Here is a 140615-nt window from a genome sequence, read left to right as displayed (position 1 = left end):
TATTGCCACAGACATGCTTTGAGTCCCAATATGACAAGTTTTAAAATCTTAACAATAAAGCTTTGGATGTCATCTCAGACCGTGCGGGATGATGTATGGCAGGGTCAGATGAGCTGCAGTGATGTCCCTGCTGACAGGCAGTCACCTGTGCAGAAGTGCTGATGTCTCCTGTCAATAGTCTGAACTACACATGGCTGGCCGATGTATTCAGATCACCATAAGCCAATATTCTCCCTGCATGCTACACTGTAGATCAAAAGGCTAGTGGGGTCTCAGAGGAACACTTCATCATCTTGACAGTCATCTAAACACCATTTATACACTTCAGCATGACATCCTGTATTAACACTCCCACCATGTTCTGTGTGGCAGTCATGCAAACATCACAGTGATTATATGTTTTCCACATATAAAGGATATAAAACTGATTGATACAATTAATTCATATCAGGTCTTTGCTGCATGTCACAGTGATGTTGCTTTATGTTACACGGAGACACATGAAATGTTCATCGACTACCGTCACAGTGACAGCAGCTGATTTGGGGGTGACCAGGCTGACCAGAGCTATCATTTGGGTATAGTTAAGGCCCTAAAGACCTAGGATTTAGGTCTGGATGAAGCTGGTCCTGATCATCTCCAGATGTTCTACGAGCTCCTGGAGAAGGTCCCAGCTTAGCACAAAGTCCCCACCAGTGTCACAATACTGTTTTGGACTTGTGAGCATTAAAGATGCCATAAGGAGGGAGCAAGGTTTGACAGGATGAAGAGCAAGATGGTACTTGAAATTCTAAAGTGTAATTTAATCTCTTGACTTTTTTTAAACCCCCCTTAGCTGTGTTTTAACTGAGAACGTAAGGACACATGGCAACACTTTCACCACTGATCATTTTAGCATGCTGCTAAGCTTCCTCTGCTATTTTCCTCATAAACACACATGCACTACATACACATACAGGTTAGCACTTTGCTCCCTCATCTGCCACTCCTCTTTTACACCTATCCTCCTCTGCTGTCTCTCTATACCACATTTGTCCCTCTTCCCACATCCCTCCTCCTCTCCTTTTATTCAACCTTCTCCCTCACTCTTTTTTCCCCCTTTCCCATCTATCTTCACTTCTCCGTTATTCTTCCTTCAGTGTAGAGGATGTCTTTATGTGGAAATACCTGTGGCAGACCTGTGTTTCCAGAGCATGTTTTATGTGTGTTTCTGTGTGTTTTAATTAGCCTGACTGGTTCTGTAAAGCTTTAATGCTCTAGTTTTTGGTAGTGCTGTAACAAGGCAGTGACACTAACATGGTCTGTGAAAGATCAGTCATCATGAGGGCTGCAATTTATGATTATTTTCATTATCATTTAATTTGCTGATTATTTTTTTCAGCTAATTGACCAAATTTTTTTTTTTTCATAAAATCCCACTTATAATTTGAGCCTATGGTGATGTATTCAAATTGCTTGTTTTGTTCGATTAACAGCATAAAAACCAAAGATGTTCAGTTTACTATCATATATGACAAAGAAAAGCAAGTAATCCTTAGATTTGAGAATCTGTAACCATCAAATGTTGTTGTTATTGCTTTAGTTAATACTCTGTCGATTGACTAATCTAACTATTAATAACATATTCGTTTCAGTTCTAATCTAATCTCCAAAAGCAAAACAGAAGAAGAAAGACTATAAAATTCTGTTGTGATGACACATTTTTCTGTAGCTTGTTTCGGAGCAACCACACGCACCAAGATTATTCTTTCAAAAGCAAATTTACTCAGAGAACCAGTTCCTTCAACAGTACAGTACAATCAGCTTAAAAGTCATTATAAAAAAAATGTCTCAGCATTTGTAAGTGTTGATTTTTTCAGTGGCATTTATATGGATTGGACAAGCGGATATGGCAGGGCAGTTGGTCCAGTTAAACTAGTTCTGATAGGTGCGATCTACTAAAAATATTTTTTACAGTAATATTGCCTATTTTCTATTTTGGATAGAAGTAAACTTAGCTGAAACTGGAGGTGGGGAAGAGTTGGAAGGATTAACGCAACAATAGAAACAGCAGCAACGTGATCCTGGGTGAAATCACTGAAAGATGATTCTCCTGTTGTCACTGAATCTCAGAAATCCGGGAAAATAAGTTTGCTGTCATCCGCAGTGACCCACTGAGAAGCTGCAGGAAGTCAAAGAGTGCAGTGGCGTGTGTGTGTGTGTGTGTGTGTGTGTGTGTGTGTGTGTGTGTGTGTCAGTGACAGCAAGAACTCAACCATGTGGAACGAGCAAGTCTTCCTCACCTGACTGTCAGTGAACAGAGGGTCAACTTCCTGTCACATCTGGAAGCTAACACTGCACACACACACACACGCACACACGCACACACTTTCCCATCTGATTCGGTACGAGGCTGCTGTGTATTACAGGAGCTGAAAAGCAACCCTGACATTTTATCTTGTTGAAGGTCACCGCTTCATCTGCAGCTCTCAGGCTCAGGTCAACAGGACGATTCATATGGATATAAATATTTCACTGGCTCTTTAATTTAATCTTAGTCTAGAGGAAGACCAAAGAGGAGATTTTTGGATGTAGTGAGAGATGGCATGAAGTTAATTGGTGTGAGTGAAGAGGATGCAGAGGACAGGGTTAGATGGAGGCACATGATTCGCTGTGGCGACCCCTGAAAAAGAACAGCTGAAAGGAAAAGAAGAAAAGAAGAATTATCCTACATTGTCTCATTGCTTTATCGACCCTTTCAGGCACTTATGACCTCTGCATGCTTGTACTTCAGCCATAATCAATATAAAAAACGTATTCAAATGTCTCCAAATCAGAAAATTGTTAATCATTTTGTAGACAAGTCAGAATCTCATAATAAATCAACTTTGCCAAAGACACATGGTTTCAGATTAGCATATCTGACAACAATTTGTGCTTACGTGATACTCCGCCTGCTTCCACATGTCTTGGATGGAGAAATAAGCACAAACTCTAGGCAATTTTAGCAGATGGATGGAGTCCTGCACCATCATACACTGAGTCTTTGCAGTCAGATATTGGCGATCTCTACACTGGAGACACTTCACAGATGCAGCAGTGCCCTCCCAAATGTGTTGTTCCAACAGCATTGTCTTCTGTGAGACAAACTTAGACCTCATTCATGTGTGTTTTCCATCGCTTTTATCTTGAGTGATCCAGTCTTCTCTCTCTCTCTCTCTCTCTCTCTCTCTCTCTCTCTCCCCCCTCTCCACCCAGTCTGTCTCTCCATCCAAATCCTTCTCTCCTTTGCATGTGTGCATATGAGCCCATTACGGGAATGGAAAAGCCACAAATAGTGCATTCAAAATGAGGCAAAGATTTAATGAATTTCTGTGTTGTTTTATGGCTTTAAGGGGACTTCATGGAGTGATGGGTTTCATATGGGACTTGAGAGCCACCGCAGAAAACTGAAAAACCTCAGCTTTCCATGGCACAATGGTTCTGATTGTCACGACTTTGTCACCATGACGTGGGCTCCAATGAGTAACTCATGAATGAATTAAACCTTTTTTTGTATCTTCAGTTCCTTGATGACGTTAAATTGAGAACATTTGTTGTTGTTGTGTTGCAGCAGAACAAGCAGTTGTTATTTTAAAAGAGATGAACACTGTGCTTGCACTAAACAGTTGCGCAGCTTTGGATCCAAGAGCCAAAATAACATCCTAGAAACCAAATGACTAGTCTCTGCATATTTGATTTATGAAAAGCTCATTTCTGCATTTCTATTTGAAGAAAAACACCAGTCCACGAGTTCCATCACAATTTTGAAAGCTTGTCAATTGGCTGACCTACAGTCTTGACACCAAAGGCCATGGCCGATCAGATTGCTATTAAAATACAGTGTAAATCCTTTAAGGGCAACAGCACAAGGGCAAGGAGAAATTACATTGGTCCTTACAAATTTTTGTAAATAAGGATATGGAGTGATGACAACAGGTGAAAATAAGAGGGAAAATAATACAGAGAATGGACATTTAATTTAATTTTACTTTTTAAAAACATCATAATTTTTGACAGCATTTACAAACATCAAAATACCCTTTGACCCCTTTCATATTTCTGAGTGACTAAAACATTAAAAATATGAATGCACATTTTAAAGGATATTTTTTTAGATTACTGTAATATATTATATAAAATATAGCTACTTATAGTCCACAATTTATAAAACAGAGTAGAAACCATTTTTTTGTAGTTGGATTACTGTAGTCTGCTGTCATGTATATGTAATTTTCCCCATCTTTGCTATCCATTCAATTGAAAGAAAATTAAAGACATATTGAGAGACATTGATCATACTGAACACAAACTGTTGGGTGATAATTTTAATAATGTGCTGTGTTTATGATGAATATAATTTAATCCTGATTGATACCTAATAATATCCTAAATATTACTTTGTAGTGTTAAGTAATAATGGAACAAAATCATTTGTTTTTATTATGAGCTGTTAAGATTTGCTTACAGTATATGCTAGACTGTGCTGTGCTTTGTTTCACCTTAAAATCACCCTAGCACTGCATTCGTGCATGTTTTATTTCAGTATTTTCTAGGAGGTCAGATTCAACTACTTACCATGTCAGTCTGGATTTTTGACAGTTGAAATGGTGAAAGTGGACTCTAATGCGCATGGGGCAATGTTTTCCTGAGCAAGGGTGATTTTCTCGACACCTCATTCTGTGTTCAGGCCCGAGGCGATTAGTGATAGAGGCTGAACAAGACTGAATGGTGTAACAGACCAGGAAGTAGTTGTATTGTGTTCTAATGGTGGTGGGTTTAGGCTGGGGTTGGGTCTAGTGGCGTTATAAGGTTTGACAAGGCCCACACTCACACCCCATATGGTGGAAATTATAATAATTTGAGGTGCATTGTGGTGCATTTGGGGGCGCCTGTAAAATCTTGGGGAGGTTTCAGTCGTGCTGTTTTAGCTCCGGACTGGAGTTAGCTAGTGACAAAAATACTGTGTGAAGAAATAATGATTTTGTTTCAGTTGGCCAAGATGAAATATTTCAGATACTTGGTAGTCATGCAAAGTTGTGCTGCCATTTCCAGTAAAGAATAACACAAGGTTGAAAACAGATGGGATTTTACCTCTGGGAAATTAAAAAACAATTGTTTTATTGCACATAGTCAACAATGACATGGTTTGAACGGATTTACATCTATAAAAGAACAAATCTGAGTCTGATAAATGACCAAGAGAGCCACAGTTATAATGTTCTGATTAGCATCAGGCTAATAGCAGTACTAGGATTGGGTATCAAACTGCAGTACTTTTTGGGCACAAATTATGTCCCTAACATCAAGTACCAAAAACTGTACTGAAAGTTGGTATCAAATGCTTTGTCAGATTCATAGTGTTGTTGACTCACTCTTTGATTAGATATTTCCAGATTTACAGAGTATTTTATTTAGGTTAAGTTCTTGTATGCTAGCAGCTCTGTGAGGCTGTACTTAGGTACAGCGGTGCTTTGAGCCAAATACTAATGTTAATGCATGTTAACAACAACAATGCTAACATGCTGATGTTTAACAGGTGTTGCTTATTTTAGTGTGTTAGCATGCTAACATTTGCTAATTAGCAATAAACACAAAGTACAGTTGAGTTTGAATAGATGAAAGTGTGAAACACTGTAGTCTCTGTATAGCACTTCAGCTATCCTCATGTGGAGAAAACCCTCCTCTCTCTCCATTACTGCATCATTTTTCATAGGAAAATTTTTTTTTGAAAACAATGTATTTAAAATCTGTGGGTGGCAACAGTGTTTCTGCCAGTCATGTGGTTTCCCAGAGGGATCTAACCATCTACTTCCTCTCTCTGCCTATGGATAGAGGTGATGGGTGTCGGCAAACTTCCAGGCTGACACTTCCATCAAGTGTTTAGTGTGTTTGTGTGTGTGTTGAATATTACTTTAGCTCTGATACACCCTGTGTCACTAGCTGTTGTGAAATATTGTTTATAACATTGTTGCTAAGTCTCAAGCCTGACACACATTGATTTGTGTTTTCCCTCCAACTTTGGCATCCATGACACTTCGAGGCCTCGTCGCTTGCTCAGGTTTCTGTTCAGACAAAGAACACGTAGACAGCATTCGACCTCAGTATCCCACAGACAATTATGGCTCCTCTTGTGTGTGCACGGTCTTTGGTAGTATCACATCGACAGTGTCAGTGGCCTGTTTACGTGCTCTCATGGGGAACCTTTATGCTTTGTCACTGTAGTGCACCCAGGTTATAATTAAAGCAATAGTTTGACATTTTGGGAAATACACTCATTCGCTTTCTTGTGGAGAGTTAGATGAGAAGATCAATACAACTCTCATTTCTGTCCATTAAATTAGCTTAGCTTAGCATAAAGACTGGAAACAGAGGGAAACAACTAACCTGGCTTTGTCCAAAGGTAAAAGTCCACTAATTAACATATTGTTGTTGTAATCTGTATAAAAACCAATAAAGTGTAAAAATGATGAAGTTTCGGTTTTGCTTCGGGTTAACTATGGTTGTCACTGTGAGGTTGCCAGCGGCGAATTCTAAAAGTCACTGCTCCTGGCCAAGAAATAGTCCAGCACTTAACCTCATGTAAAACCGCAATTAGCCATTTTTACACTTTGTAGGCTTTTGTACGAATTAAACAGACGAGATATAACGTGTTAATTTGTGAGCTTAAGAGGTGCTGGTAGGTGTATTTTACCAAACTAGTTATTTCTCCATTTCCCATCTTTATGCTATGCTAAGACAACCAATTGCAGGCTGTAGCCGTATACTTACTGGACAGTATAACTCATCTAACTCCCAGTAAGAAAACAAATAAGCGCATTTCCCGAAATGCTCTATTTGCTGCTTGTTGAACTTACAGGATTTATTTTGTTTTTTTCTTGTTTTTTCTGGTTAGAGGAAAAGAGCAACATATGTTTCATCCAGGCATGAAGGCGTAAATCGAGGTTCCCGCACTCATCCTGTCAGCCTGACGGGCGGTCGGTGGCCCTCGGGCTCCTTCTGTCACCCTCTATGCACAGCAGCACTGCTGGGAAAAGTTTTCACTCAGTTTGTTATTTGCTCTCCTTCTCATTTTTATGGCCTTGATTTTCCACTGCCTCATTAATTGGGTCTCAGCTATGAAAGCGTTTGGACGTAGAGAAGCCTGCCAGAGCAGAAGTCTCCTTCAGCGAGTCAGTGTTTAGCGTAGATGGTCCAGTAAATGAATATAATAACCCATGGAATTTAAGATCTGTTTTTGTTTTAGAAAATGACATGATAATTGGATTTTTAGGATCTTTTTCGTCTATAATCAGCTGTACTTTCTGTGCAGAATGCCTTTTGTTAGGGCGCTACAGGGGATGTAGCTGCTGCACTTCAGCGGGAGAACCCATAATCTTCGGGGCAGGAAGTCTCTTGGCCACATCCTTGTTGCCAGGGTTAGTATTTAATCTTCTGATCCAGACTGCCTAGAACATATCAGTAGTGTAATCAGCGCTGTAGCACTTCAGGGAAGAAAAGCACTACATCCTTTAAGCAGCAGGGAGTTCCAGACTAATGTGGCTAGTCAGCATGGCTTTCCAATAAAATAAAAAACATCTTTGTGCCCTGAGTTACTCGCTTTGCACATCTAGATGCAACAACAGTAGACTGAAAGGCATTTTTTCATAAGTAAAATGAGTGAGCTGTATTTGTAAAACATATATAACATAACAATAGATTTGCATGCATGAGAAAATTGACAAGAAATTCATCATCCCTGATCTGTTTGCAGTTTCTCCTGACACCACATACAGAAACAGATTTATGATAGAAAATGGCTATTATTGATTCTCTGATAATGAGACAGATTGTGATGAGGGAGATAGGGACCTGGGGAGAGAGGGGGGAAAGCCGCAATTCATTAACTATTCATGAGTATGGAAAGACAACTTATAGTCAATTATTGAAGTGACACTTATGTGAAGGAGTGAAGGACAAATCCAAGAGTATGGATGAGAGAGGAGAGGACAGAGAGGGAGACAAGTGCTCAGTTTCTCATCAGTAAACACTGACACTGTGCGCGCAAGTGTGTATGTGTATGTGCGCAAACAAACTCACACACACACAAGCATATGCATGCACAGTGAACAATCCGTTCTATAGAGACAGACGTATTGATTAGACACAGATAAACAGGGGACAGACAGGCAGCGATAGGCCATTTGCAGCTCTTGTAGTTGGATAATAATCAATTAATGGTCTTTTATTATGGGGATCATTTAATGGGGGTGGATTGAAGTGGCTTAACTTCAAGTACAGGGGGAAACTCGAAACTTACTCAGGAACAATTCCAGAGAGGTATTTTTTCCTCCTTCAGAATCATGGTTATGGACTCCATGTGAGAACAAAATAATACTGTTTCATAATTACAGAACAGAAGGTTTCTTCATAGTTGCAGCAAATAGCTCTTTTCATCTTATTCCACAGTCTGAAAGTATCATATTTATATTGTGTATGACCTTGTTCCAGCTCTTCATTGAAGCTGTTTGATGTTTACACTGATTGAAATATTCACATAAATATTTCTTGTTTATTACAACTTCACCACATTCCAGATGTCTTTATGCATCAATTTATACATATTTCCTAAAAAATTCAGCTTGACATTTTGGTATCTTTGCAAACTTTATAGGAATAGTTTGACATTTTTTTGAGTTAGGTGAGCCGATCGATTCCACTCTCATGTACGCTAAGTATGAAGCTACAGCCAGCAGCTTAGCTTAGACTGGAAACAGGGCAAATAGCTAGCTTGGCTCTGTCCAAAGGTAACAAAATCCACCTACCAGCACCTCTAAAGCTCACTATGTCTTTTTTGTTTAATCCTTACAAAAACCAAAGTGTAAAGACAACATTTTGTTCTTTTTATTTTTACGGGCGCAGGAAGTAACTGCACCGGGCCAAGAAACAGTCCAGTCCAAAATGTCCAACTATTCCTTTAAGACCTTCACTACAATTTTAAATAAAGTTCTGTGGGTTTGCGTTTGTAATGACTGCTGCTTGTTACTGGAGTTACTGTGCTGCATTTGACCACAGAGCAAGAGTGAAGTCAGTGAACCTCTACTTTGACAACTGACTGTTGCTTCTAACTAACTAACTTTGGTCAACTGCTGCCTAATGTACTTTAAAACTATTGGAGGGTCAGTTCCATCAGCTCTGTTTTGCAAACGGATTTAGGCTTTGCTAACTTTAGTTCTCTCAGCTGGAATATAAAGAACTAAATAATGTTGCACTCAAGACTCAACTGAAGTCAATTGTTCTGAATGGCAAACAAGAATGTATTTGTTTTTTTAACTGATTGGCTCACTGATTAACATGTTTTACTGTTGCTGTTGATTTTCCATCTTAAAAACAAACAATGGGGCTAATGAATCGTTACTCCATGAATACTATGGTTTGCTTTTTAATAATAATTGAATCAGTCTTTGACCACAGAAAATCTCACTAGAAAAACTGACAAAATTAAAATAAATTTCCCTTGGACATCCATCAGTGAGCTACATTTCTTAATGACTTCTTGTCATTGAAATTTGGATTCTATTCAGATTTCCAATCTGAAACAAATAAAGCACACAAGCTCCATTACTTGTTTATTTTATAGTAAGCCACATGAAAGCTCTCTGTTTCCAGTAACACAGTATAAGATGTGTTGAGTAAATAAACTACAGACAATTTATTTGTTTTAAACATTGCTTATCATCCATGCATGTCATGCAAAACAATTTGTCTCTGAAATCCAAATCCACCACAAGTTTGCCTCACGCAGTCTGTCAATGTCAAATGTAGACACACGAACAAACACCGGATCTGTCAAATACCATGTTACCCGCAACGCCTGTTTGCCAGATAGTGCTGAAATAAAAGCAGCTACTTGGTGAGGAGATGCTGTTGAATAAAATCAATGAGAAAGAACTTTCTCAGAGTTTATAGGACAGCAGGTGCACACGTGTTGTAAAGCAGAGAGGAAACTTGAAAATAAAGATATAAATGTAATAATATAAGAAGATAAATCAGTAGATGAGTGATTATTGGTTTAGATTATAGACAAATATAAACTGGATTACTATGCAAAATTTATCACTGAAATATAGTTGCACATAATTCAGCACATACCTTTTTACTGGCATATTCTACACAACATCTCTCCTCACTGCAGCCATATGTTTAACACACTAGCTGAGCTCAGCAGCTTGCCATCCAGGTTTCACTTCCTGCCAACTTGGTTTGTTTGGGTCCTTGTAGGAACCAGTAGGGGAGGTGGTGGTGGTTGGGGGGGGGCACTTTGCTCTTGCAGGAAAAAGAGGGGGGATGGAAATCTGTAGGAAATTGCTGATAAGTGGTTCTTGAGGCTTTGTGGTTTTGACTCATCAGGCCTATAGTCAGTGGATGGTCCTTTTGTGCAGGCCTTACAGTGAGACTCAGATGGGCTGTCTGGGGCCCTGGTATGTAAACACACTACAATGTATGAAGCTTTAATCACACAGATTTTGGGGTGCTTTAATGTTTAGTGTATCTCACGTGTTTACGTTATCACTTGATGTTCTTTTCATTGAAGCCAGTAAATAAGAATTTGTACCCCACATGTGATTAAATTGTCAAGTGGGACTATAGATCGGGCTCAGGCTCTCTGCTTTGAAATTTAAAAAGTTGCACTGGTTGAAGATAAAAATGGAAACGTTAATGTGACAAACCATACCCTAATGGAGCAATTTCATGAAATGTAAAGCGGTAAAGGGCCAGATATTTCCCTCAGGAGTTGGTGAGAACATTGGATTTACATTCATCAGGTGGACACAAACGCGACTCATGACATATGAATGCTAATTTTTCTCTATGTCTGCTGGTTGTATATAGGTAACCGTTTGCCAACGTGTTAGCTATATCAACTTTATGTGGTCATGGTAATATGTTAGTGTTGTGTTTAGAGCTTGTTCGACTGCTAAAGTGGCAAAAAGAATTTAAAATCAAATAACACTGCTTCAAAAAACATGACAAATGTGGAAGCACAAACTTTCAAGCTGTGAATGCCCTTCAGTTAGGTGTATTAGAGTGTGAAACAATCTCCACCATCATGGCTTTGAGAGATGAATCAGAATTCTATGTCTGACCAGTTTCTTCTTTTCATTTAGAAACCTGATGCCTCGGACGCTGGACGGCCAGATCACCATGGAGAAAACCCCCAGCTACTTTGTCACAAAGGAGGCTCCTAGCCGTGTCTGCACTATGAACTGCCAAACCAAGCTCATTGTGGTGGTCAGGGATCCTGTGACGCGAGCTGTATCTGACTACACCCAGACACTGTCCAAGAACCCAGGTCTTCCATCCTTCCAGAGCCTGGCTTTGAAAAACTCCACCACAGGTCTGATTGACACCACGTGGAGCGCTGTGCGCATCGGCCTCTACGCCAAACATCTGGAGAACTGGCTTCAGCACTTCCCCTTGTCTCATTTTCTGTTTGTTAGCGGTGAGCGGCTGGTTTCTGATCCGGCTGGGGAGATGGGCCGGGTTCAGGACTTCCTGGGTCTGAAAAGGGTTGTTTCAGACAAACACTTCTACTTCAACCAGACCAAAGGTTTTCCCTGCTTGAAGAAGCCCGAGGGGAGTAGCAGACCTCGCTGCCTTGGAAAGTCTAAGGGCAGACCCCATCCCCAGATCCCCTCCGAGGTCCTGCAGAGACTCAGAGACTTCTACAGGCCCTTCAACCACCGTTTCTACCAGATGAGTGGACAAGACTTTGGCTGGGACTAACAGTAGAGATTCCTGTCACAGCCCAGATAAAAGTTAGTCTCTTACTTTCTGGAGAGATTGACACAAGACTAACGTTCTCAGGGACGGGATAGAGGATTACAGAGTCCACAAACTGAATTCTGCCTCAGTGGAATCAACATGACATGCAGCACATGAACTGTCACTGTTTTGTTGTAGAGTAGAAGCCGACACGGACACATTGCTGTCAATAGACACATATAGTTAATGGCTTAGTTATTAAACCATTAAACCATTTTCATGCTTGTATGTTAATGTTAATGTCATACAGAAGTTAGAAGCAAACTACGTACCAAAGAGAAAGCAAAAAACATTGCCTTTGAATATCATTTCTGAGTTGCTTTATGTTTTGTTTTTAAAATAAGCTGATATTTATAGTTTCTGTTGATTTGAAATACAACAGTTACAAATTTCTTTTATGAAAGAAATGTATTTATTACACGACAAGGCAAGGTATAAAACTGACCACACTTTCATTGACAGGACATTGGAAAAAATGTCATACTCAATGATAAACCACTATTTCTTTTTAATTATTAGCAGTGTTACTTTGACTGCATTTATATTTACATTATATTTACTGTTTCCAAATTCTACATATGTTAGTTTGATGTTGCAAGATATTTTCTCAGTAAATTGCAGTTGATATACCAATGATACCTCATCTGTAAATATTAAACGTGTAACAACGATCAGAAACCACACATACACACATTCCATTTGTTAGTATTTGTAGATATTTTCCCCTTAAAAGCTGTTACTCCGCTGTTACTCACTTAAAATAAATTACCATTTTGAATCATTTTAAACTCCATGTGTAAAGTACACAAAGCAGTGGTTTGTTTAAAACCTTAATTTTGACTCTGATTCTTTGTGTTGTGAAGTAAAGTTTTATCTGACATGACATCCAGAGTACAATGCTTCATCCTTTTTCATTTCATGTATTACTGTAAAATTATTACGCAAACTGAGGATGTTCATATAAAGACTGTTAGAAGAATGATATATTTGGCCCTCAAAAATTCATCCTAATCCAATAAATGTAGCTGATGCCTATTCTAATCACTATTTGTGGAAGGATCAGCCATTGTTCGCTAATCCCCTCCCCTGAACAGCGATTGTCCACTCAGTACAGTAGCTTAGAAACTGAAACTAGCATGGCAGACCTGTCAAGCTTTGGATTTCTCCACATGTTGAAGTGATGTGCTTGGGGCTGTAGTAAGAGAGATACTCCGCATCTAAAGAGACTCTTTTTTAACCTTTCCAAAACCAAATACATCTGTTAGCATGTCCGCTATCTAGCTACCTACAAAACAAGGCCAAGCAGCAAAAATAAATAACTAGTTTACATTAGTTTGGGGGGTTATAAAAAAAGTTTTCTTCTTCACTCATAATTAAAAAGTCAGCCGGGGACGGTGTTTCGACCCAACTCACGCCGCTAACATTAGCTTACTTTGCTAGCAAAAGCTACAGCTAATAAAGAGCTAATAAAATAACAGTTCCCATCGTTTACCCATTGTTTCAAAAATTATTAAGACTTTGGAGAGCGAGCTAGTAATGTGCCACAGTGTTCTAGAATGGAATGGAATGGAAGACAGGCATAGCAACAGTAACTAAGGGGGGCAGGCTCATGAATGGTGAGTTCTTCCATGGTAACCCTGTTGGTCTCTCTCTCTCTCTGTCCTTGTCTGCTGTTCCTCACTGCTTTATTTATGCTCTCAAACTTCAGCTCCATCACAAGCTCTAACTTTATTTTCTCACTAGAGAGAACTCTCACTCTGTCTCTTCCCTCACTTCCTCAGTCTCTCTCACACTGCTTTTCCCTCTCGCCACTTCCACACAGTGAGACCACATGTACAGTTTGAGGCCTGCGTGCGCTGTGGCCTTTAATTATGAAAGATGTCAGCTCACTCAGAAAGCCCCCTCCTTCCTCTCTGGCTCAGAATTAGCAGCAGAGCTCTTCTCTTTCATGGTACACTATCCTTTATGGAAGAAAAAAAAACCCATCTGCTCTGGTGGAACAACCAAAAAAGGAACCCACTTAAGATCTGACATATACACTGCAGATGCTTTTTTTTAAACAATGCATGGAAATATGCCTGACCAGTATTTGCATTCAATGATTAAACCAAAAATAATTAATCAAATCAATTAACATTGAGCTTTGTTTGTGGAAACATCAGTGATTTATGAGTGAAGAAAATGAGTGGCTGCTTGCATTAGTATGCTAGTGTGTGTGCATCTGTGCAAGTTTGCTTGCACACGCACCCACAACACTTTGGCTATCCCCATACATATTGCCTTCTCTAATTCCTGTCAGTATTTCTGTCACATTCCCCCTCTGTTTTATATGTCTGGCATTAGTTTTTTGTGGGCTTCACTAAAATTTAAATGTGCTTGGCTCACTTAATCTGTGCCAATTTTTATTACTCTGTATTACCAGTCATAGTGGTAGTTGCCTTTTCGCTATGCCAGCTCAGCAGCAGGCATTAAAGATAACTGATTTCCCATTCTGCTATCTGGGAAAGGCATTAGTATCAGTGTTCGTAGGACCAGCCCAGTCGTTAAGTATCTTTAAAGCAGGACATTCAGTATAATCTACAGTTGTCACTAAACACTGGTAATGATGTGAGAAAAGGTGAAGGAAGAAAGAGCAGGAAAAATAATTGAGAATACATTCCCTAAACGCGAGATGTAAAGATGTATGTTGGTGTTCATGAAAATGATCTACTGCACAATTAATAAAACATTACTTCATTCAGCTCTGTGATCTAAGCAAACAAGCCTCACAATATTGCCTCCAGTCTGTGTTTTGCTCTGTATGAGCTCAACCTCCACTTGTGGCTGCCATAAGAATCTGTAGACACCACCAGCATTTAGTCATGTTTTATGACTGTCATCAATATTTCAGGTGCGCAGCAATTCACAAAATTCACGATTTGATTTGAGAACGGTGGTGTCTCAGTTCCAGACATTCTCAGTGCAGCTTTCTGAATGTCTTTTACATTTCCATTACAAATGTATATGAGGATTCATCTTTCTACTAGTATAGTATTTGAGAATTCAGCATAAACCGATAATTCTTAAGCATTTAAAGTGGTTTCTTGGCAGCTAATAAATATCAAAAAGACTTTAGCTTAAAAACCACAGCATTGCATTGTTCATCATATATTTTGCACTGTTCATAAACTCCGAAAAAGTGTTACTGTTGCAATTAAAGGATAAGGCTAAATAGTTTTTATTGTCAACAAAACCCATGAAAAAAACAAAACCAATTATATATTAATGCATCTATCAATACTGACTTCCCTACCCCTCTCTGTGGCTCATTTGGTTCTCACTAAAGACATGCATGTGGGATGGTTTAAGGTTTTGTGTTAATTCCTTTTCACATTGAGCCAAAGCCTGGATGCAACCGTTTCAAGTCAAAAAGAGATGTCAGACTCAACGCTTCCAGATGATAGACAGACAATATATGTGTTTCTCTGAGTTTGTTTGAAATACTGGATATTCTGGATTACAATCGCTCAAAACAAGTAAAAGGCAAAGGCAATAAATTACATGTCCATAAAACTCCAAATCTTCCCTTCTCATGGGGACAGTAATTTGTTTAGCTTTGGCTGGCATGCAGCTTCCAAGGATTTGAGGCCTCAATTGATGCGTGCCATCAATTCCTACCACTGGGGATTTGTTTGCATGAGTGAAAATCGCCCAGTGTGGATTCAGTTACAGGCCACTGTGACTATTTGAGATTAGGCATGATGAAGGATGTAAATTTTGTGCGGTGACTCTTATTTGGGAATAATGGCCACATGGCAGACTAATCAGAAACACTCCAAGGGAGGGATGAACCACTCCGAAGGCTGCGTTGAAGGAAAGGGGGCTGATTTTTACACATCAGATAAAAAGTAGGATTAGAGTGTAAACGTGGTTTCCCTTCGAGGAGCCACAAATGAAGACGGTTCATACTGAGGACTCCACACATTTTCCACCCATACCGCAGTCTCCTTCGATTCAGCGAAGAAATGCTGGGGGATTTTCTCTCTTCTCTGTGGTTTAGGCCTCACAGCATCTTGTTAAATTGTGACTCCAGCTTTAATTGATGAGAGAGTAATTTGGGTTAGAGGGATTTTCAAATGGTCGTAGTAGCTCAGTGCAAATTGGGGAAATTGGGGGATATGGGATTAAGAACTTTTACAATAGGATTTTATACGATTGTTTTTCTGGACATGTTTCAGTGCATGCTTCGGTTGCCATTTTAGCCTAGAAAATACCAGCTCCAGTCTGCTTGTTGGGCCTTGATTGGAAAACTCCAAAGTTTATAGAGAAGCTTGGACTTGGTTGAGACACTAAGACACTGTTGCCAAATGGACGGAAACCTCTCACACTGAGAAATAAAACTGCATTCTTAAAATAAAAATACAACTCTTCTGGAAACATCCTTACTCTTTTGGAAATGTACACACATCTGTATGGACGAAACATGCCTAAATCAAATGCTGCGTTTAGTTGTTAAACCTACACTATGTTCCATGGTACACTACCCACTTTGCCTTCCACCTGCATCTTCAAACAAAACGTTAACGCACTACGTACAGTCAATCACTCTGAATGAAAGAGGCTCGCACCTGGCCTTCACGCACGGTTTCTTTTCATTTGCCAAAGACCCCATTCATTATTCTGCGAGAATGAATTACGGCTCTTAAGTTTGGCCTATAAAAAAATCACAAATTGGTTCTTCATTTGCTCCATGGTGTTATTAATCCCCAACCACCCACTTATTCATTCAGTATGAGACTGATAAAGACAAGGTGTATTCACTGTAAGCGCTCCAAGTATGTAAACTTAAACACACATACAGTATAGCCACACACAGTAGTACTTCTGCCTTACTAAATTACTAAATCAAAATCAATTTTCAGGCCATGTGAGTGCATATCTTTTTGATTCGATATGTCATATGCATCCTGTCTGACTCAGTCCTCCCAATGGTTTTATGTGTTGGTGTTTTTTTTCTAAGAATGGCTGCAGCCCCAGCACTGTCTGGTGACATTCAGTGCAGCACGCAAAGCGAGGCATCACAAATGGTCATTTTCTGAACACACACACCCACACACACGCACCTACACACAAAAGTTTGTTTCACTATCCCCGTGGGGGACAGTCATTGACATAATGCTTTCCCTAGCCCGTTACCCTAACCTTAACCATCACAACTAAATGCCTAACCTTAACCTTAAACCTAACCCTAACATTAACCTAATTGTAACCTGTACCCTAAAAGTGTGCATTCAGGTTGAAGTCCCCACCGGGATATAAGAACATGATACACACAAACACACACACACACACATACACGGCCAAGTTGTAAATCATTTTCACATGTTGGACCTTCTTGAAATAAATTTCATGTCAAGGGCTGGTGTTTCAATGCAAAATCTTTTCAAATTTTCAGATGTCTTTCAGTCATCTAAGGATGGTATATTGCAGCATTTGTGCATTTTATAATCAAAAAGAAGCCGTTGTTGTGTGTTTCTTTTTCCATTTCTTCATACAAAGACTAACTTAACTGGACTTTAAAAATCAACAACACACAATTGAGCTCCCCTTCAGGATCCATACAAACCATGGATACATGTTCAAGCCCGTATTTGTGTTCAAGTTGTTTTCCGTGTGAACCTCAGAGATTTGACCCTGTAAACTGCAGCACGATAGACACCTCTGCACTAAACCTACTGATAAAGTGATGTTTTAACATGCCTGCAGTAATATGTCACATACAGCATTTAAAGTAGATGTAAAACAAGCCTCATATTCAAACGCTCATGTATCCTGTCCTTATAGGCATCTCTGCTTTCCCAGATAGCAAATGTAAACATTTTCTTCATTTTCTTGCATCATGCCAATCTCTAGAGGCTTACAGTAGACACTTATTAAAGCAGTTCGAGCAAAGTATATGAATAGTCTACAGCCATGCTATGTGAGGTTGTACTTAAGGCACACGGGTACTTGGAGTTAAATCAGTAATGTTGGCTTGATTTCATGTCATAGGTGACATCATTGTTAGTGTACGTTAGATCGGAAGACTGTGGTCTCCATGTAATCCCCTCGCCCTTGAAAGCGTCAAACATACCTCCTCAGACTGCTGCTGGATGACAACACACCGCTTCATGTGGTGAACGCTAAACCAGAGCTGAGCTCGAGCTTTGAAGCCATTGTTAAAAACCTGTGAGGGTGTAATACCTTCAGTCACACGGGGACAATGAATAGTATGATTCATATCTCATAAAAGACGACACCTGTGAGCACATGCAATACTGTGCACTGCTCTAACCCTGTTCTGACGCGGTGGGGGGAAAACAGGCCACGACTACATTTCCCAGATCCCAAATCTAATTGAATCTGTCATAACTGCTCTAATGATGGACACATATAACCCCGGAGTCCCCTGAGGGCCAGGGCTTGGGTCCTGTGAGTCTTGGAGATAACATGCCCCACAGGTGTGGGAAGATGATGTACACAGACTCAGGTTACAGCAGACTGGCCTGGGACAGGTTGATGGAGGCCCTGATTGATCCTGAAAACAGAGAAGCCTGTGGGAGAATTGTAATTGAACCTGGAACAGATGTTAAACAGTCCAGGAAGAATGTGGTTATGATGAAGGTACACAGCCTGGATGAACAGAAATACCACAGTTTTATTAAATGTGAGTATTTTTGCCGTACTAGACTGTTAATGGCTAACCAGACAACACACACCACAAGGGGCAACGGGGTTCACTGTGCAGTCACAAAAATGTATCCATATGGTAAGTTTGCAGCAGAAACGTGGTCCATCAAACTTTCTGAAGAAAACATGTCTCTGCTAATCCAACAAGCAGCAAAATGTGTTCCAAATTTAAGAATAACCACAGGTAGCCAGTGCCAAACCCTCAGTCCTCTAAACTCCCTCACTAACATGAATATTTTCTCAACTTGAACTCATCCGGGATAAACTCTATTTCACATTTAAGCTTCTGAAGGGTACACCGCATAAATTCAGACTGTGCTGCTTAATGTGACTGTAGGAAATATCCTCTGCTGTGAGCATCAAGTACACAAGCTAGCAAAAACTACAGTAATACTTACGGTTTGAAAAGTTCAAAATGCTAGAGGTGGGTCCTTTATACTGTTATGATTTTACAATCATTATAATCATGATCATTTTTACTCTACCTCTATTTCAATATTTGCACGGCACTTTGGGTTCTTCTGCAGAGGTGGAATGTAACTAAGTACATTTACTCAAGTACTGTACTTGAGTGCAATTTTGAGGTACTTGTGCTTTATTTGAGTATTTGAATTTTATTCCACTTTATACTTTTACTCCACATTGTACTTTTTACTGCACTACATTTATTTGGCAGCTTTAGTTAGCCTACTAGTTACTTTTCATATTCAGATTATTAATACAAAATATAACCAACTAATAAATTATGATGTATTATTATGAATTAAGCAACCCAGTAGTTTATTAAAGTGATGCTTACACATTACTGCATCAATAATTACAATACAATTATATAATATATATTATTCTGAAATGAGTCATTCTGCATAATGACTACTTCTACTCTTGATACTTTAAGTATGAAGAACTTTTAACAGAGTACTTCTACACTGTGGTATTGGTACTTTTAGACCTCAATACTTCTTCCACTGCTGTATTTAACTCAGTATATGCATCATATAAAGCAGTTAAACCTTGACCTGCTAATCAGCTACAATATTAAAATGCTAGTTACACTTTAATGCTTTAATAATAATAATAATCTAATAATATTATATAAAATAATATAACACTGAAAGGGGACATTCAGTCTCCAATAACTACTTTTACCTTTTTGCTGATAATACATTCATACTTTTACTTGTAATAACTTTTTTTTACAACATATTATCGCATCTTTCATTTGAGTAAAAGTTCAGAATAGTTTTTCCACCACTGATGATCTGAAACAAAGACAGTGACAATGTGTGATGAATGATTTTCATATCCCTGGTTTAAGTAGATAATACAGTAAAACAGATCATAAGTGCACTCATATTGCTGAGATCAGTCAACTGTGTTTTGCAAACTTATTCTCGAGTACTGTACAAGGCAGCATACAATTCATCAGAAACATGGTGTTGATGGCACAGCACTGCCATCTGCTGATCCACACATATACTGAAAATATATTTCAAATAATTATATTCAACTCTCCAGTAAAAACACTCCCTCTTCATGAGTCTGGGTATTTATTAGGCCTCATTAGTGTCTTTTGTTTTCAATACTGATCTTGTCTGTCTACTCTGAAGCTCATGGTGACGACGCCCTCGATCCCAGCCTGCAGCTCATCGTGCTCCTGCACGGCGGAGACTCCTTTAGGGGTCCCGGTGAGAATGAGATCCCCCTCCTCCAGGGTGATGAAGTCGCTGATGTAGCTGATGAGATAGGGGATGGAGAAAATCATCTGGGAGGTGCAGCCGCTCTGCCGCAGCTGGTCGTTCACCTTCAGCCACAGCTTCACGTTAGCCGGGTCAGGGATGCGCTCTTTGGGGATGAACTCACTGACGGGGCAGGAGGTGTTGAAAGCTTTGGCCAGGGTCCAGGGCAGACCCTTGGACTTACACTCGTCCTGGATGTCCCGGGCAGTCATGTCCAAGCACAGAGCGTAGCCTGCAACATGATCCATAGCTGAGGACTGAGGGATGGCCGTGCCACCTTTCCCGATGACCACTCCTAACTCCACTTCGTGGTGCAGGTTGCTGGTGTACAGGGGCACCAGGACAGGGGAGCCCTCTCTTACATATGAAGAAGGTGTCTTCAGGAACAGGACGGGCTCTGAAGGAATCGCATTTTTCAGCTCTTTGGCGTGGTCTGCATAGTTTCTCCCAACACAAATTATCTTCCTCCCCCATTCCCAAAACCGAGATATATTTCGTGCTGTCATTGTGGAGAAATGTGAAGGTTTCAGCCGCTCAGAAGCAGTCAGCAGCAGGTTAACTAAACTTTGACCGACACTCAGGTACCTGAAGCAGATCATTAACCTACGGCAAGCCTGAAAGGACATACAATGAACGCAAAAATCTAATTAAAGCTATTACAGCGATGTATTTGAGTAGTTTTTCAAGGCCAAAATGTAAAATGAAAGCCCTCACATATACACTACTGTATATTAATGAATTTGTCGTTAAAAAAAGCGTTTTATTCACGTGATTATTCACGAGCTACTCCCCCAGACTTGATTGGTGTAGCCTGGGAGGTTAAAGTTGAAGCGGAACTGAAGCACAACCAAACTTTTCTGGTTTATACGAATGTGATAAGGCAATAGCTGCTGTTGTTATGTTATTCAAGTCACTAGTAGGGAGTGCCTGCACTCTACTTGGAGCTGCGACAGCCTTCAAATTTGGTACGTCCACGCCATTTGTTAGTATGCACACATCTATGTTAGCTAGCATGTTAGCTTGTGTAGCTGCATGAACGTTAACTAGTTAACTTACATGTTTTTGTTTTGCCGTGTCTTAAGAGGAGAGCTGTCAGATGAACACAGCTGGCCTGTCTGAACAAACTTGCTTCTTCTTACATAATCTCTTCCATGACAGTCAAGTTTGATAAATGCTGTGGCAGCTAGGTGAAACAAATGTAATGTTTTTTTAAAGTAGCATTGAAGCTAACGTTGTTTACTTTTTGTTGGTGTCGTATTAGCTTACAGGTTGAGCCAATGGCTACTGTATAATGCCTTTAGTTTACTAGTGTTTGTGGCTGCATAAAATAAACATGTTTAGGGAAAAGGTATTTAATAGGCATAAAATTAATGATTTAAGACTAACATAGAGTGTCCCCATGTAAGCCTGACATTGCTGTCTGTCAAATATTGACTTGTATCCTCTCATGAAGCACCTGTGGACGTCCAGGCCCAAGCAGCTGCTCTGCTTCACAGCGCAGTGAGGAAATCCTCTCTGGTGGAACAAGCAAATATGAGGGTTGAACTTCTCCCAGCACTCAGTGACAACTACATGTACCTCCTGATTGATGTGGACTCCAGAGAAGCAGCTATTGTTGACCCCGTGGAGCCAATAAAGGTCCGTGCATTATATTATATTATATTGTGTTGTGTTGTATTATATTCAGTGCTGGTACGTAACTAAGTACATTTACTCAAGTAATCTTCTTACTTTTAAGGTATTTTTTCTTGAGCATTTCCATTAAATGTTACCCCATACCTCTATTCTACTAAATTTCAGAGACAAATATTGTGATCAACTTATAGGATATGATGCATTAGGGATGGGCACTATGGGTAAAATCCTTTTATTATGATGTACGCATTTATTTATTTATTTCACCATAAAGATACATTTAGTTTCTGGAAAATCTATTGGAAAAACTCTACAGAAATGCCTGTTTTTGGGTAATCCAGCAAATTAAATGCCTGAGCAGTCAGTGTACTTCATCACGTTGATGCACAAATAATATAAAAATACAAATCTTGTCATACATCAGTTCTGTTCATTTAGTTGCAACATTGTCCTAATACACCCAGGGGTATTATATGGATAGTTATCACGTTATAAATAAATGGCAAAATCTCTGAAGGCTGACAAATTTTCTGCTAGCTGTTACTGCATCAATAATAATCTAATATTGTAGTATATAATATTATCACACTCCAAAAGGGGCCCTTCTGCATAACAGTCCTGCATTGAACATTTTTTATACTGCTACTTAAACTTAAGCAAAGGATCTCAATACTTCTTCCACCACTGATTATATTGTATTATATTATATCCGCGCTTCCATTTAGGGCTAAAACTAATGATTACTTTCAGTATACTGTATATTATTTTTTCGATTAATCGTATAATCTGTCAAATGTAAAACACCCACTCCACTCCAAAACCCACAGATATTCAACGTGTATTGATTATAAAACAGGACAAAAACATATATATATAATAATATAATATTCTGCACCTTGATAAATGTTTTAAACAATTATCAAATTGTTGGTGATTCATTTTCTTTTGATTGATTAATCGACTAATCATTTAAGCACTACTTCAGTTTGACCCTTTTTGTGCTTTCAACAGGTTGTGGAAGCTGTCAGAAAACATGGTGTGAAACTCACGACAGTTCTGACAACTCATCACCACTGGTAAGCTACATGTTAAGTTTTAGTTTTTAGTGTTTTAGTTTACACATAGTGTTGCACTGGCTACCATTTGCCAACTATATTCATGAGAGCATTCTCAAAACACTAAAGCTAACCAGCCAAAAATGCCAATATGCTAAGAAACCATTATACCTGCATGAAACTAGCCTTCTGCTGAATCAAAGAGTAGTAGCAATACACTGATCGTTTGATCTCCTCAGGGATCATGCTAGTGGAAATGAGAAGTTGGTAAGGCTAATGCCAGGACTGAAGGTCTATGGAGGAGATGACAGAGTTGATGCTATTACAAAGAAAGTTTCTCATTCCAACAATTTCAAAGTAAGACCATCAAACTCTCTGTTCTACAAGCCAAATATATGCCACCCAAATGCCTGATGTTTGCTCACTGGTGTCATTCTTTCCCAGCTTGGATCACTCAATGTCAAATGCCTGTTTACACCATGTCACACGACTGGTCACATCTGCTACTATGTGACAAAAGAAAACAGCACTGAGCCACCAGCTGTTTTCACAGGTATGTCTCATCACATTAGGGTGAGACAATGAAGTCTCGGACGAAACCCTTAAATATGTCAAGCTTGATCAATAAGTACTGATGCAGCCTCTGTAACAAGTCAACATTCTGTCATGCGTGACCTTTTAATGGCCTAAGGACACTTTTTTCCCCTCTATACAGGGGACACGCTGTTTGTGGCTGGTTGTGGTAAATTCTTCGAGGGTACAGCAGAGCAGATGTACAAAGCCTTGATAGAAACTCTTGGACGCCTGCCTCCTGAAACAGTAAATATATGTACTCCATCTGTAATGTCAGTGTAAAAGGTATTATTGAAAGTCTAAACGCAACACTGAAGACCTGAATCATTCTTAAAGGAATTTACAGAAGATTTGAGATGGAAGCAGATTGAGATGAGAGCTAAATGTATGTGTTTTTTTTCATCAGAGATATGTGATACATTTTCCATTTTGAGTGTTTTAAAATATCATGTTCTGATAAAGTATATGACAGACTGACTAACCGTGGTGTGTTTGTGTTTAAGCGTGTTTACTGCGGTCATGAGTACACTGTCAGCAATCTGAAATTTGCACGTCATGTGGAACCAGACAATGAAGCCATTCAGAAGAAGCTGGTATGGGCGAAGGTACTTTACTGAAGTGTCACATCCAAGCAACCATTGCCTCAATCAGATGATCAACCTCTGAAACTGTTGTAAATAAAAAAACAAACTTTGCATTTGTGTATCTGTATTTCTGCAGGAGAAATGCAGCAATGGAGAACCGACCATCCCGTCCACTTTGGCAGATGAATTCACATTTAACCCCTTTATGAGAGTAAAGTATGTAGAGCATGATTTAATACAAATGATCTCAGAAGACTGCATCCAAAAATGTTTTGTTGCAAACTTACAACATGTATGTGTCAGTGTAGTTTGTTTAGAGCTAATTACTCATATTTTTTTATCTTTAATTTAGAGAGAAGTCCGTGCAAGATCACGTAAAGCAGACAGATCCGATTGAAACCATGAGAAGTCTCCGAAAAGAAAAAGATGGCTTCCGGGTGCCGAAGGAGTGATGTCCAGTTCACTTATGCTGACTCTGAACAACTACTTACAACACCACGAGCTATCAACAGTATACTGATCTGCAATTCATCTTCAAAGCCACTTGAAATAGATCTACTACATTAACTCTCAGTCAAGGCACGCATTTTTCATCACTATATTTAGCCCTAATATGGCTATAAATTATCCGTCATTATTTTACTTGTATTTGGTTTGTTTGGATGATGTTGTTGTGATAGTTTTAAGGAATATATGGCCATTAATTTAAACACTTCAAATGAGAAATGAGTTTGTTAATCTGTAAATGGGAGTTTTAGAGTCTATTTCGTATTATGTAATATATTGATGTACGAACTACTATTTCATGAAGTGTTCAAATTCAAAAACTTTATCAAGACAAATGTCAGAATATGTAAAATTTATGTAAATTGATAAAGTAATTTCTGTAAAGATTCGTATCAATGTTTTATTCTCACCTGGAATGTTTCCTCATGCCATTTCTTTTCATATTTGCTTTGAAGCCATTAGTTTGGTTGTTTAATATATAAAGTGCTTTTTTATTTCTTCCTTTATTGAAAAGCATTCTGTGAGCAAAGCATTGTCTACTCGTTGGTGTGTCAGCATTAAATGTTAGATACTTAATGCTCTTTTGCATGTGAAGTACAGTCTTACAAAGAATATTGCATGATGTTCTTTCGAAAAAATAAAACACTTAAGTCAGTAGAAAAAAAGAGTTGCATTCAAAATGTACTTTAAGTATCAAAAGTAAGTAAGTATGACATGCAGACTGGCCCCATTGAAAGTGTTATATTATTAGATTATTACAAGAGCATTAACATGTAGGCAGCATTTTAATGTATCTAGTCGAAGCGGGGCTAATTTCAAATGACCTGCACAACCTCACGGGTGTTTCACTTATTCCCCCCGAAAGTCATGTTTTAAAATTAGTCTAACATTCAGCATACACAATACTGAGCACAAACCCGAACTTTAACGTGACACAGTCATGAAGAACAGATAATTCACATTCAATAAGAACATAGTTAATAAAATAACAACGTAATAAATACATCAAGTCAAAATGTCCTTTACAACAATATCATATTCATTTACAACATCACAGACTGAAAGACATTGTTGAATGTTTCCGGCCTCGATTAAAATGTCTTGGATTTGACGCGTTAGTTGGCTCGGTGATGTCGCGATAACTTCCCGGTCTGAATGCAGAAATTAATAATACATTTCAGAGCATCACAGCCGCACAAGGATAAAACAGCCTAATCGTAATAATTTATTCTGAGGTAAACCGTGTCTTTCTTGACGTGTGCAGATTGTTTAATTTGTCTTTAATGTTCAGCTTCATGTCACATCACCAGAGCCAGTGGTGGTTGTAACGCTTGACCTGCTAACAGAAGTGTACAGTTGCATGCTTTTATTAGCTAACTTAATGCTTAACAGTATCAGTGATAAGTTAACAACTGGTGCAGATGTCCATATAAGTAATGCTGACTAATTCAACTTTTCCTGAAGTGTCGCGCACTGTGGTGCGCATGCGTTTGAGGGTGCCATGAAGGTAAAGGTGATCTCCATCCTGGAGGACAACTACATGTACCTGGTGATTGAGGAGCAGAGTAAGCAGGCCGTAGCTGTGGACCCTGCTGTACCACACCGGGTGAGACACTGAGACTCCTGTTTGGTATATGTGATGCACATAAAAAACGGGATTTGGTCTTTTTTTGTTGTTTGTTTGTTTGCACAAGTAACAAAATAATAAAATATAATACATTAAATATAATACATTAATCCAAAAGGATTGGTGAGATTATAAACCTATATGAGTTTATAAGTGCATCTCACTGAAAAAGAAGAATTAGATCAATGAAGAAACAAACAAATAAAAACAAAATATTAAACATACTGTAAGCATAATATAGAGACAAAAATAGAAAACATGTACTGACAATAAAATAAATGTGAGAATATTTTATATAATATCATTATTTATTATTATTTTCTTGATTAATTGGTCTATAAAATGTCAGACAATTGTGAAAATATCCATCACTATTTCCTAAAGCCCAATGTGACGTCATCAAATTGCTTGTTTTGTGCGAGTTACAGTTCAAAACCCAAAGATATTCAGTTTTCTATCACATAGACAACGAAAAGCAGCAAATCCTTTCAATTTAAAAGCTGAAACCAAAGAATGTTTTGCTTGAAAAATAACTTAGACTTATCTGTTTTTTGACAGCTGCTAGAAATAGTGAAGAGAGAGGGCTTGTCTCTGATGGCTGTTCTCACCACACACCATCACTGGTGAGGCTGTTTGGTACAAGAGGGGGTAGCCATGACCTAAAGTAAAGTAATACCAGAACAAATCACTGCTAAAGTAAGGATTAACTAACCTGTTTTCAGGGACCATGCTCGGGGGAATGAGGCTCTGCTGAAGGAGGTTCCTGGGCTGAGGGTGTACGGGGGAGATGATCGGATCGGGGGTCTGACGGATAAAGTCACCAACGCCCAGGAGCTCAAGGTGCCCACAAAGTAAAATGTCTTAACCTCCACAGTGCTCCAGTTGTGATGTCAGTTATACAAAAATACATTTATTCTTGTTGTGTCTCTGCCATGTTTTCTTTTGATACTGTGTTTTCTCCATTTTGCAGTTTACCTCCATCAATGTGAGGTGCCTATTTACTCCCTGCCATACCTCTGGTCACATGTGCTACTTTGTTTGGGAGGATGAGTGCACTGACGCCCCTGCTGTGTTCACAGGTCTTTGTCTGTAAACGTAAAGAGCTGGTGAACCAGTTGAAATCTGAGAAGTAGTTACATTTCTGCTTATACCTGTGAAGTACACCCACTGTATGAAGGCAAAACTGCACTGTCACTTCATGTGGCACTTGTTATATAACAACTTCATTTTGAGTGGCTAGAGATATGAATCCTTGCTATCCAGCACAGTGTCCATTGTTCTTGTTGTATAGGATGACAGGGACTGACCACTGCCCTCTGCCTGTCCTTTCTTTTGGGTGTTAGGGGATACGTTGTTTATTGGTGGATGCGGGCGGTTTCTTGAGGGTACGGCAGAACAGATGTACCACAATCTCACCCAGGTGCTGGGCTCCTTACCTCAAGACACGGTCAGTGGAAATAAGAGATATTTGTCGTAGTTGTGTGCAGCCTTCACAGGGTTAACGACAGCTGACATGACCTCAGATAAGAGCTGGTGTAAGACTGAGTCACAGTGATGAGTAAACACTCATACAATGAAGGCTCTCTTTTCTCCCTTCCTAGTACAAAACATCTCACAAGTGGCACAAAGCCCTATACTCTACTGCTAGGTGTGTGAGTTAATCAGGAATCCTGACTTTAAATCATGCTCTGTTCATCTGTAGAAGGTGTTCTGTGGACATGAGTACACAATTAAGAACCTGAAGTTTGCCATGCTGGTGGAGCCAGACAATGAAAAGGTTAAAGAGATGCTGAGCTGGGCCAGGGTGAGCAATACAAGGAAAACTGCCTAAAGAATAAAGCTTGCAATATTCTCTGTTTTGTTACTGTCAACAAAAGACCAAAACTTTAACAGTGCATCTCATAATACTTTTCTTTCCTGTTTTAGCCCCAAGCCCATTGGTTCCCACTAAATGTAATAGATGAAAAATCTTTAAAAACTGCTTACTAGTTTAATAAAAGGCTAAATCATTTCCCAAGACAGCTGGGCACTATAGTTTTTGCAAACGATACTCAAAAAAGGAGTAAATAGTGCATTTGTTGGGGGCTAGTTTCAGCTGCGGATTAATACACATTTGGTGTTCTAGTGAGTATTTCCAGCAGCAGGACGGTGTTTAGGGGATTGATTCAAATTAAACTACAGTTCCCATGTTGAAGGTAATGAAGTTGGCTCATTGATGTGTTTTTAATAGTTAGTGGACAACAATGGGGTTTTATAGCACAGTGAAATAAGCTGTTTCAGGCTTTGGCTGCACAGTTAATGGAATAAATTAATAGTAGGTTTTGGTCTTTTTATGGGATTTGTTGACAAAAACAAAAATATAGAATAATGCTTATCCCTTAAATACAGATGAGAAATATCAATATTTTTTTTGCGGAGTTTCCTGACAGTCTTTGTGTCTGCAGGCCAGAGATGATGATGACAAACCCACAGTGCCATCTACCCTAATGGAGGAGTTTGAATACAACCCTTTTCTTCGCCTTTCGTGAGTTTAGATATTTATACACAGTATGTATGAAACATGACAGACTGGGCCAGGTGAAAAAATGTCTCTAGCCATTTTGGTAACAGCTGTAGAGTTTGTCAACCAATTTTAAAACATGGATTCAGAATATCTTGTTTTGTTTTCCTTTCAAATTACGCTTGGTACCTCTTGTAGCGTTTCTGGTACCCGACATACAGTATGTACTCGCTCACTCTTTTAATGATGAATCACTCTGTGTACCAGTGCTATAGAAATACTTATTTAAATTATTAGTCTACTTGACAGGTTAGTTAAGCAGGCTAATTTGGTAAATTTGTGTTTAAAGATTAATAAACGGTTTCTAAAATCAGGACATTTCCTGCCACAATTTGTGTTATACTTTGTCTCAATCTTTCTAATCCTCTTCCTTTACTGTAGGGAGGAAGGAGTACAAAAGTTCACAGGGAAGACAGATCCCATAGAGGTGCTGAGGGTCCTGCGGAAGGAGAAGGACAAATTTAAGAAGCCCAAGGAGAGACTTCCTCCCCACGCCATGTTGGCTTTTGAGTGGGGACTTCTCAGACCCTGAGATCCGGTGACATACTCAACCATCAAGGAGGAATAGTTTGAATGCAGCAAGACACAAGACTGTGGAGTGTGATGGTTGTTGCTTTAACCCTACATTTAACCAATTCATACTGCTGGGGGCCTGGTTGACCCCAATGGACATGTGTGTTGTTTTAGTATTTATAAAACAATGTCTGCACAAAAAGGCCAGTGTAAAGCTGCTTTCATTAAATATTAAATATTCCTATAAACTAAATTAATTAAAGGTGGGGTATGCAATTCTAATCCAATACACGTCTTTTTGTCAGATATTCAGTAAATATCTCCTCACAGTCCGCTAGCTGTCCGTCAGTTCAGTGTGTGCGCTGAAAAAAAACTCTGCTGTTTGTACACAGCCCTGGCTCAGTAAATGGGGAAATAAACAAAGGAGCCACACAACACTATTCCAGCCATGATTTGTGTGTCAGGTAACGTTAAATGACGGACATTCAGCTTACTTTCTAGTTTGCCAAGATATGCTGTTGTTGTGATGTTTGCTATAGTAGCAGGAGAGTTGTGAGTATCGCTGTCTGGAGCTGGTGTGCTGGCTCTGGGAAACTGTCTCGTCCTCTCTGCATGTTAGCTTTGCGGCAGCAGCTGCAGGGACAGTTTGCTAACCCACAACCAAGCTAACGTTAGTTACATTACTTGCTGTGTCATTGTTCGCTCTATAGCATGGTATTTGATTTCTCCAGAATCGCATACCCCACCTTTAACTTAAGGGCTGGTCTACCAGTCTATTATGCACCAAGTAATTGTACCAGGTAACGCCTGCTAATACCTATTTCCATTGAAAAAAACTGATGAGATTTCAATGTGTTTTGTGTATTTATTGCTTTAAATAACTGGTTTTGGGAGAAAAATTAATTTAACTTAATTTCTTAATGACCTAGTATTTGTATTACAATGTTTCATATCCTTTATATACACTTTTGTTCTCTTAGACAGATGTTTTTCTGTCTGGTAACCTTGTGACCACCAGTGCATTTTACTTCAGTTCATGTTAACGCTCTCATTTATCCTTTTTACTAATTTCAGTTTGGACATACTGTATATATTTTTCAATTTCTCTTGCTTACTTTTGCAGTTGACCGCTACACAATTGATTCACCATAAAATACAATTTCAGTAAATCTGTCTATAATTTGCCTCGTTTACACATTATTTTGGAACAGGAGTCTGATATGTTGCTCTTAAACTGTACAAGGGTACAAAAATATACAGTGTACATCACTATGAATGTAAATAGCTGCTTTTCCTCACTTTGCGAGAGCTTATACAGTAACTGTACATCAGAGTCAAGATCATTCAATAAAACATATCAGTCTGAATCAATAATCTGTTGGACATATTCTTCACATCTTTTAAAAAGCACTTACAAAACAAATGGCTACAATTAAATAATGTCTTTATTTATATGTGTAACAGGTGTCACACAAATGATTTACTATTTACACATTTGAAAGGACATACTGTCAGAACATATACATAATTTGGCTTGGCTTCAGCATTGTGTCTACTATCTACGCCCTGGTCTTCCACATTCCCAGGCACACAACTTTTGGACAAGGAGAAAAGTGGTTTAAAAAGGCTGTTGGCATACATCAAACCTGCTTATATTCGACTTTGCCCATTACCCTTCGCTTCTCTCTGAAGAGAGACAGAAATGGTCACATATATTTGGATGGTTCTGTAGTGAGTGGTTGCTGATCACGGACTGTAGCAAAAGCATTCTTCACCATTTCATAGTGAGTCCGTTAGTCATCTTCTCCACAGTGTGGTACTGTGTGTGCAGCAGCTCTTTGGCTCTCTCCTCCCCTACACTGTGGAGCCAGGACTGGTACAACTCGACCACACGAGTGTCATCTTCTGGCGATAGAGGGCGCTCTGCCTTGTAGAGCTCCTCAACCTTCTGGAGAAGCTCTTTTTGGTTCTGACCAGGTATGGGCTTCACCTGTCCACCACCATTTAGACAGCCTAAATATTAACAAGAGGTGTGGGGAAACATGCTGGGTTTATCACTTTAATCTGCAAACATTAAATCAATCAAGCAGTGCTAGTGTGACTACTGTGCAAGTTGTCAGTTATAGCTTTATAGCTACGATATGTACATATATGTAACAAGCAAGTCATTTATGATTTGGTTGTGACCAGCTTAACACAAGCTAGTTTACATGAAAACAAACGGTCGTACTGAATTGTCTCATAGTATTAACTGCCTCGATCTCTGGTGTGGCAAGCATATGCCGTACCAATGGAGCAGAAGTGCAATGTCACACAAAAGGAAAAGTTTTAGGAAAAATTTACATCCGCATATTTCACTTTACCTGATGGACAGGCCATAACTTCCACAAAGTGGTAAGGCGACTTTCCCCTCTTGAGTTTCTGCACCAGGTTCTGGATGTTGCGGAAGCCGTATGTGGAAGCAAAGCACAATAGGACTACTCCATCTTTCTCTATAGTCACTTCCTGGAAGTCTTTATTCCTGTGGCAGAGGGGTTGAGTTGGGAAAACAGGGTTAGGCAGAACTTCTTACAGTATACACATGAGGTACAAGACAAGTAAGCTGGTGCAATTAATCATTTTTATACAGAAGTTCGCCCCTGCACATGTAAAGCCTCTAAAACAACACCAGTGAGCTAGGATCCTGGTTGAGTGACATTATAATTAAGCATGATCTACAAGGAAAGCTATTCTGAGATCAGTAAACTGGAACAGTTCTTCATTCGTACTGAATTCAAGCTTGACTGTTCCAGGAGGCATAATGAGCCTGAACCACAAATTACCACAGAGCAGTCAAGTTTCTTACAGCTGTTGAGACAGACTCACCTGAGGGTCTTGTAGGTGAGCTCCTTCACCTCCTCTCCAAACAGCTGCTTGGCAGCATAGGTGAAGACATGATGGAGGTAACCCCCTGACCCGCTCCCAGCATGGCTCAGGAACTCATCCCCACTCACACTGCTGAACCTGGGTCAAAAATAATATGTAGTGTGTGAGTTCATCTATACTGCTGTGGCTTATTTTAAAGGAGGGGGGTGGGCTAACAAAGACAAAATGTCACAGAACTTACATTGTATCAAGGGGTGCAGGTTCCACATCACTTAGAGACACATTTTTCTCCTCCAGCATTTTCTGAACCTCACCTGTATGAGACAGTGAGAAGTATAAGAGAGAAGATACTCCACATTCATACACGCAAAGAGCATCATAAGAGCAGTTACTGTACCGGAGGTGATGACACAGTCCACCTCTCGAGTCTCAGCTTTGCTCAGGTAGAAGTCTGACCTTGAGGCCTCGAGTTTCTTGTCAAAGCAGGGCATTACTGCCACATGGTAGATCTGCTGTGGACTTAGCCCCTGACAAACACACACAATATACACAGCTCAATGGCAACTCATTATTCTCTCTGTTTTGATAACCATACATCTATGTACAGTCAACTGCCAGCACTGGATAACCCATGAGTCAACGGTGCCAATTTGCTTTCATACTAAATATTTCTAATTCATGCACAAAACATGGATGCTCTATTTGAAAAAGTACTTTTATATCTTTGCAATTTTAGTTGAAGAAAAGCCACAGAGCTGCTAATAAATGTAGATTACAGGAACAGTAACTCTCAGATGTGAGCTCTAGTAAGAAATAATAAAAAGTGAAATCACTATTAGCACACTGTTTGACTGCAATATCTGGTGTGCAGGTGTCCCGGTACCTGTTGTTCAGCAAAATAGCCTTTAACCAGAGAACCCATCATCTGCTGCGGGGAGCGAGTGGTACTAATGTATGGAAGAATAAACTCCCCGTGGGTCTTCTCTGCATAGCAAATCCAACCTACACAAAACACAGAGAGACACGCACCTTTGAGCAAACACTGCAATTATAAGAAATGTAATAAGAATGAAATTAAGTTAATGACGTTTTATTCTACTTTTACGTTATATTAATCCATGAAATTTCACATTGTGAGAATTAAAATATGTTTGTCTGCAATTTAAAAAAAAAACACTGAAAGCTTGTAATTTCTGAAAAGTGAAATGATAATTAATTAATATACTATGTGGTCAATAAAATAAAAATCACTTTCTCATTCTTTAGTGGTTACATTGTACATTTTTTTGGGAGGGGTTGGCATTTTCACTTTTATTAGACAGCGGACAGTAGAGAGCTGACAGGAAATGAGGGTGACACTAACATTATACATACAGGGTTTTTAGTGGAATACCTGGACAGGCTGATGTCAGCATGGGGAGACCCTTGCTGTCCTGCTCCTTCCTCTGGAAACGCTCCACAAACTCCCTCTGGCTCTCCAGCAGGCTGAAGGTCCGACTAAAGCTTGTGTCAAACACATGATGAACTCCTGCAATAATGATAATAATCTTCAGAAGTGACTGTGTCTGATTAAATCAACCTCTCATTTTCATTTCCTGTTTTACTTTGAGTTGTATGACTTAAACAGAATAGAAAAAGCAATATTTGCACTCACCAAGGCCTTTGAAGAAAGAGGTAAGCCTCCTGCCTGCCTCACTGCTGCTGAGGTCATAGTGTGCTGCGAGGGAGGCTCTGGACTGCGGTGACACCGACACCACCACTACCTTCTGCTCTGTCGCACTGGCCTATGGAGGGAGCCCAAATGGGTGAATAGTGACACCCAGAAGGATTACTATCACATTCAAAAAGCTGCAGAAGCAATCATGACCAGACACAAAGTACAGAAGCATTCAAACACATATATCCATCTCTACCTTGTTGTTGCGCAGCACTTTAAAGAGCTCCTCATGGCTCTGCTGTGTAATGAGTACGCTCTCAGCGGAGGTGATACAGCCACTGCAGGCCAAACAGTCATTCAGTGTGATCTTTGCTTTCTCCAGCTTCTGCTTCCCACCATCCTACAAACACGAGACAAATTAATTCAAGGTAAATAGTTGTGAAATACCTCAATTTGATAAATTCACACACAGGTTTGGATTAAGCCTTGATACCCACCTGGTTGACTTGGACATAACTGCCATCATCTTCTATTTGAATTTTGGCCACAGATTTACCTTGTTTCTTCTCTACTTTGACAGGTTTGACACATTCCTGCAAAACAGAAATCACACATCTAAACCAAACTACAAAACACTGGTGTTAAATTTTTAAAATGAACTTCATGAACAAGATAAACCCAGCAATTTAGTTAGTTATCATGGCCATTCAACTTGATTTGGGCAATAACTCGCCCTACCGTGGTGTCTAATGAGAGCAAATATAACTTATATAGCTATATCCACTCAAACCAAGTAATTACCTAACATACCTCTACTATTTCATCGTTGCTAACATTAGCAGCAAGCTAACTGCTTAGCACGCATTTGATGTTTTTATGATGTTGTTAGCGGGTTTTGCGATCGGTAACAATTAAACCAATCAGTTAACATTGCATTATGATAAGCTTTTGTCAAGAGAGATTCATGGTTACGGTTATTTTTGGGTTGTCCGCTCACAAAACAGCACTGACCAGCTAACAGTTAGTAAACATGCTAGCTAACGTTACTTCAGTACGTTTTCACTATTGGCTGCTTTTGTATGTGAAGTGAATCATTAGCGTTAAATATATCCTTTTGGAATAAATGTGATCTTATAACATGTTACAATAGTTTCACTACCTGTGAGGGGGTGATAAAATCATCGAGGTCTGTCAACTGCAGCACACCGCTGAAGTGAGAAGCCATATTTACTGCCGTAAAGTGTTTGTTGTTTACTTTTGTGTCGTGAATAGCGATCATTGATTCAACTCCAGCAGAGACAAACCTCACTATCAACCAGATCTTGTTGTGCTTATTTGTCATCTCTTACAGCATGTATTTAATTATCTTGTCTTTCTGTATCTATATGTTTCATACGTGCTATAAACCTATAATAAGGGAGTACTTACTAATTGTACTTTTTATGTGTAAGCTTCTCCCTGTAAACTGTATCCCTCTTTTACATGTATTATTTATTCTTTTCAGTGTGTTCATATTCATTTTAAAAGGCAGCGAGAAAGGAATACAGAATAAGAAGTTCTTTGTACACTTTGTACAGGACAGCTTCTTGTTTCTCGGTGCAAGTGACCTTGCAAGACAAAATACAGTGTCAACATTAAATAGATTTTTGAACTGTTGAATATGCAAAGTTGTTGCCTGGACTGGCCTTCAGTTGCTATTTCTGTGTGTTGCTAAATCACCTATCCTCATCATTGAATACATGGCCACTTTTAGGGGCCCTTTAAGGAGAAAAATGCACTATGGGCCACTCCCCTTCCAATCTATGTCACTGCTGCCAGTATTTTGCTGCTTTTGTCCTCTTTACTGATGCCACCTTATCAACTGTAAAGACCACTGTGTCCATATTAAATGAATATACTGTTGTGCAAAAATAATACAATAAAACACTGCAAAGCATTTCTCATGGAGCAGCAGGTGGGAAGCAGGGACAAGGTATGATTGACCCCTCCCCTTGATATAACAGTAATACAACAGGGGATCTCACATCAGTTATATTATAATGAAAACTCTTGATTTACAGAAATTATAGTTTTATGGACCATTATCATGGGTCCCTGTGAGAAAGTAGAGACAGTAGTTGGACCCTAAAACAAATTTTTTGTCAGACCAGAAGAAGCTGTTATAGCCATAAAGATGTCCATATTAATTGCCAGGGCTCCTGTTTATTTCTGATTCGTTTTATGATTTATTTATATTCTGATTTGAATTAGAAAGGGTGTAGCAAATCCTACTTCACATGCACTGTGGTTTATGGGGGTCCTTGATAATGTCCCTAATCTGTCCCACTTCCTCTGTGGATAATCCAGGTATGCTTAAATAGATTGAGTAAAATCTCCAAAAATTCAGTAGCTATTTTTGCTCTTGGATATGTTTCCAGTGAAAGCATCTCCATATAACTGTGTAAAATGGATTATTACAGCTGCACATGTAGATAATGTTTGAAGAATATTTTGGCTGTGAGAGCAAAATAGACATGCATTATCACTGTCAAAAATAGTAAATACAACCTTAATAATCAGATATTTATCACATATATAAATAGATAAAGGGACGGATGGAAGCCATATATTTAATTTATATGTATACATTTATTTCAGACCGATTTTTTAATAATTTGAAAAAAATAATTCATATGTGATTTATGGCCAAAATTAGATCAAAGCATGTTTTCTTGTTTTCTCCTCTCTGTCGATGAAAAGACATACGCACGCGCCCTTTTGTTGTTATGACTACGTGGTCGTAAATCCGCCATGTTTTCCTTCCTTATAGCAGCGTTGCGACAGAGACGGAGAATTCGAACGACATGAATGTAGAAAATAATCATACGGCAGAAACAGAGAGGGAGCAAACGAAGAACGGCAACGAAACGATCACCATTCAGACTTCACTGGGAGATGAAGGTTAGTTCTCTTCGTAGCGAAAACAAGACTGAAATGTTTATTAAATATTGTGTTTGGGCCTAGCTAACTTCCACCATCATGAAATGTTGCTAGTAGCTAGCTGCCATTAGCAACAACATTAGCTAGTGTGCGTCCTTGCTGCAGCTTTATCCAGATTAGAAGTCCAGCCAATCAGCAGTATTTAGAAACGTTTGCATCAGCTAGGTGGTAGCTGGCAGCACAAAAACGTTATTAAATTGTCTCATACTGAAATGTGTTGTGTCTCTGTGCTGTCAGATGAAGATGTGCACAAGTGTGGACGCTGTCAGTCCGAGTTTTCCACGCTGGAGGCTTTCATCCAGCACAAGCTGCACCAAAACTGCAAACGTGTGGATGCGCGGGAGGCGAGCAGACAGGATGCGAATTATGAGGTATGAACTGTGATGTGTGGGTTCATATCCAGTAACAACTATAAGCAGCAGAGGGAGAACAAATGTTGATATCTACATTTTGCCAGGTTACTGCTGCCAATGGAAGTTTTTCTTCAGAGGTGAAAACAGCTGAAGGTGCATCCTCAGATGAACCAGTGAAGACCTCTAATGGTGGGTCAACATTAGAACTGCAATTAACTATTTATTATAAACTAATTTGCCAATTATTTTCTATTTTAGATTTTTTTTTGTCCATAAAATGTCAGAAAATAGTGAAAAATGCCCATTATAATTTCCAGCAGGTGACAAGGAGTTGACTTATGCCAATTGCTTGATTTGTCCAACCATCACTCCAAAACCGAAAGATTCAGATTCAGTTCACTACCATATATATCAAAGACAATTATAAAATCCATGCATTTGAGAAGCTGAGATCAGCAAATGATCAGTATTTTTACTTGAGAGATGACTGAAGCAATACATTGAAAAAATAGCTGCTAATTTCAGCTCTAGTCAACATAGTTTCAACCTGTGAATTTGATCTTAGATCTGCAGGGGGATTGAATAGTTATTTTCTGTTTGTTTTTTCACACAGAGGAAAGCAGTAGTCTGTTGGGTCGAGGTCGCAGGAAGAAAATTGTTTCACCTAAAGTCACTGACCATTCAGATGGGACTGAAGGATCCATATCTGACAATGCTGACAGTGACAAGCATGTTTACAAAGTCAACCATGATGGGCGTTACATTTGCCAACTTTGTGATAAGACATTTAAAACAGTGAGTCATACATTTCATTTGTGTGTGTATCTTTTATCAGGAAATGTTATATTTTCTTACATGAGTACCTGAGATGAGTAACATGAGATTTCCTAATTATTAGAATTCCTTTTCATACCAGGCAGGGTATTTATTACACTTTATGTTGCCAGTGTTGTCTCTCTCATACGTTGTATTTTCACCCAACAGACCAACATTTTGAGAACTCATATGAAAACTCACAGTGACCAGAAGAACTTCTCATGTGATCTATGTGGAACCTCCTTTCGCACAAAAGGCTCTCTGATTCGTCACAATCGGCGTCACACTGGTACAGACAGTAAACAGGCAGACTGTTTTTGTCTTGAATTGATGTCCTCTAATGAATTTGACCTAATGACAACACTACTTTCTTCCTGTTCTCTTGTAGATGAGCGGCCATATCGCTGTAACCTTTGTGGCCAGTCCTTCAGAGAGTCAGGCGCCCTAACCAGACACCTTAAGGCCCTCACACCCTGCACAGAAAAGATCCGCTTTGTTCAGTACAAGGAGATCTTGGTCAGCAAAGATGGAGTACAAAAAGGTCAGATTTATACTCCAGGAGCTGTTACCTAGTGCTAAGTGTGTCGGTGCTAAAGAGGGCAGCTTGATGTTAACAATTGAACTGTAACTATTGATGGAATACTTGAGAATTTTAAAAGCTGACTATGTAGCACTGGATTTAAAAATATATTTAGAATACCTAAGGAAGTGACAGTCCACTGAGTCACTGATAGGTCTGTGTGAATTGTCCAGGAGTCGAAGATGATCACGCTGCAGTGGCTGGCCAGCAAGAGGTGGTGGTTGTGGAGCAACAGTCAGAGGAGCAGGAAATGGTAGAGGCGCAGACTGCTGTTGTCAGTGTGGTAGAGGCTGGTTCTCAAGAGGTACTCCATCAGGTCCACTTCACAATGGAGGTGGATGGAACAACGCAGGAGCAACAGGTGATTGAAAAAAAAAAAAAGGGTGCTCAAAGTCCCGTATGGGCTGTTACCAATCATAATACACACAAAACACATCCTTAAAATACTTTTTGGTATCTTTTTGCAATGATAAAGAGTCATAGGGATTTGGTATGAGATGCTTTTGCATGTAACTCTCACCCAACCTGTTCTGTTGACCTATTGCTCTGGCCAGATCGTGGTAGAGCAGTCTCAGGCTGAAGCCCTGGCTGCTGCTGCAGCAGCAGGCGACAATCTCATCTGCCAGGCCATCATCAACTCTGGCATTGCACTGGGGACAGAGGAAGCCGTGGTTGAGGAGACCTCACAGGCAACTGAGGAGATAGATAAAGTGGTTTCTGACTGTCCTGATGCTGATGAGGGTATCACCGAGATCCAGGTTAAAGAAGAGTTTGTGGACATGGAGTCAGAGGTAAGGATGAGAGTAATTGGTTGTTATGAATGTTTTGCAGTGCTTGAAAACAGGGTCAACATTGGTTCCTTAACAATTTGTATTTTTCGTATTCTGTAATGTTTTTCTATTTTTTGTTTTTAGATTATTTTTGGGGGAATGTTTGCCTTTATTTGACAGCCAGTAGAGAGAGACAGGAAACATGGGGAGAGAGAGGGGTACGACATGCAACAAAGGTCTCCCAGCCAGGAACCGTCAACGTTGCGGTTAGGTGGTACGCGCTTTAACCATTAGGCTATCTTGTCCTTAGGGTGAACGAAAGGACAAGATGCCCACACAAAAACAGAGCAATGTAGTTTACTCCATTCAGTGCAGTGAGGAAAACTGCAAAGAACGGTACATAGGTGAGACCAAACAGCCACTTCACAAAAGACTTTATCAGCACAGACGACACACTAACTCAGGATTACAGAGCGCCGTGCATTTGCATCTAAAAGCTACAAACCACACATTTGAAGACAGTGAGGTGAAGATTCTAAGTAGAGAGAAGAGTTGGTTTGAACGGGGTGTCAAGGAAGCCATTTTTGTGAAAAATGAAAACCCCTCTTTGAACAGAAATGGTGGTCTGAGATTCAATCTGCCCAAAGTCTATCACAGTGTATTAGCACCTTGGTCACACCAATCACATGCTAATCAGGTACTTAACAGTGATGAGGGAGGTGCAGCCAGAAAACAATAGGCCTGATTACTGATTACTGGGCCATCATGGAAACAGTTAGGTCAGTTTCAGGTGAAACTAGCTAATCAACAGATACTCAGGTAGACTCCTTCCTGAGGGCAGGGCTTATGTAACACAGAGTAGCTTAAATTTCTGAGTTCCCGTCCCATTTTTTTCACAATTGAGAATGACTTCCGGATGGGAGCCGAAACGTCTTGATTCTGAAAACACTGTCCAGATGACTACGACTGAAACCTTTTCTACGATTAGTCTAAAAGATCTATGATTTGATTCCTGATTACAGATTTGTCTTTTGTCTCCAATAGTAGAGTAACTAAAAATGTTGAAACTGTTTCCTTATTGAGTTGCCCACAAAAACTTTGGAGTTTTCTTTTTTTGGAGATTCACAGTAACTCCTGAATGTGTCATAGCATGATGTGCTAAGCTAGAGGTAGGTTAGCTGTGCGTGTTCAGCTCAGTTCAGCTAAGTCATTACCGTTCTGTGTTCTTGCACCTGAGCTGCAGAGAACAGAGCACACCATGCTTCTGCCAAGATTTCTGCACTTTGCTGCCAGTTACATTCAGCATCAGGGAGGAATGATTAATTAAGTCTTCTTTTTTTAAGAAATAGAAAAGCTTTTAATCACTAATAGGAACTGATAGGGGAGACAGTGACCTGATCACTTCCAGAAACATTTGAACTGGTTCTCAGCAGAACTGGGTCTGGTTCTGATGTTGCAATGAGTATTTGCACACACACAGCATTACTTTTTAATGTTGTTTTGACTGCTTTTGTTTCTTTTGCAGGAAGCAGGTCATGGAGATCATCAGACATCCTCAAGATTGTACACTTGTCCACACTGTAATCGCTCCTTCAAGGGACTGAATTACTTCCGCTTTCATGTCAAGGGCCATTTGGGTAAGTCCATAGCTAGTAATGATGACCCACAGCATCACTGTGTGCTTCCCTCTTGTAGTCAGTCTATTTTATTTATATAGCCCAATATCACAAATCACAATTTGCCTCAAGGAGCTTTACATTCTGTACAGCATACAACACCCTCTGTCCTTAGACCCTCGATTTGAAGGGAAAAACTCCCCAAAAACCCCCTTTAACGGGGAAAAAATGATGAAACCTCCTTTAGTATCCTTTTAAACAAACTTTCTGAAAATGTGAAATCAAAAGAAAGCTGTTGATGAGACACTGCCCTTTTTGTTGGTTCATAGATAAATATTTCATTTTTCTCTCTGTATCCTTTTTCTTTATGCAGGTTACAAGCCCTTTAAGTGCACACTATGCCACAAGGAGTTTCTGACTGGTTACTTGCTGAAGAAACACATGGAAGTCCATGTCAGTGAAAGGAGGTACAAGTGTGGTGAGTGTGGCAAGCTGTACAAAACCATTGGGCATGTACGTGAGCACATGAGGGCCCACTCGGATGAGAGACCCTACAACTGTACCAGATGCAACAAGGGGTACAAGACCAAGGTGATTTTGTAGATATTCGACTTTGTGTTGTATTGAACTCTCAGCTTATATTTCAGTGTTTAGTTTGTCCTCACCAAGTTACCATTCACAGACATAAAAGGCATTCCAATGCCATATCTAACGTCTCTCTTTGTCTTGCTCAGAATGCCTTGCAGGTGCATCAGCGGACCCATGGTGATGAGAAACCGTATGTGTGTCAGTTCTGCTTGAGAGGCTTCAGGGAGAAAGGTTCCCTGGTGCGACATATCCGCCATCACACCGGAGAGAAGCCTTTCAAGTGCCCAAAGTGCAGGCGAGGCTTTGCTGAGCATGGGACTCTCAATCGGCATATGCGTGCTAAAGGTCAGTGTGACTGATGGACAACAAAACAAGTATTTGCAGCAGTGATACAGACAGACCTGATAACACAACCTGTGATTTCCACCAGGAGGCTGCCATAAGGACGATTCCAGCGAGCAGCAGGGTGCGTTAACAGAGGAGCAGGCGTCAGTGGACAGCCTCGCTACAGCAGCCATCATCTCAGAAGATCCTCATGCTGTCCTGGTGGAGTTCTCCTCGGTGGTGGCAGACACACAGGAGTACATCATCAAGGTGAGCCACAGGGAAGCAGGGTTAAGAGAAACCGTGGTTTCTCCCTCACATCACAGCTTCAAGGTGCATTTAAGGGTAAATCATAAGTCGAAATTTTTGGGATCAAACTTGTTCAAGCATCTTTGTCTCAATCAGTGATGTCACGGCAGTTTTTTTTTTTAATTAGCAGTCAATAGCAGAATATGTGCTGTTACATCACTGTTTGAAGTGTAACCTGAAGTGCAAAACAATTTCACTCAATTGATCATATTTGTAGGGAATTGATTGGGTTGCTGATTAGAACTAATCACTCAGCACTTTCCTTTGCCAAGTACACAGACCTCTAGTTTTGAACGCTACATTTTCGGACCATTAAAGAGAGGAAAGCTTGATTGCTGGAAGTTTTTAAAGTTGCAACTGACATTTCATTTGTTTACAGAATGAAAATACTGACTTCAACAGAATATACGGATGTAGGACTGTAGAGCAGCAACTGAATTTGCAGGAATATCTAGTCCACAATAAAATCACTGAACAGAAGTTATACCAAGGACAAAGCTCTCTTAAAAAAAATAAAAAAAAAAGACAAAAAAACAACTCTGTGAAAGTAAATGGTCCAAAATACATCAGTGTGTAGGTCTGATCCATGGCTGCAGGAAACAATGGGTTGACCAATTACTAACTCTAAAGGTTCAAATACTGTATGCTGTTAGAGTAATTCATTAAAGACAAGACTAGAAGTGATCTTATGGGCATCACTTTTGTAGGACTTTACTACTTGTGATTTATGTAGATGACTTGCACAGCAAGTTAAACTTTTACTTAAACAGCATGCATAAACACTGTCTTCAAAAAGTAGAACTGTTTGTTGTAATTATTTATTTCAAAGTTCTTATCTAGATTCAGACCACATATTACTTATTTTCTCCTTTTTATTCACGCCTATTTTTTATTTCAGGTCATTGTAAAGAAGATAATTAAATGTGCTGTATTAACGCTTGGTGTAACGTACTGCTAGCTTTTGTCATTTATTTTATTTGCTCTGCTGCTCCCGTATCCTCTAGACTCAAACAGAGGAGGACGTGCAGGAAGAAGAGGTTACACTCATTCAAGACAGCCAAAATGAGGTCAGTATGCATAAATACACACACATATGAGAACATTGGTGTGATTGGTAGCAGTTGCAGAGTGTAAGAATATCACGGTTTCTAAATAAGCATATAATGTTTCTAATTGTTACACGAAAGGGTCTGATAAGAGCTGTTTTGTATTTGCATTATCTAATAATTCTATTTCTACCTTTTTACATCAAACCTCTCCCTGCCAGATGGGAAACCACATCATGAAAGTGGTGCAACAAATTGTCAGCCAGTCACATGGTGCTGGTGGCACAGGCAGCCACCAAATCATTGTACGCAATGTGGCGATGAACGAGGAGGGCGCATCCATCTCTGACTGTGGTGACACCATCACCATCGCTACACCTGAGAGCCTGACGGAGCAGGTGGCCATGACGCTGGCCTCCGCCATCAGTGACGGCACGCTGCTGGCCACGGCGGGCACCGTGGAGACGGCAGATGGAACAGTTACTATGGTTACCACAGAGGAAGCAGTGGAGGAGGGAATTCAGATGGTGCAGCAGCAAGAGGAATACGTCATCACCTCCCCAGAGGAGGTGGAGATTCAGACTGTCATTGTATGATGGAAAAGGATACTAACTATGGACCGTAATACATTTGCCACAACGAACCTGTGTGGCAGATTACTGTAGAGTTTGTATGAGCTTCATGTGTGAGATTTGATTACAAAACAAAGGCCAAAGGTGTATGGTTTATACTTCCAGGAATGGAACAACCTACAAAGAAATGCGTGTGTGAAACAAAAAGAATGAGTGTGCATGAAGTTCTATCATGTGTTTAATTTTTGTGGATTGATTTACTAAAATGAAGCACTGCATTCACTATGCTAGTTAATTTTTTAACTTTTAGGTGCATACAGCTTAAAAGAATGACTAACTAGACTAATTTCTGTAAGGTTTTCATTTTGAAGGCCTGAACAGATGCATATTTCTTTTAGGTGGTACAAACTGAACATGTCTTTGCCGTTATCTGTTGTAGCCTGGACTTTCTTCTTTGCTGCAGTCAAATAGTGAAACTCTTTTCTTTTACTACCTAAAACAGCAGAATTTCTTCTCTCTGATGTCTACAGGCTACAAGTTTTGAAACTCATCTCCAGTTTGAAATGTGATGCCCTTTAAAACTGACCGATCTTGTGTGTGTGCCTGCCTGTTTGAGGCCAGTCAGGGAGAGTATAAACTTTCCTATGGTACAGTGTTGCTCTTCTGTGCTGGTCAATCATAATGCGTCTTTATGCATGACAGATACACCAGACGTTAAAATATGTTCAGTTTACTCAAGCAGTTTGCATCAAATAAATGCTATTTTCTTATACAGTTGGCTTCCGTTTATCTTTGTTGATATCCTGTTTTTCTGATTGAGAGGATTGTTTGACCTTTCAGTGTAGATTATTTAGTGGACTTCTGTGATCATATTAACATACACTTGTTTTTGCAAAATCATTTTTCAATCTAGCAAATTATCAGCGGAACCTTTCTGAGATAGCATTTGCTTATTTTAAACTGAAAATTTGGGATGTTTTCAATAGGAATAATCTGTATCCCTCTCACTATTACAGAAAGAATTTACTGTGGCCTGTTTATCTGGTTTCCAATCTACTCATTCATAGTTGTGTTTCTCAAAAGTTCCCCCAACTTCAGTGAAAAACACCTGAATATCAGCCTATTTCTTACCTCTATTGCTATATTAAGATCATGTATTATTATTGCATTTTATCATCCTGTGTGGCAGTCTTATTTTGATTTCTTTTCTTTGTTTTTAGAAGTGTCTGGCTGTAGAGTGAACACCATCTGCCATCTCGTCATGGGAATACCACCTGATTTTAAACCACACACACCTGCCAGGTAAAACACAGCATCCACTGCTCCAGCCCCCTCTGGGACACATGTACACTTGTATTAGTGTTTGCAATCCTATGCTAAATTCACCGTAGCTGATTGGCTTGGCTGAAATACTGCTATATTTGGTGCGGGTAACCTTGAGCATATCTGCAGGCTACGTCTCTGTAACTGGTGCTCCAGTACTGAGGTTAACACAGCCGCTATAATCAGAGAAGTGTCCCTGGCTGGAACATCATAGTTTCTGGGTCAGTCCTCAGCCCTCTGAGAGGGCCCCATCCACATGAGCAACAGAGGAAGACAGAGAGTGAGGGTGGGAGAGAGAGAGAGAGAGAGAGGGAAAGGTATTTATAGAAAAATGGGGCTTCGCAGTACCTTTTCTTGCAAAGAACCATTTCAAGACCAAGTGAGCGTGTCCCAGTTTTCTGATCATCGCTCAGCCATAGGGTTTGGACTGAGGCTGAGGCTGGACTGCCTCATCCAGGATGGAGAGCTTGACTTTCAGACGCTCTCCCATCTCCTTCGGCCTCCCTCTCCTCAGCTGCAGACCGCTGGTTCTCTGATTGAGAACAGTGGGAGGAATTGGCCCAGATAACCTACAGATGTGACCTTTTAGGTACACTTTTTTGCCTAGCTGGGTAGAGGCTTTTGGAGGCAGTGAGCTCAGGTGAGGAGCAGCACGAGGGTGTCTGAGGGCACTCTTTAGCTGCATCAACCTCCAGGTCGGGGGTGAAGGTAGGCTGGCTGGAACGTGCCCTGCCGCAAGCCGGGCAAGGATGAGGCGTTTCCTGAGCAGAAAGGGCCGCTTCTCCCTGCGCCAGAGCAAGTCTGGGACCCGGAGTGCCTCCAAAGATTTCTGTAAGTATATTTCTCTGAATCATGGTATTTACACGATGTTCATGAAATGCTTAATCTGCTGATGGTAAGATAAAGAGGAGAGTGAAAATGAGTTGAGATTGGGTATCTGGGTCGCAGGCTGGAGGGAAAAGGACAAAAAGAAGTCTTGACAATCTTCTGAGTGCTGCTTGTGTTCTGGTGGGGAGAAAAGATTATGATCCACAGCTCCACGTCAATGATTTCCCAATCTATTTTAGATCAATAATCAGCTGCAGTTTGATGTTTCTTTTCAGCAAACTTACGCCAAGTTCTATGGCTCTTTGAGGCTTTGGATTTGATATATGTTGTATTCACTCAGCCACATCTCACCCTGAATATGTAGCCCTGTGCTCCAGTAAGATCTGATATGTCTTTTTTTTTTTTTGCATTGAAGCAGATCTGACATTTCTTCATTTCTTGCAAAGTCTTGCACAGACTTATTTTCTCACTTCTCATGCACTTTTTTGTTACTTTTCTTACTTTCCGTCTCTAATTTAGTCTTTCTCCGTCTGTCTTACTTTTCCCCTGTCTCCATCTTTCTATGCCTCTGATCAATTACAAAAAGAAAAACAGAGCGGTTTGGTGCCGGTGGTTTGATGGATGACTGCATGCAATTGTTTGTGTATCTGCAGTTTTATTATGTATCTTACATAAGTGTGCTCTGTTATATTCCACAATGTCGAGTTTTCCCTTCTAATTTAGCACCTTGGAGTTGTTTCGTCATATGATAAGACGTGATTCAAATCATTGTTGATGGGAGTGGCAGTGCCACCTTGACTTGAGGCAAAGGTGTTTCATCAAATTACTTACATTCACTGCTTTTACACAGAAATCTGACATAAATACACACAGTAGATTCAGTGAAGTTTCTCACTCTGCCATATGTACTGTAAGTAGGCTTGTAATACAAATGTGAAAAGTGCAAAGATCAAGATGGCAGGCAAAAAGATTGGAAAATGATAATTAAACTAATAAACTAAATTAAACAAAACTATCAGCAAGTGCAAGTGTTGTGGATTTTTGTGATCCAGAATATGAAGCGAGTTTGAGGTGTGAGAAAACATCATAAAGTGGGCTGACCAATTGCTATAATGTCCCACATATGTCTTAGACGTATCCAGATGGCTGTAGATGAGAGGAGATAAGTCAAGTGAGCCTATGGGACACTTCCTGCTGCAGTAGAATGAGGCCAGTGACCAGGGGAAGGCCAGCAGTTCAACATGTGGGCTGGATACCAGTAGTCAGAAATAACCTCATTCACTCTATTTTTTTTCCTTTTTCTGTCATTCAACTTACAGAAAAACAAATCTATCAATCTGAAAATGCTCTTTCACATGACTTCTGTGTTTTTATATTTGTGGCTTCATTAAAAAGACCGGTGTACCTGCTGCTGCAGCTAGGCAGCTCCATCACTGAGATGCCCTATTTAAACCAATGGACCATTTGACCTCCATTTTATAGCTCACAGCCTGCTCGTCTGTATGAGCAGCTTGCACCAGATATATCCCTACATGCTAAAATGACATGCATATCCTACAAGCAGTGAAACATTTTACCTCCCAATTAAAAACTATACCAGTTAAAGCAAACACACCATTCTGGCTGCCCTTTGACAATAACTTCCACTTCCAAGTAACATGTTAATTATCTATTTGAGCCTCTATATTTTCCAAGTTATTATCTTCTGTCCCTCCTCCAGACCTCGGCCTCCCAGCCACCAATCAGAACTGGCCTGAGGCATTTGGCTTCCGACTGGGTGGCACTGGGCCCAGCTACATCCTGTCTGTGGTGGAGGGCAGTAGTGCTTACCTAGCTGGCCTGCAGCCCGGGGACCAGGTGGTGGACATTGAGGGCCAAGATGTGACCAATCTCAGCACACCAGCACTGATCGCTCTGGCTCAGACCCTCAAGACGGTGCCACCCAGCATCGGAGTGGTGTCACGGATCGAACAGGTCAGATGACACCCAATAATCCACATTTTGCTTTAATTGGTGGAAAAACACTACAAACACAACAACAGCATTCAGCTCTGCAGTGGTGAAAACAGCACTGAGGTGGCAACTGTACTTTTTCCCTTCCTCAGATTGACATCACTCCTGGCCCAGATGGCCGTTTTGGCTTCACCATCGTTGGAGACTGCCCTCTGATGGTGGAGGACTGCATGCCCAATGGTCCGGCCGGTCGCAGTGGCCTCAAGGCTGGGGACTACGTCATGGAAGTCAATGGCATCCCAGTGAAGCACCATGAAACAGCAGCGGCCATGATCAAAGCAGCTCAGGGTCGGCCTCTGCGTCTGGGCGTGCTCAGTATGGCCCGGCGGCCCAAGCGACTGAGCAGCAGCATGAGGGTTTTGTCACAGAGTGGGGACAGCGTCAGGGAGAGTCGCGCCCACAAGGCCATGGAGTTCAATAAGAAAGTGGGTAAAATAATTGTATGTGTTTTATGCATTTTTTAAAAATCTCCTATGTAATTTTGTATATTAATTCATGTCTGTGCATTTATTTATCCATCAGGTGGAGGAAGTGCTAGGAGAGGAGCCAGATGTGAAGGAACAGCTGTTTGAGGTGCTCAAGCAGTACGCTGCTGAGAGGGATGTGGAGAGTCTGGCTGAGGCCCTGCCCGACATCTTGATCACAGAGGAGCATCAACAGCTGATTGACAGCGTCAGGTAGCCAATCAGTCGCTCAGATATGCATTCAGAGACAGACTTATACGTCAGACATGTCTGTGTGCATGTTATGTGTGTTTTGTTCAGAGTCTGCATGACTAACCAGTCTTTTAGTCCTTCTAATGTAGTGATTAAAGAGGCCTTGTCAGACACAAGGGAATTTCTTAAAACTGTTTATACCCCCTCTTGCCCACTCTACACCAAATTTCTCTGCAATACATAACTAAAAATCAGGGGAGATTCACTGTGTGACAAAATTCTGCTGCAATGGTGGCTTTACGTCTGGTTTCAGTATCTGTCACTGCCAATTAATGTTAATGTTTTAGCCAGCAGTGCTGTTAGTCCAAACTCTCAAAGGGTATACTGTATGTGTTTGCGAATTTAGAGTTGCATTTGAGTCCCTTCATGCATTGTTGGGAAGTAACTTAACTTATTTGTAGGGACGTTACTGTCTAATGACCAAACAACTAAAACGTTTTGTTTGGATTGTACATTGTTAAATAGGTTGTACTAAAAACATCTGTAAATTACTGGGTTTACTGGAATACTTTAACTGTAAAACATTAACAAAACATGGGAGCACAGCTTATTAACTGGCTAGCAACACATTCCATCTAATCCAAATTGTGTGTCTCAATAAATGATTAGCCTTTTTTGAAATACAGAAAAACATCCAAAAACTTCTAAATCATTCTCAACCCAATGGCTTACAATTCTATTTAGCTGAATGGAGAAATTAATATTCAACAAGGCTAACTGAAAACCCCATGCAGATAAGGCCCTGGCTGTGTACATTTCAATCCATTTTCTTACAATCATTGTTTTTGAGAATGCTTGTAAAAGTGCACTAGGGAGAGTTATTGTCCATTGTGTCTTATATACAGTTCAGCTATAGGATTCACTGTGCAGCACAGCCTTACACAAAAATGAGGGTCACTGTGAGGGAGCAAAAATTCCTTAATTGCCCCATGAAATCAATATTTTAGAAACTCCCCCTCTCAGCATTTAACTGTGAAATGTGGGAGGTGAACATAGAGCACATATGAATAACTCTGAACGGACGTGACAGTACACAAGGGTAAGGTTATAAATTCTCCGTCGAATATTGCATTTCTTCCTCCTCAGCATTGATCAGAAAATCAAAACACAATACCTCTGCACACACATTTCCCTCCCTTCTATCTTTTCATCTCACTTGCTCTCACTTTGACTTTGAAGTGACTTTCTCTCTGTTGGTCTCTTTCTTTCCCATTTCTCCCTGTCAGCTGTGATGCACGCACCAATTTTTTTGTGGATCTCATCACTGGATGCTCTTTATTCCCTCCTCTGCATACAGCTCTTAGCTGCTACGGCCAGTTTGCTGCTGGTGGTTGAGATATGCACACATACGAAAACAGAACAACATGCAGATGCTTCGGCTGCATGCACACAGCAGCGTTTCTCACACACACATGCACACAGTCCTTGCTTTTGAAGTTCATTGTTGGAAGAAATTATGAACTGCTGCCTCAGGTGAGTACTGAAAAACTATTTGGCATTGTACATTTGCAGATTTTGTAACAGCATGTAACTGGCCATCAAGTTTGGTGTCAAAGCGTTCTCTGGTGTCATACGTGGCCATTCATGATTGGTCATGAAGTAAGCTGTAGTGCAGTTCTATAGTAGCAGTCTCGTAACAATCAATTAGCGTTCAGCGACTCATTTTTGAGGAGTAATCCGTTCTCCTTCTAGCTAGAAAACAAAGCAGTTCTCCTGCCAGTCTCAGTTTCCCCTGACACAGCTGTCTGTATCACAGCTTTGATAGCACATTTCCTGCCTGTAAAAATGCTTTGTAATGTTTGTTTTGCACAGAAGCTCCATTAATTATGCATTAGCTGGATCCACAGAGGGCTGAGGACAGTTTTAGCTGTTTTCCTCACCTTTAGGCGGTGAGAAAAGTACAGTAACTCTCCCACTAAGAGTCTGAATCTAGTATATACTTCAGATAGCTACCCATAATTCCATCTTGTTGTATTCAGTTCAGGTGTGCTGTGACCTTGATGGGCTTTGAAATGCAAAGTTGTTCCTCTTCCCTCTGCCTGCCGAGTCATTGTGTTGTTGTTATTATCAGTGCTGTTTGTGCTGTTATTTTGTGCAACTACGTTTTCCTTTATGGCAATTAGGCTGCACATATCTTACAGGGTATTGTTGGGTTTGCGATCTCTGGAAAGGGCTAAAAAATATTCTTTATATTCAAGCTTTGGAATAGCGCTTGATGTTTACAGCAGAATCTGGTGATCATGTTTCTATGGTAGGAGCCTGAGGGAGTTTTGCTTCCAGGTTGTCCACGAGCCATGCCTCAGGGTGTTGGTGTAAATGGCTGCTCCTGACAATGAGATGTCTCAGGCATTCTAGGGAAAAAATGTAATGTGGAAGTTCTCTGTTCTTGGGGAAATGTGTTGCTGATGATATTTTTAATAGGCATGTTTCAAGGCTGCTTTTTTAGTTTTTGCCTTGCTAGCGGCATGGCTGCAGGAATGGCAGAGTTGGTCCATCACTTTGGTCCAGACTGAAATATGATGGATTGGCAAAAAATTTGGTACCTATATACATGGTTCCCAGAAGAAGATGAATCCTAATGACTTTGGTGATCCCCTGACCTTTCCTCTGGCGCCACCATGAGGTTCACATTTGTGGCTTTGAGTGAAATGCCTCGAAAACTATTACATAGATTGCTATGAAATATACTGACACCCCCCTCAAGATGAATTGTAATAGCTTTGGTGATCCTTTAAATTTTCTCATAATGCCATCATCAAGTCATAATTTGTCCAATGCGACTAAATACCTGAAAAACTAATGACAATCCTATCAGCCTCAGCTGTACTTTGTGTTTAGTTCTAATTAGCAAATGTTAGCATACTAAACTTAGATGGTGAACGTAGTTGGTAAATTAAACTTACCAAATCCTGTCGGAAGTACGGCAAACACATCTTTCTTATCGACAAAAGCTGCAGTTGGTTGTTCTTCTTTTAGTGAAAATATACCGTCCAGTTCGTTTAATACTGACGCGACAGCGTATTAAACATAACGTTCCGCATCAGCGGCAGCCATCTTGGTTGTTTATGAAAATGCCTCAACGGCCAATAAGGTTGCACTTCTCTGTACAGTCATCGTATCAAACCCGCCCCATATTAGCTCAACTGTTGTGATTGTCCCGACCAGATCCAGGTCGGCTGAAAATCTGTCTGAACAGGACGGGGACCAGACGCATCTGCCAGAACAAATAAAACATGAGCTCGCAGATTTGCCTGGTTCCCAGGGTAACAGCATACAGTATCATATGAGAGACTGTTAGTCATGAGCTGGGAGCCAGTGTTGAGGTGTGAAGAATCAATGTGTCTGCCACTGAAGCTGAATCTCTCTCTTCACTTGCTGTCTCCTCCCCCTATTTCTGTCTCCCAATCTGTCAGTTTCTCTCCCTCTTTCTCAGTCACTGTCACTTCCTGGGACAGTCACTCAGTCACACACTCACACGTGCACACGCTCATACGAGAACTCACCCACCCCACCTCAGTCCAATAATTAGAGGTCACGTATCAGAGGATGTGAGGTGTGCTTAACAGCTTGTGAAGTATTTTCTTCTGTATGCCTTGTAAAACTTGACCAGCTGGGCCATGCTCCGCTCAGTCTGCCTCTGTCCCCTCGCCGATTTGCCTCGCCCTCCCACAGGATGTGTTCTATTTTTACGCAGCCTACTTCTTTTAATAAATTCTCTCTTAGGTTTCTGACGCACTTGCCAGTGTCGATTCTTAAACGGCTCTAAAACCCAAGGGGTAGCGAGTGGTTGAACACTTGAAAGTTATTTATCTAATAAGGTTTTGTATCTGGAGTGTCATTAGAGACAATCTTGGAACACCTATTAGCTCTTTTGTTCATGCGGTTCTGTAGTGTTATGGTAACTGAATGTAATTATAGTGAACTGTAGGCCTTTGTGTGAGACTGTATCTCTATTTAGACTTCAAAGATGTGAATTAATTAGGCATGCATTCTCTTAAGGATTACGGATGCAGTGAAATCTTTTCTTTTCTTCAGTGTTTAAATGCGTGTTTCTGTCTTTGACAAATGTTTTATGAATCAGTCAAGCTGTTTTGGAAATCTTTGAACGTTTGGATAGATGTCATCATACAGAAATAAGAGGATGGATGCTGCAAGTGAGCACGTGTCGCGCAGACATGACTGTCAAAGCTTCTGTACGTTCACTAATGCACATTATTGGTTCTTGCACACACACACAGTCATTGTGCTGACCTGCCTATGAAATTCCACTGGGGCTCTCCTGTCTTCTCCACGTCTCTCCCTCCTCGCTGATTCCTCTGTTCATCTCATTCTTTCCTTCCTCCTCCACTGAGGGAAGAGAAGATTTCTCAGTGACTACTTCTTACTGCCGAATGATGGATGACTCCGTGTTGAGGATTATCCTTTAACTGTGACGGAGAAGACTCTACCCTGTGGTGACCTTGACCCTGGCTTCTTTGGAGGAAGAAAGGGACAAAAGATGGGAACGAAGGAAGAGCGCTGCCCCAAACATGAAGTTGGAGAACAGCTGATGATGCAGCCTGAGGAAGTTTTGGAGGTGTGGAGGGATGTGAACCACAGCCACTTTTACAGTTTGCTCCCTCCCTCTCTCTCATTCTCTCTCTTTCTTCATCTGGCTGCTTTCCGAGCCTACAGCAAGCGCTTTTGAGATCCAGGACACCTTCCCCTTTTCTCATCTTTCTCTTCTTCCCCCTTTGTCCGGAAGAGTTTGTTTGTTCAAACTAGATGGGGACTCACCGAGAGAGAGGAGAGGCATTTGCATTGCTTAACTGAGCTCAGGCACTTCCTCAAAGCCCCAAAGAGCCATGGGAAGGGATAGGAGCCTTTCCAGACACTTTCGGTATGGCACTTCTCCTTTGATCTCAGCAGTGTTCACTGTGCTTTGTGTTGTTTGTGCTGACTGGTGTCTGCAGTTGCTGAAGTATTGTTGTGCAACTGCTCTCTGTGTTTTTGTTGTCAAGGTTTGTATTGATGATTATTTTACACTTTTTGTCAGCATGTAAAAATATTGTAATCTGTGCTATACCTAAATTTGACTCCAGCATGAGATATATGATGATCAAACTGTTAGATTTTAGCAGAACTCAACTCTTCTACTACTGACAATTCTTTCTTGTTATGTTCTTGTTTCTGAGGTTTTTTAATTCCACCTTGTGGTTTAACCCGACTGTGTCTCAAGCTATGCTTTGTGTTTGCAAATTCATAACTCGCCCAGCTGTCAAATTGGCTGATCAGAAGTGGGTCTGAGAATAATTGTTCTTGCAATGAGTTTCCCAGCTGATTGCAATTGTCATTCATCCCTCTGTGCGTTGTGTCCTTGATCCACCCCTCCTTCAGACCTAATTATAGACTCCTCTCGCCCTCCTTATAATTGAGGGCATCCCAAGGCCTACATCCAACTTCAATGGAGGAAAGCTGTGAAGTTTCCGCTCACTTGTTTTGGCCGGGTTACAAGATTTGACAAGTGAAATATTCTTTGAGTGAGATCGTAACATGACAGAGAGGTGTTGGAGGTGATTAATAGTTAATCAGTAGTTGATAGAATGAAATAGAGCCAGACCCTGTGACAGTCATAAATACACATTAAATGGCCCCATTCTATTTAGTTTTCCCTATCCGCCGTTTGTCTGAGCAGCCATGGTGATGTATGAGTGTTGTTTGGGAAAGTTCTGTGGCCTACATAGCCTTGTAAGCACAGACTAGCCTGCTTCATTCCCAATAGTTACATGACCCTGGCATAGAAAGAGCTCTAGTTCTCCACTTTCTCTCTTTTTCTTGTCTCTGGCTCTGTCATATTTTACTGCTTGTCTTCATATCTATCTCTGCAACTTTTTCCGGCGTTCTTCATATCAATTTATCGCTTCTGACAGCTTGTCAGCTTGTCGGTCTGGTTCACCAGCCTCTGTCTCTTTCTTTCTCTGTCACTCACTCTGCCTTTCTATGTTATGTCAAGAACTATGACTAGAGTCGTCATAGTTCTCCTCTTGCTATAAAAAACTGACCCTAAAGATAGCAGTTCAGAGCAGCCTGGTGTCGCAGATGAGTACATTGCATCTCTCAGGGGAAGTGTTGACTTTTTTCTGCATGAACACGCCGTGCACTTAATCACTGTCATAGACACTACTTCCCTTGGGTTTTATTTATGTGCATGTCTCCATAGTAAGCAGATGAAATAGTATCTATGGAAGTGATTATCCTTTCAATGATGCCACTGCAAACCAGGGTTGTACTGGTACAATTTCCAAAACACAGACGTACATTTTCCCAACAAACTCACACATGTATTTATACATACTTGATTGAACCAAATTTTCTAACAATCTCTGCAGCCTGAACAAAGGCAGGACTCCTAACTTCATCTACAGTTTTAAGAGATAATGAATCAAGATGAGCCTTCATTTTGTTTTTCTCCCTGGCATCAAACACTATAATTTCTGTTATATTGTTTAACAGTAAAAACATTGGCACATCCACTTTTTTATGTCCACAATATACTGTACATGCACTGATGGGACTAAGTTTATGCAAGACCAGAGATATATATGATTAAATATCATCATTATAATTATGGGATTAATTAAGTCTGAGTTTAACATAAATGTGAAATATTAGGGGTCCCCCCGCTTGATCCCTGTGGAATACCATATAATGAATTAATTGTTTTTGACCCATGTAGAAACAATATAACATACTGCCAGAGAGTCCTCCTAACCCTAACCTGAGTCATTTTTCCAGTCTTTTGAATAAAATAATGTGATTTACAGTTTTGATTGCAGTGATGAGATCAAGGAACAGAAGGATGCACAGATCTTTTTAGGGCTGTCTAATTAGGGCTGTTTTTGCTGTGGTGAGAGATCGCAAGCAGGTATCATGTTTGGGCTGCAGTTACTCTGATCAGAAGCATCCAGATTGTGCTTTTTTAAAAGAGGCTTAATTACAGAATTTTTAATGCTGTAATTTGTTGTGTTGTTTGACATTTTATTGTGACGTAGCCTGTTGCTGTTGTTGTTGTAAGGTTGTAGTTGCCTATGACACAAGCAGTGCTTCCACAGATAGGTTAACTCACAAGAAACATTACATGCTAATCAGGTGGAACATAAACAGACACACACACACAAGTTTGTTTCACTATCCCTGTGGGGACTGTCATTGACATAATGCTTTCCCTAGCCCCTTACCCTAACCTTAACATAATTGTAATCTTAACCCTAAAACCAAGTCTTAAGCCTCTACCTGTGGGGACAAAAATTGAGGTCACACAAGTCCCTATGGGTTAGTGTGCATTCATATAAGAACATGAAACACACACACACAGTGAATCAGCAGTTAACTCAGGGTTCCCATTGTGTGACTGTAATGTGTGTGTATGACTCCACAGGGTGACGGACCACGACAAGTTGTGGAAGGGACAAACTGTACTGTTGCTGCAGTGCTATTGATTTAATACTGTTTGGGACAATTGCGCTTGCAATATACTGCCATAAATAAGATGCAAGTGTTTCGCACTGTAATTGGACACAAGGCTCTGACGCATGGATTGCAAAGCAGAAAATTTGCCTTGTAATATGTATACTCTTTGTATGATCAAATGCAGCTGGTGGTGACTGAAATGAATTCGTTATCTGTATGTATGACGAGCACAGGATGTTAGTTCTGATTAGTTGGGAGGAGTTTAACGTTAAGGTTACAGAGTGTCTCAGGTTTTATTGGATCAATGTGAGGGTGTCTGGGATAGTTGTAATTACAGGCATGTTTTTTGGTGTGTGTGCGTGCACACTTGCAAAAGCCTGAGAACTGTAGTGATTCAGAATTTTGTCTAGGTAAGAAATCTCCAAAGGGGAAATACCTGTTAGCTTCCCTAAACTTTGGATTGTAAGATATCGGTATGGAGGCAGCTCAGCTTATTCGTCACTCTTAATTCAAACCCAATACTTGCTGTACATTTTTATGAAACTACCGAATAAAGAATCATCTAATGCTTGCCTCCTAACAATGTTCCCAAATGTACCTGCAAAGGAATTGTGACAGCTTTGAAAACCAAACTGCACCGCTGAGCCTTATTCTCAACTGCAGCATTTGAGTAAGGAGTTGTGCTGTGTACCTGGATGCACATTGGAGCTGGTGCACTCTGAAAAACCAAAGCACTTTTTTCTCCTCGGCACAGTGGAGCTACCCTGGAGATTCATGTTGAAGACGGAGAGATAGAGAGAGACTTGTGCTGAGGATGGAGGCAGCATCATTTTGTAGGCGGGATGGGGAGGAAGATATGCAAATGAGAAAAGGGACAAATGAGGTGTGTGTACATGGGTGTGAGATGGAGGTTTGCTTGTCTGTGTGTGTGCAGAACCACAGATAAGAGAAAGAAAAAGGAGAAGGCGTCCTATATTTAAAAGGAAAAACACACCCTTAAACTCTTTTCAAAACAGTTATTGGCAATGTTTCTTCCATTTCTGGGTCATTTCTGTTTTGTTATATATTTTTCTTGTTCTCGCAGATAATTGGCCAAATATAAACCACATGCAGCACACAGCACAGCTACAAGGGAGTTTAATGGGGGTAGACATTTCAAGCAGACTAAAACATCAGTTTTAAATGTTAAGTTTGAGTGTTAGTTCCTTATTAAACAGACAGAAAAGGCTGCTTTCTTTACAATGTGCTGATGTTGAACAGGGAATAATCTGTCATAGAAGAGGCAGCTTGTGCATCTGAAATACAAGCCTTCTTTGATAAGTTTGGTGCAGAATTTATAGCAAGCACATAACTGTAATTTAGTTATAGCCAACACTACTTGTTCTCTCTCCAATCTTGGTTGTATTGACAGGACACTTTTTTTCATCTACATGTATGCAGCACATGAAACAGACAGTAGGAAAGCGGGTGCACCACATCCACAAAACCACCCCTGGAACACACTGAATATCACAAACTGATATCTGAGAGTATCTGAGGGTGGGTTTTTCCTTTTTAAGAAGAAAAAGGCATTGGGAGTTGATTATGGGAGGAGAAAATAACACTAGTAGGGAGGAGTGGAGTGCTTTCTCCCAGAGGTGGCTCTGGCTCTTTTTCGCATATTAGCTGTGAGCTGTCACTGATACCGAACACTCTTACCTTCCATCTGCTTATGTGACAGGACCACGCAAACAAAGCTAATCTCTTATCTCTTTCAATCTCTAAGACACATGCATATGCTCACATAAAAACACACACACAAATGTTGGACCAATCCCTTCTACCTGCCTCGGCCCTCCCATGACATGATATGGACGAAACTATTTTTGAACCAATTAAGTGGATCCTGCAGCTGGAACAATACATAATCAGAACAAGACTCCTTCTGGTTATTTGGATACTTTGGACGATGGATGCTTTGAGAGATCAGGAAAAATGATTTAGTATTTTTGAGGGGATTTTGGCTGAAATGCTGCTTTGATGTGATTTTGTTGTTTTTTTCAGTAAAGCATTTCAGTGTTTGTGATATTGCTCTCATGTAGAAAAGTAGGAAATGGTCTTTTCAGTTACAGCACACAGTAGAAGCTGAACTGGATGCCTAATTTGCCTCTCCTCCTCTGCTTTCCTCCAGAGTTTTTCTTGTCAATCTGAGGTTGTGTCTGATCCCACAATGTTTGCCAGGATCTTCATTCCCAAGAAGCACCGGGAGCGTTTTGACGAGGTGGTTTCCCAGAGTCTGATGAGCCGGCTCAAAGGGCGGAGCTTCAGCGACCCTAGCCGTAACCACCTTCGCCGCAGCCGGAGTGAGGATCATCCCGAACGCCTTCTGGTCTCCACCCGTGCAAGTTCAGTGCCACGCACCCACGCAGAGGAAGGCGTGGTCCCCCCAGCCCGCGGCATGCGCAAGACCACCTCACTCATAGCTGGGCACTCCAGTGGCACCACCACCAACTGCAGGTCTGTATGAAGTGTCATGTGGTGGTATCACAGATTTGTATTTGACAGGATTTTCTTTGCTCAGCCTGTCTTTTTAGTTCCTGAGTGGTTTGGCCTTTTATCTGCAGGAGTCACAGCCTTTTTCCCCCTCAGCGTCACAGTGCATGTTATTTTTAGTTTTCAAATAAAAACCCTTTTCCTAAAATAACATCTTCTCTCTCCTTACGTCTGATCAAATTTATAACCACTCCACATGACAAATGCTATGACAGGTCTTCCTGTGTAAGCATGGAATTTATGTGAATTAACATCAGTAGGAGTTAAGTGAAAAATAGACCCTTCAGTGGGTAAGCCAATGGGAACATAAACCTATTTAGACAGTCATGCCTGTTCTCTTGTTCTCTTCATTTGCTATGACGTTGTTTTCTGTCGTATCTTTATGAACTGATGACAGTTTGTTCTCCGCTTGGATAACAAAATCCTGATTATCAGGATTAAAAGATTTTATTTTTTTTAAACACGTAAACAACATGATTGCAAACATCCCATCACCATCTCTTGAAATTGTAAGAAAAAGTGCCCCAAAAAACACGCAAATCTCTTCTATGACTCTGGCTTATGAGGATGTTATACTGCTCCCTTGGGATATGCTGTCCATATTTAAGTAGGGTTGTTCAAACAGGATGTGAATTTAAAGTAGTCTGCTGAATATGGGAATCTGCAGGAACTCCACACAATTTCTTTCAGGATGGGCAGAAGAACGTAAATTGAACTGCATTATTTGTCTCATTGTAGATACGTTTCTGAACAGATCACACTGTGTGCAATGAGCTATAATAATTAATGAATTCTACCACCCTTATTTAAGTATGGTTTGTGTCCACTATGTCATATTTATTACGTCTAACAGGGTTTCTATGGTAACCCATGCATTACTTATATAGCTGAGTATTTTTGAATTGCTGCTTTTCCTTTTCTTCAGAGGGTAGGTTGTGCTGTGGGCCTGGGTAGGCCTGTGGTTATTCCTCAGTCTTGCCATTAACCAAAGCTCAAATTTGTCTCTTTAGGACAGTGAGAGTGTGTAAGGGCAACATGAGTTTTGGCTTCACTCTTAGAGGACATGCTCCAGTGTGGATTGACTCTGTCATCCCCGGTAAGTTAAAAATGTGTGTATACTTATTATTATGATTATTTGTGTGTGTGTGTGTGTGTTGTTGCTGTTGTTGTATATGAATACTTTTAGTTATTACAATTTAATAACACTAACTACATTTAACAAAGTAAAAACACTTCTTATCTTTACAAAGCTTTACAAAGCTTCCAAACTCTACCACTGTATCCTAATGAGGAAATTATCAAATCAGACTTATTTGCTTATTTTCTGTTCCGCAGGAAGCCCAGCAGACAAGGCAGGTCTAAAACCAGGAGACCGCATCCTGTTTCTCAATGGACTGGACATGAGGTTGAGCTCTCACCTGCATTAACTTTACAAATTCTTTGCAAATGTGTGCTCAAGCTCTACATAAAACCATGCAGTTTCTAAATCTAATTCAATAGAAAATTATTAATTTTAGTAAACATAAATACGGTAATACGGTTCCCCCGTTGAAGATGTTTTGTTGTTTGCAGCACTCACACAGTTGTTATAGGGAGTGGAAATCTCATTTCAGATGGATTTGATAGAAAAACAGAAGTTTCCTGAAAATAGCTCAAGTTAAAAGACAAACAATAAAGAAGCTCCCCAGAGAATGTAAAAATGTCTTTATACTATACAGAAAGCTTTTCATAAGTTGTTTATTTACTCAGTAAAGTGAAATGACTACTACATAGTAGAAATTTAAATTGTGGGATTGAGCTTCTTTCTAAAAAATAATTGGCACATGCAGTTTAAAGGCTATCACAGTGTGTTTGTGCATGTGTCTCCATGCTATGTGTCTGCCTGTAGGACCTCCTCCCATGAGAAGGTGGTGTCCATGCTCCAGGGCAGTGGTGCCATGCCCACTCTGGTAGTGGAGGACGGTCCGCCTACTTTCACCCTGGCAGAGCAGGACCTTGCTGGGGGCGGCGTTTCCACTGAACGTGCCCGCTCCCCTATGCTCAGCTCCCTGCAGTGGGTGGCAGAGATTCTGCCCCCCAGTATCCGGGTTCATGGCCGCACCTTTGGACAGCAGCTGGAGCACCTGCTGACCATCCAGGAGAAGTACACCATCTGTAAGGCTCTGGAGAACTTCTTCCAGCACAGGTGAGCAGAAGAGAAGGGGGAGTGGGGTGAGATAGAGGGAGTCAGAGGATGGATGTGAAGTGATATGCAAACAAGGAGGAAGAAAGGGGGACAAAAACTATTGAGAAGAATAACTGAACATGTTTATATTTTGTACTGTTGGGGCTGTTATGTGCATTTATACCTAATTATAATTGGCATGTAAAGTTAGGTATAAATACGTTAAAATCACAGTTTAGCACAGGGATCAAGGAACAAAACTGGCTTCTATGGAAATAACATTTCAGACAAATCTTTATGGGCAGTCACAAATTCAGGCAAATGAATTATATTTCTGAATTTATTATCATAATAAAAGGGTTACTCCAGCGATTTAGTATTGAAGTTTAGAGACAGATTAAAGAAAGATATCCTAATTTTTCATCCCTAGTATGGGTCAAGTTCCAAAACATTGGATCTACATCCTATATTTCCCATAATGCAACTATTAGCATCATTACATTAGACCCTCCCTGCCTGGTAAATGCCCAAGTCTTTCAAGGTTTGTAACACAGACTTTCTGTTATAAATTTCTAGTCCTTAAGCCTAAACAGAGACAACCTTGATGACATGGTAGCTCCCCCGAGAGCCACAGAAGACATTATACAACTGTTTTCACAGGCTTTACTCATCGTGATAAGTAAATCTGCCTTCATGTGTAAAATCGGTGGAGTGCCCCGTTAATTTTGTGTCTAGTTCCCTGCTTATATATGGGTGACCATACCCACAAGCTCAACTTTGACCTCTAATTGGACAGCCAGGCGATCTCTGTCACCTTGCCTGTGTTTTCATGGCAACAGGAATGTTGACACTCTGATCGTGGATGTGTTCCCGGTGCTGGATACTCCAGCCAAACAGGTCATCTGGCAGTTTGTTTATCAGCTGCTGACATATGAAGAGCAGGAACACTGCCAGAGCAAGATCTCCCGCTTTCTTGGATACAAAGCGCCAGGTGTGTGCACAGATTTGTCCTTTTTAACTTATTTTGGTGTATGTGCCTTTTGAGGTCTCTTGAGGGTTTGTGTGCGTGTGAGATGGACACTGGTCATTGGGGATATTTAATAAATTCACCGGTTCAGAAAAGTGCAATCAACTCAGGTGCTGCAGCCCTTCATACACCTTTGCCTCTTCCTCTGCATTGCCGATATGTGTGTGTGTTCCAGTTCCACCACCACCACCACCTCCTCCCCCTCCTCCGGAGCCTGAGGTTGCCCCCGAGCCCCATCGACGTAGCAGCTCCATGAGGGTGACAGGGACCACGTACAGGAGCAGTGTGAGGGGACGTAGCTCTGATGATCTGGTCATTGGCACACACTTGGGCATGGGTACAGAACTTCATTATCTTCATTATCATCAGTAACAACAGTAACAACAGTAACACTACGACCACCATGACACCCTTACCATCACCATCACTATTGTCATTGTGATCATAAACACAGTCCTGTTAAATCCTAATTAGATGTTTTTGGTAGCACTTAGAATCTGTTTGCTTTTGTTTCCGTGTTCACCAGTGTGGTTCATACTAGTTTTCTACAAGATTTTATACTGTATACTAATGCCAGACTCCTCCATTACTGCCCCTGATTTCTACTAATGGAGCTGATTGTCAGCCCAAATCAGCCCAAGCCCACATCCTAAAAACCTGGCCAAATCTGGCAACCATATATGGGCCCGATCTGGCTTTTTTAGTTCTCCGGTGTCAGAACACAGCTGAATATACTGACACTAAGCCACTCCGGTAACTCGGCTATCTGGATTGTATTTCACTCATTCTAATGGGTGTATTGTCACAGGCCTTCGTTCAGAGCCAGTGCTGGAGACAGGGATGAGGTTGGCTCCAGGTGAGAGACAGTCAGGAGATGGTACTTCCCTTCCTGAGACTCCAAACAACCTCACCAATGTATGTACCGAGGCCCATCCACATGGGAACAGACACAAAAAACAATAAATATCAACGTAGGATTCATCGTCATTCGGGCAAGAGATCTTACTCTCGTTTCTTTGTACATTTCCACCATACAAGCTGTCAGCAGTGTATGCTGAACTGGAGAACATGTATTCAACCAAGAGGTCCAAGTCTCTGAAGAGTCGTCCTCCTCCTGCCCCTGAGAGTTTGCTGGATCTGGAGCCTCCCTCGCGCACAACCTCCCCTACAATACATGCTAACACAGGTAGCTGAAAGTATAAATTTACACTAAACTCATAGCAGCTGGAATTATATTTATCTGATATACTGTATAAAATGACTACCTTGTTGATCTACTGTGTGCATGAGTGAGTGAGTGAGTGTATGTGTAAGAGAGGGAGGATAACAAAATGTTTAAAAAGTACTGCAGTGTGAGAATGATAAATCCCAAGGTAGCAAACCCATTTCTGAATCAAATGAATATCCTTGAATTGTACATTGACAGGATTTTTGTGATTTCACGCTGTAAATAAATATACAGCATAGCAGAGTCTCGAAACAAACTATTGCTTTCAATCAGTTTTTCAGTCTGGTTGTTATAATTAGTTTTAGTTTATGTTGTTAGATTAGGACCTGTGTAGGAAGGGTCAGAGCTGGCAGCACACGTGCACACTGACACCTTGATATAGAGCATTATATTACATTTTTTAACAAGTTGCCATCTTTGACTTGATTTGGTCTGCTCATGGCGTGTCTTCTGACAAGACAGACCTGTTCCCCCCACATAGGTATGCAGAGTTCACTCATGAGGGTAAGATAGGAACATTGTCACGTCTCGTTCAATCTACATCAGGCAGGGCCAGGCTCTCAAATTGCAGGCATGTTAGGTAGAAGGTAGTCTAATGTAGTCCAGAAACACTGAACCTCATAAGGAGGATATGGTGATGGTGGAAGTGGAACTAGAAAACACACAGTTAAAGACCCCTTCAATCAAAAATGTGTTTTCTGCAATGGTTAGTTACAATGGTTTGTTACATTTACATTACTTTGTGGAATCTAGTTAAATATTGGCACTGTTATTTGAGATTGAATGGGGTGGTGAGGGAATTTCCCCCAGAGATTGCCTAGAGGGGAAAGTGTGTAGATATATCATTTCAGTGGTTTATTGAAGATTTTGTTTGAATAAAACCAACATTGAACAGTTTATGAGGGGCAAAGTACTTCTGGATGGGATTTATATGTGTACAAATGCAGGGTGAGATGACCTGACCACACTTTACTGAATTAATCAACTTTTCTGACTGACTGTCATTGATAGCCTTTATGTATTTGTTCTATTTAAACCTTTGAAAGTCAGTAGAGAGACATTTCTATCACCTGACATGATGCTTCAGAGACTTAGCTGTCATTATATAACTGTATACTGTATGTCTCTTCCTTATTTCAGGTAGCCGTAAAGGCCCGCCACTACCTACATCCTGGCCGGAGCCTCTTCCTAGCCCCCCTGCAGCTCAGTTCTATCCATCAGGGCTGACAAGCCAGACCAGTGGGGAGTCCAACCCCTACATCAGCCTAGACAGTCCCCTTCATCACCTCCAGAGCCCCCCGACTACCCATCTAGTCCCCCCACCCACCGCAGCAGCAAGCGGCGTTACACCTTCTCCAAACCACCACGCTCAGAAGACACAGATCGCTTTCTGGATGCACTGAGCGAGCAGCTAGGACAGAGGGTGGCCATTGTTGATGACTTCCTGACTCCGGAGAATGACTATGAGGAGGTAAAGTCACCGAAGCACTGGGCCACAAATGCAAGTCTCAGTTACATTAAAAATTAGATCTGAAGCCTCATTTAATAAGAATTAGCTGATAATGTGACTACTACTAACATTTATTCAGTTATTATGTGCATATAGTCAGATGTTATCAGTTATCTCATGTTATGAGTGAAACAATCCCAATCATTAACTTACTTGTACATGCTACACCTTACCGATTATTTTTTCACTACTCAGTAGCAAAAGGAAACACAAGACAGTAGAGTAGAATTAGGAATTAAGCTTCATACAGTTAAAAATGATTGTAGAGATCATTCTGTTTGGTGTAGAAATAATTTTTTTTACAAATATCCTGAGAGTCCATAGGGTCACGTATCAGTAATAATATTTGGAAACAGTTCTCTTCATCAGGGTTTAAATGGTAGCTTAACTTTTTCTGCAACCATCACAAAAAATTAAAATTTGTTACACAAAAGGTCATATTTATATGCAAAACTAGTTTTCCACATAGAGCCAATTCTTTGTCTTCCTACTTACACAAACAGTAAAGTCACAAGCCCGGTGCTCATTGTAATGTTTCTTGTGAAAATACCCATGGTTCCATAGTTTCTGGTGATAGCGGGTTAATTTCCCACGGTACACTGATTGCCTGTGGTACACTAATGTAAGCCTTGTGTTGAAATGTAAAATAGGACAGACCCTTGAACACACATACACATACAGAATGGGTGCAGAACATACGTTCCTGTAAAATAAAGTACAAAATAAAACTTAAGGTATAGAATAAAAATAGGTTTAGAAAAGAATATTTTTGTAAAATTGCAATACAAACGGCCTCACATAAGAGATACAACATATTTCTTTCCCTGTATGTTGTCCTGTATAGTTTGTGAAGTTTTGTGGTTCATCACTTTGACCTCAAAGAATCATTAAAAACACATTCTGTGATCCACATGTAAACAAAAGAGCAGCCCCACCATTAACTTTTAAAACACACCATTAAAACCTGCTGTCAGTCCTGAATTTATTGGCAGGTCAAACACACACACTAACACAACAACTGAATGAAATTTAGTTTGTACATGATTTGCCACCTGTCTTTGCCCACCTTGCTCACTACTTTTGATGTGAAGAGCCTAATAGAGTAAACTGGTTTGTGGACAAAGGTACACAAGCTGTCATTAAAGCTGTCATCAAACCTGCACAATAAGTGTATTCAATTCAATTCAGTTTTATTTATATAGTGCCAATTCATGACATAAGTTTTCTCATTGTACTTGTCCTATAGGGCAGGTCTAGACCATACTCTTTATTATAATATTTACAGAGACCCAACAATTCCCACCATGAGCAAGCACTTGGCAACAGTGCAGCTTCCCAAAGTGGGATGAATGTCGTCTCTCCTAATCAGACCAGGTCTTCCTCAGAAACTCTGCCAAGTGTATATAATGTAAAGGATTTCAAGTTTTAATCATGTTTGTACAGCTTTTGCAAATAAATATAGTCAGGAGATCCTGTAGAACCTGCCCACTTTTAATAGACACCCATATGCATTTTAAGGGTTAGCATTTGTGTTAGAATATAAAAATCTGTTGTAGCCAATAAAACATATTTTTGATTAAGTTATCTAGCTTGACAACTGTACCAAAAGAATTTCACAAGTTCCACTTTGACATTAAAAGGCTAATGAAGTGTAATTGGTGTTAATATCAGGATGTTGTGCAGATGGGCTTTCCAGATGAGGAGGATGAGGATAATGAAGAGGAGTTAGGGGTGGACGAAGATGAAAATGGAGGATTTGTGGCCCCAGAGCTCAGCAGTCCGAGTGATGTTCAAAGCAGCAGTGGAGAAGAAAATGCCTCCTCACTCACCTACTCTTCCTCCTCCGACCACATCCCTCCACCACCAATGACCCCTCCGCCACCCCCGCCTGTTCAGTTCAATGACCCGCCTCCTCCCCCTCCAGCACCTGCACAGACTCCGTCTCAGCACCAACAACAGCAACAGCAGCAACAACAACAGCAACAGCTTAGCTACACCCCTGAACACTCCCCAAGAGCATATGTGCCCATCCGCCGGAAATCTGGCCCCCCTCCCCCACCACCACCCCGCAGTAATCCACCACCTAAACGCCACTCCTTACATAAAGTGTTGCCCACTAGAGAGGACCTACAGGTCCATGCTACCATACAAGAGCTAAAAGCCTTCCAAGAACAACAAGCCTACCAGGAAAGACAAGTCTATGAGGAGCAACAAGCATATAAGGAGAGGCAGGTGTTTGAGGAGCAGAAAGCCTATGAAGAACAACAACTGTTCCAAGAGCAGCAGGCTTACCAGGAACAAAAGGCCTATCAAGAGAAAATTTTCAAAGAGAGACAGGCTTATGAAGAGCAGAAGGCGTATGAGGAACAAAAAGCTTTTGAAGAGCAACAAATGTACCAGGAGCAACAAGCCTACCAAGAAAGACAAGCATATGAACAGCGCCAAGCCTACCAAGAACAAAAAGCGTATGAACAGCATCAAGCCTACAAGGAGCAAAAAGCATTTGAGGAGCTTCAAGCCTACCAGGAGAAAAAAGCTTATGAAGAGCGTAAAGCTTATGAGGAGCAAAAAGCTTATGAGGACCGTCAGGCCTATGAAGAGCAACAAGCGTATCAAGAGCAACAGATGCAACAGATCTATCAGAGCCACCACTCGATGCCTAACCAGCCAACACAGCAGAAATCCCACTCACCACTGCCTCTCCAACAACTCCACCAGTCCTTACCCCCACTCCCCTCTCCAGACTCTACCCATCACCACCCTAACCATCCTCTGTATATGATGCGCCAAGCACAGCAGCAACAGGCCCACCAGAGTCATCACCACCGACGTCAGTCCCGTTCAGCCCCATCTCCGCACCAGCCGCCACCCCAACCAACAGCCCACCCCAGCCAACAAGGTCAATACGCTGAGGGCATCTACCAAAGCCATCAGGCCATGAGACCCCAGCCCCACCATTCTTCTGCGGAGATGCTCCACCAAATGCACCAAGCCCCAGCCCATCATTCCTCTGCTGAGGTGCTCCAGTTGCAACAATCCCAGGCCCACCTCTCATCTGCAGAGATGCTCCAGCAGATGCAACAAGCCCATGCCCACTACTCATCGTCAGAAATGCTCAACCAAATGCACAAAACCAAGACCCATCATTCTTCAACAGAGGTTCTGCAACAAGCTCACCAGATGCAGCAAATGCAGGCCCATCACTCCTCAACCGAACTTCTCCATCAAGCTCAACAGATGCATCGGGGACAAGCACACCATTCATCCACAGAGCTGCTCCAGCAAATGCACAAACCCCAGGCCCACCACTCCTCCACAGAGCTGCTCCATCAAGCCCATCAGATGCACCAAACTAAACCCCATCACTCCTCCACAGAGCTTCTGCATCAAGCCCAGCAAGAGCCTGCCTCCCTTCCAGTTCAGCTAAACCGGGACAGCCATTCCCATCAGAGCCGGAGAAGTCTTAAAGGTCATCATCAGACCCAAGCGTCACCGCAAGGGAGACACCCAGAGCAGCAGATCCACCAAACCCATCACCCCCAGCCCACCAAACCCTCTCCTCAAAGACCCCACTCTATCCAGCAGACCCACCACCACTCCAGCACACCTCAGATCCACCACATCCACCATATGACCCCACAGCCCCCTCCGCAGGACTACCAACACCAGATTCATGTCATCCACCCTCCACAGCAGCCCCACCGTCCTCAGCCCCTTCTCTCCACCTTTCAGCCCCTCCAGCCGCACCAGTCCACTGTCTCCACTTTTCAGCCTCTGCCCCAACACCACCAAGTCCAGTCCTCCACCCAGGCCACCCGTCCACAGTCCCAGCCCTCACATCACCTGCTGCAGTCGCCACACCAGCCCCAAACTCAGTCCCACCATAAGCAATCCCATGGCCAGCCTCAGTCCCTCCCCCACTCTCTATCTGACCCCTCAGAACACCTGGAGCCCCCTCCGCCTCCACCACTGCCCCCACCCTGCTCCCCTCCACCCTTGCCCAGGCCTTCGCTCTCCAGGATGGACTCCAACCACATGAGTGTGAAGAGGTTGCGCTGGGAACAGGTGGAAAACTCAGAAGGGACTATCTGGGGACAGGTGAGCTTTGTGGGGTTCGGTCATGGGGAGCTAAGGCCCCTTAAAGAGTAACACAATTGAGATTAAGAATTCAAAAATAACAGTCATGAAATTGTAATTCACATAGCACCATTTTTGCATGTCTTTGGTAGTTGGGAGCAAATTCTGACTATGACAAACTGCATGACATGGTGAAGTATCTGGATCTGGAGCTGCACTTTGGGACACAGAAGAGCTCCAGTGAGTACAAGTGTCTCTCTGCATATCTGCAGTGCTTTAAATAGAAGCACAGCTAAAGGTCATAAACTAATATATAAAGAATTCTGGATTAATCAGTAAGCCCCATTCATGTGCACAGGATATGGTTAATTTGACAGAATGACACATGCATCATTATTTCTTAGCACATCATTATCCAGGTTATTGGATCTCTGCATCCTTGGAGTGTGGTTATTTAGTCATTGAATCAACAGTATTTCATCCCAGAACTCTATGTCAGCTGATCTACAAAAAACCCCAAAATGATTCCCAGGACTTAAAAATAATTTTTCATAGCATTTCTCTCATTTTGGACTGTAATTGTGATATCTAAGTCTATTCTGCAGTTGCACTCCTTGTAAATTGCTCTTTAGAAACCAATGTAAAAAATATAAAGTTCACAAAATCTTTATCCCCAGTCATCTCTTTACTGTCTACTATGTACCTCATGAACATCTGGGCATTTTACTAACACTGGTCCCATTTTTAGTGCTTGCTCCAGAGCCATCTGTCCAATCAGAAACCTTCAAGAAGAAAGATGTGATCGAAATTCTGTCCCATAAGAAGGCCTACAACGCCTGTAAGTATAAAATGGCATATTATTCTATTATTTATTTCCATATGTGTTTTTATTTCAAGTGTTCTGCTATTTTAACAATGACGATGATGCTCCCTCTAACTCCTTTTTCTTATTAGTCCAGATTTATGGGCTGTGGTTCAGAATTAGGAATTTGTAATCCCTGTTTCTCTTCCTTTTAACCTCTAGCCATCCTGATAGCCCACCTGAAGCTGTCACCTGGGGAGCTGCGTCAGGTGCTGATGAACATGGCCACTGATAGGCTGGAGCCAGCCCACATCAAACAGCTGCTGCTCTATGCCCCCGATGCAGAGGAGGTCAAAAAGTATGAAGAGTACAGACAGGACCCCAGCAAACTCAGTGAGCCAGACCAGTTTGTGTTGCAGGTACAGTCCTGGCAAGGTGTGGGCGGGTGGGTTGGTTTTGTTGGTTTGCACGTTCATACAAGTGGTTGTGTGGATTACCTGAGTCTGTGTCACTGTCCATGTGCTGTATTTGTGTTTATCATCACTCACTTATTTGTTTGTTACGTGTGTTCTCCATCAGATGTTATCAGTACCGGAGTACAAGACCCGTCTGCAGAGCCTCCTCTTCAAATGTTCTCTACAGGAGAAGACGGAGGAGTTGAGGGGAGCGTACGACTGTCTTTACAAGGCTTCGCTGGAGCTGAAGACAAGCAAAAAGCTGGCTAAGATACTAGAGGTGGCCTACTGTACATGCATGTACAGCACAAGTACATTAAAAATTAAAAAATATGTTGTTGTTTATAGTTAAAAAACCTCCTGCTGTTATGATGCTGTTTTCATAAATGTGTGATTCTGATTCTGCAACAAACTCTCCCACCTGCACTGTGGGAGATGGGGTTTTTATCAGAAGTAAAGAACAGTACATTAAAAAAAGTACATTCACAAAAGTATGTTCAGTTTTTTCCTTGATCTGGAGCTTAACGTACAGTATAACTTAATTTTTAAGGTTTTTTGACTTTGCAGTGAAACAAGAACAAAAATGTTTGGAAAAATAGTTATTTATGAGTACATATGAGAGATAAAAAAATGTGTTGCAATTGAAAATGTAATAAAAAAAATTGACAATAAATAAGTTGTTTGACAGAGTTTCAGTTCTGCTTCCTGCATTCTGTCTTTCTTTAGTTTGTGTTGGCGATGGGGAACTACTTGAATAACAGTCAGCCCAAAACCAACAAGACTACAGGCTTCAAGATCAACTTCCTTACAGAGGTACATCGTACACTAATACCAAATGTTTGTGCTTTTCAAAGCAGTCTTTGTTTTCTTTGTCATCGTATTGTGCTTGTATAGTTAATAACTTTATTGTGTCCTCTGCAGTTGAGCACAACCAAAACAGTGGATGGGAAGTCGACATTTCTACATATTCTGGTCAAGTCGTTATGTCAGCACTTTCCTGATGTGTTGGATTTTGCCAAAGATTTAACCATGGTTCCTCTTGCAGCCAAAGGTAGATATATTTTTCTCCGCTCCATAGCTTGAGAACATTTTAAAATATACTGAGCACTTATTCAAGATTTATTTGTTTATTTTTCCATGTTTGTCGCTGATTTTACATGTACTTTCCGTCTCCATCTATTTCCCTGCTTCACACACACATATTTGTCTACAGTAAACCAGAGGACTATCACATCAGATCTTAATGACCTTCATACAACCATTCAGGACATTCGCTCAGCCTGTCAGAAGATGCCTGCGACTGCTGAGGACCGTTTTGCTGTCGTGATGAGTGTATCCTTCACAAAGTTGCCAAAGAGAGGCACGGAGCACTGAGATATGTAGGCCACTGAAAAGAGAAAAAAACTAATGTAACAGAACAGATGATGAAACTTTTGTGTCCCTTGACTCCAGTATGTGTAGAACTTCCTGGAAAACAGTCATCCAGCAGTGCAGTCGCTGGACTCCCTGCAACAGAGAGCTATGGAAGAATTCAGCAAAACTGCCTCCTACTTTGGAGAAGACGGCAAAGCCACCAACACTGAGGCCTTCTTTGGTATCTTTTCTGAGTTCATGAACAAGTTTGAGGTGAGCAAGAAAGATTCAGGCATTCATTTATTAAAATAATTCCTCTTGTCACATCTACAGTGTGACAGTCAAAACAGTATATGCATGTAATCCTCTGTAGTTCCTTAGCCATCCCCCAAACAATTTAACATAATGGTTTGAAAGAAAAAAACTAAATTTTTCTTCAAACAGCTGTCACTGTGTCTGATGATTACCTCATTACGTCCAAGATTTTCTACTGTGCCAGTGTTTTGTTTTTATAAAAGCCCATGCAGTGTGTTTAGTAATGAGCACAGCCTACAATGCTAATAATGTATTCAGCACTGTGTTGCAGCCTGGCAGGCCCTTGTGTCTGAATATTTTTTCTCAGTAGGCCAGGTCTGAATAAAGAAAGCAGGATTTTCAAAAACAAACCATGTTATTAAAAAAAACTTTTCAGCAGCTCAATATGAGCACAACATTCAGATTTATGCAATTCACATTCAGTTTGCACAAGCACAAATTGTTTTCTATTCAGCCTTAATAGACTGAAATTCAAAGGGCACAAATATTCACCTTGAAATCTGTTGTAAATTATCCATTTGCATAACTCATTTAAGTCATACAAGTCACTTTCTTAAGTTTTAATAGTTGGAATTTTTCAAGATCATATTTATTCATTCATACAATTAGGGAAATTTCAGTGCTCAAATTATCCAACACTGATTAAAAGACATGAACTATAAATACCCAGAAGATAAAAAAACAACAAAAAAAAATAAAAAAAATAACCATAAATAAATTTACACGCAGCATAACAATATATTCCACAAAAGCTATTAAAAACTATAGTAATAACATTCATGTTAGCTTACAAACCCTGTTGTTTCTTTACCACAGAGAGCACTCAGTGATCGGCAAGCTGCAGAAAACTTGAAGAGCCCCAGAAGTCCACGAATGGCCTCCCCACTGGCCTGGTAACACACACACATACGGAGATGACTACATAATTCATACAGTATAGACACATCCACAGACTTACTGTGTGCATATATATCAATGCACATGCACAAACGCATACACACATACACACACACACACTCACACACACACACACACACACACACACACACACACACACACACACACACACACACCACTCAAAGCACAATTCTGAGCAAAAAACAAGATTTTATGTATATTATGTGTTTTTGGTCAAATTAAGGGAGGGAGAAACTTTTGCATCAAAGATGGACAAGTTAGCTTTATACCAGTGGTATAGTATATACTGTACATCCTTTCAAAACAAACAAGTTTTGAAAAACAAGTTTTTGTTGACGTCTAAAACTTAAATGGCTACTACATAGAAAACAACCTTGTTTGGCCGTCAAGGTATCTCTACTATTTAAAAGATATTACTCAGTAACATCATATAGTTAGTAAGTTTTGTTTCTCTAAGCCTGAGTTGAGGTCACCTCTGTAAGTGTGGTATTACAATTCTACAGTCAAATCTTTGTTATATATCCATGAATAAGACATAGACTTTAAATTTAATCCTGAAATAGATATTTAATTAAAATATGTTCTCATTCACTTGGTGGTTTGGAAGAAACAGCAAAAGCAGTTTTCCTGTTAGTTTACATGTTCTGTATTTTTGTAAGCTGCCCACCACACTGAATGTAACATAAGTTCTTTACTGACTAAGTGTCGCTTATTTTCTCAAGTAAATACTCATTGAAATCAGCTGTCCTGATAACGTATCATTTACTGCATTGTATCTATGCCACACTGTCAGCAGATTTTCCAAATTCCTACCATGTCAGTTATTATAGCCATATCATTTCTTTTTTTCTAGATAGTATTTTTCTTGTATAATACTTAACTTTGAATGCTATTAACTTGTATATATGAGACAATGTCAGTGGGAAAGTGGCACTTACAACTTGTTTTTATAAAAGACAATTTTAACTGTTCCAAGGATAATTTTTAACCCATCTAAAGTCATGAACACAGTAATTACAGGAAGTAGAAGTGGGATTATGTGGAGCCAACAATGGGCAGTGTGCAATAAGTGAATGTTTAGCTTTGTTCCACCATTAATATAAGTATAACAGCGATATTTTGTGTTTGTACTGTACAGAATGAGAGTGGATATAAAGAAAACATACAGTTGCTACAATATACTGAATGAAGCACTTTTCATGTATTTCCCAAATATTTATTTTAATGATTGTGTCATGTGGACTGGCCATAAAGTTGAGAGGACAGCAATGTCATTAAGTTTAGCGTAGCAGATGCAGCATTTTACATTTTCAATACTACAGCTTACCAGCTTCTCAGATGTGCCAGTGCTCTATAAAACATAAAGCTTAGTCTTCAAGTGATGTTTTTAAATGGTAAGGCAAATTAATATGATAAGAATAATCTGTGCAGCTAGTAAAAGCTTTGTTTTCTAATGGCCCAAGTTGTTTTTTTCTGCCTAAATTACAGACTGTAAACCTCTAAAGCATTGCTGTCCATTTAAGGCCTATAAAGTGTTAAGTCTGTATTTTGTATTGTATCCTAACGATGCTGACAACTATAAAGAGTGGTATGAAATCTACTTTTGCCTTGATGTCTGTGTTTTTAAGACTCCTAATGTAAAAACGCTCTGTAATGGTTGCTGATATACTCATGGAAATGTGTTGTCTTACAGAGAAAAAATACTGTGTGCACTAGAGTATTATTTACAGTACAAAGGGAATCACATCAAAGGCCTCACACAAACTTGTTTCTTCATTTCCTGTAACTCTACTCTAAATAACATCATGTCTTTACAACTTGCTTACAACTGCTGCTGACACACCTGCTATTGCTGCAGCCAGTGTATCCGTCCTGCTGCAGCACAATCTCATATTAACAGTTGTCTTTGTGAGAAAAGCCTGTATGTGTCTGTTCTGGACACAAACACACACACACACACGCACACACAAATACAGAGACATTCCCCTTATCTTGCTTTAATATATAGATATCGCTGTCCACGTCTACTGTGTAATTAGAATGAATTTAAAACTCATTCAGCAATCATTTAGCTGTGTGTTGTGCAAACACCTCTCTGTTAAAATGTAAGGGATTTATTACTCTTAACTAAACCCTTGTAGTGCACGAGGTGAAAGTGGAGTTTGATCTTTCGGCGAGTGGAGGAAGCTTCTAGACAAACTTGAGATTCCTCGGATTTATGTAATTTGTGACATGCTCAATTGTTTGGGCCGGACAACTTAGTTCAAAGCAGTCCAGCTGGAATGATTCACAGTGTGACAACTTACTGAAAGGTGAGTTTATTTACCAGATAATACAATCCGACACACAGCCTGAAGATAGTAAGAGTTGTAGCTTTTGCTGAAATCTGAAGTGCTGTAAAATTTCTAAATATTAAGATTGAATTATGTAACGTTTATTTTTATAACTGTCACAAAGTGCTTCCCAAATCAACAGATGTGTTAAAGTGCTAACTCTGTATGGCTTCACATGCTGATAGAGGTGCAGTTTAAAAGACTAGGTTTAAATATTAAGCTGTGTTCAACTTGTCAACGGTCAGAGAAGGTTTAATAAACTCCAGTAACTGACAAATCGTAATAATATGTAAATTATTTAAAAAAATTATGAAGTTGTACTTCATACTTATTTTATTTTATGCTTATACCCACTTGGTACTTAATTTATTTTCTGACCTGTATTATAGTGTATTATATTTTTTGCTTAGTACTTCTATTCCTGTGTGCACTGACGTGATAGTGAGCTGCTGTAACAAGAGTTTCCCCTCGGGGATCAATAAAGTATTTCTAATTCTGAATATTAGAAAATTCTGTGTCTCAACTGGTCAGTGATGGAAGAAATATTCAGAAAAGTCTTGCATTCAATATTTTACTTCAGTGAATGTATAGAAGTATTATCATAAGTGTTTTTAAAGCATGATTTCTCTAGTGTCTTAAAACACTAGTTAGGTGCCGATATGTACATTAAAACAGGTTTTGCTTCATGTGATCATTCTTCCTTTTTCAAATTGGCCCATTAAGAGATCTCTTCTAAACATGCTTCCAAATTTAAGGGATGGGAGACAAAATCCACAGTCCTCATTGTGTGCAAAAATACCTTCCAGTGTTTATTTGAAGTTAATGTCCTAATGGAGGAATGAAGCTTAGCCGCAGTAAGACAGAATACATGTGCGTCAATAAGAGGGACCCAGGTGGAACGGTGAGGTTACAGGGAGCAGAGATGAAGAAGGTGCAGGACTTTAAGTACTTAGGGTCAACAGTTCAGAGCAATGGAGACTGTGGAAAAGAGGTGAAGAGGCGAGTGCAAGCAGGTTGGAACGGGTGGAGAAAAGTGTCAGATGTGTTGTGTGATAAAAGAGTATCAGCAAGAATGAAAGGAAAGGTGTTCAAGATGGTGGTGAGACCAGCGATGTTGTACAGCTTAGAGACAGTGGCACTGAAGAACAGACAAGAGGCAGAGCTGGAGGTAGCAGAGCTTAAGATGTTGAGGTTCTCTTTGGGAGTGACGAGGATGGACGGGATCAGGAATGAGTACATCAGAGGGACAGCTCAGGTTAGATGTTTCGGAGATAAAGTCAGAGAGGCCAGATTGAGGTGGTTTGGACATGTTCAGAGGAGAGATTGTGAATATATTGGTAGAAGGATGCTGAGGTTGGAGCTGCCAGGCAGGAGGTCTAGAGGAAGACCAAAGAGGAGATTTATGGATGTAGTGAGAGAGGACATGAAGTTAATTGGTGCGAGTTAAGAGGATGCAGAGGACAGGGTTAGATGGAGGCACATGATTCGCTGTGGTGACCCCTGAAAGTTAGACAAATCAAGTGAGTTAGACAAATCAAGTAAGTATCTTCCAAAGTTAGTCTTTAGTACAAAATTTCCTCTTTGTGATGCTATTAATGGAAGCAGCAACAGCATGGAAACACTGTTTGGGGAAACACAAAGAGGAAATTTCATACTAAAAAGATTTTAAATGATACCCACTTGATTGATTGGCATGTGAGTATTGTTTTAAGACAGTTACTAAAATATGAACCTATCCTTTAAGTATAAAGAAGTTACAGATTCTTGTTTTATACTGTTGGATTATTATTTACAAATGCATTAACACGTAACCAGCAAGTTAATGTCAAAGTGCAGCTGATTTTAACAGTGGTGGAATGTACCTAAGTACATTTACTCAAGTACTGTACTTAAATACAATTTTGAGGTACTTGTACTTTGCTTGAGTATTTCCATTTCATGCTACTTTATACAGATACTTAATACTCCACTACATTTCAGAGTGAAATATTGTACTTTTTACTCCGATACACTTCATCTGACAGCTGTGGTCACTAGGTACTTTTCAGATTAAGATTTTATATTAAAAACATCAACTACAACAAAACATACAATCAGCTGATAAAAATACAATGTATTGTTAAAATTTTTTTTTTTCTCAAATGTTTTGGCTTGTGACCCTTTGCAAAAATAGAAAAATAAAAAAATGGTAGTGTCAGTTGGAGGCTCTTGTTATGTTTCAGATGTCTGAGTTGTTAGCAGTTCCACCGAAGAGATATTTTCCCTCTAAACTTCTTAAATGGCTTAATTTAAATAGCTGTTTAAGGTTCAAAGTGGTAAAATCATCCATTATTTCACAACAAGAGAAAAGTCTGAAAAAATGAATACAACTTTCTGTATCAGAACTTAGTTTTTTTCCTTCTTTCTCCCATTAATCACGACTGCTCAGATTTTTCTTGAGTAGTTAAAACTAGCTCCACCGATTAGCTGCAACAGTAAAATGCTGCTTACACATTGATGCATCAGTATTAGCGATCTAATACTGTAATATGTAATAATTAGTCAGTCACAGGGGACATTTTACTGCAGAACGAGTACTTTTACTTCAATACTTTAAGTACATTTTGCTGATAATACTTCTGTACTTTTACTTAAGTAGGATTTTGAATGCAGGACTTTTACTTGTAATGCAGTATATTTACTTAAGTAAAGGTTGTGAGTACTTTTCTTGCATGTGTCTGTCTACATTATAAACTGTTGGGTAGTTTATAACAATGTATTATATTTAGTAAACTCATCTTATGTTTTTTTCAAATCTGTACAGGAGAAATCACTATATCTGTCAAATAAATGTAGTGGAGACATATATAAATAGTCATATATAAAAGAAATAAAAGTACCTCAAACTTGTACATAGTTTTGTTCACTTTTGTAACTATACAGTAATACTTTTATCATGACTTTGGAAACTATTCAAGACTAAACATTTACTATGTACTCACTATCACAGCAGTGGACAGAATGGACCTTCCAGAAGGCCGCCAAGGGACCAGCATGCCCCCTACTCCAGGGGGCAGAAATACCCTGGTCACTGTGGATATAGTGGTGCTGGTAGTCTACTTTCTACTGGTTCTGGCTGTTGGCTTCTGGGTAAGTACCAATGCCTTCTCCGAGAATTTTTACATAGTAAACTATTTCTTGCAGTGTATGAAAAATTGTTCTAGGTTGTTATGAATTGAGAGTTAATGGCTTGAAATGGAAATGTACTGTACAGAATTTTGCAGTGCCTCTCTGTCCTGTTGCCTCTTTGCTATCCAGCAAATGCCGCTAATGTCCTTCATCAAGAACAGAATTAATCTGTATCACACTAACTTTGTCAGGGGTTATATTCTACTTTTTCTTCTTCCCTCCTTTTAGTCCTACTCTCTACAAAACCTGCAGAGAACCTGCATTTTCTTTCTTTAATGCAACTTCTCAGGAAAAACTTTTAAAGAAATGTGTTGATGCTGTTGAACAGAGATGGAATTTTACTAAATCATGAGACAGAAACAGTATTTTACAAACAGGCAGCTATTAGCCTGATGACCACATATCCAGTACGTGTCTTCAAATCCACCTGAATCATACTGATCTTTTGCTTGTGATTTAGCCTCATTGTCTCATCATTCACTTGCAAAAAGGGTTTGATCCTTGGTGATGTTTTAGATGTACTTACAGGGATTTGAGTGAGTAACATTCCTAATGTCATGGCTGTTGTGGTCTGAACAGCTGGAGTTCGTAGTGTTACAAGCAAATGCTTCAGGAAGGGAGCAGCGAGGCTTCAGCAGGTCTACTGGGGTTTCTGCTCTACGTTTCCAGAACATCTGTTAAGTATTTGACTTTATGTAACTGGGATGGGACACAGTTACAATTGTAGAAAAGGACAGTGGATTTTCTCTAGTGGCAGATTAATGAATACGAGCAAACTCAACAGTTGTCAGACCCATCTAGTCATTTACATGCACCAGGCAGATGATACTGGAAATGTAGAATTTCAGCGACAGATGAAGGCACACAATTCATACATGAAGCAGTTTTAAAGTGCAACATTTTAACTTTAAAAGGAAGTCCTGCAGCTTTTCTTTCATCTGATGTTGGGTGGGACCTTGTTGCATGGACCCATTCAGGTTTTCCTCAAACCCTGTCAGCTGTGCTGATTTTGGGAAACACCTTGAATGGTCTTGGCTTTAGCTAAATTAAATCAAATATCACTAAGGTGTGGTACCAGATTTTGGTACTTGATATAGCACTTTATGGAGCTGTAATAACTTTCTTCTCAGGTTTCATGAATCGACATTTCTCCTGCAATTGTATCTTTAAAAGTTTTCTCATTTTTCTGCCAGTCCATGTGGAGGACGAAGCGCAGCACGGTAGATGGATACTTTCTGGCTGGGAAAAGCATGACCTGGTGGCCGGTGAGTCAAACACTGATTTCTGTGAAAAAAAACACCCACACAGACTGACAGCCAGCCGGATCTTAACAGAAGTCCTAGTGGCTTAAATTGAAGTATGCTTTTATCACTTTAGAGTAGACTAACTGCAGCGTGACCAGACCAGAGCCTCTATTTCTAATAAGTTAACACTTTAAAAGTCAGATGGAGGCAAAATGTTCTGCAGTTCAAAGTGAAAAACTGATTGATCCTGATTCTGACTCTTTAATCTATATTTAGGTGGGTGCCTCGCTGTTTGCCAGTAACATTGGCAGTGGACATTTCATCGGCCTGGCAGGGTCAGGGGCTGCAGCAGGAATTGGGGCTATTGCATATGAGTGGAATGTAAGAGATTGCATATATGCTCTTAAACTTGTGTAAAAACAAGTTTGATACGTTGAACATAGTTGTTTGCTGTTTTTAAAGTCTGGAGCATTCAAGGTTGATATTCCTACAGGGTATGCTGATGGTGCTGCTGCTGGGATGGCTCTTCCTGCCCATTTATATTGCTTCTGGGGTGATATAAATATATATACACACATGAAAAATCACACACAAACACATACATACATCTTTGAACTTGTTTCTTCTCCAGGTGACGACCATGCCAGAATACTTGCAGAGGCGGTTTGGTGGTAGAAGAACACAGTTATTTATAGCTGTCCTGTCCTTATTTATTTACATCTTCACAAAAATATCGGTATGATACAAACCCACAGTAATTCTCTAGTGTTTCTATGCGTGTGCTGTATGCTTTAGACAAATAAGTATGTTTTTGAGCATGTTTTTGAAAGCTGTTTTGCCTGCTTGCCTCGACTTCTCTGTAGTTTTTACAAAACAAATCCCATCTGCATGTAACAAAAAACACATTTGTGTTTGTATTTTCTGTCTTGTATCTACACCACATGTGTCCCATTGTGTGCGTTTCTGTCCAGGTGGACATGTATGCAGGTGCAGTGTTCATTCAGCTCGCCTTACAATGGAACATCTACCTGGCTGTGGGGCTGCTGCTGTCAGTCACTGCTCTCTACACTGTAGCAGGTGACCTTTCTCCTTTCGTTGCCATTGTAAACACCTCTTGCTTAGCAGTTGTAAGCGCTTAGACATAAGAATGCTGCTCACTGCTTGTTCTGTATGTCACAGGCTGTTGTGTGTTGTGTCCCAGGTGGTCTGGCTGCAGTTATCTACACAGATGCTGCTCAAACTGTTATCATGCTGGTTGGATCTCTCACCCTCATGGGCTTTAGTAAGTCACATCTGACTGCACATCACTTCCTCACATCACCAGCACTTTATGTTCCAGTTTATCTGACCCTGCTGTCCCCCTGTTGAGGCTTTGCGGAGGTCGGAGGCTGGGATGCTCTAATGGAGGGATACGGCAAAGCCATCCCTTCAATCCGTGTGCCAAACTCAACCTGTGGCATCCCTCGAGATGACGCCTTCCACATATTCAGAGACCCGGTGAACTCTGACCTGCCTTGGCCTGGGGTCATCATCGGCATGTCCATCCCCTCCATGTGGTACTGGTGTTCTGACCAGGTACTATAATAAAAATGTACCTATTTGTGGAGCACTTTTCCTACCAAATACAGTAAGAAAAACTGAAAGAATGGAGAATTAGTACTGCAGGTGATTAAAATGTCCAAATAGTCGTGTTTTAATCTGTGAATTTAAACTAGATCATGTGCTGGCAAGCCTGATCTCTATAGAGGGGACAGTTAAGAGCATATAGGGGCCCCAAGTTGCCAACATGGATATAACATTTTTATTTTAATGTACTTTACTTGTGAAATGGCAAGAGATGTTCATCTATAAAAGTGTAATTTAGTGCTTTCTATCTTATTTATGCTGTCCTACAAATTCCTCTGAAGTATGAAAGAGTCTTCATCTGAAAATCCCCATCTTGAGAATTTGGCATGTTTTGCTCTTCAGAGAGGTTATAAATTCCTTTCATACAATATCAGAGTGATCATGAGACAACAGAAGACACAAGTAGTTTTAATGAGCATTTCCTGTCTTCTCAGTTCAGCACTTGTTTCTAATTTGAGCACATAAAACCTTTACCCCTTGATAACTGCCAGACTCCTGAGTAATAACAGCAAGATACTGATTTCCTTATCCATTCTGATCCACATTAAATAGGGCCCTATTCCCCGTAGGCCCCCTGCATATCTTAATCACTCATTAAGCAACAGTCCCTGGGAGTTAACTGAGAGTCAGCTGTGGCTGTGATTCTCTGCAGGTGATTGTGCAGCGATCCTTGGCTGCCAAGAATCTGACCCACGCAAAAGGTGGCTCACTACTGGCTGCTTATCTGAAGATTCTGCCTTTCTTTGCCATCATGCTGCCTGGCATGATCAGCAGGATACTTTATACAGGTACAGTATGAAATTTATGTTTTAATTCATCAAGCGAGTAGCTGGGAAAATGTGCTTGATATACACTTAAGGTGAAACTATATAACTTCTGTTAAATAGTAATGTCATAAAAGTACTCAATTTACCAATACTGGCATTCAAGTTATGTTGGCGTGTTGAGAGTTTTAATATTTAAAAAAAACTAATAAATAGATTAAACTGGATGACACATTGTGGATATTTGAGATTGTGTGTTTTAATGATATTGTGTAGATGATGTGGCGTGTGCAGACCCTGAGTTGTGTAAACAGATTTGTGGCAACCGAGTGGGTTGTACAGATACCGCCTACGCCAGACTGGTCATGGAGCTGCTGCCTGCAGGTGAAAGATTTTTTTTCCCAAGTCACACCTCCTGTCCTGCTTTTTACTCCATGTATACACACGGTCTCTTTTATGCAGATCTCTGTGTGTTTTCCCTCCCAGGGCTGCGAGGTTTGATGATGGCGGTAATGATTGCTGCCCTCATGTCCTCTCTGACCTCCATCTTCAACAGCGCCAGCACCATTTTCACCATGGATCTATGGAAGACTTTCAGATCCCATGCAACCGAGTGGGAACTTATGATTGTGGGCAGGTATGTGACCGCCTCTGGACAAGCAGACATAACCCAAAATATGGTCCTGGTTGCAGTATATATGCTGTAGGCTATACTGCAGCACTGGTTTAAGCCTGCAACAATAACAATTTAGGCATTTTTTAACATGCCAAGAAAGTTCAACATTTTCTATGGAAATGTGGATTTTTCTATGGAATCAGGACTCGTAAATTTTCTGTTTTGAAAAAGCCTCTCTACAGAACGCTACCCTGCTGTCTGCTTTTTCCACTGAGGTCTTAAGTTAAAGGTTATTCATAAGGCTTATACATAATCTCACCATCTACAATTTAAAAAGTAACCATGTATGGCATTAAAATGCACTTTACCATGTCTGCAGAACTGAACTGCATTATTTTGACATGTTTCTTATGTTTTATGTGCAGGGTGTTTGTGCTCGTGCTGGTGATGGTGTCCGTGCTGTGGATTCCTGTCGTCCAGGCCAGTCAGGGTGGGCAGCTTTTTATCTACATCCAGTCCATCAGCACCTACCTTCAGCCCCCCGTCTCCATTATCTTCCTCATGGGCTGCTTCTGGAAGAGGACTAATGAAAAGGTAAGGTGGTATAGCCTCAGTATGTGTCTGTGACTGATCAAACTGGTCAGATTGATCAAGATTATTATTTATTCATTGAGACACTGACGAAAGAAATCCTGTGTCGTATCAGTATTATATTCTACACAGAGACAGTTGTATAAGGCATTTACTGTAAATCACTCCCAACAACAGGCTATAGGTCACAATATTAGTTACTTCACTTAAATGTATTATCAGAAGTAATAAGTTTATATTTATCTCTATGTGGCTACAGATGCACTTGTCATTTTGATGTGATTTTTGAGATGTGAATGTAATGTATTTTTTACCCGAAAATGACTTCATATTTAAAGTCTTCTGTAGTTGTATTTATGTCACTTTATGTCCGCATTTTGTTTGTTTGTGCACTGTGGGGTGATAATAAAACGGCATAAATCCAAATCATGATGCAAACCTAATCTCATAGCAATGTGAGGGAAAATGTGAAAAATCTCTGTGTTGTGTCACATTTTGAGTCCTGATGTGATTAGATGATGAAAGCTGCACTGAAACAACTGTAACTAAATGCACGTGTGATTGTCGTCAACTCTCCTCTCCCTCAGGGTGCATTCTGGGGCCTGGCTATCGGCTTGTTGGTGGGCTGCATCCGCATGTTGTTGGACTTCATTTACCCTGCACCCCTGTGCCATGAGGTGGACGACAGGCCTGGGGTGTTGAAATATGTCCATTACCTATACTTCTCCATCTTGCTGTCCTTTATCACCCTGGTTGTGGTGGTTGCAATCAGCCTGGCTACAGAGGAGCCCAAACCGGAGCAGGTGAAGCCACTTAATCAGATCTCAATTGAAGTTGTGGGATTATTTTTTGTATTGTTTTATTTTATTAATTAATTTGCACTCATATTGACCGTAACATGATACAGAAAGAAACCTCATCTTGTAGAAATGAAATTTAACTTTGAGTTTTCATTATAAGCAAACCAATTTTAGATTCAGTGTTTCACAAGATGCAAAGAACACAAGGATCTGCTCATTATAACATCACTCTTAAGCACCACTAGGTGTCAATAACACCTCAGGGTACCTTTAAGGCAAACTGATATTAGTTTGCAGTGTGCTGATTTTAAACTGTGACCAAATTTATCATCATTTGGATCCTTCAGAGAAGTATGTCTGCTTATTACATCAGTACGTCTAGTTTTGCAATCCAGCCAAACAAACTGACAGCCTCTGAAATGTCTACAGGAGAATAAATCTGATTATCTTAGATCTTTGGAAGTCAACTTTTTGCACAGTGTGCCATGTCTTTTTTTGAACAGGTCAGTGGCCTCACCTGGTTCACAAGGTTTGACCCAGTGGAGCCCAAAGAGCAGGTCTTCTCAGTGGAGCGGCGCACTAAGAGCTCAGTGGTGATTACTAGTCAGCTGTATGAGGTGGGAGTCACAGGAAGAGAACAGGAGGGCAGCAATGAAAAAGCATGTCATCACAGGAAAGGTGTGTCTCTGTCCTGATTACACATTTTACCATTTGTCCAATTGTCAGTGTTGCCGGTGAACATATCCTCTCCACTATTCAGTGTTTTCTCTCTCCCTCCTGAACTCTCCAGACTCTTCGTCCTCCCTATCCAGCATCCAGACCCAGTCCAGGCTGATGTCTGCCCTCTACTGGCTTTGTGGGATGGAGAGAAGGAAGGAGGGAGATAATAATCTTGTGACACCTACTGCACCTGAACAGGCTATCTGTTCTCTGGAAGAAAAACCACGTCTACGACTCATTATTAACGCCAACCTCATCATTTGCCTCTCTGTAACAGCCTTTATCATTGGCTACTGGGGTTGACAGGCAGGTTATGAAACTCTCAATGGACACATGGTGTATGGCATGGCTAAAAAGTTGTGTACAGAATCAGGTCTTTTGTAATCTTCGCGACATACATGAAAAGAATGTCAATATTTAGATAAAAGCTCCATTTACAGTCTTTTTGTAATTTAATTACAGCTGAAAAACATACACAAACCGACTTTGATGACTGTCCTTTGTTATAACTGATGAGAAGAAGCTGACAACACTGTAAAATGTTCAGCAATATTTAATTAAGAGTAATGATGCATTGTATGATGCATGTTCAGAAAAGCAAACATAAAAATCATAAGAAAAAAAAAAAAAACAAGGTAAAGATTTTCAGCCATAGTAAAAATTATACACAAAGAAGAATTTCATTATTTGGTTCATAGCTGAGTGGGAGTGATCAGTTACAAGCTATGTATAGAAAATACATTTATCACAATCAATGTTAGAAAAATCCCTTTCAATGATAAAAGCTAATCTTTGAGCTCAGGTCAGGTGAAATCAAATAAAATTCTAGAGGGAAAACTGCCTGAAATACCAAAAGTTACAGCATATGTGCTGTGGAGAGGACACTACTGGAAGACAACTGCATTTTATATTGCACTCTTGCCAAAATATTTGGTCATTAGCAACCATAATAGAAGCCGAGCAGCTCTAAATATTAATAAAATTTTCTTTGGTCCTTTACACTAGTGTGTACAGTGCAGTGCTGACGTGTGTGATAGTTATTGAAAAGCCCTTCTAAGCTAAACGTCACATTTAGCCAGTTGAAATTGGAAAATTCCAGAATGTGATTCTGTTTCACGATAAATAGACCATCAGTGTCTGGCTAACACTCAAATATCTCCACACAACTGTGCTGCCAAATAAAAAAATATTAGTTATATGTTGTAAGACCTGATGCTAAAAACAGATTCACAGATTCCTGCCACTGGAAACATTCATAGCATTGAACCTATAGTATCGATAGTAACATTTTAAAAAGAAGCAGGAGACGTGAAAGCTTAGCACTCTTTGAGTTCAGCTGCTGTGTGTTCAGGTTATATACTTGAGTCTAGAAAGGCTCTGCAGTCCAGTCTTAAAATACCCAGCAGTATATATAACAAAGGGAGTTTGATATGAAGTCTAATAGCTGGACTGGAGTTTTGTGGTTTATACCACCACTGTAAGATGAGGTTTCTGGTTTGAGTCTCAGCAAAACAGGAGAAAAGTCAGCCATTTTTCCCCCAGAAAGCAGTCTGGCATCATGTGAAGAGCTGGAGTGAACCAATGTGTTTGAGTTACCTGTCTGATATTTGATTCTAAACATTCAAATCTTTTACGTGGACCAGCTGAGTGAAGGAGGATTTCGATGATCCCTCTTTTTTCACAGAACTGTGCTCTCTGTCTGGATTTGAGGGTCTAGGGTGGTGGTGGCGGCGGCAGGCTCTTGACCAGCAGAGCTCTCCCCTTGTTGGTCCACAATCACCTCAGGGATGAGGGCTCGACCAATCCCCTTTAGGACCAGGCCTCCATCTATACAGGACAGTTAGGGAGATGGGTCAGCAAATAAATCAGTTTAGACACGTGAACTTGAGCTCAAGCAACAAACCAAACTTATAACAGCCACACACACACGCCACCTTTACACACTCAGTAAGACACCAAGGATTGATCTTTCTGTTAAATCTAGTCAATATTTCATATTTAGTTTCAGTTAAGTAATATTTTTAGATGTGGAGGGAGTTATTGAAGAGTATCCTTGGTGTGTTAATCTTTAAATGCGACACATTTTCTACGTAGATCTGTTCAAAAAGTGCACATATAGAATATCAGCACACTGTCAGTTTAAAATATGTTTAGGGGCACGTTAGTTATCACTGAAAACTTAACAGGCAAAAGCCATCCAACCTCGGCATCGGGGGATGGTGTAGGAATCACAAGCATGTTAGTTTTGTTGGACACCGGGGTTAGAGTGCAGGACAAATGCATACTAATATACATAAATATATGTATACAGTATGTGTACAGCCAACAATACAGCGAGACACTAAAAAGGAGCAAACGCCTGCATTCTTTGGTTCCCCACAAAAAAAACACACACACACACGCAGTGGACACAAAAGCAAGGCCAAGCTATCAGCCAATCAGATCCTTACCATTACCTGCCTTGCAAAGCTCATCTTACAGGCAGGCCAGCAGCTCAGACATCTGCAATATTTACACATTTCCTGTCATGCGTCAGATCACCACAGTTATATTTATTGTGTGAGACACCATGTCACAGTGAAACCAAAAGCCAGAAAGCTACATAAAGTAATGCCCTGAGAGGAAGCTGAAATCACTCAATGCTGAAAACAGTATCAGCAGATGACCAGCAAGTGATTTCAGTCATTGCAATGCCTACACAAAGAAATTATGTTTAACAATGTTAAACATCACTAAAGATGTGTTCTTTTACATCTGGAATTCTAAAAGTCTTACATTAAAACACAGCAAGAGTTGCTCATGGCATAAACAGTAAACACCAAGTACATTTAGTCAAGCACTGTACTTAAAAGGTACAGCGTGTAGGATTTAGTGGCATCTAGCGGTGAAATTGCAGTTGGCAACCATTTGAATACCCCTTGCCTCGCCCTCCCCTTCAAAGCGTGTTGGAGAAACTACAGTGGCCGTGAAACCCGCAAACGGCCCTATCTAGAGCCAGTGTTTGATTTGTCCGTTCTGGGCTTCTGTAGAAACATGGCGGTGCAACATGGCGGTCTCCGTGGAAGGGGAACCGCTCCCTAGACAGATAAAAAACGGCTTATTCTAAAAGTAATGAAAACACAACGATTCTTATTTTCAGGTGATTATAACACTAATTAAAACTTACTTATAAATATTATATTCCATTTCTGCCAATAGATCATTTTGTGGTACTTGTACTTGATTATTTCCATTTTCTGCTACTTTATACTTCTACTACAATTCAAAAGTAAATATTGTACTTTTTACTCCACTACATTTATTTGACAACTTTAGTCACTTTGCAGATATTGACTATTAATATATAATGTGATGTATAGATTAATGCATCAATAACGATAATCCAATAATATAATATATATGATTCTGAATTGAGCCATTCTTCATAATGAGTACTTGTGGTACTTTAAGTATATTTTGATGCTAAAACTTTTGTACTTGTAACAGTATTTCTCCACTGTGGTATGGTACTTTTACTTAAAGGTGGGGTATGCAATTCTAATCCAATACAGGTCTTTTTGTCAGATTCAGTAAATATCTCCTCACGGTCCGCTAGCTGTCCGTCTGTTCAGTGTGTGCGGCGAAAAGAAATCCGGTGTTTGTACACAGCCCTGGCTCTATAAATGGGGAAATAAAGTGGCTCGGACTGGGCCACACAACGCTATTCCAGCCATGATTTGTGTGTCAGGTAACGTTAAATGACTTGCCCACAGACATTCAGCTCACTTTCTAGTAGATATGCTGTTGTTGTGATGTTTGCTATAGTAGCAGGAGAGTTGTGAGTATCGCTGTCTGGAGCTGGTGTGCTGGCTCTGGGAAACTGTCTCATCCCCTCTGCATGTTAGCTTTGCAGCAGCAACTGCAGGGACAGTTAGCCACAACCTAGCTAACGTTAGTTACATTATTTGCTGTGTCATTGTTCGCTCTATAGCATGGTATTTGCCATGGTTTTGGATTTCTCCAGAATCGCATACCCCCACCTTTTAAGTAAAAGATCCTCCGAGTACTTCCTCCACCACTGTCAGAGGCAAATATTGTACTTTTTTCTCCACTACGTTTATTTTACAGCTATAGTTACTAGTTACATTGCAGATTATGATTCTAAACACATGAACTTATAAAATATGACAAACTGCTATAGGTTAAACAACTCAACAGTATATAAAGCAATTAATTAGCTGCACCTCGACCAGCTACAACATTAAAATGGCACTTAAACATGAATGTATCTCTAATAATAAGCCAATAATATATACAGTATAACACTTACAGGAGCCTTTCACATAATGAGTACTTTTACTTTTGATACTTGCTGATAATACTAATGTACTCTTTCTTAAGTAGGATTTTGAATCCATGACTTTTACTTGGGGTAATGGGGTATTTTTTAATTTTGGTATTGCTACTTTTAGTTAAGTAAATGATCTGAATATTTCTTCCACCACTGACTGTCAGATCTGTGCACCACAGCATTACAGAAGTAGCCAGATCAAACATCCTGCTCTATTTGGAGCTAGATGAGAGTTTCCATTGGAAAAACTTAATCATACAGTGCACATGTTGTGCACACAAACACACAGATACACACAGAGTAATGCCTCTTTGTTACAGTATAAGTACACAGACATCTTATTACCCTCTTGATTTCTGCTGCCTGGTGTGCCGTCATTTTTTGAAATCTGATTCTTAACTATAGTTAGCGTTTTATGCATTGCTGGTACTATTTAAATATCATGATACTCCACACTATTTCTTATATAATGTATTACTATAAAAACATCTAAAAACAGGATCAGTGAGGCACAGGGAACAGACTGTTTACCTGTTATGATCTTGGAGGCAGAGCTGCAAATTTCATTACCGTTGTCATTTGCTGCAGGTTGTGGAGGTGGCGGCATGCTGGGTCGGGGCCGTGGCCTGGGAGCTGGCCTGGAGGGGCGAGGGAGAGATCCAGAGTGGTAGAAAGACAGGGGGTTGGAGTGCAATCCATCATGAGGCGGAGTGTCAGGAGGGGTGGGAGTGCTGGGGGGAGAGGGCTCCGACTCCCCCTGGGCATGATGGGCTGGAGGAGGCTGCGGGGGCGGGTGGCTCGGGGCCTGGATTGGGCCATCTTTGCTGGGCTGGCGTCTGGGGGTTATGGGTGGGTGATGAGGGGAGCTGAGCATCTGGGTGGTACTGGGATGGGAGGAAAATGGGCTGGCCTGTTTGGGCGGGGCTGGGGCCTGCTTCTTGGTGCCTTCAGAGGAAAACAGAATTATTACATGATATTAACAATATTAATGGTAATAAATAATCAGAATAGGAATGTACATTCTCTCACCTCTGCGAACCATGTGTGGACTAGGCCCCCTGGATCCACCCTGAGAGTGGGGGGTTCCTACTGTAAGATTGAGTGAACCATTCCTCTGGGGAGGGGGGGTGGACATGAGCTCACGGGCTGGGCTGTGGAAATACAAGGAATCCAAATGTTAATCCACCAACATGTCATCTGTGCTTTACAGATTTAATAAGGAAGTGCTGCGTCGGTGCAAGAACTCATGCATATAATATATAAAACAAACATATTTCCATTCAAAGGCTAATTACATTAAATGAATGTTATCACATGAGGAATAACTCAAAGAACAATATAAAGTGTAGAGAAGAGGATGCAAAATCAGGAAATAAATTTGTTCAGTAATGTGTTACATGCAAAAATCAGATATTGCCACAAAGTAGTCACTGAGGAAGAGACACTGACAGGCAGGCGAGGAGGAAGGGGAGTATGTTTTAAAATTAGACTGAGTTTGGTCAATCATCACAACAAGCAGGAGGGAGGGTAAAAGTTGCCTGTAAACAAAGCATCACATGATTTTTGTTGCATTACATTCTTAATTTGTTAAAATGAAGCCAAATTAAAAGCTGTGGACGTAATAGACATTGTTATTCTTGTGATTTTCCAATTTATGACTTCCGATGTGGGAAGTGAAAACTCAAAGAACAATCAAACACATGACAAACATAAAGGGTGGGTGAGCTCCGGATTGGCTGATTGGCTGCGAGCAGGCGGTGGAGTATTTTTGCTACCTCAGCTCGCTTCTCCTTACCTTCTCTCCTCTGCGCTGAGCTGGGTTACAACCTGAGGTTGCACTGTGGCTACCTGGACCCCACCACCCAGACCACCACCAACAACACCACCACCACTACCAGCACCACTCAGGCCAGGCTGCTCAACCTCTGTAGCTGGGGACGGAACCTGGGGCTGGGGCTCGGGCTGGGCAGGACCCCAGGCTTCCAGAGGAGGCAGTGGGGGTTGGAAGGTGGGTGAGGTTAGCTGTGGCTGCTTTCTATTTACAGTGCTGGCTCTACGTTGAGCAGGCTCCGGCTGTTTGTTAACAGTGCTAGGGAGGGGGGGGGATGAGAGGGGAGAGAGTTCAGGAGGGCAAACTACACGCCATCAGACAGAATGAAAGAGCAAGAGACCAAGAGAGACAGAAAAACAGTGAGAGCAGAGACAGACGGAGAGAGATGGTGCGAGGGACAGAAAAAGAGGCCACTTCCTGAGTTTAATGAAACCAGCTTAGAAAGAAGAACCCAAAAAGGACATAAAACCACATGACAGTGACCTTTTAAATAGAACAACTTTGAACTGCAACAAATCTGCAGGGACAAAAGAGACAGATGCCACACCATACAAACAAAATGCAACAGAGGAAGCCCACACAAAACATAAAACCAGCAACCTACAGTGTGACCTAAGCTTTAATTGGAAACAAAGGAAATAACACAAGAGTACACAAGAGTAACACACAACAATTATAGCTCTGGACAAAATGGTATCCCAATGCTACTGAAAATTGTTTCATTAAAAATGTCTGAAAGAGAACTGCTTTTTCATCATTCAGTATGAACCTTGAGGAAAACATAACTGATTAGTTTTAGGGATGCACTGATTGTGAAATTCTGGGCGGATACCAATACCGATGTTTTTTTGTTGTTTATTTTGTTTTTGTTGTTATTTTCCCCCTTTTGTGCCAGGGAAGGAAATCTTTATTATAAAAAAATAACCGAACTGTTTTAAAGTGATTCAGCATTTCATTACACTATCTTTGAATGAGCATAAATTCAATCAAATTTATGAAACAACCTTTAATATAACCTTGTTTCACATGAAAAAGATTCTTTTGAAAAATAGCTGCTTCAAAAGCCTTTTTAGCCTGCTTTGCAACAAATACAAATAACTAACACAACCTTGAGCCAGCGCAAAATTGATGCGACACAACAGATAAACATCAGGCACTGCCATCAGTGAATGTCATCCTATTTGCAGATAGGCCGATGGCAGTCAACAAGGCAAATATTGGCCGATACCGATGTTCGGCCGATATATCGGTGCATCCCTAATTAGCTTGTGCTGAAATCACCTAAACATAACAGAAATGTGGTGCAGAAATCACACAGAACATCATTCCCTTCTTTTACTTATCAGTGACTAGATTCACGGGAGCTACATTGGACTACGGCACAGCTTTGAAGTCTGGACTGGGCAGATCTTCAGTGGGTGTTTCAGTGACTGTGATGGACTCATTGGCCACTACATAGAGGGCCGACACGACTGGGCCCCGCGACTCCTGCCTGCTCAGTGTCTTGGGACGGGACGGGAGGGTGAGGGGCAGGCTGAGGCTGAGATTGGGGCGAGACAGGTACCTGTCTTTACGGGGGGTGTGACTGTCCCCGTCCTGCCCCACCAGGCTACCAGGGCGTTTCCTATCCAGGCCGGTTTCGAGGTCTGGGGTGGCTGGGTGGGTGGGCAACGCAAACATGCCCGACACGTTGAAGTCCACCTCTAGAGGGAAGAAAGTGGGAAGCAAATAGAGAAGAGATGATGAAAATTACAATGATGGTAAAGATGATCTTCTAATGTTTGTAATATATCAAGAGCGTGGGATGATCAATAATTAAATTGCTAGTTATTTTTAAGCCATGCTACCTATGTAATTTGACACACACATTAATGTCCTCCTCAGGATGCATTGTAATTATTTTATTATGTGTTTAGTGCTAATTCGCAAATGTTAGCATGCTAACACACTAAACTTTGATGGTGATCTTGGTAACCAGTATACCTGCTAACAGCATGTTAACATTGTGTCATGTCATTGTGAGCGTGTTAGCATGCTGACGTTAGCATTTAGCTCAAAGCACCACGATGCCTAAGTACAACCTCACAGAGCTGCTAGCATGACTGTAGACTTTTAGTCTTGTTAGTTTATTTTTAGCTGTAATTTAATTGGGCTCAGTTTCTCTCAACCTGTCTTAACTAATTTCCCTTCATTTAGTGATTTCCAAAATTTCCCTAAATTGCCTCTGACAATCGTTAAAGGACGAGCAAGGAACTTGGTAATTGCACATGTTGGAGAGACAATATACAAAAGAAGAGAGAGATAGTTTTCTTTTTTTAGTCATGAGACATCCCTCACTTAAAACGGTACAGGCAAGTTTGGAAAGAACCCCCAAACCTGAAGTTTAAAAAAAAAAAGGAAAAAAAAAAAAAGATTCAGGTGGTTGAAACATTCTCTGCTAATAAACTCTGTTGTAGCTGCATTCAATATATTCAGAAAAAACACCACATAGTCTTAATTTGAGCAGTCATCATCAGTAATTAGTACACCACCAAACAACATTCAAGGGACATTGTCAATAGTTGGTAACAGATACATTTCTCCCCAAATCTCCTAGTTGATGTGTGTTCTTTTCTATTTAACCTCTTATAGGTAAGAGAGAGAAGAAGTACTATTGCAAATACAACAAACAGAGAGGTTTTACCTTCAGGGAAGAACCAATCAGCGTGCTGGATAATGGGCTCAATGATGGCGACCACGTGGACAGATGTAGCTGCTGCCATCTCTGCCAGCGTCCTGAATACAACCGCAGACCGACAAGGACAGAGAGGAAGCTTTATTATTCACTTTGTACTCAGAAAGCCAACATAAATATTAGGTAACAGAGCACAGAGTTCTTACCCCTCGGTCTTTGCCCAGAGCAGGTTGGGCCCCAGGACTATAGCGATGTTGCTGGGAGTCATCTTATTAACCTCGCTGTCCTGAGCCAGTTTAGCCAGAAACTTCACCAGATACCTGCAACAGAGAGTTGCTTTCAGCAACAGTTTTTCATTACAGGCTAGTTAGCTAACTAATATTCTGAGCCAGTGGTTTCCAAACGTTTGGGATTGTGACCCCCTTAAAGTAAAGTGATGGACTTAGTGTGGACATGAGTTGTGAGCAGTTCAACCACAGTGCTTTTTTCTTCCCAGATTGTTCTATTTGAAGGATTTTTTAGAGGTCTAAAGTGGTATAAGTGTCCAATATTTCACAGCCTCTTGTGGGTTCCTGACCCCCAGGTCAGGAACCCACAGAAGTGAATGCTCTAGTGCGTTGTTTAATACAGCATCAAAATTACCTCTAGCAAACTAGTAAGACAGGCTTCTATTTTTTGACTAGTTAAAATCTGCTGCATCAATTATGAAAGTGAAAAATGGAACAGAAATGAACTCCATACATTCAGTTCTGTACTAATTTACTTTTAGAAACTAAGCATACACCTCTGCTGTGTCAACAACACGGTGTGTATTGTCTCATCTGTACAGAATACAACTTGTTACAATGAGTTGAAGATGCTCTTACCTGAGGTTTGCCTTGTGAGTTTTTGGCAAACGGTCACATGTCACCCACAAGGCCTGAAGCCTCTTGTCAGGGTCAGACACACTGAAACCACACACACAAAATATTTGCTCATTACATAAGTAACAGAATATCTAAAGCAACCAGTCTGAGTGTCTTCTTACTTGGAGGCCTGTGTCCACTCGTCGTACAGGCCAAAAGTCATTAGAGGTTCAGGAAGTTCCCTGAGGTATGACTTCAGGGCTCCTGTGTATGAAGAAAAAAAGGTATGAGAAAATGATCTGGACCAGATGGTTTCACTTTTTGTGGATTTGTAGAAGAGGATGTACCAGCGACGGCATGGGGATCAGAGTAGAACTCCTCGAGCTGCGAGGTGGAGCAGTCCAGCGCTGCTTTTAGCTTCTTCAGTTTTGATGCTCCAGCGGCTATTCTGAAGAGACCCTGCAAGGAAAACATAGAGGAAAATGACTGAATAGGGCTTTTTTCGGCAGGTACAGATGACTGGTTTCAATCCTGAAATTAAAGAAGTGATTCTGGGTCGGTATGAGGAAAGGAGAAGTAAAGCACATTAAGTGTACCTTCCACTAAATGACTGAGAAAGTCGAAGGAGATGTGGCTCTTCCAGGATGAGTAGCAGATAGACATACAGCAGTTTACATACAAGAGTTTTGTTTCCGTTAATAAAAATGTCTTTAATTGTCTCCTCCTTGGGGATTCTAGTTATATGGTTACATTTAAAGAGTGTATTAGTGAACATGCTAATGGATAACAGATGTGCCTGCGCGCGTGCGGACACACACACACACACACACAGCTTATTCCCGCAGCCTCGAGGCTAACTGACCACAAGTTGGCCTCAGCTGTTTCCAGACTGTACATGCCATCATTTCTAGAGAGCAGTCCACATGACTCACACCTCCTTCCAGCTTCAACAAGAGTAGAGCAGTGAATTCTGGTTAATTAACTCTCAACTTTGCCCTACTTTACTAAAGTTTCTCCTTTTCCTCTGCCATCCATACCTCCTCCTTCATGCCGGTCTCCAGCAGCATCATGACGCAGGCCTCGATGGGCAGAGCGATCTCACGGTTACTTCTCTTCAGGTGCTCCTCCAGAGCCGTACCGAACGCCGGCTTCTCCATCCAGGAGTCTAAGAGAGAAGAGCATCATCAGTATCTTTACACTTTTGACAGCATTTCTGCTCTATGTCTCTCAACTATTCTTCTATAGTTGACAATGAATACTCAAAGGTTAATCCTTAGAAAACAACTTTTTTTATACTTAGAGAGGCTACGTTGTGTGAGTTTTAGTTGGACTTGGATGGAATATATTGAACAAAAATGTATTGCTAGGTGTAATGATCTCTCCTTCCCATGCCACTGCTTTGCTGTCACAGAGATACTGTACTTTCCCTGTCTGAAGCCTTTATCATGCACATGCATACATAGATAGACAGATAGATACTTTGTTGATCCCAAAACATTAACAGCTGATTGGAAACCCGTTTATGTGTATACATGGTCAAGAAATCTGCTTTCTCCAGGAGAAATCTAACCATGCAAAATCAGGTTTATTTAATCCCCAACCCTAATTACAGAATTTCTTGTTACTGTACAAAGCTGATTGTAACCTGGTTACTTAAGTGTATGGAAAGACAACTTAGGAGAGAAACTGATGCGATGACATGTGATTTTAGTCATTTTGTTTTCTGGAAAATAAACCGACTTTGCTCCTCTTCATTGCCATCAGTCTGCTGTATGTCTACCTCTAAGCTGTTAGTAATTCATTTATTGGGACCAGAGAAAAAGCAGATGTGGCATTAGATAAGTCTGACACAATGGAGCTCTCATCCTAATTTCATAGAGAGAAAACTGGGGCACTGTGCTGCTGGCTTTCATGAAGGAAATAAATGGTTCTCATCATAGACACAGTTAAGAGTTTGAGGCTGAAATATGCAATTTCCTTTCCCACCTCAGTGGCGAGAAAGGTACTAAACTTGGAAAATGTGACAATTATGTATATTGACTTGTGATACCACGGTGTGGCAATAAAAAAAATACAAACACAGTGTGAAATGCTTAGCTTCCATTGAACTGGCTCTGTTTTAATTTACTTTATTTGCATTGTCAACTCAACAAGCCAGTCCACATTTCTCAGCAGCAGAGTATAGAGCGGCTTGTGTGTCGTACAATATATGAACAACCATGGATGCCAGCTCTAAAACTATATTGGGGTTTAATGAGGAACTAAAAGGAGGGGTGCAAAGGTTATGTTTTTTTATATTGTTTGCAGATTTAATGAATGTCTGTTTTATGTCTCGCTATTCACCTTGCTGTATTTGGATAGTCGGTATAGCTGCCTCCAGAGCTGCCAGAGACCTCCTGTGGTAGTCTGCCTGGGCCTCTAATAACTGGTACACAAACATAAACACAGGCATTCTTACTGCATCAACAAATAATACAGTTATAGTGGAATGGATCATATTTGCATCACATTTCCATTTTAGTTTTGGGTCATTTACACTAAACTGAGGTGCACCCACCATGACATAATAGCGTGCATAATCTCCCTCTTTAGAAGCAAAGTTGTACAGGTCTGCAGAGAGCTGGTCCTGTAGGATGAAAAAATATATATTTCCATACATGGCAAACATTATGGCAACCTTAGACCGTCTGCCTTACTTTACACAGAAACTTTTCATTAAGACGCAAATGAGCTCCAGATGACAAAGCAATGGCCTTTAATTACATCGTCCTAATAATGTGCATAGCATGTTTGTTCGTGGTCCACTCCTGTTACAAGGCTTCCTTTGTTCAGTCAGTTCATAAGACACCTGATGAAGAGGCCCTGGCTGGAATGTACAGCCATTAGATTAAACATGTCTCGATTAAATACTGTATATACACATAAACCACAGTGATTGGTAAAGCATTGTTCAAACAGCATAAAGTGTATTTTGAGTAGTAAATCAAAAAACTGTGCATTGCAAGAGAAATATAAAACAAAATCTACCTTGCATATTTCTACTTTGTTGAGAGCCTCGTCCATCTCGTCTTTGAGAGAATCGGCCTTAGCTACCATGGCCTGGTTGTTGGACTTTGCTGCCTGGTACCACCTGCAGGCCAAGAAATTATTTAGACACTTGAGCATGAAACTTTGTTCATATTCACATTACAAAGTGTAATATCTATGACAACAGTCACACTCACTTTTAAAATCCTAAACATGGACAAAAAAGTGTGCAATTAAAGTAAAAAAAAGAAAAAAGAAAAAGAACTTTATCGACCACTAAATTCAGACTATAAGCTGGTGTACCTCGTCTTGGCAGAGTCATAGTCCAGAACCAGCTTGGCGAGTTGTTTCCTCTGTTTAAGTATATTGGGAATCTCCACCTGTGAGAGAAACAGTGAGGATCATGAGTGCACTTTATAGTCAACACTAGATAACACCTTTCCTGTAAGAACATTTTGTTAAAGTGAATCATGTAGAATGGTAATATATTACAAAAAGATCAACCAAAGGCTATGTTGAATTTGGCTCAATCATGAGATTAAACACACTAAACAGGCTTAACAGGCTGAATGTTTCAGTAAATTGTAATTTGTTTAAAAAGTGATTTTTCAAAGACACAAATATGCAAAGTTACAACTTAATTACAGACACATGCAGGTCATAAGTGATCACTACAGTATGAAGAGAGCTGCAGTGTCTGTGTTTTTACCTCTGCCAGCTGGTTGAGAGGATCCAGGATGTCTCTCTCAATCTGGACTTCATGCTGCATCAGTTCAGTCGCTAACCTGCTCTCTGCCTCCCCACACACATCCATCATCTTGCTGCTCGCACACAAACACGCACAGAGAAACAGGAATGTATACAAATATGACACTATATATCACTACTTTTTTCACAGTGAGAACAATGTTAGTGTGAAAGAAAGACGCACACAGACACACGAGGCCCCTTGTTAGACCCTCCAAGTTCCTTTCACTCAAATAATCACTTTTAATATTGTATTGTGGTTAATTAGATGCTGTACACTCTTAAATACTGCTGAAACAGGTCTTGCATGTTATAAAATCTTGTAGTTAACTTTCGCATCTCACCCAATCAGACTCTCGTCTCCCAGCTGACCACCTCCCTCCTGCATGGCCTGGGACAGCGTCGTCAGGGGCAGCTTTTTCTGCAAGCAGACCAGCAAATGAAGTTTAGCCTACTTAAAATTTTGCCGTGAACAAATGATAACCTTATGATTAGCAGCAGGGATGTAAAAAAGAAAGAAAAATAAGAGTTTTGTCAGTTTTATTGTGTGTATGGCTGAGGTGGGTCTGTTACGCACTGATAGTGAAGCTGGCAGGAGTCCAGTACTGAATATTTTTCTCCTGAGTCTCTCTCATATGAATGTGTTACATAAGAGGAGATGCTATGTGTTCATAGCACAAGATAGCAGGTTGATAATACTGACAATGGTGTCACAGTGATTCACCCTTATTTAATTTCTGTATGTTCTTTACACAGACTTACCCGACTTTGTAGCATGCTGCTATCATGCTGAGTTAATAAGATACGGTTATGACAGCCCAGTTCAAAGTTGCAAGTGTCTAAAAAGTGCAGCTGCTGAATGAAAGAGCAGCAAAGCCAGAGGGCGATTCAGAAAAATCAAGTGCTTCTTACATGTCTCTTCTCTGTGTCTGTGCCCAGTTGACCCTGCAGACAGGAAACCAGCCTCTTGTGTGTGTTGTGCGACACCAAACGCACCAACTCCATCCGCCTCTCGATCTGTGTACGCACATAAGACGCAAAATGTTATAAAATACAAACAAAACAGGCCTACTGGGAGTAGAGTTCAGTTCAGTTCTTGTCTCCCTGTGCAATGACAGTTTCATCTTCGCAGCGCACACACACACACACACACCCACACACATTTTCCTGTTCAATGACAACCCAGGTGAGAGCTACAAATCAAAACACAGAAGTGGCACTAGCGCACATTCATCTCTAAACTTTCCACCCTGCTCTTGTTATTGAAATATGATGGAGGATGTCAATGCTGTTTTTCTAGATCTGCAGTGTTACAACAGGCAGCACTGACAGCCAGATGGAAGGACTGACGGCAGATAAGCAACACAGGCTGATGGATTGTGGTCTTTACCCTAACCATAACAGGGAAAGCTTCTTTGTTTTGACATATGACTCCATGTAGAGATATTATCAAGGAGAGGAGATGAATCATTCTGACTGCAGGCCTGAGTTGGCTTTTTCTACTGGTTATACTTCACAAGCAGTTATTTAAAGAATATTGCGGTTTTGCATGCTTTAACCCCTTACCTACAAGTGGTTTAAGTTCATTTCACTAGATTCAACACATGTCATTACACATGTACATGTACTAGGCAACGAAATGCAGTACTGGGTGTGACTCCAGTTGTGGAGACTTTTCCTCTGTGTAAGAGCTTCCTCATTGCAGGAACTCATTGAAATAATCCAGCAATATGAAAACAATACAAATCAAGTTCCTTCATCACAATAAAAATGTCAAAATTATATAAAAATCCACTCTTGCCATAAACAATATCCTGTTAAGTTATTTACAACATTGCCGACAATGGCCTAAAAAGACATTAAAGGGATATTACTGCTGAAAAACATTGTATCCCAAAACACAAAAAACATTGAAAATGTCGCCACAACTGCCATGGCAAATAAAGGGAGAGACACCAAAAATGCAGTTAAATTAACTGTTAAATTGCAAAAAGAGATGAGATGTGGATGGCAGTAAAGCCAGCAGTGTAAGTGAGTGGATGTTTGGGAAATATGGTGTGTTGGTGGGAAAAATGATGATGGAACCAAACAAAATGTATGGAGAGAGTCTCTCCGAGAGGACTTAAGGTGGCAGCTATTATAGTGACTGGGAGCACTGGGCTCCCAGTCATGTGTTCCCAGTCAGCCCAAGTGGACGGCCCCAGCTACCAATTACATGAACCTCCAAGAGAAGAGCAAACAGGCCAGAGGGACCGTCACAGCATCAAACTCTGTGATCTCAGATTGTCAGAGTGTCCTTGAATGTCCCTGTCCAAGTTTTAAGTCTCTGCCAGCTAATAACTATGGTATGCTTTGGAAAATGGTCAGCAAGTATACAAAATGTATAGTTTAAACACTAAACACTCAAAAACACTAGTATGGTCTTTAAAACCAAACGTAGCAAATTCAATTCACTGTTCAATATCTTTTACCAGGAAAATTGTCTGCAGTATTTAAAAAAAACTGAGGTTTTGTATGAGGTGAAACATTTATGACAAACCACATAAACTTCAATTTAGTCCGCAATTTTGACACACTGATTGATTGGTTTCAGTTTAAACATTCAGCTGTGTCACTATTTGCCGCTCATTTCTGATCCCCATCTTTCTCTTGCTCTTCTTCCTTTACTTTTATCCTTGCTAATTCGCTGTTCTCTTTACGGCATGTCAGGCTCTCACTCACACACACACACACACACACACACACACACACACACTTTCCTCATCCCTCGCCCTTCACTCTCTCCTCCCTCTTTCCTGCAGCTGTTGCTCCATGCCAGACCACAGCTGGACTTGGCTTCCTTGCCTGGATCCAATTGATTCGCTCACCATTCAGCTGATCCCCAGCTCTGATTAATGCATATGGAAGTCTAGCTCTATCTGGTGTCGGCTCGATTGGATCCAGACTTCCAAAAACTCGTTGCAAAGAAGGAAAGAAAGAGGCCTGAGCGACTGCAGTGTGGGCGGTACGACGGACTGCATACACTGGGAGATCGCATTGTCTCTGCCGATGGATGTTTTCCATGAGCGTACACCAAAAGACCCTCGGGACACACACCAAAAGTACGTCTCTGATATTGAATTGCAGTCTGTTTTGCACAATTTACATTTGAAATGTATAAAAGTTTAGCTTTCCTTCTCTATGTAACTTGTCTGCTTCTTTTACCTACGTTGTACATGTCATTATGATGTACTGGCATAGATTCAATAATGAAAAAGACTCCTATAACCTCCTTTTAACATAATGACCCATTAAAAAAAGAAGTCTGATGATCTTAACCTTCAATTAGCCAGTCTCACGTCTCATACAGCGGGCTTTGCTGTGCTCACAAGAAGAGATCTGGCCTCGGGGGAGAAATGTAGTTATGGAAACAGACTCTTGTGCACACACAGAAACACCCTGACAAAATGAAGTCAAAGAGTTGAAAAGAGAAAAAAAAAGCTGGAAAACTCCCTGATCATAAGCACAGACAAGCACACATACATTTTGACGATTAACAGAACAGAGACGATCCCTCCCGCCTGCCTCTCCAGCTATTGAGCTGTCTAAAGGTTTACAGGCCAGTTACTGCCATCTTTTTTCCACGGAGAGCAATGAAAACAGTGAACAGAGTGAGCTGACGACCTCTGACCTGCCACAGCAGAAAATGTGGAACGTTTAGTGAGTCACAGAGGAACCGGGCGGGTGGATACAGTTTTGTTTTCTGGCTTGGAGCTGCTTTGGCTGACTGGCTGACCTTGTTGGCAGGATGGCTAACTGTCTGGTTAGCTGATGACAGAGCAGAAACAGGATTCAAATGCAACAATAGTCATGTTTGCTTAAAGGAATAGTTCGACATTTTTCAGAAATATGCTCATTATCTTTCTAGTCTAGAGTTAGATGACAAGATTGATACCGCTCTCATAGCTGTCCGTTAAATATGAAGCTAGAGCCGGCAGCCGGTTAGCTTAGCTTAGCATAAAGACTGGAAATGGGGAAACAGCTAGCCTGACTGTCTGGTGACAACATTTGCCTACCAGCACCTCTAAAGCTCACTAATTAGCAGATTATCTCTCATTTGCTTAATCTGTACAAAAAACAAAGTGTAAAAACGACAATCCACCATTTTAGGGGGTGGGGACTATTTGTTAGCCGAGCCTTCTCTTACTTTCGGCAAGAAAGCGAACAAGCGTATTTCCCAAAATGACAAACTCTTCCTTTAAACAGGCCGAGCCAGTGTTCTCGGAGACAATGAAAACAAACGCTAGAGTTGTCTGTTTAGCTCACTAGCTGGTTAGTTGACTGATAACCTGCTTAATATACAGTTTCAGATATGAGTATGCACCAGTCTCCGTAACAATAACAATCCATTGTGTATCCTAAGTTGTATTCAAATACTGAGATATGAGACCAGTTCCAGCCTGACACTCTCTCCTGTATGAGGCCAGGCAGGTCTGAGAGCCTCCTTAACTCTCCCACTGAGGCAGGACGTGTCCAAACAAGATAAATGCCTTAGCCAATGCAAAGGACTATGAAAAAATGGAAAAGAAAAAGACTACTACGACACTGTGGAAATCATAGTGTCAAATTTCAAGTTGGACGGTTCAGAGAAGAGAGGGGTGTGGGAGCATGTGGGGAGGGGCACAGGAAAAACTATTCTTTCTCTGCTCATGTTTGGAAAGAGGGAAAAACTTTCCCAGCCAGAGCGATTATATTAAAATGCAGAAACTGATTCACTGGTCTATGAAATCAGTAAACTGTGAGCTACACATTTTATAGAGATGACTGCAATCAGGTTGCATATCTGAAAGCTGCCTGTGAGCAGCATGTGTCCGGATACTAAACCACAGATTCTGACTTGGAGAACTTGGAGCTCAAGTTGTTGTTAAGCTAAAAGACACCCAAGCCACTTCCACTAGGCTGACCGCCTGACAATCACATTCCTCACTGTGAGCTGGAGCTAAAGGAATGTCTAACGCAGCACAAAGCTCCTGTCGTTTAGGACGCGGACCAAAGACGAAAGAAAGTATTCTCTGGAAGGGTTGGGTCGGTTTGTGCTCTGTGCTTTTGGGACATACATATACATATATATATATATATAGATATAGAGAGAGAGAGAGAGAGATGACTAAATTTAACTATTACCACTGTTTAAGCAAAAAACAAGCCTCCACTGTTCAATGCTGTGTGTTGATTACAGCAAAACAACTGTCTACATGTATTTTTTGTTGTATGTTACTGTGTGTGCGCACCACATGCAGTTCATAGTTCACTGCTGCATGTCATAAAACTTTGACTTCCATGACTGAATGCTTTAGACTTCACCTTTACTTTTCCTTCCACAAAAGCACCTTTCTTCTGTAAACACGCTCTGTCTTTTTCAGTCTCTCTTGTATTTCTTTACAGTCTTTTCCTAGCAGTGATATCACAGTTTCACTACCCAGAGGCCAGAGTACTCCCATCCCCCAACACACACACACACACACACACACAGAGCGTACATCCAGTATGCTTTCAAGATAACAGAACATTGCCAGGGTTTGCCTTGAGTGGAAAACCATGAGGCACTTTCCCTGCAGTACCAAACCCCTGAGCTGGCGAGGCATTACTGAATGAAAGACTCCCCAGTAATGTTTTGATGCCAGGAGTTGTACTCCGAGACTGCGGAGAGACTTGGCATCAACAAGCTGCTAAGGCATGATGGTTTTAACAGAGCCTTTGAGGAGACCTTGTAAGTCTTTTGATAACTTCCGTATTTTACTCTTCTGGAAAACGGAGCAGTTTTTACACTGAGATACAGCAGTTTAAAATAAAGTGGGTTAGACTGTGAACAGGAGACAGGACATAACACCCTTCATGGGGGACAGATACTGAATCATAGTTACATTAACCTGTAAACATTTCGTGCCAGTTCTTGTGGGCACAACTGTAGCTGCTAAGGGTGCAACAATACAGTCAGCTTATGGTTCAGTATGATACAGGTTTCATAGTTAGACAATATTTTTTACAAAGTTTGACAAAAACCAAATTACAGTGTGACATAACAAAAAATCCTTTCTTGGTATTTGTATAATAACTGTCCTTATAAGTTTTGGTTCACAATTCAAACAGAAACATTTACATGAAAGAAATGTATTCTTGTTTTTCAAGCAGGTACTTTTTTTAAAGAAAAGTTTACTGAAGTATGCAAAATGCAGGTTTATGTAGGATTATCGTCATTATCGATTAATCTGTTCTCTCTCGATCAATTATTTCGTCTATGACATGTCAGAAAATGGTTAAACATGCCCGTGTCATATTCACCTGTAAGAGGTCATCACTCAGCACCTCTGTTTTCTCAGCCCTGTTGAGGGAAACACAAATATGAAGCCAAAGGTCAAATACTGACAAAAAATAGAGAAATAAAAATACAGAAATAGAAAAACACACCTTCAACATACAGAGATAAGGTCCAATATAATACAATCCCAGGAAATGAGTTAAGGAACACACCTTAAGCACCTAATTTGAATTAAATGCCTAAATAATATGGAGTATTTGGACATTTCTCACTCTTCTGTATTGGTAGAAAAAAATGCAGTACAGTGACATAATGTGATGTTCTCTTATGGATCACAAGTTGTATTTTAACCAAACAAGACCTAACTTGCTGGTAAAACTCCACTGAACTGATAAGCAACTGACCATCAGACTAAAGCAGAAGAGTCTAACCAGCCCAACCTGTCTGCAGTTTGTGACTGCAGCAAAGTTACACAGTGCTTAAAATGCTTAAAGCCACAATAAAATGTTGTCACATGATACACTTGTTAACAATGTGAAATTTGTCAGGAAGCATATGTGAATTACTGGGTACCATTTGTGCACACATACTCAATGTGTATGCACAAATGCACCATCCCATCACTGCTCGTGCCCGTTTTCCACGATGGACCTGTCGGATTCCTCCACTCTGTCCGAACACACACTTCCTGTTGTGTCATCTCCACCTTGTTTGTTATGGCAACAGGATGTGTGTGTATTTGTGTGGAGTGGAGGAGGGTGGGAGTTGCCAAGTGGCTCGTTGATGTCTGAAACACACCTCACACACACACTGCACATTGTAGCAGAGTCTGCGGAAAATAGGATAGGGACACCGATTTGCTTCTTTATATGTGACCTCAAACTCTCATAGCAGATTTCTACCCATTTCAGAGACTAAATCATTGCTCTCTGCTTCTTGGTTTGAATCTTGCTGAGCTAGCGAGACCAGCAAACGAGCTCATCACTCACCCTGTCAATATCCAACAAATACACCAAAGCGCACACGTATTACATCTACACACACGAATCCCTGAAGACCTCTTCCTCTATCAGAGCAGGCCCACACTACAGATTCATATCTCGCAGGGATCAATTAACCCTCTCCCACACAAGAGTTATTACCTAATGCTGTTGTAAGTTACACCCTACAGACACAGGCTTTACCTCCCTAATGCCTGAAATATCCTCACTGTTAATCGAGAACGCCTTTGGCTGCACTATGCAGCTCTCACCATAGAGTAGTAGTATTTTCAGTTCAACTGGTCAAAGATGGCAAAGCTGGAGATCAGTGATAAGCCACGAGATTCTTGTTTATTATGATTCTGCAGACAGTTTTTCGGTTTTACAGTATGTGATCAATGAAAACTGCAAATTACAGATAGAAAATTAATTTCTATATTCGATTAATCTGTTTTTTTGTTGGCAAAAATGGTAAAAATGTAATGGTTAAAGTCTCTCAAATGTGAATATTGTCTGGTTTTCTTGGTCTTCTATAATAATAAATAGAAAGTCTTTGGGTTTTGGACTGTTAGACAAAACAAGACATTTTTAAAAGACGTCTCCTTGAGTCCCGGGATCTTCTGACAGGCATTTTTTGAGAAAGCTACATGTACAAAAGCAATCTCTATCAATACTGAATTAGCATTGATTTGACTGGAGTACAGCTTGACTCTGGGCAGCAGCTATTGTTCTAAGAATAGACTACCACAATGCTGGAGGCCAGACCCTAAAAGAAAACTTGAACTTACTAAGCCAGTGAGCTTACGCACAAGATACAAATACTAAAAACCTGTTTGTATTCATGTATTATCTGACGTCTAACTGCCTATGTTTTCATCCCAAATCAAAGTTTTGATAAAGCTTATCGTTCCACAGTGTAAGTGTATGCAAAGCTTCATAAACACAGCTACTCTGCAAGCTTGTACCACACTGCTTCCTCCTTATTAATCACATGTAAATCAAACAGACTTCCTCTTTTATAAAAAACACCCCTCTGTGGCTGCGTGACGTTCCGAACCCCTCCACCGTGTCCCCGTCAACAACCATGGAAATGCTTACTCCACAAAAACCCTCTGTGCCCGGCTCTTCCTGTGCCAAACACAGAACTACATCATCACAAACTGTCGTGGGGGGAGACAAATCCACTGCTTTGTGAAATAGATAAAAAGTCATCCTAGTGCTATAGTGGCAATCAGCTTAAAGTCCATGTTCAAGGAAGGATAGAAGGTTGTGGTGGAGAATTGACCCCTCTGAACCCAGCTTAGGCAAAATAATCAATCACAAAAATCAAAAGATGGACCTACACCTTTATAATGTATATAAAAAGGTGTATAAAATTTTGATTACAGATGAATTGTTTCAGTCATTTATCAAGCAAAAGTAGTGAAAAAAATGCTACAGTTTCTCATGGGAGGATTTGCTGCTTCTCTTCTCTTCATATATCAGAGTAAATTGAATATCTTTGGGTTTGGGACTTTTGGTCAGACAAAACAAGCCATTTGAAGACGCCACCTGGGGCTCTGGAATGAATCGATAAATCAAAAAAATGATCGGCGGATTAATCAATAATGAAAACAATCATTAGTTGCAGCCCTAAACTGATGTTTTGATTATATGAAGGTTGGTGAAAACACTGATTTGACCTTGCTTGTTACTTGTAGCGATCACGATGCTGCTAATCTCAACCATTTATTCATATAATATCATACCTCCCACTTTGTTTTAGTCATGCAGAGGTACAAATGGCACCAAAGGATTTCCTGGTATGTTAAACTCTATCCAGCAGTAATCCACAGTGGGTGTGTGCCTGCAAACACCTCAGTGAGCCTCTCAGTGAGCAAGCTGTCACTCTGCTCAGTTGAGTTTTACTGCTCTTACACAACATATGGAGGAATGTATGTATGTGAGGAATCCAGTGGCTACAGGCTATTGGTTGGAGAGTCACATTGAAGAAACATTACGAGAGACACCATTAATGCAGTAATAGCTGGAGACATCATCTCAGTTGTGGCTGCTGACAGAGAACAGGGCTGGAAACCCCTGTGGGGACGGAGATGAAGGGAGAGGAGGGAGGAGATGGTATAGATATTGTGTGTGTGTGTGTGTGTGTGTGTGTGTGTGTGTGTGTGTGTGTGTAAACTGCCAGTATCACCACACATCAGGAAATGTTTGTGTGTCTGTGTGCACGTCCTAGCCTACAATTGCAGAAATAACAGTAACTCTAAAATATGATCTTAGACTTCTAAGCACAACAGTCACTACTGAAGTGAAAGGGGGTTCTGTGAGCCCAGAATTTCTGCCTTCAGGTTTACACAGAGATATAGAGATTAATTAATCTAATTAGAGCTCAAACAATTAGTCAGTTAATCAAGTAGTCAAATCAAATGACTTGGGGCTATTTTGATAAATCAATTAATCTTTTTAGTTTTTCCTTCAAGCAAAAATGCCAAATGTTAGCAGCTAAAATTGTGAGAATTTGCTGCTTTTCTGAGTTTTATATAATTTTTAAATGAATATCTTTGGGTTTTAGACTGATGATCAGACAAAACAAGATGTCATCTTGGGCTAGCAGAACTCTTTTTTGACATTTCATAGAGGTAATAATTAACAGATTAATCAAAAACATAATTTTATTATTTACACAGATTTATCGATGATGAAAATAGTTATTAGCTGCAGCCCTAAATCTAATGAAGTCACTGATTTATTACTACCACAGACACACTTCAGTCCTCACCAGAGTGGGAAAGTGACTATTCATGAAGAAAGCCTAACACATCTGGAAACCCATTAAAAATCAAAATTCATGTGACATGTGTACATGTTTACTTTCTTTCTGACATTACTGAACTGCAAATGGTATTTATTTCGCAGAAAAGCAGCCCAGCCCTTCCGACAGATGACAATGAAAGAGGACAACACTGGATATTGTCAAATCATGAAAAGCGTCAGCGTGGGCCTGCCACAATATTGATATAAGACATCAACTTGCAACACTGCATGTTGTTCAAATAAACACTCACCTTCCAACCGTCTGGTTGGCGAGCTGCTTCATGCGATTAAACTGCTTCTTCATGTTTTTCCTCCTCTCTACGTCTCCTGCGAGTCTGTAAAAGTTAGCTGCACCTCAGAGCGCTGTGTTCATCCACCGTGGATCCAAAAGTTGCGCTACGTCGCAGCCATTGTAGCAGAAAGAGAGCGCTACAACACTTTCCTGGTTAAACTCGGTGACACTGGCCGTCGTTAGTAAACGCCAGAAAGTAAAGGTCAGTTGAAAAAGCCCCTGACGAGCTTCTGGATCCTCATCGCCCCCAATGTCAGACTAAACTAAACTGGTTTGTGTGCAACAGCCAGTGTGGTAGAAGGAAGTGGTTTTACTTCCCTGCTGTACGCTGCACGGCCCAATTGTGACATGTGATACCTTTGCAAGAAAGAAAAAATTGACTCAGCTATATGCCTGTCATGGTCATGGCAAAGTCACAGTCACATACGTTTTTAGTTGACTATAGAAAGTAGTTTTTTAGAGTGCAATATAGAAAATCGTATTATGGTGTTAAATGATCAGAATCCGAGTCAGAAACAGGTTTATTACCAAGTAGGTTTTTCACGTACAAGGAATTTGCTTTGGCATTGGTGCATAACGGTCACAATTAACATAGTAAGGGAAAGAAAAACAACAAAGTTAATTAATTGCTGAACTAATTGGGCAAATTGGAGAAACATGACAAAAACTTACAAAAATTACACCGACTACACTTTACCAAATGCAAAACGAAAAGTATAATGCTGATCAGAACCAATAAGCATCAATCGACAGCTGCAAAAAGAACAGAAAGCCTTTTAATTTCATTTACTCCACCGGTCCAGGGTCAGTCTCGGTGACTTCAGAGGCTAAATGCATCCAGGTAATGTATTTTACACACAGGACAAGCACCGTTCAGAGTGATCTGCTGCCATCTTGTGGCGGCTGCTCTGTCATTACATGCCCCCCTGTCTGAAAATCAAACACACAAAAGCACACAAAAGAAACATATTTTGTCAGTTATCCCTAGTAATATCTGAACATACAGATCATTTTGTTTTTTATCTGCTGAGCTTTTGTCATATCCACCTCTGAGATTTGCGCTGCCACATAAATATACATATACATATACAATGGTTTTGAATTAAATCTTTCTCATGGTGCTCAAATCAGTCTTCCTGGATTGTAGTAATAGTGAATTTCCTCAGTTATAGAATTGTTGTTGTTATAGAGTTCATGATATTCAGGCTCATAATAGCTACAAATAATCCACCATGTCTTTTCAGACAAAGGGCCTCTGCCTTATCGGCCTAGTGCAGCCTATTATGAGGGTCAATAATGTGTACATTGTAAAAGCATTCCTATCTGAGCAGCAGCAATGTCAGGGGATTTATGAACCATGTTTGTCATAGGACTGATGGTGACTATGATCCCAATAAATAGAGGGAGAATAAAATGGTGTCTGTTCATTCCTATGTGCATCAAGAGGAGAACTCTTGAAACTTTGCTCAAGGTACTTTAACCCCGGTTTGTTGACGTTAAAGAACAACTAGTGGCATAGCTTCACATCTGTCATTTCCAAGCAGCAAATCAAGTCAAGTGCGAACTCAGAGCCACACAAAACAGCTCTGAGAGAGAATATACTCTTTTCTGTGGAGATAAAATTAGCCTTAATTTGTCCCTGTTTTCCTGGGTATCAATTCCTCGTTTGACTATCAAACTTTTTTGTCACATTAGCACACGTCTTTGCAGGGCTGCTTTTAAAGTCTTGTCTCCAAAAGCAGCTTAGAATTGTGAAAGTGTCTGTGCTCTTGAAACCAGGCGTTTCCAAAAATAGTGTCAGGTGCATGTTTTCCAAAATCAACAGTCCCATTTCATATTAAAATTGCCTGCCCACTGACAAAGAATCAATTTATTCCATGTGCAAAGGTGATGCTGGTGTGCTGACAGTCACCAAAACGCTCACTTTATGTCACATTTTTTCACTTTGTGTCACCTTTGCACATAAAATAAATTGATTCTTTTTGCATCTTAAGAGCTTCTTCTACTTTTTCTGTCAGTGTGTGGGCAATTTTTCTATGAAACATACACAAGCTCCTGTAGGTTTTTAGTATATAGTATATAAACCAGCACTTGTCAGGGCCTGCTGTGTGTCTGGTGTAATCAAAAGCTCTGATAATTCAATGTGATGTTTGATTTGCTGTTTGTCTTTAACAATGGCTCTGTAACATTTCGATGTTTTCCAGCTGAGGCCATAAAATCACATTCTCACTCTAAACTGGAAAATATCAGACCACCACTTATTTTTTTTGTTTGATATCTTACATCAATTAAAACAGTCACAGACTTTGCTCTCGGCTAAACATTTAGCAAGTGTTCTGGCTTGCATCCTTAATGTTTTTTGTCCCAGTTTTATCAGTATTAGGATTTAAGAAACTTGACTTTAACAGTGCAGAGGTCCTACTCTATTTGCATCAAAATATCAGGGAACTTATTGACCGAGGGGAAATCAGAAATCTTAACTTTTCATTCCAAGCTAACATGTTTTACTCAATTTACTGCATAATTAATAAGAATTAGGGGTGAGGGTTACCCCTAACCCTAACCCTAATTTTTAAACAGATCATGGCACGGTTCACAAACTTGTCAGCAAATGCATGAAATATTTACCTTGACTGTCTTAATGAGAGGCCACATGCCTAAACTATCTTGGATTAAGAAGAAAAACAGTCAGTGAGTTCATGACAGGGCAGTGGAGCAACTCCACCAGACTCTAATCTTACACACCAAAGTCCGTGTGATTAGCAGGCAGAGAGATATTTGTATGCAAACCTCAGGGCAGCGCACAGGCAGAGTTACATCCTCAGCTCTTACGACCAGACCTCAGGCCAGATTCATGACTGACGAGAAGATGGAGATGGGTGAAGTTGGGACGTCTCTTGTGTCTTCGGAGTCCAAGACGCCTCCATCCAGACCTCCTAACAAATTTGAGAGGTTGTTTCAGCCATGTCTGGGCGAGCTGGTGGGAACTACGTTTTTTGTGTTCATCGGGTGTGTGTCGGTCATAGAGAATGTGGAGTCTGCAGGGAGGCTTCAGCCAGCTCTGGTGCATGGTCTGGCTGTGGCCGTCATGGTGGCTTGCATGGATAAGATCAGGTGAGGATCATCTTTTTTCCAAAAACAAACAGTTTATACACATTATACATGGTTTATTGTCCATGAATAATATCATAGAATTCTCTCCTGTGTGTTGGATGAACAAAAATTAATTACATACATTTTGTTGCAGAAACAGAATTTCACACTTTATGGTGCCATCTATGGTGGCTTTGAGTGCATATATATCTTAATAGTTAATTGTTTAAAAATATGACAATATGGAGCACAATGTGTCTAATTTTTCCAGGTGACATCACTCATCTGCAACTGAACATTCATTATTCTTTTACTTGCTTCTGTACATGACATAACACAATTGATAGTTAGAGAGCAGTGGTGGAAGAAGTACTTAGATCCTTTAAAAGTAAAAGTTCTGAGTTCAGAATCAGAATCAGAAATACTTTATTTATCCCAGAGGGGAAACTCTTTTGCTACAGCAGCTCACTATCACGTCAGTGCACACAAGAATAGAAGTACTAAGCAAAAAAATATATAATACACTATAATGCAAAATGTTACTTAAGTAAAAGCACCGAAGTATTATCAACAAAATGTGCTTGAAGTATCAAAAGTAAAAGTACTCATTATTATTTTGTTTTTATCACTAACACTTTCTCTCTGAATTGTAGTGGAGCAGATGTACAAAGTAGCATGGAATGGAAACACTCAAGTAAAGTGCAAGTATGTCAAAATTGTACTCAAGTACAGTACTTAAAAGTAAATGTGTTACATTCCACCACTGTTAGAAAGTTATATTTAGAATAGAGCGATCTGAATAAATCCTTCCTGACCACCCAAACCCTTTATTCCTTTCATCTGTGTTAAACTATTTCATCTTGTATGAATAATGCCTCAAAACTATGAACTTTGTATCACTTTAAAAGTTCAATGTTTTCTCTCCAGTGGTTCCCATTTCAACCCCCCATTCACCCTGGCCATCTATCTATGTGGAGGGATGGAGTTGAGTATGGTGGCCCCATACCTTGCGTGTCAGTTGGTTGGAGGGGTGCTTGGAGCCGCTATGGCAAAGGTGAACCTGTCTCATTTTTGTGTCATTAAAAGATCCATGTTAGCACATTGAAACCCTTTTCCAGCTGAATTACGGCTGAATTGGTTCCAACAGGCGATGACCTCGAGAGAGAACTTTGCCAAAGCCCACGGGGCTGCGTTTGCTCTGCTGCAGTCAGACAGTGAAATAGGAGGCGCAGTGTTTGGAGAGCTTGCCATGACCTGCCTTGTCACCATGGTGGTGCTGCTGGGGGCTGTCAACGCCAACACCAGAAGCCCCCTGGTGCCATTTATGGTGGGCTGCACTGTTATCATCAACATCTTGGCTGGGTGAGGGAAAAGAATTGTGAATCTACATGATGAGAGGTTCATTTCTACAATAAAGTGCATCTGTTTTCAGAAGAATATGAGGGACATTTTGCAGTAAAAGTCTTTATGTGTATGACTTAATATCATGTAGAGATGAATCCATGGAATTGTACAGGTTTGTCCAAGGGAAAGATTTTCAAATATCAGATCTCATTTGCATTTTTAAAGCTATATCTCACATGTTTATACTGTAGCAGCAATGCAAATAAGTTCACATAAATATCATCATTTTCATCACAAATAATGGGAAACTCTTCTCAATATCTCATACCTGTTTGTTTTATCAGTGGAGATGTATCTGGCACCTGTCTGAACCCAGCCAGAGCCTTCGGTCCAGCCGTAGTGAGCAACTACTTGGTTTATCACTGGGTCTACTGGGTGGGACCCATTGCAGGAGGCCTAATAGCAGCTGCACTGGTTCGGTAGGTGCAACACAAAATATATGCTTTATACTTTAAAGGATCCTAATGTTGCCATAATTTGATTGATTGCATTGATAATAAAGATCCATCACTGACTGAACAAATTACAAATCATGTAAGTGTTTTCCTGTTTTTGCAGACTCCTGCTTGGAGACAGGAATATTCGACTCACTCTGAAATGAGGTCTTGTGTACATAAACTTACTTGGGATAAATCATGAGATTGCTTTATCATCTAGTTATAATATAAGCCCTTTCTTTTGTTCCACTGAGATGTTTGTGTATGATTATACTTTCTTTGCTATACAATAAAATTGAACTTTTTTACACAATGAAAAGTGTTTATGTTTGGGTTTTATTGGCCATGTTAAGTGAGTAACGTGTTGGAGTTTGATGTTTATAAAGGAAAGCCTGTAAGCTTGTACAGGATGTAATACTATGCTCATCTAACTGGTTGATTTAATATGATACTGGTCCTGCCACACTACTATAGGTAAAGTTAAACAGAGTTGTAGATGGTTAGTAAATTGAGTTAACTTGTCTCTCTAGGTCAGAGAAATAAATTCTGCTTCTGTCATTGTAATGCCTTGACGATGTGTTTTATTTAAGACAACGAAGACATTAGGAAAATCTAGTTTTCAGCCAGGTGCTTGACAGGTGCATGAGTGATGACAATTATATGTAGAACTTTAAAAAAACTCAAACTCATTACCTTTTCAATTAAGAAGTACATTTATAAAAAAAGCTTGAGCCAAAATTCAATTACTTCAGATTTTCAGCCATAAATGCTGCCCACCGTTAAAAGGAGACCAAATGGCAACCTTTTCAAAGCCAAGAGACATCTCTGCTTCAGCTTTGTGTTCCTGCTACCCTGTCCCTGGTCTCTATAGCCGGAGGAGTGAATGCCTGTTCAGCACTGGAGGGTGTCGTGCTGTTTCCATATTGTACCCCTGGGCCTCCCCACAGCAGTGGAGCACATGGGAAAGCAGGCCAGGCGGTGGGATAAACCAATTACCCCCCAGTCTGGGTGGACTCCTGCCGGCGCACCACGCAGCAGCTCTGGGCCAAGCCCTCCTGGGCTCATTCCCCATGAGAGCCTGCTGGAATTCCCAGAGATGAGAATTGTGTGGTCTCAATAGCCTGCAGAGAGGTTATATTTTGGTTGGAAATTTCACATGGTGGTCCCCTGGGACAATACTGAGGGAGAACTTTCTACAAGCTAAAAAAGCTTGCAGAAAGTTTGATTTTTAGGCAAAATTTATCAAAATAAGCTCTTTTTGTGACACCTGCGGGTACACACAGAAAATTACCAGTGATTTTAAAAATTGATCTAAAGCTTTTTTGTGTGTCAGAAATATCATTTGTTTATAAAATTTGCAATGTCTAATTTATCAATAATTTATGAATCTATCTCTGCCTATTGAGATCAGAGAAGCTACATCATTAGTGTCTTTTAAATCCCTTATTAAAAATTTTTTTATAGGAAAATGTTTCTAAATATTTAATATGTTGCAGGGTTTAATCACCCCACTCTTACCATTTTACATTTTTTAAATGTATTTTATTCCCTGGTGTTTTATGAACCCTGTGTTGTTTTTATTTGTTTTTGCTTTTATCTGCTGTTTTATTCATCTTTCTGTAAAGCACTTTGGGTTACACTTTACTTGGACAGTCTGCCTACAAATAGTTTATAGAGTATTTGTAACATTTCAACAGTTTATTGGTTGAGATTCAACAATTCAACTGTTTCACAAAAAAGGCTTGGTTAGGTTTAGGCACAAAAAACATCTCAGTTAGGGTGTGTTCATGAATTGTCACATATACTTTATTGATAATCTGTTAAACGTCTACAGACGACAGTGAAACAGTTGAAATTTTACAAATACTCTATAACCTATCTGTAGGCGGAATATCCAAGCAAAGTGTTGCCGTACTTTGTAACCTTGTTAAGAAAAGAGCTATGTAAATAAAGTTTAGGCATAAAATGCACAAACACAATATAAAAAGTCCAGAAGTATGTTTTTAGTAGCTGAGACATCTTTAATGTATGTCGTGCTTGTCTAAAATCAAGTTTTAACTGAAACTGAAGGGCAAGACACGCAAACAAAGAGGAGCAATAGAGAGAAATATGAAAGATAACAAGCAGAGCAGAATTACACGAGAAGTCAAAATGTGGACTGAGTGAGAGAAAAAGGCAGGGAGTCCTCCGCCTCTGGCTTCTTGGATTCATGAGCCCTGATGGTTTCTAGATGACAGCCGCCGTGACAATGGTCATTATGTCTGCTAGGGGCCTTGTCACTGCAGGGCTATTGTGTGGGCCCCATTCACCACACAGTCATTTACACTTTCATTGGCAGCTATTTAGTCCTCATAAAAAGTCCAACACACCAATTTGTGAGCCCTGCTCAGCCAAGGAGAAGTGTGGAATAGGCTAAGAAAGCAGTTGCTTTAAAAGTCAATTAATTGTTCCCCTCTTCTGGGAGGGGCTGAGGGGGAGGATCCCCGGGCTTTGGGGCCTCACATCTGTCCATTTGTCTTCTCAGGCCATGATGCAGGGGCCACACAACTCAAAAGAAACTTACAATTCAGTCTTCTCAGAGCTTTGGCCGTCTAAGGAGATTTTGTATTTAATTTTATGGTAAGGCTATCCTCTTATCATAAGAATCTGATTACAGGGGAAAAGATGGGATGTAAAAGGAAAGGGCCAAAATAAGCTTGTAGGACATTTCAGCTTTAAATCCCATTCTCCTGAAAAAAAAAACAGAAATTATGCAGCATATGATGGGAAATGGGGGTGTAAGTTAATTTAAGCCTTTACAGAGCCACCTATCAAAAAGGGCACAGAGGGTTAAGGGGCCAGAGAATTCTTGTGAACTGGCGGACCTCATGAAATTTAGATTTTTATGCACTGTTCATGAGCTCTGTTCACTTCATCAGACCCACAGCTACATGAACTGACCACATTCTCTCTTAATTTTTTTTTAAATCTGCAAATCACAATGACATTTTTTTTGCATTTATTCAAAAACACAATATGAAATGTAGATTTGTATCTAATAATAAAAAACAAATTCTACTGATTGCCATGCTGTATGCCACATATCAAATGTTCATTTTTGTACAGCATATTAAAACAGTCAACAGTCAAGTGTTCAAGTCAACAGTGAATGGGTAAATCAAAATGGGGAAATGTTTGATTTGATGTTAACTTTTTTGTTAAAATATTAAAATACCCAGTCTTGCTGAAGAAATAGGCTTTTCTTACCTGATTTGAACAATGTAACAAATCATCCTTTGAACAAATGGCAAAAGAAATGTGATCACAGTACAGTGGAGTCTTCAGAGGATTTATTTTGCATTATAAGCACAATAATCCTGATGCAAAAACATTTCATTCAAAGGTCATGTGTAGAGTATAACAAATATAAATAGACAGAGCAAAGAGGATTTGAAAGTTTAGCACAGATGAGTCAGAATGAAAACAATGTCACAATTGTTTATGTACAAACTGTCGGTTACAAATGGCTGTGCTCCAGTCTTCCCTCCCACCTCAGTTCAGAGGGCAGTTGTCACACAGAGCCAGCAAAGTGAGCGGCGGTTGATGTGGAGAGAAGCACAAAGAGAGAACAGCAACCCAACCCCTTCTTAGTCTCCGAGGACCGAGGGCAGTGATGAGAGAGAGACAAAGGCCGGCCCTCTCTGAGCCTCAGTGCAGGAGGCCCTGCTGTTGGCCCCTGCTCTGCTCCTCCAAATGTGTTTTTTTTTTGTATGTTTGTTTGTTTTGTTTAACCAGCAATTCAGTAGCTTCATCCCTCCTGGTGATGCTGGATGCCACCTTGCTGACACATGACAACATTACAGGGACCCCACGGTGCCACGGGTGAGGATGCCTGTGGATAAAGACTGGTAGAGCTCAGTAGTGCTAAAACAACACACTTCCTCAGTCGACAGGGAAGTCACAGGAATTCCGACGTGCCGCCCAGGCGGCCTGGTAGACAGACAGGAAGTGTTTGTATCGCGGGGCACACCCTAACCAAGCTTCCCCGAAGTGCTCTGACCCTGTGAAGAGAAACTCTCCGTCCCCAGGCTTCACGTGGCACTGCAGGAGTGTGCGGACGCGTCCGTGCCAAGACGGGACGGGCCGAGATGACCCAGAGGCAGCAGCTTGCTTAAACACTCCACTGCGCTGCCAGTACACCCTCGCTGCTGACACCTCCACCAACGATGTCTGACGCTCAGAGTCGTGGGTGACATTCTTGATGGAGCCTCGGACCACTGAAAGAACAAATAGCAGAACCATGTCTATACACTACATGCATTAAGGAAATCAAAATAATAATCTGGGAAAAACCATCGTGCTTTGGATTATAATTGCCTAGAGAAATTCCCTCCTAATCGTCTTTTCTCTCTTTTTTGTCTTTGTTTTTCTTCTTTAGCCATTTACACCTTATTGTCCTTTATCTTTAAATGAACATGCCCTGAGGTGCTGTTTTCTGGGCATACACAAGACCATAAGAACAATTTCTAACATCCATCTCAGTAAGATTTACCAGAGGTGGAGGAAGTATTCCGACCCTGTATTCAAATCTTACTCAAGTAATAGTGCAAAAGTATTATCAGCAAACTACTTAAAGAATCAAATGTAAGAGAACTCATAAAAGTACTCAGAATGGCCTCAATCAGTGCATTACATAACGTGTAATGTGTATAATATATTATTGGATTACATTAACATGTAAGGAACATTGCATTGGTATAAGTTGTGACACTGAATCATATTTTATAAAGTGATCTTAAGTTTTCTATGTAAAATCTCCAGAGGAACTATAGTAAATGTAGCTGTGAAATAAATATAGCACAAACTACAATATTTCTACACTAGTTATCTAAAGGAGGAGTATAAAGTAAAAAATGAAAGAATAACTTATAAGTACATACATTTTTATTCTATGTACAATACTTGAATGAATATACTAAATTTATTTCAACAACTGCTATTTACTGTACATTTCTGCCCGTTTTGATGCTGTTGCTTTACATTTCATTTTCATTTGGAAACATTTATGTCCTTTTATGCAGTTTTACATCCACCATTTATCTCACAGTGGTTGCTCAAACCAAATCTCATTCTTCAGTTTTTTAAACTTTTGACTATTACCTTATATTGCATTACTTTATAGCTCCAACATATCTTTGTAGGAATTTAATGGTGCTCTGTCAGTGTGTTTAAATAGTACAGTAAGTAAGAGATCTTGGGTCTGTAGAGTAGGATTATATGTACCCACCAAAGTCACTGTTGCAGACGGCCATGAGGAGCTCTGTATCATTGCAGGGTCGGCATGAAGCTGTGGGAAGAGAAAATCAGGACAGAAAATGAAGACGTAGTTTTGTGCCACATAGCACGGTGACATTTAAGATGATGAAAACCTGCATCAGGTATCATTTTCTCACTTTTCTCTGTAATGACCCAATGCTCTGTGACTGACACTGACTGAGAGATGGGTGTCACTTCTCCTCCCTGCCACTCCACTGACCTAAAATGTGACACACATACCGGCTCCATTCATCTCCCTCCTCACATCACAGAGTGAAGAAACCAGGGGTTAGATGAAGGAATGCTGCTCCTTTAAGCGTCTGCCCACCACACCTCCTCCACATCAAAAACCCCTCACTAGTCTTGACCCCGTGTTTGACTCCTATTGTATCTACCTAATTGAACGACCCCTGAGCCAACGCAGGAGACTGCAGGAGTCAAACACTTCTGCCAGATTGGCACTGCAGAAAAGATCAAACCAGCAGATGTCTATTATGGACACAGAATGACATCACCACATTGGGACAGGCCCTCACACATGGATAAATGCTAATAAACAGACATGCACAATGAAAAGGCATTTGCGGAATTTGCAAAGTATTTGCGGTCTCAATTCAGACCCCTTGGCCCGGTGCCCTTCAGCCGCCCTGTGGTCTGCCCTGTCCTCGCTGCTTTGTCCCCCGATGGAAACCAGACAGCCAGACAAAACACAAAACTGACCAGCAGCTGCACGCTCCAGTCAGCATGGCTGGTCTGTAATGAAACAACCGCTATTTTCTCTTAGAATTAGGACTGGTGGGTCCCTCTCACTCCGCCACAGTTAATGCAATACATGGCTTTAAAACTGTATTAGAATTGTTGGTGCCACTTTCTAATAAGATACCATTTATAAAGGCTTTATAAATTGTTACAAATGGCTTATTAGCATGCACTAATGCACTAACATAATCAAAAACCATTAATAAGAGCAGATTTTGGGTTGCCAGGTTGTGAAAAATCCCTTTTGTTGATGTTTATCCTTTCTATTTGGTACTAAGGCAGAATTACGTGTTCCATTAACAAATGCTTAATAAGGTGTTAATAAATGAATTTTGGTCACGATCCTCTGCAGCCCTTCTCCAGAAGGTAAGTGGTCCCATCAGTAAAGGGGATTTTTCACAACCTGGCAACCTAAAACTTGGTGTTCTTAATGGCTTATAACTGATTTATAAAGCTTTGGTTAATTATGTATTAACCATTAACAGTGCCATTTGTTACAACTTGTACTAGGTTGCCTTGTTGTCGGAGTGGTACAACATGCATTAACGCATCTATTTAGGACTTGTGAATCTAAATATGAGAGGGTCTTCTCACTCTGAAGCCCGCTGTGGCCCAGGTTGGGTGCAGCACTCCTGTTGCCCAGCAGCTCATATCTAAAGCCCATCGTGCGTCTGCTCCAGGGCCCATCACTCTGCGGGCTGGACTGGAGGTAGATAGCGGGCCTGTGCGGACCATCTGCCCGGAAACAGTACACCTGCTGCTCGGGCCGCCCGCCGTCCGTCGCCAGCAGCTCCAGCTCCCCGGCACGTTCAATGAACACGCTGGATCCGCGAAATGAGGGAGACGGTTTGATGCAGACGGTGGTGCGCCGGGCGGAGGACAGGTTGGGCTCCAGGACCACCCGGAGAGCCTGGCCCGGGTATATCCACCTCACCGAGCCCTCTGTACAGCGCAGCCGCACCTGCAGTACAATCCTGGAGTCCACACCAGCTGCAAAACCGCTGGATCCAGCGAGAAGACAGAGGAATTAATCATTCAGCAATGTGAAAGAGGTTTCCAAAATTCAAATATCTGCTAAGTATGGCATGGATTACATACCAATGGCTCAATCAGTGGATAGTAAATAATTTACTAATGCTTTATAGATCAGTCAAAAGCCACTAATAAGAACACATTTTGGGTTGGCAGGTAGAAGATCCCACTGGCTGGAGCTTATCCTTTCTATTTGATAATAATGCAGTTATAAATGTTAATAATTCATTAATAAATGCTCATATGTCTCTTATCTAATAAGCATCAAATCTGCAATTATAAATGTTAATAAGTCATTATTAAAGGGATTTTATCATCAAGTCTGCAGTGTTAATAAATGGACTACTCTGCCAAAAGTTGTTAGCTTTATGCGGATCTATAAAGCATTAGTAGCCACCGTGATGTATTAACATTAGTGAAGCCATTAGAAGAGTTGCTTTCCCTCTTTAAAATGCAATAATCTTGCAGAAATCAGAGAAGTTCCTCACCTTCCAGTCCAGTTGCACAGATCAGCTGCGCAGTGAAGACCCAGCATACACATCAAAATAATCGCATTTGGCAACATCTCAACCACACAAAGATAACAATCCAGAAGTAAGTGGACGGCGGTGCATGGCTAGAAAGTTTGTCTGTGAGTGATAGAGACTGCAAGCGCTCTGCCGCGATGATTCAGCGTCACTAAACGCTCTCTCTCTCTCTCTCTCTCTCTCTCTCTCTCTCTCTCTCTCTCTCTCTCTCTCTCTCTCTCGTTCTCTAATTAGGACTGATCCAGTTGTTGGGGACTGCCGGCCTCTGCAGGCCTGTGTCTTTGCTCTCTAAAGAGACAATCAGTTTGAAAAGCCTTCAGCCATCTGTTAACATCAGTGCGCCTTCCTGCACAATAATTCATTCACTTCTGAGAGGCTGTCCGCGGTTTATTATTTTTCTTTACTCAACTTCTCAGTTCAGCTATACTTCGCATTTTACAGCCTTCGTTTGAATGATCCTCTAAAGGAAAACAGAAAAAACTGAAATACAACAATTGAGTAAAAATAATAAAATTCAGTCTAAACTCTCCTCTACATGTGAATAAACCACGAGCCAAACTTTATACCACTGACTATAAGCTGCTGTTCATCTTTATGCCAGGATCATTTCAGAAGTAGGCCAACTGAAAAAATAAAAGGGGGAAAATGTGTCAGTGTTTCTGTGCTTGAGCTTCATCTAGTGGCGGGATGATGCACCGCACAATCCCCTCACATCTGGAGGACAAACTGCAGTCTGCTGCAGGCTCTCACGGCCCAGAGAAACCGACAACAGGAGGAGGCTGTGACTCAACAGCCGCTGATACTGTAGACGAGTTCAAACTGGAACCAGCTTTCACCAGTGATTAATACTTTATGGATGAGTAGCTTCACTTCATTTTAACCTGCAGGGTCTTTGTGCAAAAATAATTTGGCACCGTTTCAAGGTCTCGCTGGTGGCGACATCTTGTGGAGGTAAAACTCTGTGGACCGTAAACCAGGCAGGCCACTCTGATGGCTGCAGCTCCTCTCAAGGTTTAACTTATAGGCCCTCAGGCTGCATCACATCAAAGCTGTTTGATGGGTATGTCGTTGAGTAAATTACACTCATGTGGAGCATTTGGCCAGATGTTGTCTCAGCTGCAGGAAAAACCTTTGCTGCCCAAGTCACTAAATCTTGAAGTTTGGGATCTAATTACATCTGTCACCACAACTGAAAATAGACGCGTATTCACAAAACATTTGGGGATGAATGTAGTTTATGTATTTTAGGCATAGCAAAGAGGCGATGTTACATTGTATTGCTTCAAAATACATTTCTAGAAAATTGTACTTCACCTTAATTTTCCATTAAACTACAACCCTAAATTCAGATATTAGCCTGTACTCAACTTTGACATTACAGTGGTCTGAGTCGTCTCACATTTAAATTGACCATTGATGAGCCAGAAACCAGACGAAGCTTCTTCACAGGAGTACCGGATGGTCAGATTGGGAGAGACAAAGCAAAGTCAAATGAATGGAGGCTTTGTGCCTGGAAGAAGTGGCTCTTTTATTGACGCAGTGCAGCCTGGATCCTTCATATGCTGTAGGCTCAAGGTGATGCAAGTTGCGTGCTGTCAGAAAACACTGTCATTGATGGGAAACATCGACATGATCTTAAGCGAAAGTCGCCCTTTAAAAATGACAGCATTAAATAAGGAAAACATTAAAATGACAAACCTCCGTTCACTCAAGTCGACACGGGGTCACAGATGTTCATCCTGCAGTCTTCTGTCCATACAGAAGTCAAATGGCTCACTGATGCCATTAAGTAATCCTATCAAAATCATTTACAGTGATCTTTAAATTAAAACCAGTTCTCCATAGACTCGCTGTCTGATTTACGGCCTAACTCGCCCTTTGAAGTCTTTCCGTCTGTAATGTGACCACGTACAATTAACGATTGTGATGATGAAGATAATGCTGCTGATGATGAAGAAACAAGAAGAATATGCTTGTAAGTTTTAATTGGTAATTATGTCCGCCAAAGCTCCACAGTTCTAAGATATATTTTCATTCTCATGAGATGTGGTTCATAGGTTTTTAACTGCTACTTAAAAAAAATGTGGAAATAAATGTGGAAGCAAATTAATTGCAGGATTTCTTTAACTTGAGATCAGGCCCTCATTGTCTGAACTGAACCGGTGGGGTCACAGAAACAATGCAAAGATGTGCTGATGTGTATTTCAGTAGTTTCATGTGACAAGAAAGCTCCTTATACAAAATTGCAACAGATTTTTTTATTTTTTATATTTAAAATAAATCCAAATGAGCACATTTTTATCTGTTGCATGGGTTAACTTCTGTTCCACAAATCGTTGTTAGAATAATTCATACAAGCAAAAACTTGCTCAGCAGGAATGATCAACTTATTGTAACAACACGACCCGTGCACACAGCAGCAGTAAAGCCTTCACAAAAATACTATATTCAGCCGTCTAATCAGGCATTTTTAGATTAGGGCTTAGACTACTTTTAAAGACTTCAATACTTTGTGAAACGAAAGGATAATTTATTTAGGTCTTCTAAATATGTTGGAGTTCCATTTTTCTGCAATCAAACATCACTAACTCTAAGTGGGACTGATTATTTCGATGATTTGACACGATCCTGCTGCCTACTTACATTCTTTTATATATATATATATATATATATATATATATATATATATATCCTTCAATTCAGAACCTTATTAGACTCACATGGCTTTTTGGTTTAAAATGTGAAAGACATGACTAGAAATTTTGGGGAACAAGTTAATAATACTGTGGGATTGTTCCACAAAGGCTGTGATAAGCTTGTTTATGATGACATTGTTTAACAGTTTCTAGTGAAAAAAAAGACAAAAATAACCTTTATGATAGCAGTGATATTGAGTGCAAAACCCGCAACAAAACACCCCTTAAACTCACAATGTCATGTGTTTCATTTTTAATTTGCCCAGCAGCGTTTTAAATATTTGTATATACACGTTTGAAAGTTACATAGAAAAATATAGTATTACAGTAGGCGTGTTAGTTAGTAGCTTGTTATACATATATTAGCTTTCGCTGACTTATATCCAAAGCGCATACTCATCTTTTCTCTCTGAAAAAGCCTTTGTCTGTGCTGCTCTCTCTCACGGTGACTGTCAAGAAGTTCATGGTGACATCTGTCACGGTCACAGAGTCCACGTTGGTGAAACAGGGGGTCCAGGACGAGGCTGGTCGCGTGGACGAATCGTGGATGGACTCGGACTGTGTGGAGATGACAGCAGGTTGTTCCCGGGGCAGACAGCACTCCTTCACCTGGTGTCTGCGCTGTTCTGCAGAGAGCTTCATCTTTCTGGGCTGAGGAGACATCCTGGTCAAACAACTAGTCCTGTGTCCCCCCTGATCACGCACATCTGGACTGAATGCGCAGCTGTAAGACAACCCTGCGTGTCTCTGCTCGCTGCTGGATTTGGGTGTTATCGTGGTCTTCTCCTGAAACCTCTTTGTCAGCTGGACGAGGCTGTGATCTGATGTCCCTCCGTGATGATGCAAGCGTCGGGGCATTTTGGACAAACCGTATGACACCGGCTCCTCCGGTAGCCTGCTCCGCTTGGTGTCCGGCTCTGCTGAGCTGCCCCTTTCATCTTGATTATAATGTGAATGCAGCTTCGGTTTGCGCCCTCGTTTTTTGGGGAACCGGAAGGATTCTTGGACTGTCAGAGCAGCTGGTGGAGTCGGCCTGGGCCTCCTCTCTGGCTCCGGTGGTCGGACGTGGACACTTTCCCCTCTGTTGACCGCGCTCGGTGGGAAGATTGTGGGAACCACGGCGCGTAAACCCTCCCGGGCCCTCGGTGTTATGACATGCTCCGGGACTGGATAGGAAACCTGGATCCCTCTGGGAGCCTCTCTTCTAAATTCACACGTCCTTTCTTTGGCTTTGGCCTGAGGACAGAGCAAATAAGATTTACGAGAGGTTTCCCAGAGATGGAAATTTGAAGTCTCTTGAGTAAATTTAAAGGTTTAGGAGAAGCAGCTGGAGTTTGGTTACACTGAATGTGAAGGCCTCGTCCTGCAGCTGCCCTGTTTTTTTTAAAGAATGCATGTCAGATAATAAAACGTATAATATATTAAGGATGCTTAAAAGCCTATATTGTACCCAACTTAACCTCATGCTCACGGGGTAAATGAAAGATTTTCTTTTGGGTTGTAATTTTCATTCCACTAGTTTGTATTTGAATCATAACACTGTTTCAAAATGAACAAGGCCGTATTTGTCATATAATGTAAATGATTCATCATCTGTGCCGCCTCAGAAAGGCGAGAAGATGAAACGAAACACCGAGAAATGAAAATGAAAAGATTCACCAACCTTCAAGAGAAATGTCTCGGGTTTGGGTCCCCTCTTTTTCGGCCCAAAAAGCTCCCTTTCGCGCTCCCTGATGAATGAAAATCATTAAAAGATTAATCACAGCGCATTAACAAATATTTCTTTATTTAGTCTATAATTAAATCGGAAAAACTAATTTTCAAAGTAAGGGCCAAACTGCCAATGGAGTCAGATTTCCCCAGTTTTAGGACAGTTTTGGTCAGAAACAAGTCGAATTAAAATGGAAAATGTGTCAGAATAAAGTAGATAACCTGTTTGTGATCGGAAAAATGGCATCACACCTTGCAGCTATTTGAACTGCAAACGGAATCATCTCGCACCACTGACGTTTGTTATCACTTCCTTTACGAAAAATCCGATTTAATGATTAAAATCTACACTAAACGTCTTATTTATAAGGGCGTTTTTGCAGCACAGAATGCGCGGTGGCGTCTCGCTGGTGCAGAGAGGCCTACTGCTGCGCTGTCAAAGCCTCACCTCTCCTCGAAGGCAGCGAAGAGACGTGCATCCAGAATGTTTTCCTCCGGCTCCCAAGTACTGTACCTATGTCACCACAGCGAAGAGGAGAGGTGTTTGTTATCATACATTGAGCGGATCACATGTCAACGCGCACGCAATACTTTTATCTAAGCAATCCTGCTGCGTGCGCTGCAATTACATACTACGTAGCGGGCAGTGGCGCATGGTGAACCCAGCCATTGCTAAAGCTAGTGTGGACTTCATCAGCGGGACATTTATAAACCCTGACTTGTGCACACAGGCCACCAGACACACAGCAAACTGCACTACAGTACACAGAGCAGATGATATGATAAAAAAAAAAAAAACATCCACAAGCCGAGTAACGACAAGAATCTGAGGTGGTGCAGTTGTACGAGCGGCCAGGATGGAGCGCTGTCCTTCACAGCCTCGGCTATTATACTCACTTCTGAGACCAGCCCTTCCATTTCACGAGATATTCCCAGCGACCCTGCAAAACAGATCCGTAACAGATTCACGTTATCAGAGGATTGCCTGTCGGCACTGCACAAACAAATGGTTGCGTAATAGGTGTAGAGGCACAGCCTGTGGGTAAAAACGCAGCGAATACCCGTCTGATCCGCCGTTTAATGATGGACTCGGCTGCGAAGACGCTCTCACCAACAGCCGAGAGCTCCATGATTGACCATGCACCTCGTTTATTTCTGTCTCTTTTATTATTTTTGGCTTCCCCGTGTCTTGTCCGGGTTGTTTAATTCCGCACATCCCATAATACGCAATCTGGAGTGGACGTCATCACGTCTTTTTCTGTTGCCAGGCACCGCAGTTGGTAGGACGGATCGCGGTAGAGCACATTGGCTCAGTTGTTGCTACGTGCTCCGGGTTTCTGAGTGAAGGGGCGGAGTCCCGCTGCTCTGGCTGCTGGAGCCTACAGGAATGTCTGGCACAGTGTGACAAGCAGAGTCAGAGGCTCCCGGAGCGGATCCACGGTCCCTTTGAGGTCCCCGAGGGGGGTCCAAAGAGCCCATATCAAAAGAAAAAAAATGTTTAATTTCACTAGAATAAAAAATAGAAATGAACCCAATGAGAGAGGAGAATGACTGGTTTTATCAAATGTTTTATCCTCACGCACAACCCAGTTACACAAAACATCTGTAAATATTATCTATACATGTGAAATCATGAATAATTCAACAATAAAATAAAACAAGTAGTATCCTCACTAATAGAAATCGCTACATAAAAATGGTATAAAATGGGAACACAAATGGTCAGATATCTGTCCTATTTGAGGATGCGTGAGGTGAAAACTTTCCCCTCAGACACATTTTGATTTTGATTAGTTTATAGGTTCAGGATTGATTATTTTAAATAATTTGCTTAATAGCCTACAATCATACAACAGCACGGTTTCATTTACAATTTCAGCCATTTCAGGTTCAAGGTGCTGAATATCAAAAGAAAAGGGCCCCTGTAATGCCATGCCATGCGTAATTGGACTTTTGCGCGTTAATATTTTACGCACGTCGGGTCTGTCCGTGAAGCAGCACGCAATCTCTCACTGTCTGCGCACATAATTCAGTGTGTGGCGCACAAAGATTGCGTTGATAATAAAATGGAGTGCAAAAAAAAAAAACGTTTTAAGGCGGTCGGTGTTTAATGATCATTCCTGAGGCTGTGTATTTTTTGTCGCCGCACAAACTCAATCTATTGCGCTTAAACAGTAAAGGGCAGTCGGTTTATTTAGACTCATTATTAATGACAACTGATGTGAAAGATTTTTAGAAGACGAACCAAAGGACATGAAAAGCAAATATGGTCCAAACGACCGCTTTAATATCGACTTCTTCACTCAAAAACAAGCAGAATATTCACAGCATTTAAAACCAATACAAGTTTTATTCGGAGGGGATAAATTACCTTATTGAAGTCCTGGATGGGTTTTGAATTTCGGAAAGAATTGAGCCAAGGTGAAACTTTATTTTGTATTCAGGACTCAGGACAGAGTCTGTTTTGCCTACAAAGTGGAAGTTTCATTAAATTTAAAAGACGTTTTTAAACCTGCTGAACTGTCTCTGGTTTGTGTAAAACAATCGATAAAATATTGAGATCCAGCTCTGTTTCTGTAACCAGTGGAAGAATGTTTTGTGCATCTATAGACAATTAAGATTTGATTTAATTTAATCTTCGTCTTCATTCCTTCTTGTATAAAGATTTCAGCAGTGGTAAGATACATTTTTAAGCTACAGCTGTTGGGATATTATTAACAGAGGTTGGAAACATTATTAGTATTATTATAATTATAATAAAAATTATTATTATTATGTTTTTTATCTATTGTTTCTGGCTCATGTTTACCTCACAAATAAAACGAAGCACTTATAATTTAATTGAACATAAAATGTTTGTAGTTTTGCAGTCAGCAACAAATTATTATTTTATTATTTTATTTTTTGCCACTACTATGGTGGTGATGATAATATTCACTCGGAATATTAATCACACAAATTAATAACATACACATAGAAAAAAAAGTGCGGAGCTGTAACTTCCATTGCTTGTTATTTTCTGCAGACCTCAGGTGCAATGTTCTACACTCACCAGCTATTCATTTTAAATGATAAATTATAATAAAATAAAATAATAATAAATTTGGCCCAAATCTTACATATTGCCAAGAAAAACATCCGTGTATCTGAACCTGCCAAAGCCTCCAGGCCATCAGCATCATCATTTCAAATGAACTCAGCGGAAGGTCAAATAGATGCAGGTTTGAAAATGAATTACATTATTTTTTTTAAATCCTCTAAACACAATAGAGCATGGTAACAATACTGGAAATAGATTTTTTTCATTTTCAGATTTTACTCTTTGACTCTTCCTCTTTTCCACTGTGTCTATTTAAAATGAGCACAAACATGTAGATGCAGCCTCTACAGGCATGTAAGAGTGTATTCACTAAAAGAAAAAGGCAGGTCGAAAGTCCCCGCATCAGTTATCCACCACCAAAGTGTTTGTTGATGCTGTGACTTCACTGTCTGCGGGGCAGAAATTTCCGTTGAACGACAGCAAAAAAATTTTGGCCACTGTGGCGATTTTAAAAGACGTTGCAGCTTTCACAGGCGGATACAGAAGGGGACATCTTCGTTATTTCTTAGTTATAATCCTCATAGTTATTTGACATGAATTTACCACGGCGTCTTAGTATTACTGAAAAATACTGCCTACACATGCATTTCCCTCCCTTTTTCCTTGATCTGCGCTCTTCATTGTGTTGCATAAACCATGAAATCCTGACTTAATATTTACCTTAAGCTACACAAATGAAAGTAAATAGGCTTTTAATTAATCCTAATTATTTGTGAGGTTAATTAGATGTGGGATCATTTACTGCAGATGTGTAAAATGGAATCGCAACATAAGCGGGCAGGCAGTCTGTCGTTTTGTCCGTGTTAATTCTCGATCATGTATAAGATACTGAATGATGTGTTTGCTGCTATCAGTCTGTTTAAATTTTCCCCGCTGTGGAGCAGACAAAGGCGGGCGCACCGCGGACAAAAGATGCGTTGTGGCTGCCGTCGAAATATGAACCACCATTTTGATAGTCATAGCCTGTAGACCGACATTTCCTGTCGGTACTATAATGGCTATAGCCTGCACGGTTTGTGCTCAGAGAAAAGCACGCCTGGTGCGTGTTGAGAGGAGGCAGCCTCACGCAGACTGCTGCTGTTCTCCATATTTGGCTGCGAGTCGATGAGAAGTGAGTCTGCAGGAGCCGCAATGGCGACAGCCGTACATGAATAAACAGTGCTGGCTCTGTGAGAACATTATTGGCTCTCTGGTTTCTGGGCAACTGCTGCACACAGCTCGCTGTTCACTGTCCTACTTACAGGGCGACATTTTCTGCTGAAGGTGGCTCAGACAGAAAAACCTCAAGCAAGAAACTGTGAAGCCTCGCGGCTATGATCTGCAGCTGTGCTATATTTCAGCGCATGCTTTGAATTAGAAAGCATCCTTTACAGCAGGACACCCCACCACAGCACCGGCTCTCACTTCTCAGCCTATTCTGGATTTTTTAGGTTAGATCTATTTGTGTTTAAAACAGCTCTTAAGTGGATTATCACGAAAGCTTTCCACTATGTTATGTGTTTGGAAAGAAAACCCAAGACATTAACAACGCAATTCCCTAATTGTTTTTAAATATTAATTTCAGTTTTCTGAGCAGCAGGCCTCCACCGGGTCACACACAGAGCTTTGAATCAGCCAAACGATCCTGCTGCTGACACAATCCTGCAAGGCTGCACTGTGTGCGGAGAAACCGACGCTGTGCAGGCTGCCGGTGGGCACGACGATAAAGCGGGAATGTGAAACATCACACTTGGTCTATAAATATGCTCCCCCTGCTCAACGATGTTTCAGTTTCACTATGCAGGACTGACTCACATAGTTGGTGCAAAGCCATAAAAGGCCTATAGAGATAGCTTTCATACCGAGAGAGAGACGTGTGTGTGTTCATCTGATGTGTGGTTCTGGTCATATGACATCAACTTAGTTTCGCGAGTGAGAAAATGTGCTTTGTCATGTGTGTCTTTAGGCTGCAGTTTTAGACAGTCTCCTATGGGCCTGTTTGGCATAATCGATTGGTTGTCATATGTCTGCCCTTATTAGACTTCAGTAGCTCATACAGCTCAAATTACAACGACAATACATTCTTTGTATGTTCATTAATATATTTATTCCGATAAATATTAATAGATATAACAGGTCACTGTCAGCGATATTTGGATTTTAAGTTAATTAACTCTCAATTCTCCCACTTCGGCGGGTTATTCTAATCGACAAGAGCCCAGAGAAGGAGAGGAGAGAAACTGCCTGTTTTTACGGGTCAAAATGAGTTTGTAGGTCGTGAATGAGCCAAATATAAAGTTGAGGGAATTCTTGTGAAATTGTAGCCCAATTCCGACAAATTGCCTGACCGATGAGATCCATACAGATCTGCAAAGGTATATATGTTGGTGTTACCTTTAGTGTTCCACCCGTTGTTGGCCTTTAAAGATTTGAAAATAATTTTCTTTGGTCTTAACCCAAAAGCAGCATGCAAAACCACCGATCTACAGCGAGATGTTCCATGTTTCTTTCTTTCTTCCTTGTTTCTTTCCTCTTTGTTTCTGCAGCAGCATTCTTTGATAGGCAACTCCCATGACTAAACTAAAGAAGACGCCACGCATGTACATTCCAGGGCCTTTCTATCTTTCAAAACATTCAACAGTTAATCTTTCCAGCAGCTTGAGATTCCAGTGTAACAACACAACAATTTCTGCCTGCATTTTCAGATAAGAGCCCTGTAGTCCTTTTAATGATCCACCTAAAGACTGAAAGAGGCCCACAATGTTTGGCAGTGTCACGAAATGTCAGTATTTTAAGTTCATTCATAAACGCTGATGCACAAATGTCTCCCTGACGTTTTGCATGTGTATCTGTGTCTATGTAGGTCTGAACTTGCCTATCTAAATGTTACTGTATGGTAATAATGTAGGGAGTATTGCTGTGTCCCAGTGACACACGGCTTTTCCGAGAAAACACTCCATAACAACGTACCCAGTGTTCTGGAAATGCCATGAAGCTTATTGCACATATTATATTTAAGTGTCATATAACTGACGCCCTTCCTTGCCACATTGTGCTGGACTGCACACACACTTAAAGCCATGTGGTGGTCAAATACCAACCCTGTAGGAAGCCTTTCTTCTTGATAGAATCTAAGAATTACATAATAGCCTTTTCTGCCCTCCTCCAGTTATGTTGTGTGTTTACATTCCTGCTTGGGGTCAAGCTACAATAGAAAAATAATGCATGGGTAAAGTTTTAATAATACAAGTGGCCAGTGCAGTTATGCAATACAGAGGGCCCTTTGTGCAGGATCATTTGTGATTATGCAACATGATCTGTTTTTCTATTCATGGTTCACAACCAAGTTAGTGTTTCTAGTGTTTAATGTTCCATTCGTTCTCTCTGTGAGCAGAAAGGCTTCAGAACAACGGCAGGACATGAACAATGATACATTAATCTTTCGCTGGAACGCTAGAATAAACTATGAAAAGTTTGCCCATAAAATAAAGTACATCCTATATATCAACACACAACATGCCCAGTTTGTACCCACCATATATCAATGCAACGACATGTCAAGAGGTCACTTCTCTTTTTTTATTGTGAAACATACCATCCAATAAGCTGTGCCAACAGCAATAAGTCAACCAACTCGTGGTAGAACATACTTTATAACAATCGTTTTGACTTTGAACCAAGTGCAAGAAAGGATGAACAAAAACAAAGCAAAAGACTGAGAACAAAAAGGCGCAAACAGACCGAAAATATCTTTCAAAAAGAACAAGCTGTTCAATGGAATCACTTGCAGCTTCTGATGCAGACGACATCTTGTAATTGTTTTTGAACAACAAATTAAACATCAATAAATATGCACTCTTCATTTTTATTATTATAGCATTTTAGCATTCTTACTGGTTTTGCATTAAATGTGCATGGAAGGCAATTTAGACTCAAATGTAGGTTACATCCAACAGCTTTGACATTTAAATTTTCAGCAGCATAATCAAAACAGCTTGCATTCATTGGATCACATTTAACAGTATGCAAAACCAGCCTCGCAACTCACATTTAATCCGTGTAACATACCAACATAATGAATGTAATGACCCTGGTAGCTTTTTCTAAAGCAAATAGCTGTAACATGTCAGATCATATAATGAGCTTCAATAGCAAAATGAGATGAATATTGCTAATCTGTCGGACATTAGGAGAATCCTAACAAGACTCGCATAGGTATTTTTAAAGTAGCTCCAGCGATATGTGAGGTCAACAATAAGGTAATAAATCACAACCTAATTATGGTAAGAATCGATACGTCATCTTAACGGGAAATCACACATCTGATAAATGACACTATTTTCTTAACGGTAACTGACCTTTGAGAACGAACATGTCACATATTATTCTATAATTGTTTGCTAAAGGTGAGATGTGCAATATAGTAACAGATATGGTTGCAACAGCATATTCACAGACGGCTTTGTTCGATCTCAATGGCAAGACAAAAACCTGACAAAAGAAAAGACATTTCTTAAAGGTTGTTGCCACAGCAGAGTGCGTCCCTCACTATTCTCACTGTGTTTGCACTGTATTCAGACACACCTGCTTTTTAAATTTGCGTGTCATGACTAATCATATTTTCTGATACAGGCCACAAACAAAACATGTAACAAAATATGCCAGTTCAGTCTGAGGGTACCTGTCTAGAGTGAAATAAGACTTAAGAGAACAGCTGTTTCTCCACTAGTAATGACACAAGCTAATGTATGAAAATGTAATTAAGTGCTTTCAATTTGATCTTTGATCACCATATACTCAACAGCTTCCTCTCTACCTTCTATCAGGACCAAAATAAGTAATATTATTCATACAAAATATGTATAAACCTTCATACATCTCAGGTTATAAGTTTGGTACAGGTATGAAACAACAGCAAAAGTATCCCATTAAGCTCCATATGACAAATAAACTGATTTTTTTTTTCAGTGGAATACATCCACCTGAATGCATTCACTCAAATCCTCGAGGGCACTTTCTTGGCTACAACGTCACAGAGGAGTTACAGTATAAAGCATTATAAGAAACATATTGAATTTGAAAGATAAATTATAAATTTCCACATATACAAATTCTGATGTTTTTTTACATATGCACATATTAACAGGATCATCCAATCGGTCACTGGCAGTCCCATTTTACAAGCAGTTTCTTAGAAAGAAACATATTCCTTGAAGGTGACAGTGAGACTGTTTGTTGTGATATCAGTGATTATGATATTTCCCATAAAAGGTGAGAGTTTTTTAACAGGTGTTTCTTTAGATTTATCTGTGGATTTCTGTGTGTCTTCTATCACAGGAGATGTGTTGACAGCAGGCTCAGGCTCCGGCTGTATTTCCGGCTCCACCTGCTTCTTAGTCTTTGGGCAGCTGAGATCCATCGGCTCCTCTTGGCTGCCAGAGTCCATAACTTCATATGTGCATGTGCTGCTGTGGCGCGGGCCACTACAGTGGAGGTCCATAGGTTTGTCCTGGGGCGGCGTGACCACAGTGCTGGGGACACTGAAGCTTCTGGAAGTCAGGTAGGTTTTGGAAATGCTCCTGTCCTCCGCGGGATTTGATAGTTTTCGCTTGCGGCCGTTGGGAAAAGAAGGGATCCTGATCTGGTCGACAGCCATCGAGGTCGGGATGTTGGTGTCAGCAGCCCAGGACGTCAGGGGTGAGCTAGCGGTCAGCTGAAGGGGTAGATCATCCGGTAAATCAGCCTGACCACGGGCCACTTCGGTGTTGTATTCCTCTGCTGTGCTCGGCGAAGGTTTGGAGAAATGTCTGTCCTTTGGGGAACATTTTATAGGATGCTCTGCGGCAGGAAGGGAGCTGCTGCTACAGATCTCTTTGGGGATACCATTCTCCGGGTACTCCACCATTTTGGTCGTTTGTGCTGGATTGTTCTCTGATGGTTTGGTGTTTTGGGATTTCCCTTCGCTTGATGATTCCCCATGTTTACCCTTTGCTCCATGAACCTTGTTGCTGTCCATATATTTGCTCATGACAATAACAATACGTCCATTCTTGTTTTTGTTCTTGATTATCTTCATTTTGCTGCTAATAGCGCTAGGCAGGGTTGCGTCTTTAGGATTGGGTTTAAGGGCATGTTCACTCTCAGCGTCTTTAACAGCTGGTTTCCTCACCTCCACTGCCAACTCTTTGACTTTGCTCAAGCAGCCTGTGTCTTTGTCACGAACCCATTTCTGCTGCAGGGCCAGAGGTAAGTTCCAGCCAGGATTTGCTGGTTTACTGGCCGGTTCCTGAACTTTGACCACCTCTTTGAGCCTAGAAGCCTGTGCGTCGTACATATTTGGGTCAGGCTCATAGTGGTGGTGCTTTTTGCTGTTGAGCTGGTAGATGAACTTCTTCTTGCCGTTGGTTAGCAGGTCAGCAGGGACCTCCTGGCTGCTGGGCTGATACTGATGGTGCTTCTTGCTGTTCAGCTGGTACTGTTGAGGCTGGGAGCGCTGGACTTGGACGGGATCAGACTTGAGGCTACCCTCTGCATCCTGAGATAATTCCTCGAAACCTGCAGGAATACTGGATCTTCTGGCAAATGAGGGTACCTTGAAGAAAGAGAGGAGACACCGAGTTTAACATTTCACCAGTTTCCTTAAAATCTTACTGTCAACTCAAGAATATAGTAAGCCAATTAAAGAAATACTTTAAAATAAATTAAAATGAGGCCAAAATACTAGAGTGCCTTAAAGGGGTCTCAAGCGATTTAGTATTGCACTTCCATAAAGTTGAGGGGCTCACAATGGACAGAACAAAAAAGAATGATCAAAAATCAAAGCAACAGAGGCTGAGATATCCTGATTTGTAGTCCCAAGTATATATCAAGTTCTATAAAGAGCAGATCCTACATTTCCCATAATGCAACCACTTGCATCAATGTGTTGTACCCTCCCTGCCTGGCAAATGCCAATGTCTTTCAAACTCCACACCCCCATTTTGTAACGCAGGGTTTTATGTTATGAGATAACCCTGATAACATCCCTATCACATCATCAGGGTTATTTTCTCAGACTTAGCAAAGCTGTTTTCACAGGATGAGCATGACAAGTAAACTGACTTTTATGAGTTAAGTTGCAAACAAATGTGCTACAGCTAAAATATGTAAACCTGCACGCTAAAATTCAGATACAATTAAAAGTTTACAGGATGCTGAAGCCTATCAGAAATTAAAATCAACTATCCAGTCAGTGATCAGCTTATGACCTCCCTCCCACCCTCTCATCCCCTCCCCCTCCTCCTGTACAGGCTGACCCCTTGGGCCGTCAGAGGGGCACTGCAGCGGAACGCTTTGGTTGTGACCTCGGGTCAGAGAAGTGCCACCAGACATGTCACGCTTTATCCCTGATTGCTGGCCACGTGTCACTCTGGCAGAGTGGTATGCCTCTTAAGGAGTGACACTGCATAGCAATCAGCTCAGAGTCTCTCAAAATATATAATCACATTTGGCTCAGAATATGGTCCTGTAAAGGCCAGAGCTAAGATAGACAGAGTGTTACTTTCAGCCATCTATCTTTGTCTTTGGAAACATTTGCAAACAGGGAAATGAAAGCAAACGTTCTCCTGATACAGATTCACTTGGTGCAAAAAGACCCTACCCTACAATAATAAGCAAGAAACTGTGTTTTGCATATAAAGCTATTTAGCATAAAGAAATAATGCACTCAAGTGCACTCAAGCAAGGCTTACGTAACCTCAGGCAACAAACCCGGTTTCATGATGAGTGTGGAGAGAAATCCAGCTGTAGAACCACAATCCTCTCTTTGCTTTTTACCCCACCTCTCTCAAAGAAATCTATAAATAACCACGACCAAAATGACAGCAGCTCTAAAACACCTGCCAGGACCATTCCCCTTTTGGCTTCTCACAGAGTGACACTTACAGAAAGGTTTGGGAAACACAGAACATTTCCACAAAAACTATTAAGTCTCACAGATGACAAAGATGATAATTACCTGCAGTAACAGATGTTTAGGTTTCGGCCCTCGTTTGCGATATCCCATCAGCTGTTCCTGCCTCTCTCTGTGAAAACAAAAGATAATTACATTTTCTTGCACCATATTTACCCTCGATTGCTTTTGACAGACAGTGTTTCACCTTTCTACATTAAAAATCCAATTATATCACACAGGAAATTACAGGTTTGACATTTGGAGTATTCGTTCATTTTCTTCTACCTATTCAAGGTCAAAAGTGGAATTTGGATTTGAAGGACTAATGAATGCCCACACGTGACCTGCTGCAAAGCATTATGGTCCTTATTTGCATAGCTCTCCATGGTAATCAGCCCATTCCATATTCTCATTATCCTGGAGAAATTCAATTAAGGCTTCAGCAGGGAGAATCTCTCCTTGTCTTTCAAACATCCTCCCTCCTTCAGCACCCCTTACTCTTCTTACATTCAATCTCTAATTAGGGTCATGAGGTAGGGATGAAATGGGATAAATACAACATGTGGAGTACTTCTGGGATACATGCTGCTGTTGAAAACATGCCTTGCGGAACACAACGCCTACACTCTGACAATGCAGGGCGATAAATATCTGACTAATAACAAACATCTCTTGGAACGTTTTTTATTGAGGGAGGAGAGAGCCAAACATGTTATTGTAGTTATACTGACTAGACCAAGCACCAGGCTGAAATACTGCTCCCTGATATAAACCTTGACTCATCATTGGCTCATAAATAACCAGCGGTGGGTGAAGGCCGGCTGCACACAGGCTTCACCAGGCATTAGTAAACACAGGCTATTGTTAGCCCTCTTGCTACAGATGTTCAAACTATCAGAGCTGCCAGAAGATCGCCACAATAAACAGTCAACATTTTAATGCTATAATGTGTGCGATTTCAAACAGCATCCAACGGGGTGACCCCTATTCACAGAAGATTTGGCAATTACAGCCTCCCTTGTCGGATCCCCTCCCCCATCCTCTGGGAGCAGAGAGGAATCCACACACACACAGCGCAGAGGCAGCACTCCATGACCATCAGCACAGAGCCAGGCACACACATACACACACACACACACACACACACACACACACACACACAGCCAGGCAGGCAGGCAGGCAGGCAGGCAGGCCGGCTGTGGGGGAATATGAGAGCGGTACACTGGAAAAGCTGGATAGCAGTGCGTGTCAATTAGCCTTTTCAGAAATGCGAATTCTTTTCCCCAGCCATCGCATCTTTACCCAGTCCCACGAGTGGTCTGGTGGCCCACAGAGAGAGTATATCTCACAGGCCTCTTGGGTCCAGCAACCCAGACAAGATGCTGTTGTGCACGCGCCACAGGGCTAAAATGAGCAGCATTTGTATTCATTAGCATCTCAACCTCTGAGATTGACATTTTTTGATTATTTCACAGGCCTCCATTAAGCCTGCTCTTGACCCAAGATTGAAAGCAGGTGGACAATTTATGCATCCAAGGTGAGATATTCTGTTTGCACAACATTAAATAGCAAAATAAAGGCGTCAGTTGCATAGTGTTGTGTCAAAACTAGTGTTGTTGAATGGTTTTCTCTTTGGTGGAAAACACTATATGAAATCAGCCTGCAAAAGTAAAGTACAGCTCAGCCTGATGCTGGTAGTGATGAGAATCCCACCAGGCAGCAGCTTGGCCTCTTCACATGAAAGCACAACAAGCTGCTATGCTTGTGTCCTGCGCCCTAAACGAAAACAGTCAGGCTCTGGAGTGCTCAGCTGCTAATTCAGCACCTGTCCTGCTAAGGCTTTACAGTTGCAAATCAAATTAACTGCTAAAAAATATGATTATAAACAAATGCACTGCTCCATCATGCACCTTCTGGCAAACAAGGCAGCTACTTCTTTATTCTTTGTGAAATTGGGTCATGGCATGCTTTGAGCCCTCTGACACAAAATCACATAATAAGCTGATGATTTGTTACAATTTACGCCTTATAACATACATCCATGCATGTTTCCATTAGCATGATTTAGGAATTCTCACTACCACATCCCCAGCCTTTTCCCCAGGAGACAGTCCTGTAGGGAGGGGGAGGGGGCGCGGGGATCAGTGATAGAGTTACTGGAGCGCCCCTCCTCCCATGCCCATATATGGTCAAGGCTGAACTGGAGGCTGCGCGCGGCCTCGTCCGAAGTTCACGTCTCTCTCTCACCTGTGTTGAAACGCAACGAGGAGACGCGGGTCAAGGATGTTTTCCTCTGGTTCCCATGTGTTGTACCTGCAGAGAGGAGCAAACAACTGTCAGGGAGCTATCACGTCAAACTTCATTTTTTCTAACTGACACACAGGCCTCTGACTGCCACACACACACACACACACTCCCCACATCTGCATCATTACTGTGCATTCAGTGTGGAATGAACAGGTAAGGCAGGCCTCCAGTTTAATGCCAAAAGATGAGCTTTTGTAGATTTTTTATTTTTTACTTCTAGATACATTTGATACATTAGTCACATTCCCGCTGCAGCAAATCAACCGTGGAGACATGCAACTGCACAAAAAATGTCAAACATAAGTAGTCTTTCTATTCCCTCCAAACGGTCCTCCAGCACCAACATAGAGTCGGCCATTTTAGCACCACTGTCTCGTAAATTCGCTGGCAGAGCAGAAATAATTAAAACGGGATTACATGGCTGTGCCTACCCCCTTCCCTCGCATAAATTAGTGAAGGCATCCGCGGTTACACTGAAACACATACCGCGCTCTTCCAGTTTACACTCACACACACACACACACACACACACACTGTGCACGCACGCCCTTAATTGCCTCATTTTTAAGTAACAACACTTGATTTTTCTTGCAAAATGATGCATTTTTTCATCGCAGTGGTAAATGATTGGAAATGTTGCATTAAGACTTACTTGGGTGACCAGCCTCGCCACTTGACCAGGTACTCTATCTTGCCCTGTGATGGTGGAGAAGGAGAACACATTTGGTGAGGCTCATGTCAAAAGCAATATTTCAGCGGCTGGCAAACATGCTCCCTCTCTGTTACCTTGCGGATGCGCTTCTTTTCGATGCCCTCCACCGCAAAGACGTGCTCTCCGGCGGCAGGGAGCTCCATTCTCGCCTGAATCCGATCGCAGGGGACGGGGAGTAGGTGAAATGTTGGCTACGCACCCGTCGATGTGCCTTCCGCACGGTGCGTGCTGTGCGCGCTCTTGGTAGTTTTCCAGTTGTATCCAAATCCAACTGTATTCCCTCCACCTCTCCTCTCTCTCTCTCTCTCTCTCTCTCTCTCTCTCTCTCTCTCTCTCTCTCTCCCCTCCTTGCACACAGTCTTCGCTATGAGCATAGAGATATTCACAGTAGTGCGGCTACGAGCAGCTCTTTTCGTGTAATAGCTTCAGCTCGGTGCATGACGTCAGGAGGGGAGGGGGGAGGTGGAGACCTTGCACAGAGGTTGGGGTTTATCCCGTGCGTGCTGGACTGCAGGAGGGATGTTTGGAAATTCAAATCTACGTTACTGTAACTTGTGCGGTTATATTGTTTATTTCGATAGCGAGGCTGGTGGGAACTCCTCCTCCAACAGTTGATGTGCTGTTCATGACAAAAAAAAAACTTTGAGCGGTTGAGTGTTATTCAAGTAGGCTGCATATCATGTGTGGATGTTAATTAATAGATTGATTTACAGTGGATGCCTATACTGCCTATACAATTAACTGAACGTAGAAATAAGACAATCTGTTATAAGTGCATCAGGCATTTTTAATGCTGCAAAACTGCACCTGAGGGAGCTGAAATCACCAGTTTTATCAGCCCTCAAATATCTTCCAATCCACCTCCACATCAGTCGTTTTATCAGGAGACTTATGACAATACACTATCAAAAGAAGTCTTCTAGGCATGAAAGTGACAGTAAGGTGTCACCAAAGCTTGTTTATCACTCTAACTAAGGCTAACGCACTGATGAAAGACAAGTTCCTCTTTTTATTTCCGATCCCCTTAAAGCAGCACAGTGGTAGTATGTGCAGACGTAGGCTTACAGTTCGATCTGCTAACTGTGCTGCAAATATAGGTCACACACACACACACACTCTCTGATCGTCTAACCAGTGCCATGTCCTCTGGGGCTCAACTGCCATTAATTTGACACACAGCAGAGGGTTGCTGTGCAGCCTTCAGCCTACCTGTGGCAACTTTCTAATGGCAAACTCCTTCACTGCTAGAGCGTTCAGCTTGTTTCCCCTTAAAATCAGCATTACAGCCTGATTATTGGTTGTACTATTGCTTGTAGCGCGTCTATCTACATCTTGACAATTTAAATCCAAAAGCATAAACCACATCGCCAGTGAGTGTGTACTCTGTGCTGTAAATGTCATCCGCATTAAGTCACCGGATTTATG

General features: G+C 40.8%; 13 protein-coding genes across 27 annotated transcripts in view; 7 read left to right on the top strand and 6 right to left on the bottom strand.

Annotated features, from left to right (window-relative positions):
• LOC122868724 (heparan sulfate glucosamine 3-O-sulfotransferase 6-like) overlaps positions 1-12706 on the top strand; it is a 13966-nt gene extending 1260 nt beyond the window's left edge. The window contains exon 2 of the mRNA XM_044180972.1: positions 11166-12706. Within this exon, the coding sequence (XP_044036907.1) occupies positions 11166-11784 (619 nt within the window). The 3' untranslated portion in view covers positions 11785-12706. The remainder of the gene's footprint in view (positions 1-11165) is intronic.
• Positions 12707-19818: 7112 nt separating this feature from the next.
• fahd1 (fumarylacetoacetate hydrolase domain containing 1) lies at positions 19819-20896 on the bottom strand. Its single transcript, XM_044180971.1, has one exon. The coding sequence runs from the start codon at positions 20894-20896 to the stop codon at positions 20111-20113; it is 786 nt and encodes a 261-aa protein (XP_044036906.1). The 3' UTR covers positions 19819-20110.
• Positions 20897-21066: 170 nt separating this feature from the next.
• LOC122868721 (hydroxyacylglutathione hydrolase, mitochondrial-like) lies at positions 21067-25289 on the top strand. 3 transcript variants are annotated; one of them, XM_044180966.1, is made up of 9 exons: positions 21067-21235; positions 21724-21908; positions 22917-22981; positions 23200-23317; positions 23405-23513; positions 23676-23779; positions 24037-24138; positions 24254-24333; positions 24470-25289. In XM_044180966.1, exons 1-9 carry the CDS (start codon positions 21169-21171, stop codon positions 24567-24569), a joined length of 930 nt encoding a protein of 309 aa, XP_044036901.1. In that variant the 5' UTR covers positions 21067-21168; the 3' UTR covers positions 24570-25289. The 3 variants fall into 3 exon arrangements, with proteins under 3 accessions (XP_044036901.1, XP_044036902.1, XP_044036903.1); XM_044180967.1 differs by having other exon boundaries at positions 21103-21235; positions 24037-24126; XM_044180968.1 differs by lacking the exon at positions 21067-21235 and adding an exon at positions 21293-21457.
• Positions 25290-25406: 117 nt separating this feature from the next.
• LOC122868722 (hydroxyacylglutathione hydrolase-like protein) lies at positions 25407-29670 on the top strand. Of its 2 annotated transcripts, XM_044180969.1 has the most exons (9): positions 25407-25859; positions 26089-26230; positions 26810-26874; positions 26974-27091; positions 27222-27330; positions 27595-27698; positions 27954-28055; positions 28696-28775; positions 29193-29670. In XM_044180969.1, exons 2-9 carry the CDS (start codon positions 26126-26128, stop codon positions 29341-29343), a joined length of 834 nt encoding a protein of 277 aa, XP_044036904.1. In that variant the 5' UTR covers positions 25407-25859; positions 26089-26125; the 3' UTR covers positions 29344-29670. The 2 variants fall into 2 exon arrangements, with proteins under 2 accessions (XP_044036904.1, XP_044036905.1); XM_044180970.1 differs by lacking the exon at positions 27954-28055.
• A 1081-nt stretch (positions 29671-30751) lies between these two features.
• On the bottom strand, positions 30752-35100 carry narfl (nuclear prelamin A recognition factor-like). Its single transcript, XM_044180964.1, has 11 exons — positions 35006-35100; positions 34344-34439; positions 34103-34246; positions 33844-33973; positions 33583-33717; positions 33073-33191; positions 32587-32716; positions 32431-32503; positions 32190-32327; positions 31688-31845; positions 30752-31337 (listed from the first exon to the last, which is right to left on the bottom strand). Exons 1-11 carry the CDS (start codon positions 35069-35071, stop codon positions 31096-31098), a joined length of 1431 nt encoding a protein of 476 aa, XP_044036899.1. The 5' UTR covers positions 35072-35100; the 3' UTR covers positions 30752-31095.
• A 1525-nt stretch (positions 35101-36625) lies between these two features.
• Positions 36626-44571, top strand: e4f1 (E4F transcription factor 1). Its single transcript, XM_044180961.1, has 14 exons — positions 36626-36786; positions 37063-37196; positions 37283-37367; positions 37792-37973; positions 38163-38283; positions 38383-38535; positions 38748-38935; positions 39129-39365; positions 40870-40981; positions 41334-41551; positions 41695-41893; positions 41979-42142; positions 43186-43248; positions 43449-44571. Exons 1-14 carry the CDS (start codon positions 36690-36692, stop codon positions 43821-43823), a joined length of 2328 nt encoding a protein of 775 aa, XP_044036896.1. The 5' UTR covers positions 36626-36689; the 3' UTR covers positions 43824-44571.
• Positions 44572-52783: 8212 nt separating this feature from the next.
• Positions 52784-74109, top strand: grid2ipa (glutamate receptor, ionotropic, delta 2 (Grid2) interacting protein, a). Its single transcript, XM_044180949.1, is given in 21 exon segments — positions 52784-53558; positions 58349-58624; positions 59671-59756; positions 59996-60065; positions 60549-60845; positions 61664-61815; positions 62027-62188; positions 62660-62766; positions 62890-63037; positions 64220-64351; positions 64354-64550; positions 66261-68687; positions 68819-68906; positions 69415-69504; positions 69691-69887; positions 70048-70203; positions 70650-70736; positions 70845-70974; positions 71137-71255; positions 71385-71549; positions 72408-74109. Coding segments are annotated over 21 exon segments (5202 nt in total). The 5' UTR covers positions 52784-53523; the 3' UTR covers positions 72489-74109.
• A 541-nt stretch (positions 74110-74650) lies between these two features.
• slc5a11 (solute carrier family 5 member 11) lies at positions 74651-84813 on the top strand. 2 transcript variants are annotated; one of them, XM_044180963.1, is made up of 16 exons: positions 74651-74821; positions 77835-77971; positions 79204-79275; positions 79531-79635; positions 79748-79807; positions 79886-79990; positions 80226-80331; positions 80456-80536; positions 80624-80829; positions 81533-81668; positions 81921-82028; positions 82131-82281; positions 82686-82854; positions 83439-83654; positions 84155-84329; positions 84442-84813. In XM_044180963.1, exons 2-16 carry the CDS (start codon positions 77843-77845, stop codon positions 84672-84674), a joined length of 2052 nt encoding a protein of 683 aa, XP_044036898.1. In that variant the 5' UTR covers positions 74651-74821; positions 77835-77842; the 3' UTR covers positions 84675-84813. The 2 variants fall into 2 exon arrangements, with proteins under 2 accessions (XP_044036898.1, XP_044036897.1); XM_044180962.1 differs by having other exon boundaries at positions 77832-77971.
• Positions 84814-84906: 93 nt separating this feature from the next.
• Positions 84907-108580, bottom strand: arhgap17b (Rho GTPase activating protein 17b). 10 transcript variants are annotated; one of them, XM_044180955.1, is made up of 21 exons: positions 108166-108580; positions 104147-104186; positions 98738-98842; positions 98170-98246; positions 97788-97899; positions 97382-97458; positions 97079-97181; positions 96609-96677; positions 96395-96476; positions 95089-95216; positions 94399-94510; positions 94234-94315; positions 94073-94153; positions 93413-93526; positions 93216-93307; positions 92097-92235; positions 90497-90790; positions 89731-89852; positions 89233-89646; positions 86822-86873; positions 86060-86198 (listed from the first exon to the last, which is right to left on the bottom strand). In XM_044180955.1, the coding sequence occupies exons 1-20, from the start codon at positions 108216-108218 to the stop codon at positions 86866-86868; spliced, it is 2304 nt and encodes a 767-aa protein (XP_044036890.1). In that variant the 5' UTR covers positions 108219-108580; the 3' UTR covers positions 86060-86198; positions 86822-86865. The 10 variants fall into 10 exon arrangements, with proteins under 10 accessions (XP_044036885.1, XP_044036886.1, XP_044036889.1 ...); XM_044180958.1 differs by having other exon boundaries at positions 89272-89646; XM_044180957.1 differs by having other exon boundaries at positions 86096-86198; positions 86828-86873.
• Positions 108581-110985: 2405 nt separating this feature from the next.
• Positions 110986-113418, top strand: aqp8b (aquaporin 8b). Its single transcript, XM_044180948.1, has 5 exons — positions 110986-111320; positions 112227-112353; positions 112447-112661; positions 112988-113122; positions 113262-113418. Exons 1-5 carry the CDS (start codon positions 110989-110991, stop codon positions 113302-113304), a joined length of 852 nt encoding a protein of 283 aa, XP_044036883.1. The 5' UTR covers positions 110986-110988; the 3' UTR covers positions 113305-113418.
• A 1705-nt stretch (positions 113419-115123) lies between these two features.
• On the bottom strand, positions 115124-123145 carry LOC122868714 (meteorin-like protein). Its single transcript, XM_044180945.1, has 4 exons — positions 120715-123145; positions 119789-120195; positions 118407-118466; positions 115124-117396 (listed from the first exon to the last, which is right to left on the bottom strand). The coding sequence occupies exons 1-4, from the start codon at positions 120789-120791 to the stop codon at positions 117062-117064; spliced, it is 879 nt and encodes a 292-aa protein (XP_044036880.1). The 5' UTR covers positions 120792-123145; the 3' UTR covers positions 115124-117061.
• A 542-nt stretch (positions 123146-123687) lies between these two features.
• On the bottom strand, positions 123688-126497 carry cbx8a (chromobox homolog 8a (Pc class homolog, Drosophila)). Of its 2 annotated transcripts, XM_044180943.1 has the most exons (5): positions 126221-126497; positions 126057-126100; positions 125608-125673; positions 125113-125179; positions 123688-124685 (listed from the first exon to the last, which is right to left on the bottom strand). In XM_044180943.1, exons 1-5 carry the CDS (start codon positions 126287-126289, stop codon positions 123846-123848), a joined length of 1086 nt encoding a protein of 361 aa, XP_044036878.1. In that variant the 5' UTR covers positions 126290-126497; the 3' UTR covers positions 123688-123845. The 2 variants fall into 2 exon arrangements, with proteins under 2 accessions (XP_044036878.1, XP_044036879.1); XM_044180944.1 differs by lacking the exon at positions 125608-125673 and having other exon boundaries at positions 126221-126472.
• Positions 126498-131795: 5298 nt separating this feature from the next.
• Positions 131796-139638, bottom strand: cbx4 (chromobox homolog 4 (Pc class homolog, Drosophila)). Its single transcript, XM_044180942.1, has 5 exons — positions 139265-139638; positions 139131-139174; positions 138419-138484; positions 136235-136301; positions 131796-134830 (listed from the first exon to the last, which is right to left on the bottom strand). The coding sequence occupies exons 1-5, from the start codon at positions 139331-139333 to the stop codon at positions 133430-133432; spliced, it is 1647 nt and encodes a 548-aa protein (XP_044036877.1). The 5' UTR covers positions 139334-139638; the 3' UTR covers positions 131796-133429.
• Between the last annotated feature and the right edge of the window lie 977 nt (positions 139639-140615).

This window comes from Siniperca chuatsi, linkage group LG21 (assembly GCF_020085105.1).
Source record: "Siniperca chuatsi isolate FFG_IHB_CAS linkage group LG21, ASM2008510v1, whole genome shotgun sequence".
Taxonomy (NCBI): domain Eukaryota; kingdom Metazoa; phylum Chordata; class Actinopteri; order Centrarchiformes; family Sinipercidae; genus Siniperca; species Siniperca chuatsi.
This window is presented reverse-complemented; position numbering and strand designations above follow the sequence as displayed.

Coding starts and splice junctions, on each gene's coding strand:
- fahd1 (XM_044180971.1), bottom strand. CDS start 20,896: ATGTCCTTTCAGGCTTGCCGTAGGTTAATGATCTGCTTCAGGTACCTG.
- LOC122868721 (XM_044180966.1), top strand. CDS start 21,169: ATGTTATTCAAGTCACTAGTAGGGAGTGCCTGCACTCTACTTGGAGCT. Junction 23,780..24,036: donor GACGCCTGCCTCCTGAAACA/GTAAATATATGT, acceptor TTTGTGTTTAAG/CGTGTTTACTGCGGTCATGA. Junction 24,139..24,253: donor AGAAGCTGGTATGGGCGAAG/GTACTTTACTGA, acceptor GTATTTCTGCAG/GAGAAATGCAGCAATGGAGA.
- LOC122868722 (XM_044180969.1), top strand. CDS start 26,126: ATGAAGGTAAAGGTGATCTCCATCCTGGAGGACAACTACATGTACCTG. Junction 28,056..28,695: donor AGATGCTGAGCTGGGCCAGG/GTGAGCAATACA, acceptor TTGTGTCTGCAG/GCCAGAGATGATGATGACAA. Junction 28,776..29,192: donor AACCCTTTTCTTCGCCTTTC/GTGAGTTTAGAT, acceptor CCTTTACTGTAG/GGAGGAAGGAGTACAAAAGT.
- narfl (XM_044180964.1), bottom strand. CDS start 35,071: ATGGCTTCTCACTTCAGCGGTGTGCTGCAGTTGACAGACCTCGATGAT. Junction 33,718..33,843: donor CTCTTTCTTCAAAGGCCTTG/GTGAGTGCAAAT, acceptor TCATTATTGCAG/GAGTTCATCATGTGTTTGAC. Junction 32,328..32,430: donor CCTGCACCCCTTGATACAAT/GTAAGTTCTGTG, acceptor TTTTTGACCCAG/GTTCAGCAGTGTGAGTGGGG.
- e4f1 (XM_044180961.1), top strand. CDS start 36,690: ATGAATGTAGAAAATAATCATACGGCAGAAACAGAGAGGGAGCAAACG. Junction 38,284..38,382: donor TCACAATCGGCGTCACACTG/GTACAGACAGTA, acceptor GTTCTCTTGTAG/ATGAGCGGCCATATCGCTGT. Junction 38,936..39,128: donor GAACAACGCAGGAGCAACAG/GTGATTGAAAAA, acceptor TGCTCTGGCCAG/ATCGTGGTAGAGCAGTCTCA.
- slc5a11 (XM_044180963.1), top strand. CDS start 77,843: ATGGACCTTCCAGAAGGCCGCCAAGGGACCAGCATGCCCCCTACTCCA. Junction 79,808..79,885: donor CCATTTATATTGCTTCTGGG/GTGATATAAATA, acceptor TTTCTTCTCCAG/GTGACGACCATGCCAGAATA. Junction 84,330..84,441: donor AGCATGTCATCACAGGAAAG/GTGTGTCTCTGT, acceptor TGAACTCTCCAG/ACTCTTCGTCCTCCCTATCC.
- arhgap17b (XM_044180950.1), bottom strand. CDS start 108,218: ATGAAGAAGCAGTTTAATCGCATGAAGCAGCTCGCCAACCAGACGGTT. Junction 96,477..96,608: donor ATGCACGCTATTATGTCATG/GTGGGTGCACCT, acceptor TTTGTGTACCAG/TTATTAGAGGCCCAGGCAGA. Junction 94,511..95,088: donor AGACCGGCATGAAGGAGGAG/GTATGGATGGCA, acceptor TTTTCCTTGCAG/GGTCTCTTCAGAATAGCCGC.
- aqp8b (XM_044180948.1), top strand. CDS start 110,989: ATGCAAACCTCAGGGCAGCGCACAGGCAGAGTTACATCCTCAGCTCTT. Junction 111,321..112,226: donor GCTTGCATGGATAAGATCAG/GTGAGGATCATC, acceptor TTTTCTCTCCAG/TGGTTCCCATTTCAACCCCC. Junction 112,354..112,446: donor TTGGAGCCGCTATGGCAAAG/GTGAACCTGTCT, acceptor TGGTTCCAACAG/GCGATGACCTCGAGAGAGAA.
- LOC122868714 (XM_044180945.1), bottom strand. CDS start 120,791: ATGTTGCCAAATGCGATTATTTTGATGTGTATGCTGGGTCTTCACTGC. Junction 120,196..120,714: donor CTGTGCAACTGGACTGGAAG/GTGAGGAACTTC, acceptor CGCTGGATCCAG/CGGTTTTGCAGCTGGTGTGG. Junction 118,467..119,788: donor GGGCCACAGCGGGCTTCAGA/GTGAGAAGACCC, acceptor CTCTTCCCACAG/CTTCATGCCGACCCTGCAAT.
- cbx8a (XM_044180943.1), bottom strand. CDS start 126,289: ATGGAGCTCTCGGCTGTTGGTGAGAGCGTCTTCGCAGCCGAGTCCATC. Junction 126,101..126,220: donor TTAAACGGCGGATCAGACGG/GTATTCGCTGCG, acceptor TCTGTTTTGCAG/GGTCGCTGGGAATATCTCGT. Junction 124,686..125,112: donor CCGAGACATTTCTCTTGAAG/GTTGGTGAATCT, acceptor CTCTGTCCTCAG/GCCAAAGCCAAAGAAAGGAC.
- cbx4 (XM_044180942.1), bottom strand. CDS start 139,333: ATGGAGCTCCCTGCCGCCGGAGAGCACGTCTTTGCGGTGGAGGGCATC. Junction 138,485..139,130: donor TGGCGAGGCTGGTCACCCAA/GTAAGTCTTAAT, acceptor TCCTCTCTGCAG/GTACAACACATGGGAACCAG. Junction 136,302..138,418: donor CTCGTTGCGTTTCAACACAG/GTGAGAGAGAGA, acceptor TTGTTTTCACAG/AGAGAGGCAGGAACAGCTGA.